The following is a 144,179-nucleotide window of genomic DNA, read 5'->3' on the forward strand; positions in this document are numbered from 1 at the left end:
TAGGCCGGCGCGGCCCAAGGCCTGGCCGCGCCGCCCTGTGAGGAGGGGGCCCACAGCCCCCTCTCGCCTCCTTTTCTTCGCGTACGCCTTCGTCCCGAAAACCTAAGCTCCAGAGGATAGTCGCGAAGAGTCACAGCCGCCTCTGCGGGGCGGAGAACACCAGAGAGAAAAGAGCTCTTCGGCGGGCAGGAATCCGCCGGGGAAATTCCCTCCCGGAGGGGGAAATCGACGCCATCGTCACCGTCATCGAGCTGGACATCATCACCATCACCATCATCATCATCTTCATCATCATCACCGCCGTCTCCACCGCTGCACGCCGTCACCGCTGTAACAATTTGGGTTTGATCTTGATTGTTTGATAGGGGAAACTCTCCCGGTGTTGATTTCTACTTGTTATTGATGCTATTGAGTGAAACCATTGAACCAAGGTTTATGTTCAGATTGTTATTCATCATCATATCACCTCTGATCATGTTCCATATGATGTCTCGTGAGTAGTTCGTTTAGTTCTTGAGGACATGGGTGAAGTCTAAATGTTAGTAGTGAAGTATGGTTGAGTAATATTCAATGTTATGATATTTAAGTTGTGGTGTTATTCTTCTAGTGGTGTCATGTGAACGTCGGCTACACGACACTTCACCTTTATGGGCCTAGGAGAATGCATCTTGTACTCGTTTGCCAATTGCGGGGTTGCCGGAGTGACAAAAACCTGAGCCCCCGTTGGTATATCGATGCAGGAGGGATAGCAGGATCTCAGAGTTTAAGGCTGTGGTTATATTTATCTTAATTACTTTCTTGTAGTTGCGGATGCTTGCAAGGGGTATAATCACAAGTATGTATTAGTCCTAGGAAGGGCGGTACATTAGCATAGGTTCACCCACACAACACTTATCAAAACAATGAAGATTAATTAACCGTATGTAGCGAAAGCACTAGACTAAAATCCCGTGTGTCCTCGAGAACGTTTGGTTATTATAAGTAAACAAACCGGCTTATCCTTTGTGCTAAAAAGGATTGGGCCACTCGCTGCAATTATTACTCTCGCACTTTACTTACTCGTACTTTATTCATCTGTTACATCCAAACCCCCTGAATACTTGTCTGTGAGCATTTACAGTGAATCCTTCATCGAAACTGCTTGTCAACACCTTCTGCTCTTCGTTGGGATCGACATTCTTACTTATCGAAGATACTACGATACACCCCCTATACTTGTGGGTCATCAAGACTATTTTCTGGCGCCGTTGCCGGGGAGTGAAGCGCTATTGGTAAGTGGAATTGGTAAGGGAAATTTCTACTGTTTGTGCTGATTTTATTTCTGCCTGCTGCTATAATTCATTACGGAGATATCTTCTCTTGAGTGTTTATTTGGGAAATCTACTACTACTGCAAAGGTAGTGGATGAGGCGCCAGGTAAGGAAGAAATACCATACAAAATACCTATGAAAATTATTGAACGTGTAGTGGATAACCGTTATACAGGGGATGGAACTGTCCACCCTGGAGATCATTTACTGTTCTTACATGAATTATGCGGTTTATTCAAGTGTGCAGGTATTGCTATGGATGAAGTGAGGAAGAAACTATTCTCTATATCGCTGTCTGGTAAAGCGGCGCATTGGTATAAATTACTGGATAATGGGGATTCTCTTGAATGGAATGATATTGTACCCCGGTTTTATTCTAAGTTCAATCCTCCTAGTGAGATTCACAAAGATCGGAATCGCATATATAATTTTTGGCCTCATGAAGGAGAGAGTATTGCCCAAGCGTGGGGGAGATTGAAGTCTTTAATGCTCAAATGCCCCATTCATGAGCTTCCTGGTAATATTATTATTGATAATTTCTATGCAAGACTTTCTTTTCAAGACAAGACCTTGCTGGATACTTCTTGTTCTGGATCATTTACACGCAACAAGGAAGAGTTTAAAAGGGACCTTCTTGATCGGATCCAAGAAAATACTGAAGGATGGGAGAACGACAAGGATAGAGAATCAGGTATAAATTATGATTATAAATGCATTGAAGCTTTTATGGAAACTGATAAATTTCGTAATATGAGTGCTACTTATGGTCTTGATTCTCAAGTTGTTGCAAATCTTTATAAAGCTTTTGCTTCTCATTATGAATTGCCTAAGAAGAACTTTGATAAGTATCATGAACCGTATAAAGATAAAATTGATTCATCTATAAATAAATGTGTTGTAGTGGAAACTGTTGATCATGTTATTCCTGAAGCTTATATTGAAAAAACTCCTTTCCCTGCTAAAATGAAGGAGTACTCTATTATAAATAGTGCGATTCATAAAAGTGAGAAGAAACCTATAGAACCTGAAGAACAAATAAAAGTTGAACCTGCTGTTGCAATTATTAAAGATCTTGTGACTGAAAATGTGGAGGATGGTCATATTATTTTTTGTGAAGATGCCTCTAATATTGTTTCACATCCTAATAAGTCCAAGCAAGCTAGTGTCCCTATGCTATCTGTTAGAATTGGTGATCATTGTTATTATGGTTTATGTGATATTGGTGCAAGTATTAGTGCTATTCCTTATGAGCTTTACACGGAGATTATGCACGAAATTGGTTCTTGTGAACTTGAAGATATTGATGTGGTTATTCGGCTGGCTAATAGAGAAACTATCTCTCCAATTGGTATTGTTCGAGATGTGGAAGTTCTATGTGGTAAGATTAAATATCCTGCTGACTTTTTGGTACTTGGTTCTGCTGCTAGTAAATATTGTCCTATCATTTTTGGTAGACCTTTTCTAAATACTTGTGGAGCTATTATAGATTGCAAGAAAGAGAAAATTTTGACTAAATTTGCTGGTGAATCTTATGAGTTTAATTTCTCTAAATTTGCCAAAACTCCTTATAAAGCTGATTTGCCTAATAATGATTTTAAAGTTGAACAATGTGCGTCTATTGCTCTTGCTCCTAATAATCCTTTGCAGCAACATTTGGAGAATAGTGAGAGCGAAGTCTTTAGGGAAGAAAGAAATGAGCTTGATGAAATTTTTCTTCGCCAACCTATTCTTAAGCATGATTTACCGGTGGAAGATCTGGGTAGAACACCACCACCAAAGGAAGATCCTGTCTTTGATTTAAAACCATTGCCTGATAATCTTAAATATGCTCATATTGATGATAAGAAAATATATCCTGTTATTATTAGTTCTAAGCTTTTAGATATTGAGGAAGAAAGGTTATTGGAAATATTGAAGAAACACCGAGGAGCTATTGGCTATACTCTTGATGATTTGAAGGGGATTTCTCCCTCTATTTGCCAACATGCTATCAATATGGAAGATGATGCAAAGCCTGTTGTTGAACCTCAGCGTCGTCTAATTCCTAAGATGAAGGATGTGGTAAGAAATGAGGTATTAAGACTCCTTGAAGCTGGTATTATATATCCTATTGCTGATAGTAGATGGGTTAGTCCTGTGCATTGTTGATGCGCGTGGTTGACGTATTGTCTTTTCGTTCGACACGCGTCCGTTGGGAACCCCAAGAGGGAGGTGTGATGCGCACAGCGGCAAGTTTCCCTCAGTAAGAAACCAAGGTTTAATCGGACCAGTAGGAGTCAAGAAGCACGTTGAAGGTTGATGGCGGCGAGATGTAGTGCGGCGCAACACCAGGGATTCCGGCGCCAACGTGGAACCTGCACAACACAACCAAAGTACTTTGCCCCAACGAAACAGTGAGGTTGTCAATCTCACCGGCTTGCTGTAACAAAGGATTAACCGTATTGTGTGGAAGATGATTGTTTGCAGAAAACAGTAGAACAAGTATTGCAGTAGATTGTATTTCAGTAAAGAGAATTGGACCGGGGTCCACAGTTCACTAGAGGTGTCTCTCCCATAAGACGAACAGCATGTTGGGTGAACAAATTACAGTTGGGCAATTGACAAATAAAGAGAGCATGACCATGCACATACATATCATGATGAGTATAGTGAGATTTAATTGGGCATTACGACAAAGTACATAGACCGCCATCCAACTGCATCTATGCCTAAAAAGTCCACCTTCAGGTTATCATCCGAACCCCTCCGATATTAAGTTGCTAACAACAGACAATTGCATTAAGTATTGCGCGTAATGTAACTAGTGACTACATCCTTGAACATAGCACTAATGTTTTATCCCTAGTGGCAACAGCACATCCATAACCTTAGAGGTTCTTGTCACCCCTCCAGATTCACGGAGACATGAACCCACTATCGAGCATAAATACTCCCTCTTGGAGTTACTAGCATCAACTTGGCCAGAGCATCTACTAATAACGGAGAGCATGCAAGATCATAAACAACACATAGATATAACTTTGATAATCAACATAACAAGTATTCTCTATTCATCGGATCCCAACAAACGCAACATATAGAATTACAGATAGATGATCTTGATCATGTTAGGCAGCTCACAAGATCCGACAATGATAGCACAATGGGGAGAAGACAACCATCTAGCTACTGCTATGGACCCATAGTCCAGGGGTAGACTACTCACACATCACTCCGGAGGCGACCATGGCGGCGTAGAGTCCTCCGGGAGATGATTCCCCTCTCCGGCAGGGTGCCGGAGGCGATCTCCTGGATCCCCCGAGATGGGATCGGCGGCGGCGGCGTCTCTGGAAGGTTTTCCGTATCGTGGCTCTCGGTACTGGGGGTTTCGTCACGGAGACTTTTTATAGGCGGAAGGGCAGGTCAAGAGGCGGCACGGGGGCCCCACACTACAGGCCGGCGCGGCCAAGGGGGGGGCCGCGCCGCCCTATAGTGTGGCCCCTCCGTGGCCCCTCTTCGTCTCTCCTTCGGACTTCTGGAAGCTTCGTGAGAAAATAGGCCCCTGGGCTTTGATTTCATCCAATTCCGAGAATATTTCCTTACTAGGATTTCTGAAACCAAAAACAGCAGAAAACAGCAACTGGCACTTCGGCATCTTGTTAATAGGTTAGTTCCAGAAAATGCACGAATATGACATAAAGTGTGCATAAAACATGTAGATAACATCAATAATGTGGCATGGAACATAAGAAATTATCGATACGTCGGAGACGTATCAGCATCCCCAAGCTTAGTTCTGCTCGTCCCGAGCAGGTAAAACGATAACACAGATAATTTCTGGAGTGACATGCCATCATAATCTTGATCATACTATTTGTAAAGCATATGTAGTGAATGCAGCGATCAAAACAATGTATATGACATGAGTAAACAAGTGAATCATATAGCAAAGACTTTTCATGAATAGCACTTCAAGACAAGCATCAATAAGTCTTGCATAAGAGTTAACTCATAAAGCAATAATTCAAAGTAAAGGCATTGAAGCAACACAAAAGAAGATTAAGTTTCAGCGGTTGCTTTCAACTTGTAACATGTATATCTCATGGATATTGTCAACATAGAGTAATATAATAAGTGCAATAAGCAAATATGTAGGAATCAATGCACAGTTCACACAAGTGTTTGCTTCTTGAGGTGGAGAGAAATAGGTGAACTGACTCAACATTGAAAGTAAAAGAATGGTCCTCCATAGAGGAAAAGCATCGATTGCTATATTTGTGCTAGAGCTTTGATTTTGAAAACATGAAACAATTTTGTCAACAGTAGTAATAAAGCATATGCATCATGTAAATTATATCTTATAAGTTGCAAGCCTCATGCATAGTGTACTAATAGTGCCCGCACCTTGTCCTAATTAGCTTGGACTACCGGATCATCACAATGCATTGTTTTTACCAAGTGTCACAAAGGGGTACCTCTATGCCGCCTGTACAAAGGTCTAAGGAGAAAGCTCGCATTGGATTTCTCGCTATTGATTATTCTTCAACTTAGACATCCATACCGGGACAACATAGACAACAGATAATGGACTCCTCTTTTATGCATAAGCATATAACAACAATTAATAATTTTCTCATTTGAGATTTGAGGATTGTTGTCCAAAACTGAAACTTCCACCATGGAACATGGCTTTAGTTAGCGGCCCAATGTTCTTCTCTAACATATGCATGCTTAACCCTATGGTGGTAGATCTCTCTTACTTCAGACAAGACGGACATGCATAGCAACTCACATGAAATTCAACAATGAAAAGTTGATGGCGTCCCCAGTAAACATGGTTATCGCACAACAAGCAACTTAATAAGAGATAAAGTGCATAATTACATATTCAATACCACAATAGTTTTTAAGCTATTTGTCCCATGAGCTATATATTGCAAAGGTGAATGATGGAATTTTAAAGGTAGCACTCAAGCAATTTACTTTGGAATGGCGGAAAATACCATGTAGTATAGGTAGGTATGGTGGACACAAATGGCATAGTGGTTGGCTCAAGTATTTTGGATGCATGAGAAGTATTCCCTCTCGATACAAGGTTTAGGCTAGCAAGGCTTATTTGAAACAAACACAAGGATGAACCGGTGCAGCAAAACTCACATAAAAGACATATTGAAAACATTATAAGACTCTACACCGTCTTCCTTGTTGTTCAAACTCAATACTAGAAATTATCTAGACCTTAGAGAAACCAAATATGCAAACCAAATTTTAGCATGCTCTATGTATTTCTTCATTAATGGGTGCAAAGCATATGATGCAAGAGCTTAAACATGAGCACAACAATTGCCAAGTATCACATTACCCAAGACATTTATAGCAGTTACTACATGTATCATTTTCCAATTCCAACCATATAACAATTTAACGAAGGAGAAACTTCGCCATGAATACTATGAGTAGAAACCAAGGACATACTTGTCCATATGCTACAGCGGAGCGTGTCTCTCTCCCATAAAGTGAATGCTAGGATCCATTTTATTCAAACAAAACAAAAACAAAAACAAACCGACGCTCCAAGAAAAAGCACATAAGATGTGATGGAATAAAAATATAGTTTCAGGGGAGGAACCTGATAATGTTGTCGATGAAGAAGGGGATGCCTTGGGCATCCCCAAGCTTAGACGCTTGAGTCTTCTTGATATATGCAGGGGTGAACCACCGGGGCATCCCCAAGCTTAGAGCTTTCACTCTCCTTGATCATGTTGCATCATACTCCTCTCTTGATCCTTGAAAACTTCCTCCACACCAAACTCGAAACAACTCATTAGAGGGTTAGTGCACAATATAAATTGACATATTCAGAGGTGACACAATCATTCTTAACACTTCTGGACATTGCATAATGCTACTGGACATTAGTGGATCAAAGAAATTCATCCAACATAGCAAAAGAGGCAATGCGAAATAAAAGGCAGAATCTGTCAAAACAGAACAGTTCGTATTGACGAATTTTAAAATGGCACCAGACTTGCTCAAATGAAAATGCTCAAATTGAATGAAAGTTGCGTACATATCTGAGGATCATGCACGTAAATTGGCTTAATTTTCTGAGCTACCTACAGGGAGGTGGACCCAGATTCGTGACAGCAAAGAAATCTGGAACTGTGCAGTAATCCAAATCTAGTACTTACTTTTCTATCAACGGCTTAACTTGGCACAACAAAACACAAAACTAAGATAAGGAGAGGTTGCTACAGTAGTAAACAACTTCCAAGACACAAAATAAAAACAAAGTACTGTAGGTAAAAACATGGGTTGTCTCCCATAAGCGCTTTTCTTTAACGCCTTTCAGCTAGGCGCAGAAAGTGTGTATCAAGTATTATCGAAGGGTGGTACTTCTACAGCGGGGTGTGGGCTTTTCTCAACCAGGCATAGTATATTAGATACATAAGTTTTAGCATCTCCCTTTTCATTAGTCTTAGGCGTGCTATTCTCATCAAACAAATTTTCAGGAACAAGCCAAGCATAGTTATTTTCTAGTGCATCGTTCATAGCTAGGAGCTTACATGGTATTGGTGCTTTGATCTCCCCTCCATCATCAATATTATTAGTGTATATTATTCTATCCATATCCATCTTTTCAAGGAGACTAACAAAATTAGTAGGAGAACCAAGCATATTAAATTTAGCAAACACCTTTCTAGCTTCTCTTGCTAGACCACCAAATTCTCTAAGAAGGGTTTCTAATACAAAATCTTTCTTTTCCCCTTCTTCCATATCGCCTAGCGTGAGAAACATGTGTTGGATTATAGGATTGAGATTAACAAATTTAGTTTCCAACATGCGAACTAAAGCAGCAGCAGCAATTTCATAAGTAGGCGCAAGGTCTACCAAGTGTCTATCCTCAAAATCGTCAATGGTACTAACATGGTTGAAGAATTCTTCTATATTGTTTCTCCCAACTATAGACCCACGTCCTACCGGTATGTCTTTTGTGGTAAAATTAAAAGGAAACATGATGAAATAAGTAAAGTAAATGCAAGTAACTAATTTTTTTGTGTTTTTGATATAGCAAACAAGATAGCAAATAAAGTAAAACTAGCAACTAATTTTTTTGTATTTTGATTTAGTGCAGCAAACAAAGTAGTAAATAAAACTAAGCAAGACAAAAACAAAGTAAAGAGATTGAGAAGTGGAGACTCCCCTTGCAGCGTGTCTTGATCTCCCCGGCAACGGCGCCAGAAATTTGCTTGATGCGCGTGGTTGACGTATTGTCTTTTCGTTCGACACGCGTCCGTTGGGAACCCCAAGAGGAAGGTGTGATGCGCACAGCGGCAAGTTTCCCTCAGTAAGAAACCAAGGTTTAATCGGACCAGTAGGAGTCAAGAAGCACGTTGAAGGTTGATGGCGGCGAGATGTAGTGCGGCGCAACACTAGGGATTCCGGCGCCAACGTGGAACCTGCACAACACAACCAAAGTACTTTGCCCCAACGAAACAGTGAGGTTGTCAATCTCACCGGCTTGCTGTAACAAAGGATTAACCGTATTGTGTGGAAGATGATTGTTTGCAGAAAACAGTAGAACAAGTATTGCAGTAGATTGTATTTCAGTAAAGAGAATTGGACCGGGGTCCACAGTTCACTAGAGGTGTCTCTCCCATAAGACGAACAGCATGTTGGGTGAACAAATTACAGTTGGGCAATTGACAAATAAAGAGAGCATGACCATGCACATACATATCATGATGAGTATAGTGAGATTTAATTGGGCATTACGACAAAGTACATAGACCGCCATCCAACTGCATCTATGCCTAAAAAGTCCACCTTCAGGTTATCATCCGAACCCCCTCCAGTATTAAGTTGCTAACAACAGACAATTGCATTAAGTATTGCGCGTAATGTAACTAGTGACTACATCCTTGAACATAGCACTAATGTTTTATCCCTAGTGGCAACAGCACATCCATAACCTTAGAGGTTCTTGTCACCCCTCCAGATTCACGGAGACATGAACCCACTATCGAGCATAAATACTCCCTCTTGGAGTTACTAGCATCAACTTGGCCAGAGCATCTACTAATAACGGAGAGCATGCAAGATCATAAACAACACATAGATATAACTTTGATAATCAACATAACAAGTATTCTCTATTCATCGGATCCCAACAAACGCAACATATAGAATTACAGATAGATGATCTTGATCATGTTAGGCAGCTCACAAGATCCGACAATGATAGCACAATGGGGAGAAGACAACCATCTAGCTACTGCTATGGACCCATAGTCCAGGGGTAGACTACTCACACATCACTCCGGAGGCGACCATGGCGGCGTAGAGTCCTCCGGGAGATGATTCCCCTCTCCGGCAGGGTGCCGGAGGCGATCTCCGGATCCCGAGATGGGATCGGCGGCGGCGGCGTCTCTGGAAGGTTTTCCGTATCGTGGCTCTCGGTACTGGGGGTTTCGTCACGGAGACTTTTTATAGGCGGAAGGGCAGGTCAAGAGGCGGCACGGGGGCCCCACACTACAGGCCGGCGCGGCCAAGGGGGGGGGCCGCGCCACCCTATAGTGTGGCCCCTCCGTGGCCCCTCTTCGTCTCTCCTTCGGACTTCTGGAAGCTTCGTGATAAAATAGGCCCCTGGGCTTTGATTTCGTCCAATTCCGAGAATATTTCCTTACTAGGATTTCTGAAACCAAAAACAGCAGAAAACAGCAACTGGCACTTCGGCATCTTGTTAATAGGTTAGTTCCAGAAAATGCACGAATATGACATAAAGTGTGCATAAAACATGTAGATAACATCAATAATGTGGCATGGAACATAAGAAATTATCGATACGTCGGAGACGTATCAATTGTGTTCCTAAGAAAGGAGGAATGACTGTTGTGCCTAATGATAATGATGAGCTCATCCCTCAAAGAGTAGTTGTAGGGTATAGAATGTGCATTGATTATCGAAAAGTTAATAAGTATCTAAGAAAGATCATTACCCTTTGCCTTTTATTGATCAAATGTTAGAAAGGTTATCTAAAAATACTCATTTTTGCTTTCTTGATGGATATTCTGGGTTTTCACAAATTGCTGTTAAAACTAAAGATCAAGAGAAAACCACTTTCACTTGTCCCTATGGAACTTATGCTTATTGGCGTATGCCTTTTGGTTTATGTAATGCTCCTGCTACTTTTCAAAGATGCATGTCTGCTATTTTTCATGGCTTTTGCGAGAGTATTGTAGAGGTATTCATGGATGATTTTCTGTCTATAGAAATTCTTTTGATAATTGCTTGCGGAACCTTGATAAAGTTTTGCAGAGATGTGAAGAAACTAACCTTGTTCTTAATTGGGAGAAATGCCACTTTATGGTTAATGAAGGAATTGTATTGGGACATAAAATTTCCGAGAGAGGTATTGAAGTTGATAGAGCTAAAGTTGAAGCCATTGAGAAGATGCCCTATCCTAGGGATGTTAAAGGTATTCGTAGTGTTCTTGGTCATGCTGGGTTTTATAGGAGGTTTATTAAAGACTTCTCCAAGATTTCAAAGCCTCTTACTAATCTTCTTCAAAAAGACGTACCTTTTGTTTTTGATGATGATTGTAAGGAAGCTTTTGATACTCTAAAGAAAGCCTTAACAACTGCTCCTATAGTTGAACCTCCTGATTGGAACTTACCATTTGAAATTATGTGTGATGCTAGTGATTTTGCTGTAGGCGCTGTCCTTGGACAGCGAGTAGATAAAAAACTGAATGTTATTCATTATGCTATTAAAACTCTTGATGCTGCTCAAAGAAATTATGCTACAACTGAAAAAGAATTATTAGCTGTAGTCTTTGCTTGTGATAAGTTTAGATCCTATATTTTTGATTCAAAAGTTATAATTCATACTGATCATGCTGCAATTAGATACCTTATGACAAATAAAGATGCTAAGCCAAGGCTTATTAGATGGGTACTTCTTTTGCAAGAATTTGATCTGCATATTGTAGATAGGAAAGGTGCTGATAATCCTGTTGCTGATAATTTGTCTAGATTGGAAAATATTGCTTATGATCCTGTTCCTGTTAATGATAGTTTTCCAAATGAACAATTGGCTGTAATAAAGGTGAGCTCGCGAGACAGTCCTTGGTATGCTGATTATGCTAACTTTATTGTTTCCAAGTACTTGCCTCCAACCTTTTCAGCTCAGCAAAGGAGGAAATTCTTTTATGACTTGAGGCATTATTTTTGGGATGACCCACACTTATATAAAGAAGGAGTGGATGGTATTCTGCGAAGATGTGTTCCGAATATGAGCAACAATAGATATTGAGTAAATGTCATGGTAGTGCTTATGGAGGACATCACGCCGGAGATAGAACCGCGCAAAAGGTTCTACAATCAGGTTTTTATTGGCCAACTCTCTTCAAAGATGCAAGGAAGTTTATTTTATCTTGTGATGAATGTCAAAGGGTTGGTAATATCTCCAGACGCAATGAAATGCCTATGAATTATACTCTTGTTATTGAACCATTTGATTGTTGGGGATTTGACTTCATGGGACCTTTTCCCTCTTCAGAAGGTAACACTCATATACTTGTTGTTGTTGATTATGTTACTAAATGGGTGGAAGCCATACCTACAAAAAGTGCTGATGGTGAGACCTCTTTAAGAATGCTTTTAGACATTATTTTTCCTAGATTTGGAGTTCCTAGATATATTATGACAGATGGAGGTTCTCATTTTATTCATGGTGGTTTTAGAAAGACTCTTGCTAAATATGGTATTAATCATAGAATTGCTTCCGCTTATCATCCTCAAACTAGTGGGCAAGTAGAACTATCAAATAGAGAAATTAAATCTATCTTGCAAAAGACTGTTAATAAAACTAGAAAGAATTGGGCTAGAAAATTGAAGGAAGCACTATGGGCTTATAGAACTGCTTATAAAAACCCCATGGGAATGTCACCTTATAAAATGGTTTATGGAAAAGCTTGTCATTTACCTTTAGAACTAGAGCACAAAGCTTATTGGGCTGTTAGAGAACTGAACAAAGATCCTAAACTAGCCGGTAATAAGAGGTTGCTGCAATTAAGTTCTCTAGATGAATGGAGAAGTGAAGCTTATGAAAATGCTAAACTCTTTAAAGAGAAAGTTAAGAAATGGCATGATAGAAGGATTATCAAAAGAGAGTTTAATATTGGGGATAAAGTCCTCTTGTATCGGTCTCGTCTTAGATTCTTTGCAGGGAAATTACTCTCGAAATGGGAAGGACCATATGTTGTTGAGGAGGTGTATCGTTCAGGAGCAATTAAAATTAGTTCTCTCCAAGGCAGTGCCACACAAGTGGTGAATGGACAAAGACTCAAGCATTATATCTCAGGTGATTCTTATAATGTAGATGTTGATGTTATTCAAGTGGAAACACCAGAAGCTTTCATCAAAGTCAAATTGACAGTCCGCCAGAACTCGACTTTGAATAGGTAACAGTACTGGTAAGAAAAAGTCCGCTATTTACTTTCCGAACAATGTTTTTGCTGTTTTTGGAAAATATGAAAAATTACGAGATCGAAACGGAGTGGAGGAGACGCACAAGGGCGTGCCCCCATAGGCCGGCGCGGGCCCCAGCCTGGCCGCGCCGCCCTATGAGGACACTGCCTCGTTGTTCCTCTCCGACTCTTGTTCGACCTGGTACTTTCCTTCTGTCGTAAAAATTACTGCTATATAATCCCCCGGACCCCTGGAGGTCCGTATATCGTTTTCTCGTCGCGTTTTGTTTCTAGCTGTTTTCTGCCAGGATTTGTTCTTGATCTAGAAGCATCATGGTCTCCAACAACAAAGACAAGGAGCCTATGGAGGAAAATACTCAAGATCCCGAGTGGAAAGAGGTGGACAAGAGCGTCAAGGAAGAAGATGAAGAAGAAGTGGAGGAAGACTCGCGATCATACCCGCGTGCTACCATTGCAAGCATCGAGGTGGTGGAGAACCCTTTTAATGCAAAGAAGAGCGCAAGAATTCGCACCGGAGGAAGATTTCCACGTCACTACCTAGCTCCAAAGACATCTTCTCCAGCCACTTATCACCCCTTCCGCAATCTAATTTACAATAATCAAATTGAAAGGACTCCCAAGGCAGCTTTGCCTAGCAATTGGGATATAGATCGTTCTAACACTGCAGGAAGGATGAAGCCTGAAACTGAAGAGTGGGGAAATAACTCCAAGAGTTGGGACTCGCCGTCGGACATACTTCTTAACCGCGTCGAGCATAACTCGGAGATGATCCGCAACCTCATGTACAAGATTGATGAGCTTCAGGAGCTTGTTGAGAAGCTTGTCAAGAATTCACCATCACCACCGAAGGAGTAATTCATCATCGGTATTGGCATCCCCTTGGTTTGTTCCAAGCTTGGGGGAGTGCCGCGGTATCACATCATCACTATCTTTTACTTTTTACTATCAAGTAGTGTCATATCATGAGTAGGGAAGTTATCATATAAGATGGGTTGTAGTGTGGAAGTATCTCTCCTTTAGTCGGTTGTCTATGTATCCCTTGGTGTGAGTTATCGTTATGAAATATTAATGAGAAGTCTTATCATTTACATATTGCACACCTTATTTTAGTTTGCAATTTCTATTATATGATTGATCTTGATTTTAGTATTGGTACCACTTTGGGAGCATTGAGTAAATCTATTTGGTTTTGGCAAACTTAGCATTGGTCCATAGCAACAACACCTTGAGGTTTAAGTAGAAAAGAGAAATATATATAGTTGTTTCATTGTCTTTCTTTCTTGTTAGCTCATAGCTTATTATTCTGAAGTTAAAATTGTTTGTGCTTACAAGAAAGATGCATGATTGTTTCTATCACATGTATATTCGTTTGTTTCCCTCAACTTTTATGCTTGCTAATTAACCTTGCTAGCCAAAGACCTGTACTGAGAGGGAATGCTTCTCGTGCATCCAAACCTCAACCCAAACCTATGCCATTTGTGTCCACCATATCTACCTACTACATGGTATTTCCTGCCATTCCAAGTAAATACTTCGTGTGCTACCTTTAAACAATTCAAAATTTATCATCTCTTTATTTGTGTCAATGTTTTATAGCTCATGAGGAAGTATGTGGTGTTTATCTTTCAATCTTGTTGGGCGACTTTCACCAATGGACTAGTGGCTGCATCCACTTATCCAATAATTTTGCAAAAGAGCTGGCAATGGGGTTCCCAGCCCCGATTAATTAACTTTCATGATACTACAAAAAGGCACTCCTCCATGGTATGTGATTGTTGGATGACACCCGAGGATTCGGTTAGCCATGGCTTGAGAAAGCAAAGGTTGGGAGGAGTGTCATCTAAATAAAACTAAAATAAAAAGGCACTCCTTCATGGTATGAGATTGTTGGACGGCACCCGAGGATTCGGTTAGCCATGGTTTGTGAAAGTAAGGTTGGAAGGGGTGCCACCAAAAATGAAAATGTCTTAATGGGAGCCGCTCTTTGAGAGTTTGTCTGGCAAGGGGGTTAGAGTACCAGCTACCAGTCGTTGACAACAACAAACACCTCTCAAAGTATTACTTTTATTCTCTTTATATGATTTCAAAACTGAAAAAGCTCTAGCTCATGATTTAATCCCTGCTTCCCTCTGCGAAGGGCCTGTCTTTTACTTTATGTTGAGTCAGTAAACCTATTTCCCTCCATCTCAAGCAAGCATTTGAGTTGTTGTGATCAAACCATTATATTGTGATTTGCTTCATCATGTCTTTTATTCTTCCTTGTTTAGTACAAGTTTTATCTGAATGAATATAGCTTTGAAAGTTATCAATGATCATTATGATTGAGTATGCAAGATGAGCTATATAAACTTTAACATGAGAGCACTGCTCGATTGATAAGAATAACCTGTTAATTGTTCTCTGACCAAGAACGAAGTTTGCCATCACCAACTATGATTTCTTATGCACCTTTATTTGTGATTACCTTATACTTGTTTCAAGTTGAGTTATATGAGGAAGTTGTTCACTAGAATGTCTTGTGTGAATGAATATGATGCTTCTTGTCCGTATTTGATTTATCGACTCTTCACTCCATAAACATGTGGTCCTGTTTACCGAGTTCAGTTTCGCTTGGGGACAAGCGAAGTCTAAGCTTGGGGGGAGTTGATACGTCCAATTTGCATCACTATTTTATATCATAATTTGCTGTTATTCATTGATATATTTCATATTTGGAGATAATACTTATGTTATTTCATCTATTTTGCATGTTTCATGATTATTGGAGGATCGCGCACCGGAGTCAGGATTCTGCTGGAAAAAGCGCCGTCAGAATGCAATATTTCGGAAGATCAACAGTTGACGGAAATTATATGAAAAATCCTATTTTTCCAGAAGACGAAGGGAGCCAGAAGGGGGAGCCGAGGGGACCCGAGGTGGGCCCACCCCATAGGCCGGCGTGGCCCAAGGCCTGGCCGCGCCGCCCTGTGAGGAGGGGGCCCACAGCCCCCTCTCGCCTCCTTTTCTTCGCGTACGCCTTCATCCCGAAAACCTAAGCTCCAGAGGATAGTCGCGAAGAGTCACAGCCGCCTCTGCGGGGCGGAGAACACCAGAGAGAAAAGAGCTCTCCGGCGGGCAGGAATCCGCCGGGGAAATTCCCTCCCGGAGGAGGAAATCGACGCCATTGTCACCGTCATCGAGCTGGACATCATCACCATCACCATCATCATCATCTTCATCATCATCACCGCCGTCTCCACCTCTGCACGCCGTCACCGCTGTAACAATTTGGGTTTGATCTTGATTGTTTGATAGGGGAAACTCTCCCGGTGTTGATTTCTACTTGTTATTGATGCTATTGAGTGAAACCATTGAACCAAGGTTTATGTTCGGATTGTTATTCATCATCATATCACCTCTGATCATGTTCCATATGATGTCTCGTGAGTAGTTCGTTTAGTTCTTGAGGACATGGGTGAAGTCTAAATGTTAGTAGTGAAGTATGGTTGAGTAATATTCAATGTTATGATATTTAAGTTGTGGTGTTATTCTTCTAGTGGTGTCGTGTGAACGTCGACTACACGACACTTCACCTTTATGGGCCTAGGGGAATGCATCTTGTACTCGTTTGCCAATTGCGGGGTTGCCGGAGTGATAGAAACCTGAGCCCCCGTTGGTATATCGATGCAGGAGGGATAGCAGGATCTCAGAGTTTAAGGCTGTGGTTAGATTTATCTTAATTACTTTCTTGTAGTTGCGGATGCTTGCAAGGGGTATAATCACAAGTATGTATTAGTCCTAGGAAGGGCGGTACATTAGCATAGGTTCACCCACACAACACTTATCAAAACAATGAAGATTAATTAACCGTATGTAGCGAAAGCACTAGACTAAAATCCCATGTGTCCTCGAGAACGTTTGGTTATTATAAGTAAACAAACCGGCTTGTCCTTTGTGCTAAAAAGGATTGGGCCACTCGCTGCAATTATTACTCTCGCACTTTACTTACTCGTACTTTATTCATCTGTTACATCAAAAACCCCTGAATACTTGTCTGTGAGCATTTACAGTGAATCCTTCATCAAAACTGCTTGTCAACACCTTCTTCTCTTCGTTGGGATCGACATTCTTACTTATCGAAGATACTACGATACACCCCCTATACTTGTGGGTCATCATCATGATAGGCAGCTCACAAGATCTAACATGATAGCACAATGAGGAGAATACGACCATCTAGCTACTGCTATGGACCCATAGTCCAGGGGTGAACTACTCACACATCGATCCGGAGGCGATCATGGCGATGAAGAGCCCTCCGGGAGATGATTCCCCTCTCCGGCAGGGTGCCGGCGGCGATCTCCTGAATCCCCCGAGATGGGATTGGCGGCGGCGGCGTCTTTGGAAGGTTTTCCGTATCGTGGCTCTCGGTACAGAGGGTTTCGCGACGAAGGCTTTAAGTAGGCGGAAGGGCGGAGTCGGAGGAGTCACGGGGGCCCCACACGCTAGGGCCGCGCGGGCCCCCCTTAGGACGTGCCGCCCTAGTGTGGCGGCGCCCCGTGGCCCCACTTCGTTTCTCCCTCGGTCTTCTGGAAGCTTCGTGGAAAAATAAGCCCCTGGGCGTTGATTTCGTCCAATTCCGAGAATATTTCCTTTGTAGGATTTCTGAAACCAAAAACAGCAGAAAAAACAGAATCGGCTCTTCGGCATCTCGTCAATAGGTTAGTGCCGGAAAATGCATAATAATGACATATAATGTGTATAAAACATGTGAGTATCATCATAAAAGTAGCATGGAACATAAGAAATTATGGATACGTTTGAGACGTATCAGCGGTTCCGGTCTTTGTGAATTTCACTTGGAGGATAGAATTTAGAGTAAAATAGAGGCACAATATCCTTCCAATCAAGAGAATTCCCATTCTTCAGCAATTTATACCAATGCGCCGCTTTACCAGACAGCGATATAGAGAATAGTTTCTTCCTAACTTCATCCATAGAGATACCTGCACACTTGAATAACCCGCATAATTCATGCAAAAACAGTAAATGATCTCCAGGATGGACAGTTCCATCCCCTTCATAGCGCTTATCCATAACACATTCAATAATTTTCATAGGTATTTTATATGGAATACTTTCAGTAGGTGGATTTAAAATATCACAAGCATCATTAGAGTTATCGCATATGGGAGATAAAGTATTATCAGAGCAAATTTTCTCCCCTAAAGATGGGAAGCTAAAAAGATCACAAAAACTAGCTTCCCCAAGCTTAGACTTCTCCATAGCATTAGCAGTAATTGCATTCATACTAATAACATTGCTACTATCATGCAAATAAGGTTCCATAGGTTTTTTAATTTTCGCATCACACAATTCACATCTTAACTTAGGAAATAAATTAAAAAGCTCACAGTTGTTTTCCATTATGCCTTACTAGTGTAAAACAAGAAACAAAAAGATGCAATTGCAGGATCTAAAGGAAATAGCTTCGAGCACTCACACACCGGCAACAATGCTAGGAAATAGCTTAGTAGTCGGAGGATGTGAATACCTTTTACCTTACCTCCCCGGCAACGGCGCCAGAAAATAGCTTGATGTCTACGCACGCTTCTATTCCAGTAGACAGTGTTGGGCCTCCAAGAGCAGAGGTTTGTAGAACAGCAGCAAGTTTCCCTTAAGTGAATCACCCAAGGTTTATCGAACTCAGGGAGGAAGAGGTCTGTGGGGCCCCGGACTAGCTGTCTGAAACACCTGTTATGCATACACAGTCACGATCCCATGATCAGTGTGTCGTGAAAGCATAACCGAACTGGTATCAAATACATCATCCATTACATTATCCAATAAAAAGATTACAACAGGTCACATGACCAATACTTACATAAGAGCCGCAGTGGCAGGAGATCAACAATCACACAGCGGAAATACTTCAGATGAAAGCGTTCGCATGGCCCAAGTCATGCCATAACCCTACAGGCAACTGACTGGGAAGACGTTCCTAGCTCGCATAGACATCGTCAACTTCTTCTTCATCTGTCGAACTCCACCAAGTCTGGCCAAGTAAATAGCCAGGGACAAAGCCATGAGTACATTATGAATTGTACTCGCAAACCACCTTAGAGAGAAGTAAAGGATATGCAATTTGGCAGTAGCAAGGAATAGGCACTATACTAGGGCGACAAGGAGCGAGAGGTTGTTACTCTCGAGAGTATGACATCTCTATATTCTTGTTGAAAACCTTTGTGAAAACAAGTTTCTTTTGAAGACTAATAGGTAAGGGTGACCCATTTTCCTTTCCGGCCATCTCATATGGCCAAAACAATTTTTCCAACTTTCCACCGTACCTCCCAGGTACATCTCCACCAGTCCCACTGGTACCATTTCCCAAACTCATTTTGGAAAACTCTTTTTATAAACCAAAACTTTCTTTAATGCCAAGCAGCTTCCATTCCCACGTCCATAACCGCGGACACGGCTATTCGAATAGATTTACACTCTGCAGAGGTTGTACACTTTCCCCACAAGATCCGAATACTCATCGTGTGGGCATCATCCCTGCATAATAACATATGCCACGACCAGTATTCGATCATAGTTTTTCGCCTGCTCGCCTTAGCCTAAGACATGCCGAATGAGTTGTACCTCCCAACACCAGAGTCCGGGATGCCGTTTACCCAGGAGTTGCAAAGTCCCCGACACCCGACCCTCCGGAATGCCACTCAACCAGGTAGGCATCTTTCAATGGGAGCTCATAAGTTGTACCCCGTGTACCTGAAAAGGCAAATGGGTTGCGTCCCTTCTCAAGGGAAGAACCCCGGTCGAAGCGTCCATGGTCGGACTACCACTACCCTTGCAAGACCCAAACTAAGGCGAGACAAACTACTACGCTACGCCCCGTCCCACTAAAGGGTAATGTGGTTGTACTGGCTAGGTCCGGTTCAGGTACTTAGTCACCAAAGTTTTTCGAAAACAAATTTTCTTCACTTGCCTCCAGCAAATCCTCATTCCATAAACCCTTTTTCCTTTTCATAACCTCACACTTGGGAAGGGCTACCCCATTCCAAGGTTTTTGAAAACTTCTTTTCAGGAAAACATTTTCATAAACATTTTTCCAGGGCTCCCAACCTATAGTCCAATTCCTCTTAAAAAAATGGCGACAAGGATGACAAGGTGATAAGCACCATATCACTAATAGAGATGTGTTCAGTAGGTACCAACGAGGGCTGCACCCTAAGGGTGGATAAAAAAAACTCTGGGTGGCACTAACCACCGACAAAATAAAATAAAGGACATGCACTTTTATAAAACCTGTAATAATGCATGAATAAGATATATATAGGATCAGAGATGCATCAAGAGGTGGCTTTCCTTTGTTGGCTAAATGTCCCTGGACTTCATCTTCATGAGTCATCAGCTCTTTCTTCTTCTTCGAAATCCTCACCAAGATCCTCTCCTTCTCCGATAGCGTTCGCATTCTAACGTCGCAAAAGAAAAGGGAGAACAATCAACACATAGCCATAGCATCAAACCACACAATCAACACACAACAGCAAACCACTAAATCAGAGACACTGAACATATCGATAATTAGCACCTAGGGACAATTGGTTATTTTGCTAAAAATGCTCTACCTCACACAAATCATAATCTACACAAGCAAGGGGGGGCTAATGACTTTCGAAAACCACTAGTAGGGTCTAGTGCCAAAGTTTATCACAAATCATTTTAAACAAAAAGAACCCAAATTTTCCTATGGGTAAAATAAGCACTAGCATCGATTTAATAAGCCACTCCAGAATAATGCACACAAAATGTTGATAAAATCACAGTATGTAGAGGTTCACAAATGCAAACTACTGAAAGTGGTTTCACCCATTTATGATTTTTGAAACAAAAGATATGATTTTTGCAATTTCAGAATTTGTAAAAGAATTTACAAAAATGAAATACTGATAAGGTGCCTTGTTTCAGATATAAATTCACCAGGCCTTATATATAACTCTAAAAATTATGTCCTTTGGTACAGAAATACCCTATCATTATATCTACTGGTAGCCTTTGGATTTTCTTCAACAGCATGTATAGTTTTTGAATTAAAAAACATAGCAGAGCTCTCTGGACAGTTTTAAATTTATTTATCAATCAATATCTAGGAGGCTTTTGCATGTGGGACCAGTGCCAAATGAAAGGTAATTACATGTGTATCACTACAGAATTAACCTCACTCAAAAAGAGCTAGTACAACACTCATGCTAATTAAAATACACAAACTGCAACTATCTAACACCAGATTTATATACACAAATACAGCATCAATCAGCACATGAAAACAATTATTCATGGTAGGTAAAACATCTGTGAGCATCTAGAACTTTGAATCAACCCATTTGGTTACTGGAAGAATTTATGGTATTTCAAATACTGGACAGAGATTTACTGGCAGGTTTATAGAGAGAAAAATGGAAAAGGAAATCGGGCCGAAACTACCGGGTCTGGCAAGATCCCACCAGATCTGGCCCGACATCGGCCGCGGGAGCGCGGGAGGGCGCAGATTCGAACGGCCCATGGCGGGGCCCGCCGGCCTGCTGGCCATGCATGCGCGCAGGCCGCATGCAACCACCGGATGGGTATCGGACGGCCCTCGCCGTGCGCATCCGCAACGAGCGCGGCGTGGCGGTGACAAAACGGCAGCGCCGCCGTGTTTTTCTGCGACAGCTCAAAAGAGGGCTCACCGTGGGGCTCGGGCTTGGCGGTGGAGTGGCGTGCGAGGCGGCGTGGACGCGGCGTTGCAGCAGCTCGGCGACGTCCACTCTCGGGCGGGGAAGCGGACAAGCTCCAGGTCGTCGGGTTCGTCGGAGATGGGTGATACGTCCCAAACGTATCTATAATTTCTTATGTTCCATGCCACATTATTGATGATATCTACATGTTTTATACACATTATATGTCATATTTATGCGTTTTCCAGAACTAACCTATTGACGAGATGCCGAAGTGCCAGTTCCTGTTTTCTGCTGTTTTTGGTTTCAGAAATCCTAGTAAGGAAACATTCTCGGAATTGGACGAAATCAACGCCTAGGGTCCTATTTTCACACGAAGCTTCCAGAAGACCGGAGGACTTACGAAGTGGGGCCACGAGGTGGCCAGACACCAGGGCGGCGTGGCCTGGGCCTTGGCCGCGCCGGCCTGTCGTGTGGGGCCCTCGTGTGGCCCCCTGACCTGCCCTTCCGCCTACTTAAGGTCTCCGTCGCGAAAACCCTATCACATTCGACGAAACCAGAGAAAACCTTCCAGAGCCGCCGCCATCGCAAAGCCAAGATCTGGGGGACAGGAGTCTCTGTTCCGGCACGCCGCCGGGACGGGGAAGTGCCCCCGGAAGGCTTCTCCATCAACACCACTGCCATCTTCATCAACGCTGCTGTCTCCCATGAGGAGGGAGTAGTTCTCCATCGAGGCTCGGGGCTGTACCGGTAGCTATGTGGTTAATCTCTCTCCTATGTGCTTCAATACAATAATCTCATGAGCTGCCTTACATGATTGAGATTCATATGATGATGCTTGTAATCTAGATGTCATTATGCTAGTCAAGTGGATTTTACTTATGTGATCTCCGGAGACTCCTTGTCCCACGTGTGTAAAGGTGACAGTGTGTGCACCGTGTGGGTCTCTTAGACTATATTTCACAGAATACTTATTCACTGTTATGAATGGCATAGTGAAGTGCTTATTTATATCCCTTTATGATTGCAATGTGTTTTGTATCACAATTTATCTATGTGCTACTCTAGTGATTTTATTAAAGTAGTTTATTCCTCCTGCACGGTGTAATGGTGACAGTGTGTGCATCGTGTAGTACTTGGCGTAGGCTATGATTGTGATCTCTTGTAGATTATGAAGTTAACTATTGCTATGATAGTATTGATGTGATCTATTCCTCCTTTCGTAGTGTGAAGGTGACAGTGTGCATGCTATGTTAGTACTTGGTTTGGTTATGTTGATCTGTTATGCACTCTAAGGTTATTTAAATATGAACATTGAATATTGTGGAGCTTGTTAACTCTGGCATTGAGGGTTCGTGTAATCCTACACAGTTAGTGGTGTGCATCATCCAACAAGAGGGTGTAGAGTCTAGCATCTATCTATTTATTCTGTTATGTGATCAATGTTGAGAGTGTCCACTAGTGAAAGTATGATCCCTAGGCCTTGTTCCTAAATACTGCTATCACTCCTTGTTTACTGTTTTACTGCATCTTTACTTCCTGCAACATTACTACCATCAACTGCACGCCAGCAAGCACTTTTCTGGCGCCGTTACTACTGCTCATATTCATTCATACCACTTGTATTTCACTATCTCTTCGCTGAACTAGTGCACCTATTAGGTGTGTTGGGGACACAAGAGACTTCTTGCTTTGTGGTTGCAGGGTTGCATGAGAGGGATATCTTTGACCTCTTCCTCCCTGAGTTCGATAAACCTTGGGTGATCCACTTAAGGGAAACTTGCTGCTGTTCTACAAACCTCTGCTCTTGGAGGCCCAACACTGTCTACAAGAATAGAAGCACCCGTAGACATCAAGCTATTTTCTGGCGCTTTGCCGGGGAGGAAAGGTAAAAGGCTCTCATACTTCGGTCCCAGGTAAAGTACTCTTCTGGCGCCGTTGTGTGTGTGCTCGAAGCTATTTCCTTTAGATCCTGCAATTGCATCTTTTTGTTTCTTGTTTACACTAGTTTGGCATAATGGACAACAATGAGCTTCTTATTCTATTTCCTGATTTAAGACATGGATGGTTTGATGCGAAAATTAAAAAACCCATGGAACATATTAGTATGAACGCTTTGAACACCATTGTTGCTAATGATATGGAAAATTCTAAGCTTGGGGAAGCTGGCTTTGATGAGCATGATATTTTTAGTCCCCCAAGCATTGAGGAGAAAATTTACTTTGATGATACTTTGCCTCCTATTTATGATGATTATAATGATATTGGTCTTTTAGTACCGCCTGTTATGGAGGATAAATTTGATTATGATTACAATATGCCTCCTATATTTGATGATGAGAATAATAATGATAGCTACTTTGTTGAATTTGCTCCCACTATTACCAATAAAATTGACTATGCTTATGTGGAGAGTAATAATTTTATGCATGAGACTCATGATAAGAATGCTTTATGTGATAGTTATATTGTTAAGTTTGCTCATGATGCCACTGGATATTATTATGAGAGAGGAAAATATGGTTGTAGAAATTTTCATGTTACTAAAACACCTCTCTATGTGCTGAATTTTTTGAAGCTACACTTGTTCTATCTTCCTATGCTTGTTACTTTGCTCTTCATGAACTTGTTTATTTACAAGATTCCTTTTCATAGGAAGCATGTTAGACTTAAATTAGTTTTGAATTTGCCTCTTGATGCTCTCTTTTGCTTCAACTACTATTTCTTGCGAGTGCATCATTAAAATTGCTGAGCCTATCTTAATGGCTATAAAGAAAGAACTTCTTGGGAGATAACCCATGTGTTTATTTTACTACAGTACTTTTTTTTATATTTGTGTCTTGGAAGTTGTTACTACTGTAGCAACCTCTCCTTATCTTATTTTATTGCATTGTTGTGCCAAGTAAAGTCTTTGATAGTAGAGTTCATACTAGATTTGGATTACTGCACAGAAACAGATTTCTGTCTGTCACGAATCTGGGCAGAATTCTCTGTAGGTAACTCAAAAAAATCTTCCAATTTACGTGCGTGATCCTCAGATATGTACGCAACTTTCATTCAATTTGAGAATTTTCATCTGAGCAAGTCTGGTGCCATTTTAAAATTCGTCTTTACGGACTATTCTGTTTTGACAGATTCTGTCTTTTATTTCGCATTGCTTCTTTCGCTGTGTTGGGTGGATTTCTTTGTTCCATTACCTTCCAGTAGCTTTGTGCAATGTCCAGAAGTGTTAAGAATGATTGTGTCACCTCTGAACATGTGAATTTTTGATTATGCACTAACCCTCTAATGAGTTTGTTTTAAGTTTGGTGTGGAGGAAGTTTTCAAGGGTCAAGAGAGGAGGATGATATACTATGATCAAGAAGAGTGAAGAGTCTAAGCTTGGGGATGCCCCGGTGGTTCATCCCTGCATATTTCAAGAAGACTCAAGCATCTAAGCTTTGGGATGCCCAAGGCATCCCCTTCTTCATCGACAACTTATCAGGTTTCTTCTCTTGAAACTATATTTTTATTCGGTCACATCTTATGTACTTTACTTGGAGCGTCTGTTTGCTTTTGTTTGTGTTTTTGTTTGAATAAATGCTTGTGTGGGAGAGAGACACGCTCCGCTGGTTCGTATGAACACATGTGTTCTTAGCTTTTAATGTTCATGGCGAAGGTTGAAACTGCTTCGTTCATTGTTATATGGTTGGAAACGGGAAATGCTACATGTAGTAATTGATAAAATGTCTTGAATAATTTTATACTTGGCAATTGTTGTGCTCATGTTTAAGATCTTGCATCATATACTTTGCACCTATTAATGAAGAAATACATAGAGCTTGCTAAAATTTGGTTTGCATATTTGGTCTCTCTAAAGTCTAGATAATTTCTAGTATTGAGTTTTGAACAACAAGGAAGACGGTGTAGAGTCTTATAATGTTTACAATATGTCTTTTATGTAAGTTTTGTTGCACCGGTTCATCCTTGTGTTTGTTTCAAATAACCTTGCTAGCCTAAATCTTATATCGAGAGGGAATACTTCTCATGCATCCAAAATCCTTGAGCCAACCACTATGCCATTTGTGTCCACCATACCTACCTACTACATGGTATTTCTCCGCCATTCCAAAGTAAATTGCTTGAGTGCTACCTTTAAATTTCCATCATTCGCCTTTGCAATATATAGCTCATGGGACAAAATAGCCTTAAAAACTATTGTGGTATTGAATATGTACTTATGCACTTTATCTCTTATTAAGTTGTTTGTTGTGCGATAACCATGTTCCTAGGGACGCCATCAACTCTTTGTTGAATATCATGTGAGTTGCTATGCATGTTCGTCTTGTCTGAAGTAAGGGCGGTTTTCACAATCAAATGGTTTGAGTATGCATACTGTTAGAGAAGAACATTGGGCCGCTAACTAAAGCCATGAATCATGGTGGAAGTTTCAGTTTGGACATAAAACCTCAATCTCTTATGAGAATATTAACTGTTGTTGAATGCTTAAGCATTAAAAGAGGAGTCCATTATCTGTTGTCTATGTTGTCCCGGTATGGGTGTCTAAGTTGAAGAATGATCAAAAGCGAGAAATCCAATGCGAACTTTCTCCTTAGACCCTTGTACAGGCGGCATAGAGGTACCCCTTTGTGACACTTGGTTGAAACATATGTTATGCAATGATGATCAGTGTTAACCCAAGCTAATTAGGACAAGGTGCGAACACTATTAGTACACTATGCATGAGGCTTGCAACTTGTAAGATATAATTTACATGATACATATGCTTTATTACTACCGTTGACAAAATTGTTTCATGTTTTCAAAACCAAAGCTCTAGCACAAATATAGCAATCGATGCTTTCCTCTTTGAAGGAGCTTTCTTTTACTTTTATGTTGAGTCAGTTCACCTATCCTCTCTCCACCTCAAGAAGCAAACACTTCTGTGAACTGTGCATTGATTCCTACATACTTGCATATTGCATTTGTTATATTACTCTATGTTGACAATTATCCATGAGATATACATGTTATAAGTTGAAAGCAACCGCTGAAACTTAATCTTCCTTTATGTTGCTTCAATACCTTTTACTTTGAATTATTGCTTTATGAGTTAACTCCTATGCAAGACTTATTGATGCTTGTCTTGAAGTACTATTCATGAAAAGTCTTTGCTTTATGATTCATTTGTTTACTCATGTCATTACCATTGTTTTGATCGCTGCATTCATTACATATGCTTACAATAGTATGATCAAGGTTATGATGGCATGTCACTCCAGAAATTATCTTTGTTATCGTTTACCTACTCGAGGGCGAGTAGGAACTAAGCTTGGGGATGCTTGATACGTCCCAAACGTATCTATAATTTCTTATGTTCCATGCCACATTATTGATGATATCTACATGTTTTATACACATTATATGTCATATTTATGCGTTTTCCGGAACTAACCTATTGATGAGATGCCGAAGTGCCAGTTCCTGTTTTCTGCTGTTTTTGGTTTCAGAAATCCTAGTAAGGAAATATTCTCGGAATTGGACGAAATCAACGCCCAGGGTCCTATTTTCACACGAAGCTTCCAGAAGACCGGAGGACTTACGAAGTGGGGCCACGAGGTGGCCAAACACCAGGGCGGCGCGGCCTGGGCCTTGGCCGCGCCGGCCTGTCGTGTGGGGCCCTCGTGTGGCCCCCTGACCTGCCCTTCCGCCTACTTAAGGTCTCCGTCGCGAAAACCCTATCACGTTCGACGAAACCAGAGAAAACCTTCCAGAGCCGCCGCCATCGCGAAGCCAAGATCTGGGGGATAGGAGTCTCTGTTCCGGCACGCCGCCGGGACGGGGAAGTGCCCCCGGAAGGCTTCTCCATCAACACCACCGCCATCTTCATCAACGCTGCTGTCTCCCATGAGGAGGGAGTAGTTCTCCATCGAGGCTCGGGGCTGTACCGGTAGCTATGTGGTTAATCTCTCTCCTATGTGCTTCAATACAATAATCTCATGAGCTGCCTTACATGATTGAGATTCATATGATGATGCTTGTAATCTAGATGTCATTATGCTTGCCAAGTGGATTTTACTTATGTGATCTCCGGAGACTCCTTGTCCCACGTGTGTAAAGGTGACAGTGTGTGCACCGTGTGGGTCTCTTAGGCTATATTTCACAGAATACTTATTCACTGTTATGAATGGCATAGTGAAGTGCTTATTTATATCCCTTTATGATTGCAATGTGTTTTGTATCACAATTTATCTATGTGCTACTCTAGTGATGTTATTAAAGTAGTTTATTCCTCCTGCACGGTGTAATGGTGACAGTGTGTGCATCGTGTAGTACTTGGCGTAGGCTATGATTGTGATCTCTTGTAGATTATGAAGTTAACTATTGCTATGATAGTATTGATGTGATCTATTCCTCCTTTCGTATTGTGAAGGTGACAGTGTGCATGCTATGTTAGTACTTGGTTTGGTTATGTTGATCTGTTATGCACTCTAAGGTTATTGAAATATGAACATTGAATATTGTGGAGCTTTGTCGTCGTGGCGAACAGACAGATGCCATAGGATGGCTTAAGTTGGGGCCGAATGGACGCTAGAGGATTCGGGGGAGGGTTTGTGATTAGATGGGATGAACTTCCGGATGGTTTCCTCAAGAACTTAGCCAAGGCTAGAGGTTGAAGAAGAAAGACACAAGGAAGAACTCGCTCTAAATCACTTTCTTTATTAATTTCCACAGGTTACAGGTTTTTGTTTACAGAATCTCTCTTTCTATGTTCCGCGCCCGTGAAGGAGGCTGCCCCCTCTCCTTATATAGGGGAGAGGGTGGCTTACAGGGGAAGAAACCCTAATAGCATCTTTGACTAGACAAACTACTTTACAAAGATACTTTATAAAGCTACTTTAATCATAGATGATGCCGGGGTCCTCTTTAAACTTGGAGGCTGACGTCTTCCGGCTTCTTCATCGTCATCCTCTTCTTTATCATCACGCCTCTGTGTAAAGCTTCTTTGCTTAGCTCATCCTTGTCCTCTAGCTCTGGAGAGAATCTTTGACCAGACTGCCGACATGCTTTTCTTTCCGGCATCCCGGTGTCTTCTTTACCCGGTTCCGGTATACCCCTCTTGGGGATTCCGGCATAGTTTACTTAGCCAAACTCTTATCTTACGCTCCGGTATGAACATTAAACCGGTATCCTGATGGCCTAAACCATCCGGCTTGGCATGCCTTTGGCATACCGGGGGTCATCCCCCCCAACATTAGTCCCCGAAGCTGGTATAGTCTGGCGGATTCTATCCAACAGACCATGCCAGGTTCCTACATTTTGGATACCGGTTTAAATCTATCCGGCGCTTAGCTTAGATCCGGCCTCTTTGCCCGGACTCACGTTCTCTCTTGCAAGGCATGCTCCGGTATCTTATCCTCCGGCATCTTAGTCATTAAATACCTCCTCGGCGAAGTCGAGAATATTTCGGGCCCCGCGCCTGTCAGGGACATGCGCACTGTGACTAACTCTTTCTTTCTCTTTTGTTTTTTAGGCCAAGGACCGCTTCCTCGGAATCGAATCTGAGCGGCGAGGCCCTTGCCGGAAGCGTGGTCTCGACAAATTCGACCCAGACCCCGTCATCCGTTGGCAGGACCTGAAGATGGGCCGGACCGCAGCTTCGCGCCTCGGCAAGTCTCCGCCGGAACCAGCCGGTTCGTCCGACGACCTGACCTTGCTTGAGGTAGTTCTTCTGTTTGATCCCTCATATTCTTTTGTTATTATTCTTCTGTAGATGTTCCTTCAGCCAACATCAACCCACAGGTCCATGAGCACGCCACCCCGCTGCAGGCCGAGGTTGGCCAGGAGTTCCTGGACAAACTCACCGCTGGGGGCAAGAAGAACAAGGTTCCGGCAACAGATGCCGGTTCGAGCCAAGCCCCTCCTGCCAAACGCTTCCGGACTGAACCCTTTGCTGGGAAACAAGTAGGCACGAGGCGCTACAAGAGCAAGCAGATGCCAACCTCTTCTGCGTAAAGCTCAGTTCTTTTGCTTGTCTCGTTTTTCGCCAAGTTCTTTTCCGGTTGCCTTTTTCCAACTCTTTCTTTTTCTTTCTTTCAGCCCCGCGCTCAAGCTTGGCCCCAGGCCTGAGGGCTCTGCCGGATCCGCAAGGACCTCAACTCCTCCTCCTCATTCAAGCCCGGCACCATCTTGTGCTGGCAACACCTCTGCCTCCCCTCTGGGAGGCACTACAAGTTCGGGGCGCGCGGCCCCTACACCGCCAGATCCCCGCGCGGAGGAGGACCTTGTCTCCCCTCCCGAGAACCAAGATACCGGCGCCAGCAACATCGGTGCCGGAGAAGAACCTGCCGGGCGGGCGGAACCTCTGGTTCCTCCCGTCTCAGAAAAGAAGAAAAAGAAGAAGACCAAGACGTCTTCCCCCTCCAAGGCCGCGCCGGAAACTTCCGCGCCGGCGAGCTCCAACCCGGGTGACGCGCCTGACGCTCCCCCTTCTCCCGAGGCCACGCCAACGCCACCACCGGAAGCTCCTCATGTCAAGCCAGCCGGTGCCACTCCCCCGGCATCGCCGCCCAAGACCTTGACGCTCGTCAAGGGGAAGGAAATGGCCCCGGGCACCTCTTCCGGCGGCCAGCGGCCCCTGGTGTTGCACGTCTCCCGCGCCGCTAACGCTGCCGGCGACAAGGCCACCGGCCTGCTTGGCCGGATCACCGCGTTCCAGCGCGAAGGCCGGGAGCTAGGGCACCTGTTGCCCTATGCAGAGAAGTGGAACGCCGCGGACGTGTCCAAGGCGACCCGCGGCATGGACAAGGACCGGCTACCGGCGCCTGATCCTGTTGGCGCGTGGTGCTCCGAAGAGCATTTCATGCGGCTGCGTCGAGCCGTCAAGGAGCTGGACAGTGCGTGGTTCGATGCCACGAACAACATGATGGTAAGTAACACAAGAGCTGTTCTATTTTTTGATCTATTTTGGTTCCTCTTTTTTGGCTCTTTTCTATCTGTCCTTGAACCTTCAACGTTATGCCGGTTTCTCTTTTTTGCTGAATCTTGTCTACTATCCCAGTCCCTGAGTTTCGTGTTGAGAGCGCAGCTCTTAGCGCGAAACTTAACTAGAAAAGCGTAAGATTTTACTAGAAACGCGTGAAATCGGCATAGCCAGTCCCCGAGTTTCGGGTTAAGATCTTGCTCTTTGCTAACACCATCTCTTTGAACAGAGCACGGCTGACGCCCGGAAGGTTCTCTTCGAGGAGCTTCTTTGGGAGCACTGAGACCTCGCTGAGGCACACAGCAAGTGCCAAGGTAACTTTCTGCGCCTCCGGCATCTTTATACCGGAAACCTTTCTTTCTCTCAATTCTCAACACTTACGATTTTCTGTTTCAATAGTCATCCAGGAAGCTTCTATCGAGGCCCTGAAGACGCAGCTTGCTACCGCCCAAGGTACAGCTTCCTGTTTTCCGGTGAACTTGCTTCTTCTGCCCTGTGTCAGTACAACTTGGCTAACACTTTCTTTCCGGGTTTCAGAGGAGAAGGACAAACTTAGCCGGAAGCACCAGGAGGAGCTGAGCGCCCAGAAGGCCAGTTACAAGGAGCTCAAGGACCAGCTTATCCAACTTGGCCTTGATCACGACAAGGCGCTAAAGGCTGCTGAGTCCGCTGCGGAGGCCAAGCTGAATGAGGCGCTGGAGGATGCCGGCAATGCCAACGTGGTGTTGCAGGCTGAGCTGGAAGAGGCCACCAAGGCGCGGAAGGCAGCTGAGGACAAGGCCGCGCGGCTGGATGCGGAACAGCAGGAGTATGACCTTCTGGTTAAGCAGACTGACGCGCTTGCCCTTCGTAAGTTTCTGTTTTTTCTTTCTGGTTCCTGCTTATAAGCTTATCTGTTCCGATAGCATGTACTTAGCTTCTTTTCTTTGTCTCGCAGGGCTCTTCCCGGACTCCCAGGCGCATGCTGCCAAGAAGGTTGGCGAGCGCCGGGTTGCCCAGGCATACAAGAATCTGGGTGCGCCATGGGACCCCTATGACCACCTGGTTGCGCTGAACGCGCGGGTCTCTCACATGCGCTGCATAGACCGGAACGTCTCCGACATTCCGGATGTGGCTGCCCAGCTCTACAGGACTCTCTGGCCTGGAGAAGTGGTGCCAGACAGCTTCTCCCTTATCAGCGACCGCCTGAAAAGTGCCGGCCGAAGGATCCGGGAGTGGCAGTGCTCTGCTGCCCGTGCCGGAGCAGACTCAGCGCTTCGCGTTGCCTGCTCCTGGTATCCGGAGCTGGACCTGGACGCCCTCATCGGCGTGCGCGAAGGAGCTCCCACCGACTTGGACCCGGTCCTCACCGCTAAGCGGCAGGATCGCGCGTACCACATCGCGGAGTACGCTGAAATGCGCACCTTCATCCCTCCTCCTGAAGACGTCAAAGATTATCTGAGCGACGAGGTGGAAGGCGATGAAGATGAAGGTGCCGAGGATGTGCCACCGGAAGCTCCTGAGGCCAGCGCTGCTCCCCCTGAAGCCCCTGCTTCTTGAATGCTTGTTGTGATAAGAGGTTTACCTGCTCCTGCTTGCTTCATAACAGAACTTCGTTAAATTCTACCCTGGTATGCCGGGGTTTATGATGTATGCTAAAACTCATCCTTTTGGTTTGTTGGTACAACAATCTATGCCGGTGTTTTGCACACCGGTAACCTATTAAGTTATGTTGGTTTGCTACTTAGCACTTTGCTTATTGTTTCAACTTTTGTCTTGCACTGCAATTATTCCGAAACTGTTTCCGCATCCAATTCGATGCACACTTGGCTCTTTTGCTTTGGCTCTGCCTACCTTCTCTGGGCGTTTTTGGCGTATGAGCACAAAGTTCTTTTACCAAGCAAGCATTTTCTTGAACTTAGAAATAACTCGAAATTTTTGCAAAAAACCGGTATAACCGGGGTTAGTTAAATTTTTCCGGATTGTTCTTTCCCGCTCTCCCTCTTCGCAGTTCATGTGCTCATCCCCTACCGGTTTATCTTGCTTGCCATGAAGCCAAGTTGTGGACAACAGCAGAGTCGAAGACTCCGGTAGGGTTTAGCACATTACTAAACCGGAAAGAAAAAACGTTCAATAAGCAACCGGTAAACTGAAAAAATAAACACGTTCCATGCAACTTAGGAAGGATAGTCCCCGAGATTCATTCGAGGTTCCGACATCTTTTATTTATAGCAATTAAGGTACAAAAAGGAACTTCTTACACCACAACTTCAAGAGTAGAAAGGACGCAACAGAGCTACATTCCACGGGCGTTTGGTTTCTTCTCCGGACTTGTCCGCCTTTCCTTTCTTCCATTCTTGCGCATCAATTAGGTAATATGCATCATTGTGGAGAGCCTTGCTCACAATGAAAGGTCCTTCCCATGGGGGGGACAGCTTGTGCCGGCCTTCAGTGCGCTGCACTAGGCGTAGCACTAGGTCTCCTTCCCGGAATACTCTCGGGTTAACCTTCGGGCTGTGATAGCGTCTGAGGTTTTGCTGGTAAATGGCTATTCTTGCCAATGCTAATTCTCTTGCTTGTTCTAGCAAGTCCACATCATTTTCTCGGGCCTCTTTTACCTCTTCTTCGGTATAGAGTTGCACCCTTGGTGAATCATGTAGAATGTCGGTTGGTATGACCGCTTCTGCTCCATAAACCATGAAGAATGGAGTGTATCCGGTAGACCGGTTTGGAGTTGTTCTTATGCTCCACAGCACTGACGGTAGCTCATCGAGCCAACATCCCGGCTATTTTTCCACCGCATCGATGAGTCTTGGTTTGATACCGGAAAGTACCAAAGCATTTGTTCTTTCAACTTGGCCATTGCCTTGTGGGTGTGCGACTGAGCACAAATCCAACCGGATGTTGTTGTCTTCACAAAATCTTTTGAACTCACCTTGAGCAAAATTTGTGCCGTTGTCAGTGATAATGCTATGCGGGTAGCCATACCGCAAGATAACATCTTTTAAGAACTTCACCGCTGTGCGCCCGTCACACTTTGCAATGGGTTTCACCTCTAGCCACTTGGTGAATTTGTCCACCATAACCAAGATGTGGGTCATGTTTCCCCTTGCGGTTTTGAATGGGCCAACCATGTCTAGGCACCAAACAGCAAATGGCCATGTTAACAGTATGGTTTTCAAGCCGGAAGCTGGGGTATGATTCTGCTTGGCGTACCTCTGGCACCCATTGCATTTTCTTACCATACCCTCCGCATTTTGCAAAGCCATTGGCCAATAAAACCCATGCCGGAGTACTTTTGCCACCAGCGCCCTTGACGACGCGTGATGCCCACATTCTCCTCGGTGAATTTCCTCGAGCATTTCTTTTCCCTCTTCCGGTTCCACACACCTTTGGAGGACACCGGTCACACTTCTCTTGTACACCTCGCCATTGATGATGGTGTAAGCTTTGGACCTCCTCTGGATCCTTCTAGACTCATTTTCGTCAACCGGCAAGGTGCCGTTGATCAGGAATTCCTTAATAGGTTTAACCCATAATGGTGCCTCCCGGACTAGGAACACCAGTACGTCTATGTCCATGCTATCCACCAGCATTGCTTCTTCCGGTATGGGCACAGCAGTCCCCGAGCTTACCGGAGTAGTCCCCGGGTTTCCTTCGTCGATATCCATTGGTACGACATGTGATTCCGGTACAAAAATTGATTCCGATTCCGGACTCGGTCTGATCGATGGTACTCTTAAGTGAGCCAAGGCTATTCCGGGAGGAATTTCTTGCCTAGATGAGCCCAGCTTGGACAAAGCGTCCGCGGCTTCATTTTCCGCGCGCGGCACATGGTGAAACTCACACCCTTCGAAGAATCCGGCAATCTTTTGCACGTGAAACCAGTACGAGGCCATGTTGGCATCTTTTGCATCCCAATCTCCGGAACACTGCTGCACTACAAGATCTGAATCACCATAGCAAATGATCCGGAGCACACCGATTTCTTTCGCGACCTTAAGCCCATGTATCAGAGCTTCGTACTCAGCAACATTGTTTGATGCCCTGAAATGCACTTGCAAAACATACCGGAGATGATCTCCCTTTGGTGAGGTGAGCACCACGCCGGCACCTAGACCCTCTTTGAGTTTGGATCCGTCAAAGTGCATCTTCCAGTACTCTACCCTCTGGTCTGGGGGCTTGTATTGCATTTCCGCCCAATCAACCAAGAAATCAGCTAAAGCTTGTGATTTTATGGCATCCCTTCTTTCATATACCGGCACATACGGTGATAACTGAATTGCCCATTTTGCAATCCGGCCGCTGGCGTCCTTATTGCACATGATATCGGAGATGGGTGCCTCACTCACCACCTTCATGGGGTGCTCTTCAAAGTAGTGCTTGAGCTTCGTGGCGGCCATGAACACACCATAAGTCATCTTTTGGAAGTGCGGGTAGTTTTGCTTCGAGGAGGAGAGCACTTCGCTCAGGTAGTATACCGGCCTCTGCACGGTTTTTCCTTCCTCTTCTCGTTCTACCACAACCACAACACTAACCACCCGGTTCATTGCCGCTATGTAAAGCAACATGGGTTCTCTTTCTAAAGGTGAGGCCAAGATTGGGGCTGTTGCGAGCATGGTTTTTAGCTCTTTAAATGCCGCGTCTGCCTGAGGGGTCCAGACGAACGTATCGGATTTTTTCATCAGAGCATATAGTGGCAAAGCTTTTTCTCCTAGCCTGCTTATGAACCGGCTTAGCGATGCCAAGCTTCCGGTAAATTTTTGCACATCTTTTAGTTCTCGTGGAACAGTCATTCTTTCTATTGCCCGGATTTTTACCGGATTGACTTCAATGCCGCGGCTTGACACAAGAAAACCAAGCAGCTTGCCGGCGGGGACACCGAAAGTGCATTTTGCCGGATTAAGTTTCATCCGGAACCGTCTTAGGTTATCGAATGTTTGCCGGATGTCATCGATTAAGGTGTTTTTTACCTTGGTTTTTATCACAATATCGTCCACATAGACTTGCACATTCTTTTCGATTTGATCAAACAAGCATTTTTGCATACAGCGCTGGTACGTTGCTCCAGCGTTGCGCAAACCAAAAGGCATAGTGACATAGCAATAAGCCCCATGTGGGGTAATGAACGCAGTTTTTATTTGATATTCCTTTTTCAAGGGAATTTGGTGGAAACCGGAATACGCATCCAGAAAGGACAACAACTCACACCCAGAAGTTGAATCAATCACTTGATCGATCCGTGGCAAAGGGAAAGGATCTCTTGGGCAAGCCTTGTTGAGGTTGGTGTAGTCGATGCACATGCGCCATACCTTTGGAGCTTTTGCCTCCAGGTTCTCATCTTTCTTCTTTTCGACCACTACCGGATTAGCCAGCCACTCTGTGTGCGTGACCTCCACAATGAAACCGGCAACCAACAGTTTTGTCACCTCCTCTCCTATGATTTTCCTTCTATCTTCAGCGAACCGGCGCAAGGGTTGTCGCACCGGCTTGGCATCCTTCCGGACGTTTAGAGAGTGCTCAGCCAGCTCCCTCGGAACACCCACCAAGTCATCAGTTGACCAGGCGAAGATATTCCGATTCTCACGGAGGAAGCTGGCGAGCGCGCTTTCCTATGCTTGATCGAGTCCGGCACCGATACAAACGGTGCGCTCTGGGTAAGCCGGATCCAGCACAATGTCCTTTGTTTCATTTGTCGGCTTGAATGCCGGTGAGCCCAAGCTTCCACTCATTGCCGCTAAGCTCAACTGCGAGGACTGAGCCAGCGCAACCGCAGTTTGCATCCTTCTTTTTTCCTCTGCGATCACCAGCGATTCTGCTAGGTTCGATCCGGCAGATGCTGTTTCCAGTGAGACCTTATAGTTCCCCACCACGGTTAAGGGTCCACGAGGTGCCGGTATCTTCATCTTGAGATAAGCCGTATGAGTCGTAGCCATGAAAGTTGCCAATGCTGGTCTTCCCAGCAACGCATGGTAAGGACTGTCTAGGTCCACCACCTCAAACTCAACATTTTCAACCCGGCAATTGTCACGTCCCCCAAACGATACGTCCACCCGAACTTTTCCTACCGGGGCGCAAGACAAGCCCGGAACGATTCCGTGGAACGTTGTACGCGTTGGCTGAAGCATGTTTTCTGTTATGCCTAGCGTATGCATGGTATGCTTGTACATGATGTTTATGCTGCTGCCGTTGTCTATCAGCACCTTGCTGAATTTTACTCGAGTTTGCGGCCCTTTCATGATTGGGTCCACGACAAGAGCATACCCACCCGGATTCGGCATGATTTTGGGGTGATCCTTGAATGACCAGGTAATTTCCTGATCTGACCACAGCATGTATCTGGGAACTGCCGGCATCACGGCGTTTACTTCCATGGAGCGGCGATGCACACTTTGCCTGTCTGTTGGCTCAGTGACAAAGACAACACAGCACAGATGCGGGTCCTCGTAAACATTCCGGCCTAAAGGTGCCGGTGGAGGTGGTTGATCATTGTTTTGCTCCACCCGGTTAACTTGCTGGTATTGTTGCCTGTTTGGCTGATGCTGTACCGGTAAAGCATTTGCCCCGGTAAGTGGCGGTGGTGGTGGTAGTTGTTGCTGACGCAGCATATCTTGCGATGGTGGCAATACTGTTGAGCACCCTTGTGCCTGCGCGTCCTTTACTGCTCCCTTTTGCATCAAGTACTTGGTCCAAGAACAATCCTTCGTCAGGTGGTTTGACGGGTGATCCGGGTTCGGCGTGTGCCACCGGCAAGGTTGATCCATGGCGGCTTCCATGGTGTATTTTACGGGTTCCTGCCAACTCTTTTTCTGGCCCCAGGGCTTCTTTTCGACCCACTGCTTCTTAGGACCCGCCCATGGCTGCGATCCGGTTTTTTGCCTTTGGCTGCCGCTGGCATCATAATTTTCTTGTACAGCAGCAACGTGCTGCGGAGCGTACCTTCGATCCGGGAAATCTTCCCTTCTCTTGTTGTTTCGGTTGTCCTGGTATTGCTCCTGTCGCTGCTGAGGCGGGTTTGACTGCTCCGGCTCAGCTTGTACTGTCGGTTGCAATGGGTCTCCCAATGCATAGCTATCCGCCACACATATCATCTCCGCCAAGATTGCTGGCATGCTTCTTTGCAGCTTTTGCCACAGCGGTGATCCTCTCCGGCATCCTTGACTGAACCAAGCAATTGCTTGTGCTTCAATCACTCCTTCACACGTGTTTCTTGTTGAGTTCCATCGGGTAAGAAAATCCCTGTCTGTTTCACCGGCACGTTGCTGGCATAAAGCGAGCTGTTGGGGCCGATTTGGCCTTTTGTAAGTGCTACTGAAGTTGTTCACGAAGGCTTCCTCAAAGTCTAGCCATCCGTTAATGCTTCCTGCCGGCAAGTTGTTAAGCCAAATCCGTGCAGGGCCTACCAGGTAGGACGGTATGATTCTCACCGCCCAACGCCGGTTTACTCCACCACCAGCTACATAAACAGCTGTGACATAGTCCGCCAGCCAATCTTCCGGCTTGGTCGTGCCATCATACGTTTTTGTGTCCCGGGGCAGCTGGAAATTGCGTACCGGTGGCTCTTCTCCCATGATCCGTGGGCCATAGCACTTCGGGCCAGGAGGACCCTCAGACTCGATCATTTCGGAAAGATGTACCCTGTCCAACCTGTGCCTCGCATCTTGGTCTGGCAAACATCTTTCCCCCAGGCGTTCCCCCAAAGGGTTCCGGTCGACTCTTGTTCGTTCTACTTCGGAATCTCCCTCTCCGTATCTTTCCGGTTCCGCGGCTCTTGCCTGCCGGTACCTTGGTGGTGGCATTTCCTCATACGCTGCCCTTGCAGCTCGATAATTTTGCCCGGTTTCATATCTACCGGCATGATTGTTTCCGGCATAGCCTCCTCTGGCATAGCCTCGACCTGCCCCTTGGCTTTTTCTACCGGCATCGTGTTGCCCGGCTTGTCGTTTTCCGGCAAGAACCGGATCGTACACAGTCATCTGCTGTGCGTTCATCTCTTTTTCTCTTCTTCTGTCCGGATGGGGGGACGATGCCTGCCCATGGGACTCGCTTCCGGCATTCTTTGTTGAACGCGCGGATTTTGAGGCCGCGGCCTTGTTCAGCTTAGCCAGTTGCTCAGCATTCTGCTGCTCAATAGTTTCCAGCAGCTCTCTAACACGCTCTTGCTGTTTTGCCAAAGCATCTCCGGAAAGCGATTCACATAGCTCTACTGCAGCTTTAGCAGCTTTTATAGTTTTATCCGGGCTACTGTACATAGGTTTTTCCACGATGCTAACAGATGCAGAGGTACTTTTGCCGGCAAGAACTTCCTTGCGCAGATCCTGATCTAGATTGCGAGCTTTAAGCCGGTTTTCCGGCATCCTAGCAGCCTGAGCGCTAACTGAAGCAAAGCCATGGGCAGCGTTGTACTCACGTAGGGTCAGGTTCAGCTCGCGCTGCGCCCGGACGATGTCGGCGCCGTTCGCGAGCAGCTTCTGGCGCTGTGCCTCCAGCTCCGCCTGAGCCGCTGCCAGGTCGATGTTCTGCGTGATGGGCATTGCCAGCATGTTCATCGTCGCTTGGAGTGGTGTTGCTGGTGGTGCTGATGACGTTCCCGCAGCGCCAGCATCACGCTCCAGCGGTGGCTTGGCCGCGCGGGTCGAAGCCGCCCGACCAGCACCTTCATCCACAGCTTCTTTTCCTGCACCAACCACGCCAGTCATCATTACCTCGACGCTGCCGGCGGCGTGGCCAGCACAGAGCCACCTTGGCGGGTCCGGTGCCACCAGCACCGGCGAGAGGCGCTGGCGCACAGGGACGGTGCCGAAGTAGACGCGGTGGCTGCCGAACTCGATGGTGTGGCCGTTCTTGGGGAAGATGCCGCCGTTGGCGAAGCAGCCCGCGTTGTCGTTGATGAAGTCCATGTCGTAGATGCGTTGCACGAGCGCGGACACCGTACGCTCGCCGGCGACCTCGAGGATGCCCGCCCGAATATGAACTCCTGCAAGCGCCACTTCATGCCCCACGGTGGGCGCCAACTGTCGTCGTGGCGAACAGACAGATGCCATAGGATGGCTTAAGTTGGGGCCGAATGGACGCTAGAGGATTCGGGGGAGGGTTTTTGATTAGATGGGATGAACTTCCGGATGGTTTCCTCAAGAACTTAGCCAAGGCTAGAGGTTGAAGAAGAAAGACACAAGGAAGAACTCGCTCTAAATCACTTTCTTTATTGATTTCCACAGGTTACAGGTTTTTGTTTACAGAATCTCTCTTTCTATGTTCCGCGCCCATGAAGGAGGCTGCCCCCTCTCCTTATATAGGGGAGAGGGTGGCTTACAGGGGAAGAAACCCTAATAGCATCTTTGACTAGACAAACTACTTTACAAAGATATTTATAAAGCTACTTTAATCATAGATGATGCCGGGGTCCTCTTTAAACATGGAGGCTGACGTCTTCCGGCTTCTTCATCGTCATCCTCTTCTTTATCGTCACGCCTCTGTGTAAAGCTTCTTTTCTTAGCTCATCCTTGTCCTCTAGCTCTGGAGAGAATCTTTGACCAGACTGCCGACATGCTTTTCTTTCCGGCATCCCGGTGTCTTCTTTACCCGGTTCCGGTATACCCCTCTTGGGGATACCGGCATAGTTTACTTAGCCAAACTCTTATCTTACGCTCCGGTATGAACATTAAACCGGTATCCTGATGGCCTAAACCATCCGGCTTGGCATGCCTTTGGCATACCGGGGGTCATCCCCCCAACAAGCTTGTTAACTCCGGCATTGAGGGTTCGTGTAATCCTACACAGTTAGTGGTGTTCATCATCCAACAAGAGGGTGTAGAGTCTAGCATCTATCTATTTATTCTGTTATGTGATCAATGTTGAGAGTGTCCACTAGTGAAAGTATGATCCCTAGGCCTTGTTCCTAAATACTGCTATCGTTGCTTGTTTACTGTTTTACTACATCTTTACTTCCTGCAACATTACTACCATCAACTGCACGCCAGCAAGCACTTTTCTGGCGCCGTTACTACTGCTCATATTCATTCATACCACTTGTATTTCACTATCTCTTCGCCGAACTAGTGCACCTATTAGGTGTGTTGGGGACACAAGAGACTTCTTGCTTTGTGGTTGCAGGGTTGCATGAGAGGGATATCTTTGACCTCTTCCTCCCTGAGTTCGATAAACCTTGGGTGATCCACTTAAGGGAAACTTGCTGCTGTTCTACAAACCTCTGCTCTTGGAGGCCCAACACTGTCTACAAGAATAGAAGCACCCGTAGACATCAACGGGGGCAGCTTCTCGAGCGACAGTGACAGAGAGAGGAGGATGAGCTCACCGAGGTTGTCGAGGACGAAAACGAGGTGACGCAAGGACGGTGTGGGCGAGACGCGATTTCCTGAGCGCCTGGGTAGGGGTCTCGAGTCCCGGCCGTTGGCGCGGACGGAGACGGGCTCATGCGCGGCGGTGACGGAGAAGGTGCGGGGTTCACCGGGGTTGGCTGGGAGGAAACAGCGACGGCGCGGAGCGGAAGAGGAGGCCAGGGAGATGCAACAGCTCGTCGGGGAAGGCCCGGGCGGCTCCCAGAAGGTGTTGCGGACGGAGGCCGTGCCCTGTGTTCGGGGCAGAACACCGTCGACGGCGACGGTTTTCACGGAAACTTGGCCAAGAATAAAGGGGGCGTGGTCAGATACGCACGCAGAAGAGGAAGGCATGGATACTGAGAGAGAGGAGGCGAAAAACGGAGGAAGAGAACAGAGAGGAAGGGACAGAGGATGCCAGCGCCATGTCGTGCGCGGAGACATGCTCGACGGCGAGCAGGGGCTCGGTCTGCACCTGCAGCCGAGGAGAGGAAGAGCAGCAGGGCCTCTCCCCTGGGTAGCAGCAGTGAGAGAGGAAGGAAATGAGGCGATCTAGAGGGGAAGAGGTTCGGGGTTGAGTTAAATAGGCGGAGGCTGGGGTGCACCGCGACGGGGCGTGCACCGCGTCCACCACGACGGCTCGAGCGCTGATTGGGAGAACTGGGTGGTGGACTGGACAGAAAAGAGGTGCCAAGACACGGTGGCGTGCCAGGAGGGGCAGGGCAGGGGTCTTGGTCGTCCCCTTGCTCGGGAAGGGACAGCCTAGTGCGTGCACACCAGGTGTTCGACGCACGTCGGCGTCCCAGAGCGGCTCGATAGCGGCCAGGAGAGAGAGGACAAGGGAGATAGTTTGCGCTGGTTCGGTCAAGGAGAGGCCCGTGGCGAGGTGGCCTTGTCGGTGGTGGTGGTTTTGAAAACCCACCACGTTGTCGGTGCTCAACGGCACGAGAGGGGAGAGAGGAGGGTTAGGGCTAGCTGGGCGGTTCCTAGGCGTGATGATTGTGCAGGAGGGACAGAGTACACCGCAGTTGTTGGCCTAGCAAGTCAAGAGAGAGAGAGAGATGGGTGGAGAGAGATGCCCACTCGCCAAGGTTGGCATGGCCGGCCTTCTCTTTATCCAAGCACAAGAGGACAAAGGTGTACAGTGGGCTACAGTGGTGGGGTGTCGATCAGAGAGGGAGAGAGGTGCATGTGATGGAGGTCATGTGATGGAGTAGGGGAATTAAAATAAGAGGAGAGGGAGATGGCCGGGTCTTGTGTTGAGCATGCATGGCATGGCCGGCACCACAAGTGCCATGTGAAGATGCAACACATTCCCTCCCTATGGTCCAAACAAACTAGATACATGGTGAGTTTAATGGTGCTTAGGGTAGGTAATCAAATAGAATAGAAAGAGGGATGGAGTTTGGGTGCATGGTTTTTAACATCAAGAGGATTTGTCAAAATTGAGAGAAATTCAATTGGAAGAGAGGAAAGAGACTTTGAAATCCTTAAGAGAGGCAAGATGGTATTTTGAAATAGAATAGGTCTACATGCATAATAACGACTAGTAAAATTTTCTCAAAACTATTTGGTAATGAAAAGGTGCAAGAAATGGTGTATGCACCAATAACATGCATTTTGGTAAATATATAGGAAATAAGATAAAGAAAATAATCTTCTAGAAATTACTTTTGAATGGAAAAGATGTGATACAATATATCAACAACTTTTCCTAGTTTTAGTAAAAGAAGGGTTTTGAAAATAGTAAGGCAAAGACTAGAAATATAATAGTAGTCAAAATAGAGGAGGAGTAAATTAGGGTCTAAGGGAGTTTTGGAAAGGTAGTAGCAATAACTTTATTTGAGGAATAAAATTTTGGGAAAGTATTTTCTCAAGGGTGGATGATTCTAGATAATGTAGCATCATTCCCACTCTTGGTTTTGTGAAGATTAAACTTGGATTAAAGACAAACAAGAGGTAAAAGTGGACTAAGTGATCTTAAGTTTAAATATTGGATAGTGTACAAGATCAAGTTGAATAAAGAGGTTGCAAAGATAGCATGCAACATGCAAGACGTGGAAGTTGTAGAGGAGGTTGCAAGTGATCTTAAGTTTAAATATTGGATAGTGTACAAGATCAAGTTGAATAAAGAGGTTGCAAAGATAGCATGCAACATGCAAGACGTGGAAGTTGTAGAGGAGGTTGCATAGATGAGATCCATACCTTGAGTTCACCTATAACAGTTGTGGATGCCTAAGAAACAACTGCCAAAGTTTGAATATTTTAAGCCTGCCAAAACATCTTATTGGCTTGACTTCAAAACCAACAAGGATAAGTGGGTAGATGATCGATCTGGTCAAGGGAATTGGTAGGGTTAGGAAGTGAACATGACAGGGTAGGACCAGGGCTAGGTGCATTGTCTCAGATTGCAAAGGATAGGTATAGATAGAGTCTCCAAAATTGAATGTGATAACAATTTTAGGACTTAATTAGCCAAATTTGGAGCTATGCCAAAGTTGAAGTCAAGGGTGCAAGAGAAGGATATAATAAGGAGTAGATGAGTCTCAAGACTTGAGTAAAGGATGGGGTGAGATGGAGCACATCACAGAGATGATCTCAGGATAGGTGCATTCCTCGTTCCAAAATGGAATAGTTTTATTTGGTGAGTTGCTAGTTGGCTTTACCCCTAGAAGGGTTATGCTGAGGTAACTCAAGACAAATTCATCTGAACAGACATATCAAGGCAATTCACCTCCAAGCAGACCAAAGCAATTCATATTAACAAGCACATCAAGACAATTCATCTACAAGCAGATCAAGGCAATTCATCTTACTAAACCATTTAGAAAAAGTTTTTGTTCCCCCTGATTTTTGCACTCTGAACAACTAACAAGGTTGCAAAAGTTGGGGTGTTACAGATCCTTCCCCCCTTAAAATAATCTCGTCCCGAGATTACTAAGTGTAGTACTAGAGAAGTTGTTAGAAGTTAAATTAAGTTAGACTCCATCCTCTGGTAGACGTGTCGTTGCCGGAAGGTCACAACTTCAGCTTCTGAGAGACCCGGTAGATGTATGCCGAGGACAAGCTTCGTGAAGAGGTTGACTTCTCTATGCCGGTGTTAGATCAGTAGCTTCCTAACCATACTAGAGGGGTCCTCGATCCTTTCAAAATTAGAGCATCCCAAAGGTGCTTCAGAAAGATCGAAAACTTTAAGGTTAGCTTAAATTTTAGTGGAAGACGAAGTCTTCCACCCTTAAAATGGTTCCACGGGGGTTTAGAAAAAGTCAAAGCTTCTGCCATAGGGTCATGTCGGGCGCTTTTGAAGAAGTCATCGATATCCCGTCTTGCGTTGAAGAATCTTCAGGGGCGACATGAAGTCCGGAGCTTCAAGAGGCACACATGGTGTTTACCACTTTGTAAGGCGCTTGTTAAGTTAGTAATTCAGCGGAAATCCTGGTCAGTCTCCACATAAAGCAGCAACTTTTCGGAAACAGTCTTCAACCTTTGGTGTGGTGCTGACTCCTATCAGTTAAGGAATGAGCGGGTAAGGTAGACCTAATCTTGAGTCTTGAATTGTCTTCAAGGGCTTCTCTTCATGAGGACGAGATGCAGCATGAAGGATAACTTGGCTTCGATGCGACTTCTCGATTGGCTGCTGCGCTGGGCAGATGGTATCCTAAGGTTGGGTTTTCAAAAGGTTTCTTGATGGTTAGCAGGGTTCTATCCACGGTTAGACCCTATTGGTAGGCTTCATATTCTTGCAAGGTTGTAGTCAATCTTGAAGTAATGACTTCTGCTTCATTGGCGTCGCAGGGTGTCTTGGGTTGAATGGCGTACTGAGTTGGGGACTGCAGGAAAACAGGGTTCGATATAGTTGTTATCTAAGTTAGAGTTAGGGTTTCCCGTTAGCTTTTCAAACTAACAGTTAGAATTTCTACCCGACAATTGCCCGAATGCGAGGAAAACATCTTAGGGAGGGTTTACTAGATAGGGTTACCACACAAAGAGGGTTTTGCAGGCCGAAAGGCTAAAACAATCATACACACAACAAGCAATAACAAGCACTCAAGCAGCAAATTCAGAACACCACAAGCAATCATGAAAACCACACGAGGTATTTCAAGTACCCAAGGATATCTAGTACGCAGGGGTAGCTCAATCGGAGCAATTGAGTTTGTCCTATTCATCCTATAGGTTTGGGTTTGTCAGAGATGCAAACGTCTTCATTTTGCTGATATTGACTTCAACAGTGATTCTTGTAGTAGTTGGTGGTGAAGTAGACCTGATGTTGAGTTGTCGATGTTGAGGTGGAGGCGAAGGTTGCGTAGAACTTCTGGTCTTAACATCCCATGGACGTGAGGTCCTTAGAAGGTTAATTGCTGAAGAGATCCATAGACGGCAACTTCTCGTGACGAACCTAAAAATTACTGGTCAAGAAATTGAGGACTTGATCCTCGATGACTACAAAAGTGCAAGTCCAAACAGAAACAAGGTCAACTCCTTGACAGAATTTGGTGACAACCAAAGACATGCTCTTATTATCCCTATACGCGTACTGCTAAGTTGATATCCAATCTTCAGTAGCTGCAGTTGGAGATGCTTGAGACTTCCTGAAGGATTGATCCATCTTCGACTTTGAATCTCCGAGTCTGAGTGGGGGCATCGTCCAATATGTTGATTTGGAAGAGGATGAGGTAGTAGAATCAGAAATTTTTGAAATCTTTCGAAATCAGAGAGCAAGGTAAGAATGAGAAGTTTTTTTTAAAAGGATAAGAAGATAGAAGCTAAGCTTCTAGTTACTTAGGAAAATAAGCTTCGTAAATAGTTTCACCAAAGTAGTATTATCCTATCTAACGTCCATGCTAACTAGGGTCTCCTACAGTCAGGATGGCTCTGATACCAGCTCTGTGGGGCCCCGGACTAGCTGTCCGAAACACCCGTAATGCATACACATTCACGATCCCATGATCAGTGTGTCATGAAAGCATAACCGAACTGGTATCAAATACATCATCCATTACATTACCGAATAAAAAGATTACAATAGGTCACATGACTAATACTTACATAAGAGCCGCAGTGGCAGGAGATCAACAATCACACAGCGGAAATACTTCAGATGAAAGCGTTCGCATGGCCCAAGTCATGCCATAACCCTACAGGCAACTGACTGGGAAGACGTTCCTAGCTCGCATAGACATCGTCAACTTCTTCTTCATCTGTCGAACTCCACCAAGTCTGGCCAAGTAAATAGCCAGGGACAAAGCCATGAGTACATTATGAATTGTACTCGCAAACCACCTTAGAGAGAAGTAAAGGATATGCAATTTGGCAGTAGCAAGGAATAGGCACTATACTAGGGCGACAAGGAGCGAGAGGTTGTTACTCTCGAGAGTATGACATCTCTATATTCTTGTTGAAAACCTTTTTGAAAACAAGTTTCTTTTGAAGACTAATAGGTAAGGGTGACCCATTTTCGTTTCCGGCCATCTCATATGGCCAAAACAATTTTTCCAACTTTCCACCGTACCTCCCAGGTACATCTCCACCAGTCCCACTGGTACCATTTCCCAAACTCATTTTGGAAAACTCTTTTTATAAACCAAAACTTTCTTTAATGCCAAGCAGCTTCCATTCCCACGTCCATAACCGAGGACACGGCTATTCGAATAGATTTACACTCTGCAGAGGTTGTACACTTTCCCCACAAGATCCGAATACTCATCGTGTGGGCATCATCCCTGCATAATAACATATGCCACGACCAGTATTCGATCGTAGTTTTTCGCCTGCTCGCCTTAGCCTAAGACATGCCGAATGAGTTGTACCTCCCAACACCAGAGTCCAGGATGCCGTTTACCCAGGAGTTGCAAAGTCCCCGACACCCGACCCTCCGGAATGCCACTCAACCAGTTAGGCATCTTTCAATGGGAGCTCATAAGTTGTACCCCGCGTACCTGAAAAGGCAAATGGGTTGCGTCCCTTCTCAAGGGAAGAACCCCGGTCGAAGCGTCCATGGTCGGACTGCCACTACCCTTGCAGGACCCAAACTAAGGCGAGACAAATTACTATGCTACGCCCCGTCCCACTAAAGGGTAATGTGGTTGTACTGGCTAGGTCCGGTTCAGGTACTTAGTAAGCAAAGTTTTTCGAAACCAAATTTTCTTCACTTGCCTCCAGCAAATCCTCGTTCCATAAACCCTTTTTCCTTTTCATAACCTCACACTTGGGCAGGGCTACCCCATTCCAAGGTTTTCGAAAACTTCTTTTCAGGAAAACATTTTCATAAATTTTTTTCCAGGGCTCCCTTATGGCGACAAGGATGACAAGGTGATAAGCACCATATCACTAATAGAGATGTGTTCAGTATGTACCAACGAGGGCTGCACCCTAAGGGTGGATAAAAAAAACTCCGGGTGGCACTAACCACCAACAAAATAAAATAAAGGACATGCACTTTTATAAAACCTGTAATAATGCATGAATAAGATATATATAGGATCAGAGATGCATCAAGAGGTGCCTTGCCTTTGTTGGCTAAATGTCCCTGGACTTCATCTTCATGAGTAATCAGCTCTTTCTTCTTCTTCGAAATCCTCACCAAGATCCTCTCCTTCTCCGATAGCGTTCCCATTCTAACGTCGCAAAAGAAAAGGGAGAACAATCAACACATAGCCATAGCATCAAACCACACAATCAACACACAATAGCAAACCACTAAATCAGAGACACTGAACATATCGATAATTAGCACCTAGGGACAATTGGTTATTTTGCTAAAAATGCTCTACCTCACACAAATCATAATCTACACAAGCAAGGGGGGGCTAATGACTTTTGAAAACCACCAGTAGGGTCTAGTGCCAAAGTTTATCACAAATCATTTTAAACAAAAAGAACCCAAATTTTCCTATGGGTAAAATAAGCACTAGCATCGATTTCATAAGCCACTCCAGAATAATGCACACAAAATGTTGATAAAATCACAGTATGTAGAGGTTCACAAATGCAAACTACTGAAAGTGGTTTCACCCATTTATGATTTTTGAAACAAAAGATATGATTTTTGCAATTTCAGAATTGACTTATGAACCATTTAAATATCCTAAATCTTTCTGGAAGTCACAAAAATGCATGCAGCATACCTACTGAAAGCTAATGACATGTATAACACACATGCACAAGAATCACATGCAAATTAAATCTTAAATGGCTTAGACAAATTAATTAAGACATAGACCAGAGCACTCAAATAGCTTTTCACACCAGTATCAGAGCATCACTAACAAAATCCAAGCATACCTATGGATAGCTAATGTCATATGTGAACTAACCCCACTGGATTTGTATTTTTCTGATTTGTAAAAGAATTTACAAAAATGAAATACTGATAAGGTGCCCTGTTTCAGATATAAATTCACCAGGCCTTATATATAACTCTAAAAATTATGTCCTTTAGTACAGAAATACCCTATCATTATATCTACTGGTAGCCTTTGGATTTTCTTTAAGAGCATGTATAGTTTTTGAATTAAAAAAGATAGCAGAGCTCTCTGGATAGTTTTAAATTTATTTATCAATCAAAATCTTGGAGGCTTTTGCATGTGGGACCAGTGCAAAATGAAAGGTAATTACATGTGTATCACTACAGAATTAACCTCACTCAAAAAGAGCTAGTACAACACTCATGCTAATTAAAATACACAAACTGCAACTATCTAACACCAGATTTATATACACAAATACAGCATCAATCAGCACATGAAAACAATTATTCATGGTAGGTAAAACATCTGTGAGCATCTAGAACTTTGAATCAACCCATTTGGTTACTGGAAGAATTTATGGTATTTCAAATACTGGACAGAGATTTACTGGCAGGTTTATAGAGAGAAAAATGGAAAAGGAAATCGGGCCGAAACTACCGGGTCTGGCAAGATCCCACCAGATCCGGCCCGACATCGGCCGCGGGAGCGCGGGAGGGCGCAGATTCGAACGGCCCATGGCGGGGCCCACCGGCCTGCTGGCCATGCATGCGCGCAGGCCGCATGCAGCCACCGGATGGGTATCGGACGGCCCTCGCCGTGCGCATCCGCGACGAGCGCGGCGTGGCGGTGACAAAACGGCAGCGCCGCCGTGTTTTTCTGCGACAGCTAAAAAGAGGGCTCACCGTGGGGCTCGGGCTTGGCGGTGGAGTGGCGTGCGAGGTGGCGTGGACCCGGCGCTGCACCAGCTCGGCGACGTCCACTCTCGGGCGGGGACGCGGACAAGCTCCAGGTCGTCGGGTTCGTCGGAGACGGGGGCAGCTTCTCGAGCGACGGCGACGGAGAGAGGAGGATGAGCTCACCGAGGTTGTCGAGGACGAAAACGAGGTGACGCAAGGACGGTGTGGGCGAGACGCGATTTCCTGAGCGCCTGGGTAGGGGTCTCGAGTCCCGGCCGTTGGCGCGGACGGAGACGGGCTCATGCGCGGCGGTGACGGAGAAGGTGTGGGGTTCACCGGGGTTGGCTGGGAGGAAACAGCGACGGCGCGGAGCGGAAGAGGAGGCCAGGGAGATGCAGCAGCTCGTCGGGGAAGGCCCGGGCGGCTCCCAGAAGGTGTTGCGGACGGAGGCCGTGCCCTGCGTTCGGGGCAGAACACCGTCGACGGCGACGGTTTTCACGGAAACTTGGCCAAGAATAAAGGGGGCGGGGTTAGACACGCACGCAGAAGAGGAAGCCATGGATACTGAGAGAGAGGAGGCGAAAAACAGAGGAAGAGAACGGAGAGGAAGGGACAGAGGACGCCAGCGCCATGTCGTGCGCGGAGACATGCTCGACGGCGAGCAGGGGCTCGGTCTGCACCTGCAGCCGAGGAGAGGAAGAGCAGCAGGGCCTCTCCCCTAGGTAGCAGCAGTGAGAGAGGAAGGAAATGAGGCGATCTAGAGGGGAAGAGGTTCGGGGTTGAATTAAATAGGCGGAGGCCGGGGTGCACCGCGACGGGGCGTGCACCGCGTCCACCACGACGGCTCGAGCGCTGATTGGGAGAACTGGGCGGTGGACTGGACAGAAAAGAGGTGCCAAGACACGGTGGCGTACCAGGAGGGGCAGGGCAGGGGTCTTGGTCGTCCCCTTGCTCGGGAAGGGACAGCCTAGTGCGTGCACGCCAGGTGTTCGACGCACGTCGGCGTCCCAGAGCGGCTCGATAGCGGCCAGGAGAAAGAGGACAAGGGAGAGAGTTTGCGCTGGTTCGGTCAGAGACACTAAGGAGAGGCCCTTGGTGAGGTGGCCTTGTCGGTGGTGGTGGTTTTGAAAACCCACCACGTCGTCGGTGCTCAACGGCACGAGAGGGGAGAGAGGAGGGTTAGGGCTAGCTGGGCGGTTCCTAGGCGTGATGATTGTGCAGGAGGGATAGAGTACAGCGCAGTTGTTGGCCTAGCAAGTCAAGAGAGAGAGAGATGGGTGGAGATAGATGCCCACTCGCCAAGGTTGGCATGGCCGGCCTTCTCTTTCTCCAAGCACAAGAGGACAAAGGTGTACAGTGGGCTACAGTGGTGGGGTGTCGATCAGAGAGGGAGAGAGGTGCAGGTGATGGAGGTCATGTGATGGAGTAGGGAAATTAAAATAAGAGGAGAGGGAGATGGCCGGGTCTTGTGTTGAGCATGCATGGCATGGCCGGCACCACAAGTGTCATGTGAAGATGCAACACATTCCCTCCCTATGGTCCAAACAAACTAGATACATGGTGGGTTTAATGGTGCTTAGGGTAGGTAATCAAATAGAATAGAAAGAGGGATGGAGTTTGGGTGCATGGTTTTTAACATCAAGAGGATTTGTCAAAATTGAGAGAAATTCAATTGGAAGAGAGGAAAGAGACTTTGAAATCTTTAAGAGAGGCAAGATGGTATTTTGAAATAGAATAGGTCTACATGCATAATAACGACTAGTAAAATTTTCTCAAAACTATTTGGTAATGAAAAGGTGCAAGAAATGGTGTATGCACCAATAACATGCATTTTGGTAAATATGAAATAAGATAAAGAAAATAATCTTCTAGAAATTACTTTTGAATGGAAAAGATGTGATACAACATATCAACAACTTTTCCTAGTTTTAGTAAAAGAAGGGTTTTGAAAATAGTAAGGCAAAGACTAGAAATATAATAGTAGTCAAAATAGAGGAGGAGTAAATTAGGGTCTAAGGGAGTTTTGGAAAGGTAGTAGCAATAAGTTTATTTGAGGAATAAAATTTTGGGAAAGTATTTTCTCAAGGGTGGATGATTTCTACATAATGTAGCATCATTCCCACTCTTGGTTTCGTGAAGATTAAACTTGGATTAAAGACAAACAAGAGGTAAAAGTGGACTAAGTGATCTTAAGTTTAAATATTGGATAGTGTACAAGATCAAGTTGAATAAAGAGGTTGCAAAGATAGCATGCAACATGCAAGACGTGGAAGTTGTAGAGGAGGTTGCATAGATGAGATCCATACCTTGAGTTCACCTATAACAGTTGTGGATGCCTAAGAAACAACTGCCAAAGTTTGAATATTTTAAGGCTGCCAAAACATCTTATTGGCTTGACTTCAAAACCAACAAGGATAAGTGGGTAGATGATCAATCTGGTCAAGGGCATTGGTAGGGTTAGGAAGTGAACATGACAGGGTAGGACCAGGGCTAGGTGCATTGTCTCAGATTGCAAAGGATAGGTATAGATAGAGTCTCCAAAATTGAATGTGATGACAATTTTAGGACTTAATTAGCCAAATTTGGAGCTATGCCAAAGTTGAAGTCAAGGGTGCAAGAGAAGGATATAATAAGGAGTAGATGAGTCTCAAGACTTGAGTAAAGGATGGGGTGAGATGGAGCACATCACAGAGATGATCTCAGGATAGGTGCATTCCTCGTTCCACAAATGGAATAGTTTTATTTGGTGAGTTGCTAGTTGGTTTTACCCCTAGAAGGGTTATGCTGAGGTAACTCAAGACAAATTCATCTGAACAGACATATCAAGGCAATTCACCTCCAAGCAGACCAAAGCAATTCATATTAACAAGCACATCAAGACAATTCATCTGCAAGCAGATCAAGGCAATTCATCTTACTAAACCATTTATAAAAAGTTTGTGTTCCCCCTGATTTTTGCACTCTGAACAACTAACAAGGTTGCAAAAGTTGGGGTGTTACAAGGTCAAAGATATCCCTCTCAAGCAACCCTGCAATCACGATACAAGAAGTCTCTTGTGTCCCCAACACACCTAATACAATTGTCAGATGTATAGGTGCACTAGTTCGGCGAAGAGATATTAAAACGCAGGTGGTATAAATGAATATGAGTGGTAATAACAATCTGAAATAAATATGGCAGCAAGTAAATATGCAGTAGAACAGTAAGTAAGCGGTGTTTGCAGTATTGGAAACAAGGCCTAGGGATCCTACTTTCACTAGTGGACACTCTCAACATTGATCACATAATAAATAACTTCTCCTCACTTGTGCTACATATACTCTTGTTTGATAACAAACACCATTCATTGTGTAGGGCTACAAGAGCTCCCTCAAGCCGGAGTTAACAAGCGCCACAACAATCGGTGTTCATATTTAAGTAACCTTTAGAGCATAGTAATAGTTAACTTCACAATCTACAAGAGATCACGATCATAACCTATGCCAAGTACTACATGATGCACACACTGTCCACATTACATCATGAAGGAGGAATAGACTACTTTAATAACATCACTAGAGTAGCACATAGATTAATAGTGATACAAAGCTCATCATATGGATCTCAATTATGAAAGGCAATTCATGAGATCATTGTATTGGGGTACATGAGAGAGAGATTAACCACATAGCTACCGGTAGAGCCCTCAGCCCCGGGGGAGAACTACTCCCTCCTCATCATGGGAGACAGCGATGGCGAGGGAGATGGCGGTGGTGTCGATGGAGATGACTCCGGGGGCAATTCCCCGTCCCGGCAGGGTGCCGGAACAGAGACTTCTGTCCCCCGAATTGGAGTTTCGCGATGGCGGCGGCTCTGGAAGGTTTTCTGGTGTTTCGTCAATCCGTGTCGAAGATTTAGGTCAGGACGGCTTAAATAGGCGAAGAGGCGGATTCGGAGGGGCCACGGGGGTCCCACACACTAGGGGGCGCCCCCCATGGGCCGCGCCGCCACCACGTGTGGGGCCCCCAGGGCTCCCCTCTGGTCCCTCTCTGGCTCTCTGGAAGCTTCCGGGAAAAATAAGGTTCTGGGCGTTGATTTCGTCCGATTCCGAGAATATTTCCTTTGTAGGATTTCTGAAACCAAAAACAGCAGAAAACAGCAACTGGCCCTTCGGCATCTCGTCAATAGGTTAGTTCCATAAAACGCATCAAAACGATATAAAGTGTGAACAAAACATGTAGGTATTGTCATGAAACAAGCATGGAACATCATAAATTATAGATACGTTGGAGACGTATCAAGGGGCAACTTGAACTATTTCATATCAATTTTGGTGAAATCATTATCTTACCAAAAGTGTTCGATGCGAAACGAATTCAATCAACAATACAGACCTATTTGTCTCCTTAATGTCTGATTTAAGATATTTACAAAAGTGGCGACTATTAGACTTAATTTGGTGGCTGATCATGTGGTGCTTCCATCCCTGGCTGCTTTTATGCAAGGTAGATACATCCTAGATGGTGTTGTCACTTTGCATGAAACGATTCATGAGATGCAGCGCAAAAAGTTGAATGGGGTAATACTCAAAATCGACTTTGAAAAATCCTACGATAAGGTTAAGTGGTCTTTTCTTCAGCAGACACTCGGGATGAAAGGTTTTTCCGAAGAGTGGCGCACTCTAATTAATAAATTTGTTTTTGGAGGAAGTGTTGCCATCAAGGTCAATGATGATGTTGGTAGATATTTTCAGACAAAAAAAGGTTTGAGGCAAGGCGATCCCCTATCCCCAATGTTGTTTAACATTGTGGCGGATATGCTTGCTATTATAATTGAGCGGGCTGAAGTTGATGGCCAGATTGGAGGGGTAGTTCTTCATTTGGTTGATGGGGGCTTATCTATCCTTAAATATGCCGATGACACAATTTTATTTATGGATCATGACTTGGACAAAGCAAGAAATCTGAAGTTAATTCTTTCAGCTTTTGAGCAGTTGTCAGGACTCAAGATAAATTTTCATAAAAGTGAATTGTTATATTTCGGTGAAGCCAAAGACGATGCCAACCTATATGCCAAGTTATTCGGATGTGGGTTTGGGTGTTTTCCAATTAGCTATCTGGGAATTCTGATCCATTATCGGAGGCTGACGTTGGCCGAATGGAAAATTGTTGAGCAAAGACTTCAGAAACGCCCGAGTAGTTGGAAAGGAAAATTATTATCCCCCAGGGGAAGATTATTTCTCAATAATTCGGTACTTACAAATATGGTATTGTATATGATTTCTTTCTTCCAGTTTTCCCAAAGGAGTCTTCTGGGAAGGGTAATGAGAAGAAACAATATCGGTTGACCAAATGCAGTGTTGTTTGCCGTCCAAAAGATCAAGGTGGACTAGGAGTTCATGATCTTGAAGTTAAAAACGGGGCCTTGCTAGGAAAATGACTGGCCAGGTTGTTAACTGGGGATGGCCGATGTCAGCAACTATTATGGAAAAAGTTTGTGGGCTCAAAATTAATATCTCAGTTTATATGGAAACCAGGAGATTCCCACTTTTGGGCTGGCATTATGACAACTAAGAAGTAATTTTTCCAATTTGGAACTTTCTCCATTAGGAATGGGTCTGAGATAAGGTTCTGGGAGGATAGGTGGTTGGGTACAACCACTCTTCGAGGACAATATCCGGATTTGTACAATATTTTTCGCCATAAGAGTGATACCTTACAGAAGGTGATGGAAACTTCTCCACCCTCTATATATGTCATTCAGGCGTGATCCAAAACTAGCTACATGGAATGACCTTCTACAGAGGTTAGCTTCAGTCCAGTTGGTTCAGGGGGTCGATGAATTTCGTTGGAATCTCACCAGTCCATGTACAAAGCTTTAATTATACCAATTAACCGATTGTTAATAATAAATCCATCTGGAAGATGAAGATACCGTTGAAAACAAAGGTCTTTGCATGGTATCTTCGTCTGGGTGATTCTAACTAAAGATAACCTTGCCAAATGTAACTGGCATGGCTGTACAAAATGTGTTTTCTGTCATGAACAAGAGACAATAAAACACCTTTTCCTCAGTTGTCGAGTTGCTAGGTCTATGTGGTTAATCATTCAGATAGGGTCTACCTTATATTCACCCTGCAACATTGCAAATATTTTTGGCAATTGGCTAAACGGGGTTGATGCTAGGTGTAAAACACTTATCAGGGTGGGCGCTTATATGTTGCAAACGTATCTATAATTTTTGATGCTCCATGCATATTTTACACTAATTTCTATATGTTTTATTTACACTTCGTGGCATATTTATGCATTTTTTGGAACTAACCTATTAACAAGATGCCACAGTGCCAGTTCTTGTTTTCTGTTTTTTTTCAGAAAATTTGTACAGGAAATATTCTAGAAATTGGATGAAACAAAAGCCAAACCTCCTATTTTCCCGACACGAAGACGGGGTCCAAAGTAGATACGGAGGAGGGCACCGAGGTGGCCACACCATGCCATGGCGCGTGCCCACCTCTGGCCGCGCCTGGCTTTGGTGTGGGCCCCTCGGGCGCCCACCGACCTCGCCCTTTCTCCTATATATTGTTCCCGACGTGAAAACCCTAAAGAAATCAGCCTCCATCCACGAAAAGTTCTGTAGCTGCGACGCCATCGAAGACAAGTTTCGGGGGACGGAAATCTCTGTTCCGGCATCCTGCCGGGACGGGGAATTTCCCTCGGAGCCATCTTCATCGACTCCACCGCTATCTTCATCGTTGTTTCTGACTCCCATGATGAGGATGGAGTAGTTCTCCTTGAGGCTGAGGGCTTTACTGGTAGCTATGTGGTTTATCTCTTTCTCCCATGATGTGATCTTTATGTGATCATGAGCTTTGTAATCTGGTTGAATAAGTAGATGTTACTCTTCATCTATTATGCTACTCAAGTGGTTTTATTATTGTGATCTCCGGAGACACCTTGTCCCACGGTGTGAAGGTGACAGTGTGCGCACCGTGTGTGGCTCTTAGGCTAAAGATTACACAAATACTTATCATGAGTTATAATTTGTGTTGGATGTCTCTATGAAATTGTGGCATTTGTTAGTACTATCTTTGGATGCTCAAAGTGACAGAGTGGGGTGTCCCTAGGTTTGGAACGTGAACTTTAAGGTGTGCTTTTGCAGCCCTACGCGGTGAATTGGTGTTCGCTATCCAACCGGAGAGTGGTTCAGAGTAGCATAGTGAAGAGATGATATTTACGTATTAAATTATGATATCATTGTTGAGAGTGCCCACTAGTGAAAGTAAGATCCATAGGCCTTGTTTCTAAGAATTGAAACACCCTTTATAACTAGTTCTGCTACATGTTTGCTTGTTGCCATTTTCTTTCAGATTGCAATTACCACTTATAATCATCCATATTACTTGTATTTCACTATATCTTCGCCGACACCTATACCACCTGACAAGTGTATTGGGTGTGTTGGGGACACAAGAGACTTCTTGTATCTTAATTGCAGGGTTGCTTGAGAGGGATATCTTTGACCTCTACCTCCCTAAGTTCGATAAACCTTGGGTGATTCACTTAAGGAAAACTTGCTTCTGTTCTACAAACCTCTGTACTTGGAGGCCCAACACTTTCTACAAGAATAGAAGCGTGAGTAGACATCAAGCTCTTTTCTGGCACCGTTGCCGGGGAGGTAAGGTAAAAGGTACTCACATCCTCTAGCTACTAAGCTATCTTCTAGTACTATTGCTGGTGTGTGAGTGCTAGAAGTTATTTCCTTTAGATTATGCAATTATATCTTTTTGTTTCTTGTTTTTATTTTCACTAGCTAGTTAGGCTTAATGGAAAACAACAAAAAATTGAGAGCTTTATAGTATTTATCTCGAGTTAGGACATGAGGTGTTTGAAGAGAAAATTTAAAAACCTATGGAACTTTATTTGCATGCTAGTAGCAATGTTATTAGTATGAATTCTTTGAACACCATTATTGCTAACGCTATGGAAAAGTCTAAGCTTGGGGAAGCTAGCTTTTATGAAAATGATGTTTTTAGTTCCCTAGCTTTAGAGGAGAAAATTTGCTATGATGATACTATACCTCCAATATATGATGATTACAATGATGAATATGATATTTTCAGTCCACCTACTATTGAGGAGAAAATTAATTATGATTACAATATGCCTCCTATATTTGATGATTATGGTGATGAGAATAATAATGATAGCTATTTTGTTGAATTTTCTCCCACTACAATTAATAAGAATGACTATGCTTATGTGGGGAGTAATAATTATTTGATGCATATGGCTCATGATAAGAATGTTTTATGTGATAGTTATATTGTTAATTTTATTCATGATTCTACTGAAAGTTATTATGAGAGAGGGAAACATGGTTTTATGTATCTCAACAATAATAAGTTTTACCTGTTTGTGTTGAAAATTTTGAAGTTGCACTTGTTTTATTATGCTTGTTGCTTTGTGCTTCCATGACTTGTTTCTTTACAAGATTATTTTCATAGAAAGTGGGTTAGACTTAAATTTGTTTTATATTTGCTTCTTGATGCTCTTTTTTTACTTCAATTCATATTTCTTATGTGAGCATCTTCTTAAACTATTGTGCCTATATGAAAGGAGTTAAGAAAAGCACTCTTGGGAGATTACCCATATTTTATTTCTGTAATTTTTCTTTTGTTGAGTCTTGGAAGTTGTTAATTCTGTAACAACCTCTTCTTATCCTTTTTATTTCGTTTTTGTGCCAAGAATAGCTTCTAATAGGAAGAAGGTAAGATTTGGGGAAGTTGTTGTCCCGAAACAGATTATATGCTGCCACCAAAGAAATTATTAATCTCAGCAAGAATATCGGATTGATCTCAATTGTTTTGAGAATATGCCCCGGATTATGATCTAACTTTCATTAGTTATGCACTTTTCGATTTGAGCAACATAAGAGTTTCAAAAAAATCAATCTTTACCTGTTGTTCTGTTTTGACAGATTTCTGCCACTGTTTGACTTGTGTTGAAACTGAAGCAAAGTGGATTTGTTATTTTGATTGCACTAATGTTGCTAATGAAAGTTGTGTGAAGTTTTGTATGAAGCAAGTTTTCAAGTGTAGGGAGAGAAGCATGATGTGATGAGATGAAGGATAGACAAAAGCTTGGGGATGCCCATGTCACCCCAAGAAATATCCAAGAGGTGTACAAGCGTCAAAGCTTGGGGATGCCTTGGGCATCCCCTTCTTCATCAACAAAAATATCAAGTCATCTTTCAAGACACTATATTTTTATTGCTTCATATACTATGTGTTGTTCTTGTAGCGTCTTTATTTTTGTTTTTAGTTTTGTTTGCTGTAATCAACTTGGTTGGACCCTAGAATTCTTGTGAGAGAGAGAGAGAGAGACACGTTCCGCTTTTCACGTGAATACTCGTATTCTTCACTTATATTTGTTGAGTATTCTTGTCTAGCTACTTCAATGCTTTTAGCTCCTATTTTTCATGCATCTCTTGTTTAGAGCTTGTTAGTTTTCTTTAGTTAGGTATGATTAGCTCTTTGGTGTTCATTAATAAATTATTATGAGAGTTATTTCAAAAAAAAGGGTTGATTGGTGTTGGAAAAGAGTAAAATATTTCATCCTTATAGTGGTGCAAAAGGAAGCTTGTTTAGACCGTGACTTAGACTTTAACATGTCATGATAGATATTATTTTAATTATATGCTTAGTAGTTATTGTTGTAGCATGAATTGTCTCTAATAGCTGAGAGTGCTTAATGTGCCATTGAAAGAATCATGTGTTGTTTTAATGATACAAAATCATAATATTGTGGTATTCTCCTTATTTGGGTTGACTTGGCGCATGCTTACACCATGTTATGACTGCAAACCAGTCACCTCAAGCCTCTATGGTCATTTAGTTTTTGACTTGTAATATTACTTTATGCTTTGATTAATAATGTTTTGTCGCGCGCTATGCATGATTATGACCATTATTGCTCTCTTAGTTGGTCGCTCCCAGTCTCTTGCTAGCCTTCACCTGTACTGAGTATGAGCTCTACTCATGCATCCAACTCCGAAAAACCCAAAGTTTGACGAATGTGTCCACCATACCTACCTATATACGGTATTTCACCGCCACTCCAAAGTAAATTACTTGTGTGCTACTTTTAAAACCTTCAAACGCTATTACCTGTTTTGTGTTCCTGTTTTAGCTCATGAGAAAGTGTTGGATGCTTTATTGTCTCTTTCATGTTTATTTGGCTTCACACCTTGACTAACATGCATAATGTGCTAGTCCCTAATATTGCAAAAAGAGCTGGCAAACGGATGCCAAATCCACTAAATATAAAAGAAACAAATAATCAAATAAATCTCGTAACACTATGGGCTTGAGAAATCATGAACTTAGCTTGTTCAAGCAAAGGAGAAGATGAACTTTATTGTTCTCGCTATGGGAGCTGCTCTTGAAGCCATTAAACATGAAAGGGTGATAAATCATTTGATGCCATTCGTTGACATGGACATACATACCTCTCAAAATTATATGTGCAATACCTCTGTTTTATTCAAATAAAAAGCTCTAGCACATGAGTAATCCCTACTTCCCTCTGCGAAGGGCTTTTCTTTTACTTTTATGCTGAGTCTTTATCTTCTAACTTTATGCACCAATTGAGAATGCATAGTTGTCATTCTGAGTACAATGTGCATAGTCCCAAAATTTGTTATTGATTGATTCATGATTATGTTACTGCTTATTCTCAAACTATTTGTATCTAGTCACCCTTTGAACTTTAAAGGTGTCCTAGCATTTATGTTTTGTTATTCCATGAAGGACAAGCTGAATACCACTTTGCTATGTTTTCTCTATGGCCGAAACAAACAAATAGCTTTCAATGCATTATTATTCATGATGTTTTGTTTGTGTTACTTTTTATGTTGTAACATAGTTGCTAAGTTACATTATTAGAATTATATCTATCATGTCTATGATTAGAGTACTTTGATCTCAGCTTACAATACATTTATAATAACTTTATCAAGATTGTGTTGGCTCCATGTCACCTTAAAAATTATTTTGTTATCACTTACCTACTCGGGACGAGCATGAGTTAAGCTTGGGGATGCTGATACGTTGCAAACGTCTCTATAATATTTTATGCTCCATGCTTATTTTACACCAATTGCTATATGTTTTGTTTACACTTCGTGACAATTTTATGCATTTTTTGGAACTAACCTATTAACAAGATGCCACGGTGCCTGTTCCTGTTTTCTGCTGTTTTTTGTATTTCAGAAAACTTGTACAGGAATTATTCTCGGAATTGGACGAAACAAAAGCCAAACCTCCTATTTTTCCCGACACGAAGACGGAGGCCAAAGCAGAGACGGAGGAGGGCACCGAGGTGGCCACACCATGCAATGGCATGGGCCCACCTTTGGCCGCGCCGTGGCTATGGTGTGGGCCCCTCGTGCACCCACCGACCTCGCCCTTTCGCCAATATATTGCTCCCGACGCGAAAACCCTAAAGAAATCAGCCTCCATCCACGAAAAGTTTCGTAGCTCCGCCGTCATCGAAGACAAGTTTCGGGGGACAGAAATCTCTGTTCCGACACCCTTCCGGGAGGGGGGAATTGCCCCCGGAGCCATATTCATCGACTCCACCGCCATCTTCATCGTTGTTGCTGACTCCCATGATGAGGACAGATTAGTTGTCCCCCGAGGCCGAGGGCTTTACCGGTAGCTATGTGGTTTATCTCTCTCTTCCATGCTGTGATCTTTATGTGATCATGAGCTTTGTAATCTAGTGGAATAAGTAGATGTTACTTTTCATCTATTATGCTACTCAAGTGGTTTTATTATTGTGATTTTCGGAGAAACCTTGTCCCACGGTGTGAATGTGACAGTGTGCGCACCGTGTGTGTCGTCGTGGTGGAACAACAGATGCCATGTGATGGCTTAAGTTGGGGCCGGATGTGCGCTAGAGGATTCGGGGGAGGGTTTTGTTAACAGGGAAAGTGGGAAAAGAAACGAGTATGTATTGATGAACTTGGCCGATGGCCAGAGGTTGAAGAACGTATAGAACAAGACCCGCTCTACTCGCTCCTCAATTGATCTCCCCGTAGGGGTGTGCCACCTCTCCTTATATAGGGGGAGGGGTGGCTTACAATGGAAGAAACCCTAATGGAATCTTTGATGAGCTAAGCTACTTTATAAAGCTTCTTTGGCCTTGCTGACACCGGTTCTATCTTTAATCAGGGACTAATGACCTCCTACGGTATCTTTTACGTCACCTTCTGCTTTGGCGCCAGGGCTTCAATTAAAGCTGAAGTGCTTCGCTCATCTTTGTCTTTTTGTCCTTGGTGGAATCTTTGACCAGAATGCCGACATGCTACAGTTCAACCTATGCCGGTTCTCCGGTATCTTTTCCTTGGAGCTCCGGCATCTCTTATGTTTACCGTATTCCGGCATACCCCTCCTGGGATACCGGTTCGTACTAACTTAGCTCAATTCTCTTAACTTTGAGCACCCGGATTAATCTTTAATCCGGTACACAAATGCTTAATCTTGGCATGTTTGCCAGGATTGGCCTACCGGGGGCCATCCCCCCGACATTAGTCCCCGAAGCTTGTGCGGTCCGGCCGATCTTTCCGACGGACCACACCAGGTTCCCATCTCGCATGTACCGGATTAATCCTTCCGGTTTCACTTTAGACCTATCCAGCGTTCTGCCGAACCCACTTTGGCCAACCGATCTCAACAGAGCTTTCCGGCATCTTTTGCCGGTTGCTTTGCCATTAAACCTTCCTCGACGAAGTCGAGAATAACTCGAAAACTGCGCCTGTCAGGGGTCAAATCCCTCATCTCCGGCGCGCAGTTAATGTACCGTACCGGATCCGTGTGGCCCTTCGTGTGGCAACCTCCAGCGGCGCGTGTATCTTGGTGACACATGGCAGCCCACGAGGCGAAGCAGTGCGGGCTGAGCGGTTTTCGGCCCACTTACTCCCTCTTTATATAAGGAGGGCGACGGTTCCTCATCTTCTTCTCTGCATCCCTGTCCTTCGTCATTCGCTAACCTCATGCGCCCTTGCCTCTCAAGCTCTTCACGCTGCCACTCGTCGCCAAGCCCAAGTTCTCTGGCGAGGTTCCGTGGAGACTCACTGCGACGCGCGGGCCCTCTTCCTCGCCAAGCTCTTGCTATGTTCTCTTCTTGCTCAAGGACGCAACTTCTCTGTTGATCTGCGCCTCCGTTCACCGCCGTCGCCCACCTTCCCTACGAACTCTTGGCTGTGACGGTCCGAGGGACTTCCGCCGCCGTTCCCAGGTTGGTTTTGCTAGATCCAGATATCTTCTCATCTCATTGAGTCTTTTGTGTTCTTCACTGGCGCGGTAGGGGTATTTACTCCCTTTTTCTTTTCTTTTTCTCTTATACGTAGGTCTTCGTGGGTAGGTAGATCCGGGGAAAACTGTTCATAGGTAGTTTCAACACTTAGGAAAAATGTCATCTGAAGAATCCCTCCCAGAGCTTTACGGTAGCACCCGGCATAGCGAAAGCCTCGAGATCTCTCTGGGTGAGGAGCATCTTGTAGACCAAGGAGATGATGGGCTTGAGGAGGACCTCGCCCAAATGGAGGAAGAATCCGGCAGCTCAGATGAAGCTGCCGGCAACCATAGAGAAGAAACTGGTACTTCGAATCAAGGTGCCGGCACTAATCCTGCCGGCGTAAACCTCGCCGCGTATGCTCGAGGAGCCTGGAAGGGCTCATCCGTGAACCAGGCTGAAATCGACTGGCTGGGTCCCACAGGATACTGGAACAGGTATTCTGCCGGATCCCCAGCAAGGAGCGGGAGCCTGCGCCCCGGCCATGAGAAATTGTTGTCTTTGCCGCCCATTTTGAGCGCGACCTAGGCCTTCTGGCGTCAGACTTTTTCCGGTGCTTTCTTGATTTCTACAAACTCCAGCCCCACCATCTCCCGGGCAACGCCATCTTCTACCTCTCTTCTTTTGTGTCTTTCATGGAGGGGTTTGTCGGTATCTCCGCTACCGTTGAGACCTTCGCCTACTTCTACAACCTCCGGATCAACTCGATCCAGGATCGCAGTCTTCCCCCAAACCAATCGTGCAGTGCGGGGCGTGCATAGTTACGCCCCGCCAGGGGAGCACTTTTTACAAGTTCATCGGCATGGAATCCTACCGAGCCTGGCAAGCAACCTTTTTCTATGTTCGGAACTCCGGTTCCACCGATTTTATCAACTTGCCGGCGTATGTTTCCGGTCCTCCCTCCAGAACCAACTGGCAATACCACCCCAAGGACCACGAGGAAACCAACCGTATAGTCCGGTACATCAAGAGGCTTAATGCTAAAACCGAGATCTGCTCCGATGATATCGTGCGGGCATTCATCTCGCGTCGGGTTTTGCCCCTACAGCGCCGCGTGCACAAGATAAGCCAGATGAGCGGCCAGAGGGATCCCACGAGGATCACCACACACAGCTTGAGTAAATCTGATGTGGTCCTTAAGGCCAAACAGATTTGCAAAACCCAGATGCCGGTTGACTGGACTTGGGGCCTACGACCCTTCAGCCGTTCCAACCCACCGGCGACTCGAGTAAGATCTTGGGGCTTCCAGATTGTTTGTTCCGGTATGTTTGTGAACCATTGTTTTAACTTGCTTCTTTCTTGTGCTGCAGAACTTCTCTCGCATACTCTTCGAGGAGCCGGAATCCTATACTCGCAAGCGCATCTTTCACGACGACATGGATCCGGATCCGTACGTAAAGGGGAATAAATATAAGATGGGCCCGATGCACTCCCGCCGCCCCGGTAACATTCCTGCCCAGAATCCAGCAAATGCTTCCGACAGTGACGACGATGTCGTTGTGCTTGAGGTATTTTATCCGCTTTCCTCATCTGATGCTTTTTCTTTGTGATGCTAGTTTCAGCTGACCGGAACCCCCAGGTTCTAGAGCATGTGACCCCGCTTGCCGCCGAGGTTGGGGATCCGCCGGTTCGTCGAACCCGAAAAACCCCAGCCTCTGATGCCAGCCCAAGCACGGAGCCAGCTCCCAAGCGCCAGAAGACCCCTAGCTCCGGGCCTCCGAGACCCAAGAGGAAGAAGGAGATCCCGATCGGCTCCGAGTAACTTTACCATCTGAATTTTCCGGTATGAACCTCATTCTTAAATGTTTACTGCTGCTAACTTTTTCCTATCTTCCAGGCCTGCTCTCGAATTGACCAGGAGCGCGCTTGGAATGAGTCCGGAGGCCCCCCAGGATGCCAGCACACACCAGCACCCTCCTCAGCAAAGTCCGGCACACTTTGGTGCCGACAAATCTCAGTCCTCCCCTCGGGGAGGTAAAACAAGTTCGGGGAGCGCGGCCCCAAAACGAAGACATCACCGCACGAAGGAGTACCTCACTTCCCCTCCAGAGACCGAAGATACCGGCGCCGGTAACATGGGCGCCGGTTCTGAATCAAGCGAGCGGCCGGAACCTCTGGTTCCGTCCGTTCCCGAGAAAACTAAACCATCTACTGCTTCACGCTCCAAGACTCCACCAACTGCACCACCAGCCACTTCCTCGCCGGCCAAGGGCGCAGCTGCGCCGCCGCCGGCTTCTACCAGTAAACCTCCTCCTGCTCCTCGCTAGAGCTCCCAGAAGGGCGCTGTGGTAACCACCGAGCAGCTCACTGTTGCGGTTACGGCTGCGGCGACTCCCGCTTCCGGCTCACAGGCCCAATCCATCATTCTTCATGCCGGGTGTGCTTCCGTAGCCGCCAGCGAGGAGGTCTCAACGCAGCTGGGCCGGGTGGTTGAGCTGAACCGCGGCAACGCCAATCTGGGCGCCCTGCAGCATCTTGTGGACAAGTGGAATCTTGCTGATCTTATCGATGCCACTCTCGGTGTTGGCAAGGACGACAAGGTGAGAAACGACCCCCGCGGCCGCTGCAGCATCGTGCAGCACCTTGGCCGGCTCAAGTAGGCCATGAAGGATTTTGACAACTGACAAGGTATCGACTTGTCAATGCCTACAGATAGTAGACTAGGGTTTTCTGGGAAGTAAAGGGCAAGTAGATCTCGAAGGTTCAGCCGGAAAAGTACTCGACTGCTGAGAAACTAGGGTTGTGTTGACAATGAAACCGATCCTCTCTTTGTCCCTCGACTCCCCCTTATATAGGAGGCAGAGCCAAGGGTTTCGTGGTGTACAAGTTACAAAGTCCGGGAGACTCTTTGAGTTCGTCACGTAATAGTTACAAGTCAATATTCCTAATACAACTCTATCTTTCCCTAATTATCTCATAACTGGGCTTCCGGGCTTTATAAACTTCGGGTCGTGGGCCTTCAGTAAACCCCGGGTACTATCTTCGGCAGGCCCATTGGGGATGCCTATGTTAGTAGCCCCCGAGATTTTGCTTGAATCGAAGAATCAGGGAAAATCTCCATCTTTACAATTATCATATGATTTCTTCGAATCAATAAATAACTTTCGTAAAACAGTCGTATATTGTACAGGGATAACAGCAATTGGGGCTGGTTCATATGACGGATCAGGTACCAGTTAACTGCTCTTGTGGCAATCCGCAAAAACCTACTTCAAGATCACGTCCGTGGACATGATCTCGGGATACTGGCGTGATTCGACATGTGCCGCTTAAGGTCTTACCAGATGCCGAATTCCAGTCATGTTTTATCGGGTACCTAACGTGTCCGTTAGGATTTTTCTTCGTATCTGTTGATACGGAAAAAAGTAGCAGAGCGCATTCAGAGGCGATGCCACGCCACGCAGGACGGATCCTGGGGACTTACCTTCGCAAAGTACTGCGGCATTCAGAGATTAATTCGCGACTGAGGCGCTCTGAGAATATATTGTCGAGTGCCTTTTTTGGCTGTTGGAATAACACATTTATTCGAGTCAACGATGACTTGTATATTTTTATCTTGTCCTCCCGATGGGAGTATATGAAGAGTTATTTGTATAACTTGAAATATGCTCACCATGCCTTTTTTAATTTCATCGGGTATGCGAACAGCGTTCCCGATGGGAGTAGCCCCCGAGGCTACTGCCAAGTGCTTGTACTTGGTTGTAGGCTCACCTTTTTAGCACTGTTGTCGCTATGTTGTCACCTCTTCTAATTCTCCCATCTTTATCGGGTGCGCGACCAACGCTCCCGATGGGAGTAGCCCCCGAGGCTACAGTCGAGTATTTATACTTGGCTGTAGGCTCAACTTGCTTTATTGTGGAACAACTCTATATTTTATCATCCGTGTTACCCTCTTATCAGAAGTATAAACAATACTTCTGATAAGAGTAGCCCCCGAGCATAGGAACAAATGCTTATATTTGATCATAGGCTCTCACCTTTTCCTTGTTGAAATACTCAAAATTTCCCTGTCGATATCCTTGATGAAAACTACTCGAAGTTCTCTTTCGATGACGTTGTTGATGATGATGGATGTAGACTAATGTTTGTCCTTCTGAATCAACTCCTTCATCAAACCCCTTTAAAAAGTAGCCCCCGAGCATTTGAACAAAAACTTGTATTTGATCAAAGGCTCCCGAAATTTATCACTAAAACTCCTCTGTCGCCAATCCTCAAAGCACCGCATTCGAAGTATTTCCTTAAAGTGACATCAACGCTGACGATGGCCACGACCACTGTATCGGGAAGATGCGAGTTCTGTCCTGTCACTGACTTGTAGGCCCGAAACTCTGCGGTATTTGACACGTTACGCAAGTGGAGGACACACATCCTCCGCTTTTTCTGGCACACGCACTGTGGCGCCTGTTTAGTTACCTCCAAGTAAAAAATACTATTTTACCCCTGGAGACACGTGTAAGGTCCCAGATCCATTTCTTCTGCATCCAACGGCGCGGCGATTTGTTAGCTTGCTATAAATTACCATCGTCTTCCTCAGAAATCCCCTTCGTTGCGCCACGCTCCTATCCTCTCTCTGTCCAAAAGCTTCCATTGCAACCAAACAAGCTCATGCGCTCGTCTTCATCCTCAATCTTTCCAGCGCCAACGTTGATGCCACCGCGGGCGAGGCTCACAAGGCACACCACCCCAGAAGCAAGCATAGCGACACAAGATCTGGAGGTTTCTGAGTGGGAGAGATCTAAGATCTCAAACCAAGACACGAACCTGATGAAGAAGCTTGGCTTGATGAAGAAGGAGGAGGCGTTGATCTTCCCCAGTGAAGAAAGCTTTCCGACGCCCCCATCCAATATCGGGTAACCTTCGTTGACCACCTCATCCACGGTCTCTCCGCTCCTATCCATGAATTTCTTCGTGGATTACTCTTTGTGTATGGGCTGCAGCTGCTCCAGCTGACTCCCAATTCTATCCTCCATATTTCTATCTTTATCACCCTCTGCGAGTGCTTTCTCGGGACCCAACCGAATTGGGCCCTGTGGAAGCGCATTTTCTGCATTCGCCGCCACGGCTCCCACAACATTGCCTACAACATAGGTGGTGTTGTTATCTGTGTCCGCCCTGACGTCGAGTATTTCGACGTCAAATTCCCCGACTCCGTCCAAGGGTGGCGCACAAGATGGCTATACGTCCGCGAGGAATACTCTGACTCGCAGGAATACAACATCGCACCCTTTGATGGTAGCGCAAAAATCCTTTGGCGCCGATCCTGGGATGCAAAAGCCACCTAAGAAGAGAAAACGGCGACAGATGCACTGATGAAGCGCATCCACGAGCTGCAGAATACCCGAGGCAAAGAATTGTCGGGTATTCAAATTACCGCCTATTTCCTTAGGATTAGGGTGCAGCCTCTACAGGCTCACAAAAACCCTATGTGGCTGTATGCTGGCAAGAAAGATGTCGACCACATATCCAAAGATCTCTCTGTGAAGGATTTGGAGAAGCTTGTTCGACGTGTTTCGTCGTTAAGCAAAAAAGATTCATTTCCAACCTCCTGCCGCGTGGAACCATACAGCGGTGCCCACGCTCTCCCCAAAGTAAGCAACCTGTCTCTCGAGTTTTTTTTTTGATTCCTATCTCGATTAACCTGCTTTCTCGACTTTGATTCAAATTTCGACTGCTATCTTGTTATCGTGATGTTGACTTCCGTCCTCAAATGTTCCTTGTTATTGTTTTTTCTTTTGTAGAACCACCAAGTCACCCCTTCTTTGCCTCCCTTACCTGAAGGTGGGGAGGTCGATGAACAAGCCATCGTTGCCGACGATGCACAGGGTACTTCTCGCCCTGAGAGTGAAATCGCGGGATCTCGCAAATCTGCGGGTTCCTCTGAAAGAGAGACTGAATCTGAAGCTTCCGAGTTAGCGCATTCTCTCCCTTCCGCTGTTTCCCCAAGGAACAAGAGGAAAAGGGGTGATGTCGAGGACTCCGGCACCTCCAAAGCCGGCGGATCACCTTCCGAGAAAACTTCTCCCGAAGAAGAGGGTGCCTTCAATCCTTACGATGATGCCCTCGTTAGCTCGTAGGTTACCCTGCCATCTTTTTCTCTTTATATATTGTTTTTTTTAATATTCTCATACTATCTTTTGTGCACAGTGGCGACGAAGAAGAAGAACCCGCTGCTAATGTGACTGCTCCCACGAGCACGTCACAAACTTTAATTCTTTCAGAAAGTCGTCTTGCAACGGAGGAAACCTCGCCTCCTCAGCAGGACTCAGAAAAGTTGACTCATGTCGCCAGCCCCTGTACCCCTCGCCGAAGAGAGCGAGGATTGAGCTTGGCGAGGGACAAAGCCTCTTGGCCAGGAGTTCGACGAGTCCTTCTCTGGATGATGTAAGAACTCTTACCACTATTTTGTCTTTTATCGGGTTTTCTCCCTTTTTAACCTTCCTAGCAACTCTCTTTTCAGCCTATGATGAAAGAATTCACCCATCTTGGTACTCAATTTATTGGGTACCGTGACACTGTTGATAGTTTGAAAGGTACACCTTTCTATCGTCCCTTTTGTATCGAGTAAACTATATTTGCTATTTTTATCTTGACATTGCCGTCCTTCCTTCTCCCAGAGGCTCTCGCCAAAGCTAACAAACGTGCCGATGATCTCGCCCTCAAGCTGGAGCGAAGTGAAGAAGCTCGCGAAAAGGCCGAGCAGGATGCTGCCTCTGTTGGAGGTCTTCGAGAGGGACTCCATCAAGCTGAAACTGCTTTGAGTGACAAAATAACTCAGCAGATCGCTCGTGAGGAGGATGTCATCGCCCGCATGGAGTCGCAGAATCGGCGTTTTGTCAGTAAGTTCATAGATCACTTTGATGAAGTTTCTTCCAAAATTATCTTCTTCTTGTAATTGTTGATAACCTGAAATTTGTTTTAGCAGGGAAGATGGGTCATGATTTCGAACTTCAGAAGCCTGAAGATGACCATCTTCTCGACGCTCTTTCCCTCCACGAAATTCATGGGGATTTGGCGCGCCGTAGTATCGCTGATGCTCGGGCCACATTTTCGCGCCTTTTCCCCTACTTCTTCCCGAAGAAAAGCCAGCCAGACACCTTCGCTGACCTTACCAAGCGCTTCATTCCCGAAGAAGATCTTGGGCTGGCTTTCCGGAAGGAAAGCTTGAAGATTGGCGTTGAAGGCACCATAGCTTTGGTTGCCGAAAGCCAGCAGAACGTCGACTGGGCGAAAGTTGGTGAGACGAAGAGGATGAAGAAGGAGAAGTGGCAATCCTTGATTAAGGCTGCCAAACCGCACTCGAAGAAGATCCTCTCCTTCCTCGGATACAAGCCAGCTGCTTCCCCCAGTTCTGCCAAGCCGGAGGTCAAGTAGACCATCATGTCTCTGTTTTTTTTTTCTTTTTCTTCTTCTTTTGATGTTGTCACCTTAGTAGTGGCTTGCGGCAGCCTGCCATTGGTTCACTAGGAGCCAATTATTGTAATGAACGTGTAAATATCCAAATGATTTAATGGAAAGCTATTTTGCAAAATGATTGATGTCGGGATTTTCTTTCCAGTTGGTTTTTGACAACTATACTGTGACCCCTCGTTCTTCGGATGCTTTGCTCGCTTCCTCCTACTCGAGGAAAACTTCCACTGATGATTTCGTTGAAGATTCTTCGAATGCTGATCCTTTAAGGGACTTGGATGAACTTCGACAACAACTTCAATCGATGAAGAAGCAAATACTTGTGGTGATGGAACAATCTCGAAAATCATCCGAGAGGGAGAAAATTGCTCTTCAACGGGCTCAGGAATCCTTAACTTTGAAAGAGGATGCGGTCGCTGAAGCTACGCATGCTACTTCTCGAGAGGATTATATGCTTGACTTGATGACCGACGCTAGTCTGGATATGGCGGGTATGTTTCGCAACCTTGATGTTCTTCCCCTTTATTTGCTTGTTTTCGTCTTACTATGATACTTCTGTCAAATAGGCTCCTTTGTGTATGCTGCTGCCAAGGATCAGCGAGTTGACGCGAGATCAAACTTGCTTGTCAAATTTTCTTTCGACCATGGCTCCAACTTCTGGGCTACACCGGATCGTACCCGCCGGATTGTCCGCTTTAAAGACTGCGCAGGCCAAGTTCGTGAATATCGTGATTTCTACACAAGGACGCTGGCCCTGGTTTATAACACCATGTTTCCTCGAAACTCCCAGCTGAAGACCCTTCCTGATTTGATGGATAAATTCAAGGATGCTCCTCGAATCCATGATTTTGTAAAGGCCCAATTGACGGCTGGAGCTAGATTTGCTATGATCATGCTGCAGATCTGCTATCCGAAGTTGGATATGACCAACATCGTTGAAATTTTCCATGACAAACTGAGGAGGCGGAGGAGGAATGTAGACAAAATCAATGATGTTGTGACACCCGTGGCCGAGGAAATAATGGATGATTTACTTCGGATGGATGCTGAATTCTTCGTGAAAGGTAATTATGCTAACTTCATGGGTGCCACCGCTGACGATGAAAGAGTGAACATAGATGACCTGATAGGTCATGACTGAAAGTCTGCTTCTTCTGTCGCGGTTTTTCTTGACAAAGGAACCCTGTATATTGTAAGCACTATGTATATTGTGAAACAACTTGTATGTTTTTTCTTTCTTCTAGCCCCCGAGCGTTTCGGTGGCTAGTGTATTTGTATTTATTGGTTTGCGAGGTGTTTTAGACCAAGGCAAATAACTTGTAGATTGTATATTGTAAAGATTTGTGTATATATATATATATGGAATTTGCGGGTTTGGAAGCCCCCGAGCCTGTCGAAGAAAAAGATGTATATCACCAATATCTTTACTATATTGCAGCACCGCGAGACCGCCTCATTAAAAACCATCCAGCACCACTCGGTGCCCTGAAAGGAAAAGAGTGCGTCTGAAAACTCGCGGGCTTTTCAGTACATTGTATGTTTACATATAGGACTATATTTCGACTTAAGCGTAAAAACGCCTAAGCTGCGCCACGTTCCAGGGATTTGCCTCGGCAATCCCTGTCTTCTTGTCCTTTATTCTGTATGCTCCTCCTTCAATTACTTCGGTGACGATGTACGGGCCTATCCATGGCGACTCGAATTTTTCATGGCCATCTTGCGTAAGCCGAAGGATTAAGTCGCCTACTTGGAAGGACCTTGGTCGCAAACGTCGACTGTGGTAGTTTTTCATATCTTTCTGGTACTTGGTAACCCTTGACAACACCTCATCCGCGCTTCGTCGAGTGCGTCGACATCATCTTCCAGTGCCTTTCTCGAGGTTTCTTCATAAAATTCCGCCACTCTCGGGGAATTGTGTTCTATTTCTATCGGGAGTACTGCCTCAGCTCCATGAAATAGAAAAAAACGGAGTTTCTTGTGTCGATGTATTGGGTGTTGTCCGTATACTCCATAGCACGCTAGGCAATTCTTCTGGCCAGGTATGTTGAGCTTTTTCTAACGGTGTTAGCAGACGTTTCTTGATGCCATTGCAGATGATGCCGTTCGCTTTCTCGACTTGACCATTGGTCTGCGGGTGCGCAGCTGAGGCGAAGTGTAGTTTGATGCCTTCTTCTGCGCAGTATGCCTTGAATTCCTTGGAGGTGAAGTTGCTGCCATTGTCTGTGACGATGCTATGAGGAACTCCAAATCGAAAAACGATACTTTTGATGAAACTGACTGCCGATGCTGCATCTGGCGAGTTTATTGGCTTTGCCTCAATCCACTTAGTAAATTTGTCAACAGCTACGAGCATATACTCGTATCCTCCTAGCCATGCCTTATGCAATTTTCCCACCATATCGAGACCCCATTGAGCGAAAGGCCATGACAATGGTATTGGCATCAACTCTGCTGCCGGAGAATGAGGTTTTACCGCAAACCTTTGGCACGCATCACAGGTACGCACTATGTCCTTTGCATCTTCGATTGCTGTTAGCCAGTAGAATCCTGCTCTGAAAACCTTGGCTGCTATAGCTCGACTGCTTGCGTGGCGTCCACACACTCCCTCGTGCACATCTTTTAGGAGTACTTGTCCTTCTTCGGGTGTAACGCATCGCTGCAATACTCCCGATATACTCCATTTATACAGCTCTCCCTTCACCACAGTAAACGCCTTGGATCGTCGAATAACTCATCTTGCTTCTACTAGATCTTCGGGTACTTCTTTCCTTAGGATATATGCGATGTAAACCTGCATCCAAGGAACTTGCACCACCATCACCTCATGTGATTCCTCTTCATCTCCCGATACGCTTGCTTCTGATGCTGCTGAAGCCCCTGAGCCTTTCTCGACCTTCTCCTTTTTCTTTGACTGTTTTGTTGCTTTAGTCGACCTTTCACTTATTTCCTCCCAAAATACGCCGGGTGGTATTGCTAAACACTACGACCCGATGTTTGCCAAAACATCGGCTTCATCATTGCTGAGTCTACTGATATGATTCACTTTGCATCCATCAAAGAGCTTCTCGAGTTCATTGTATACCTCCTTGTATGCTATCATACTGTCGTTGACTGCGTCGCATTGGTTCATCACCTGTTGAGCCACCAATTGGGAGTCGCCGAATATCTTTAGTCGGGTTGCACCACAGGCTTTTGTCATCTTCATCCCATGTATCAGTGCTTCATACGCTGCCTCGTTGTTGGATGCGTTAGGGAACGTCATCCGCAGTACATATTTCATCTTATCTCCTTGAGGTGATACTAATATCACGCCGGCTCCAACTCCTTCTAACCTTTTGGACCCGTCAAAGTTCATAGTCCAGGTTCTCGACAAATCTGGGGGTCCTATATTTTGTAGCTCCATCCACTCTGCGACAAAATCTGGTAAGATCTGCGACTTTATTGCTTTTCTTTTTTCATACGTGATGTCCCGAGGGGAAAGCTCTATTCCCCAAAGGGAGACACGACCCGTAGCCTCCGGGTTGTTTAATATATTGGACAAAGGTGCCTCGTTGACCACTATTATCGGGTGTGCCGATAAATAGTGTCGCAGTTTTCTTGCGGTTGTAAACACTCCATATGCTAACTTTTGGTACTATGGGTACCGCTGTTTTGAAGGCGATAAAACTTCACTGATGAAGTATACCGGCCGCTGAACTCCATGGAGTTTTCCTTCTTCTTCTCTTTCAACAACAAGTACTGTGCTAACCACCTGAGGTGTGGCTGCGATATATGACAGGAGAGGTTCCTTTTCTTTGGGCGCCACCAGTATTGGTGGTGTCGAGATTGTGCGCTCGAGATCCTCAAAGGCTCGGTCTGCTTCCTCGTTCCACTCGAACTTTACTCCCTGCTTGATCAAGGCGTAGAACGGCAATGCCTTTTCTCCCAGTATGGCGACGAATCTGCTTAAAGCTGCGACTCGCCCAGTTAGCAGTTGTATTTCTTTGAGCTTTGTTGGCTTCCGCATCTTTACGATGGCTTGAATTTTCTCCGGATTAGCCTCGATCCCTCTTGCTGACACCAAGAACCCGAGAAGTTCTCCCGCAGGGACACCAAAGGAACATTTCGTCGGGTTCAGCTTGAGGCAGAATTTATCGAGATTGTCGAAAGTTTCCTTGAGATCTTCGATCAAAGTTGACCCCTTCTTTGTTGTTATGACAACATCATCAATGTATACTTGAACGTTCTTGCCAATCTGTGTGACCAGGTACTTCTGCATCATCCGTTGATATGTTGCTCCCGCGTTTTTTAACCTGAAAGGCATTGTTCTGTAGCAGAACACGCCCTAGGGTGTTATGAAAGCTGTTTTGACCTCATCTTCCTCTTTTAATCGGATCTGGTTGTAACCAGAATATGCGTCCAGGAAGGAAAGACGTTCACAGCCTGCCGTGGAGTCGATAATTTGATCGATCCTTGGGAGGGGGAAGTGATCCTTTGGACAATGTTTATTGAGACACGTGAAGTCGACGCACAAGCGAAGGACCTCTGTGTTTTTCTTCGGAACCAGCATTGGGTTAGCTACCCACGTGGCCTCTGTGTGTAACTCCTTTATAAATCCAGCTTCTGTGATTCGATTAATCTCTGACAGCATAGCTTTGCGGTTTAGTTCCGAAAAACGCCGCAAAGGTTGTTTGATTGGTCTAGCCATTGGATCCAAATTAAGAGGATGCTCGGCAAGTTCCATGGGTACTCCTGGCATGTCTGCTGGACACCATGCGAAGATTTACCAGCGCTCACGGAGGAACTTGACAAGTGTGCTTTCGTATGCGAGATCCATATTTGTGGCAATAGCTGTCGTCTTCTTGGGATCTGTCGGGTGAATCTGCACTTCCTTTGAGTTTTTGGTGGTGTCAAAGGTTGTCTCCTTTAGCGGCCTCCCTCCATCAGGCAACACGTCATAATCAGTTGTTAACCTTGACGCCATATACTCTGCTTGCATCCCGAAAGTTTCTGACAGCCGATGAAAATCCTTGTCGCACTTATCCGCTAGCGCGAAACTGCCTTTTACTGTGATTGGCCCTTGGGTCCAGGGAGTCTCCACAACAAGTATGTGTAATGTGGTACCGCCATAAACCTGGCATACGCGGGTCATCCCAGTAGAGCATCGTACTGTGATGGAAAATCCACGACTTCAAACTCCAACCTTTCTATCATGTAATTCTCTCGGGTTCCAAACTGAACGTCGAGATTGATCTTTCCCAGCGGATAACTTGGCTTGTCTGGTGTGATACCATGGAAACGCGTGTCAGTTGGTTTTAAGTTTGCCAAGGATATATTCATCTTCCTCAATGTATCCGCATACATGAGGTTTAAACTGCTGCCTCCATCTATGAATACTCGTGAAACGTCGAATCCTGCGATCACTGCTGGTAAGATCAAAGCTGATTGCCCTGGTCGAGGGACTTGCTGCGGGTGGTCCGCTATGGTGAAGCCAATGTTCTGTCCCGACCAATTTAGGTACTCGATTGTTGGTGGAGGCATCTTTTCTGCCATGAAGACGTGTCGCGAAATTACTTTTTGAGCTCTGTTGGATGGCCTGGCCTTCTGAATCATCGAGACTGCACAATTGGTGTCGATGTAAGGAGGCGGGTGTGGAGCTGCCGCCAATCGCAACTGGTGTCGATTTGCTTCCGTGATTGTGGGAGGAGGTGGATCTCACTCCTTGGCCCTAGGGGGTTCCTATTTGCTGCCTGTGCGTTGGCATGCCCCGCATACCTATTCAGCGCCTGGAAAGTTCGGCAATCCTTCTGCAAGTGGCCCGACTGCCTCTTCCCGTTGCTGTCGAGAAAGAAGTGCATCTGGCATGGTCCGTTCATCATATCTTCGGGAGATATGTACGGCCTTTGGAACCTTGGTCCATTATTTTGCCTGCTGGGACGTGGACTATCTCTGTAATCGTTACGCTGTTCACCACTCTTTTGATAATCATCTCGATTATTATTTCTGCTATTTCCTCGGAAGCCAGTCGATATTTGGCCGGGACCGTCATAGTCGGAGAATTGGCGAGAAAATCGTCGTCTATTTTGATTATTTCGATTACGATCGTCCTCAGGTGACCTATGCCGCTTGTTGTGAACATCATCTTCTCCATCTGCCCAGCGATTCGCTATTTCCATCAGTGCCGCGATTGTTTTTGGATTAGTCCTTCCCAAATCCTCCACTACATCCTTCCTTCGAATCCCAGCGACAAACACATCTATCGCTCTTTCATCAGATATGTTCTCTGCCAAATTTTTGATAATGTTCCACCTCTGGATGTAGGTCCTCATCGACTCATCGTACTTCTGTCTACAAGCCCGTAGCTGCTCTATGGACGCAGGTTTCTTGCATGTAGATAAGAAAATTTTCACGAACATGTCCTCAAAAGTTTCCCAACTGTCGATAGATCTAGGTGGTAACTTCTTTATCCATGATCTCCACTCAAGTGCATCTGGATACTTTGCATGGCTGTTGCCCTGGTTCCACCCATCAGTTTTACTGTCTCCAGATAGTCAACTAACCAATCCTCGGGATCTTGCAAGCCATCGAACTTTTTATAGTTGTCAGGTAATTTGAAACCAGATGGAACCCGCGTTTTGCGGACTCTTCGAGTGAAACAAGGGAGCCCGCACATCTCCTCCTCGTCGACTTCTGGTGACTGCCGACGTTCTCTCCTTTCTTGCCGCGCCCTATCAACTCGCGCCTGTTTCGATGTATCTCTTGCCGCGCTTGTTCTTGGCGGGTCCTGTACTACCACTGTGGGTCGTGGACTATTTTGCCTTGGAGCACCTTCGGGAGGTGTACCTGTGTTCGCGAATGCTGTTCCCATGACTCCAACTTCTGCTATAGCCATGTTGTACAATGCTTCCCTCGGATCTCCGGGAGGTGGTCTATTTGCCAGTATGAAGGCCTGAGTTGCCATATATCCAGCTTCTGGTGTTTTGGGAATAATGTTTCCCCTTGTATCTATTGACATAAAGGACATATCGAAATTTTGGATTAGATTGTCCCTCTCGCCTTCGGGCACGTTCTGCAGCCTAGACCTTGCTCTATTACGGGCTGCTCTGTGATTAGATTCTGAAGTTCCTGAATGTCGGCTAAGCTCTGCCCTTCTTCGGCTTGATGCAGAAGCTACGGCTCTCCTCCTATCAAGCTCAGCTGTTTGCTTTTCAAGTTCTCGTCCAGCACGGGCGAGTTTATATTGGTATGCTTGCAATTCTTCGGCCATGGCAGTCGTAGTCATCGGCTATGTTCCGTCAATTGCTTTTGCAGCTCTGTCCCAAGCCGCTTGCGGAAGTTGCACCATCTGTCACGTCGCAGGCCTGCCATACTTGGTGCCTAGACCTTGCGTAAGATCAGCGGGATCGACGTATGGATTTCCCACATCATCGAAAGCCTCTGATGTCTCCTCCTGTGGGCGACTTGGTTCTCCAATTGCATAGACTTGATGATATTTTGAAGCTTGACTTTCGTCGGGGCTGGTGACACCGTCGTATAGATAGGTGAAGACCTCCCGAAAAGAAGTAGATTTGTCGATGAAGTCGAAGCTGTCGACGTTGTCTGAGTCGCTGCTTATATTGGAGTCCGCAGACGACCCGACAAACATGCTGCCGAAGATCTTGACGAGCGTTCCGCTTGTCGCAGACTTGGCGAAGCGTGGCGGCGAGACTTCCTCGGCGCCAGTCTCGAACGATGACGATGATTCCGAAATATCAGAGTCGGCCACCGACAAACCCAACAAAATCGGAATTTCGAGATGATGCGACCCCTCTTTTCCGACGCGGAAGTGGAACCTCCCAAACATCATCCCAATAGGCTCCTCCAGATACGCATATGCATCCACACGGGAGGGCGGGTGAGGAACAAAATCGACTAGATCAGTTTTGATTTGTTTACCTCTGTCCATCGCGTTGCTTGCTACCGAAGATGTCGATGATGTTGAGCGTGCCATCGAGATTAGCTCCTTGTCGCCTCTAATTCCCACAGACGGCGCCAATTGACAAGGTATCGACTTGTCAATGCCTACAGATAGTAGACTAGGGTTTTCTGGGAAGTAAAGGGCAAGTAGATCTCGAAGGTTCAGCCGGAAAAGTACTCGACTGCTGAGAAACTAGGGTTATATTGACAATGAAATCGATCCTCTCTTTGTCCCTCAACTCCCCCTTATATAGGAGGCGGAGCCGAGGGTTTCGTGATGTACAAGTTACAAAGTCCGGGAGACTCTTTGAGTTCGTCCCGTAATAGTTACAAGTCAATATTCCTAATACAACTCTATCTTTCCCTAATTATCTCATAACTGGGCTTTCGGGCTTTATAAACTTCGGGTCGTGGGCCTTCAGTAAACCCCGGGTACTATCTTCGGCAGGCCCATTGGGGATGCCTATGTCAACAACGCCTGGCATGATGTTATCAACAACGTGCTGGTAAGCTTCATACCAGAACTTGAATTTTCTCTTTATTCTGAAACCTTTTTAAATTTCCGAACTTGTGGATATATCCTCACAGTCCTTGAGTTTCGGGTTAAGCACACGGTACTTAGTGTGAAACTTTCCTCAAAAAACCGGCATAGCTAGTCCCCGAGTTTCGGGTTAAGCACGTAGTACTTAGCGCGAAACTGCAAAAAACCCGACATAGCTAGTCCCCGAGTTTTGGGTTAAGCACGCAGTACTTAGCGCAAAACTTGCCTCAAAAAACCGGCATAGCTAGTCCCCGAGTTTCGGGTTAAGCACGCAGTACTTAGCGCGAAACTGCAAAAAACCGGCATAGCTAGTCCCCGAGTTTTGGGTTAAGCACGCAGTACTTAGTGCGAAACTTTCCTCGAAAAACCGGCATAGCTAGTCCCCGAGTTTCGGGTTAAGCACGCAGTACTTAGGGCGAAACTGCAAAAAACCGGCATAGCTAGTCCCCGAGTTTCGGGTTAAGCACGCAGTACTTAGCCAGCAAAACTGCAAAAAACCGGCATAGCTAGTCCTCGAGTTTTGGGTTAAGCACGCAGTACTTAGCGAGAAACTGCAAAAAACCGGCATAGCTAGTCCCCGAGTTTTGGATTAAGCACGCAGTACTTAGCGCGAAACTTGCCTCGAAACAACGGCATAGCTTATGGCTCCTTTTTAGCTTATGCAGGGCATGCTGGACTCCCGGAAACAAGTGTTCGAGGAGCTGCTATGGGAGCACCAGAGTCTAACCGAGGCCTTTGCCGCCCTCCAGCTCAGCCACAGCAACTGCCAAGGTTTGCTTGAGCCTACCGGCTTCTTTTGTACCGGTGTCTACCTCTGACAAATTCTTATAACCAGTTTCTTTTGTGCAGCTGCCCTGCCGGAAGCTTCCGTGGACGGCCTCACCGCCCAGTTCACTGCACTCAAGGGTTAGCCACATCTGACGGTTTGTTTTTTCTCTTGTTATCTTTTGTACGTACTAAACCCATTCATTCCGGATTTCAGCTGCCAAGGAGGAGCTTGCCGCCAAGCACCAACGCGAGCTCAAGGCCCAGTGGGATGAAACCGCCAAACTGAAGGATCAGCTGATCCAGGCTGGGTTGGAGCATGCCAAGGTGCTTAATGAGGCCATCAGTGCCGGCAACGCCCAGGTGGAGGAGGCCAAGAAGCAGTTTACTGAGGTTGAATAGCAGTTGCGCCGGGAGTTGGAGGATGAGCGGAAGCAGCAGGAGGAGCAGAAGGAGCAGAGTGAGGCGGTCGAGGCGTACTCGGCCGGTATTGAGGCCATGGTCAAAGATATCAATGACAAGGCGCTGAGTAAGTTTTCCCTCCCTTTGCTTATAAGCTTTTCTGTTTTCACATGCTTATTCTCATACCGGCTTGTTCTTATACCGGCTTCTTTCAATCTTTGTACAGAGCTCTTCCTGGATTCCCAGATCCGCGCCGAGGCTGCTGTTGCCAACAGCCGGGTCGAGGAAGTGGTTGACGCCAACCTCCCCTGGACCACCAAGGATCGCCTCGTTGCGTTGTTCTCCCGGATCTCCCACATGCGCGTTGTTGACCGGACTGTCGCTCAGCTGCCGGAAGCTGCCATCGCGGCTTTCAAGAGCCTATGGCCCGACGAGCCCATTCCGGATAACACCAACCTTGTTGCTAAGCGACTCCAGGGAACCGATTGGCGGCTGAGCGAGTGGCATCACTCTGCTGCTCGTGCCGGAGCTGATATTGCACTACGCTTCGCTTGCTCATGGTACGAGGGCCTGGATCTGGACGCGCTGCACAGCATGCGTGATGATGCTCCCACCAACAAGGATCCGGAGAAAGCTGCCGCGCGCCGTGCCCGGGCCTATCAGCTTGCCAGCTACGCCTCCACCAACACCTTCATCCCTCCTCCAGTTGGACTCGAAGAGGCATTCACTGATGATGACGAGGAGGAAGAAGAAGAAGCCGGAGAGGGCGAAGCTGAAGCCGAGGTGGAAGCCCGTGAGGAACCAGCTGCCGGTATCCTGGAACCAGCTCTAGAAGTACCAGCTGTCTCTGAGCAAGCCCCAGAAGCGCCTGTCCAAGCTGAACAAGCCCCTCAAGCACCTGTCAATGCTGAACAAGCCCCGGAGAGCTCATCTCCGCTTTACCTGTGAACTCTTGTCCTGCCTTACCAAAAACAATGTTGTTAAATTTCCCCCGGTATGCCCGGGTGGGAGTGTAATATACAGTTTAAGTCCTTCCGGTTGTGGTGAACTGAAGTAGTTATCTAGGTTTGCATGCTTGACACTTTAAGCTTATTACGCTAAACCGGTAACTTTATGTGATTGAAACCTTTTGGTTCGTTTTGCTTTTGTCTTGCACGGTGAAGATTCCGGATTCATTCCCGAATTCAATCCGATGCATGCTTGGTTCTTTTGCTTTGGCTCTGTACGTCTACCTCTTTTGGGTGTTTGACGTATGAGGCCCAAAGTTCTTTTGCCAAGCAAGCACTTTCTCGAACTTAGAGAAAAAATCGAAAATTTTCACAAAAAATCGGTATAACCGGGGTTAGTTGAACATTTCTCGGATTGTTTGTTTTCGGTTTCTTTCCTGTCTTTCATGTGCTCAAATCCTTCCGGTTTTTCTTGCTTGCCATGAAGCCGGGTTGCGGACAGCAGCAAAGTCGAAGATTTACCTTTAGGTTAAACACATTACTAAACCAGAAAGGAAAGCTTCCAACCAACAAACCGGTATACAGAAAAAACAAACACATTGCATATGATTCCGGTAGAGGCAGTCCCCGAGATACATTCGAGGTGCTGGCATGTTTATTGATAGCAAATAAGGTACAAAAAAGAACTTCTTACATTACATCCTTAGGAATAGAAAGGTCGAAGTAGAGCTACGTTCCATGGGCGTTTGGTTTCCTCTCCTGACCTATCCTTTTTTCCGTCCTTGGGTTCCTGTGCATCGATTAGGTAGTAGGCATCATTGTGTAGAGCCTTGCTCACAATGAAAGATCCTTGCCATGGATATGAGAGTTTGTGCCGTCCCTCAGTGCGCTGCACTAGACGTAGCACCAGGTCTCCTTCCCGGAATACCCTCGGGTTTACCTTCCGGCTATGATAGCGTCTGAGGTTCTGTTGGTATATGGCTGATCGTGCCAGGGCCAACTCTCTTTGCTCCTCGAGCAAATCAACATCATTTTCTTGGGACTCTTTTACCTCTTCTTCGGTATAGAGTTGAACTCGTGGTGAGTCATGGATGATGTCGGTTGGTATGACCGCTTCTGCTCCATATACCATGAAAAATTGTGTGTATCCGGTTGACCGGTTTGGTGTGGTTCTTATGCTCCACAGTATTGATGGTAGTTCATCAAGCCAACATCCTGGCATCTTTTTGAGTGGCTCGATAAGCCACGGTTTTATACCGGACAACACGAGCGCGTTCATTCTTTCCACTTGGCCATTCGCCTGTGGGTGTGCCACTGAGGCTAGATCCAACCGGATTCTGTTATCCTCACAAAACCACTTGAATTCTCCTTCGACAAAGTTTGAGCCGTTATCAGTGATAATACTGTGTGGGTAACCATACCGCAAAATGATGTCTTTCAGAAATTTGACGGCTGTGTGCCCATCACATTTCCAGATCGGTTTAACCTCAACCCACTTGGTAAATTTATCGACCATCACCAAGATGCGAGTCATGTTTCCTCTTGCAGTTTTGAATGGTCCAACCATGTCCAGGCACCAAACCGCGAAGGGCCAAGTTATCGGTATTGTTTTTAAACTAGAACCTGGGGTATGATTTTGCTTGGCGTACCTCTGGCACCCATTGCACTTTCGAACTAAGTCCTCAGCGTCTTCCAAAGCCATCGGCCAGTAAAACCCATGTCGGAACACTTTTGCCACCAGCGCTCTGGATGAGGCATGATGCCCACATTCTCCTTGGTGGATTTCTCGCAGCATCTCCTTTCCTTCTTCCTGTTCCACACAGCGTTGCAGGACTCCGGTAACACTTCTTTTGTACATCTCACCGTTGATGATGGTGTAGGCTTTGGACCTCCTTTGGATTCTTCGTGATTCGGCTTCATCGGCAGGTAAACCGCCGTTGACCAGGAACTCCTTAATAGGTTTTACCCAGTTTGGTGCTTCACGTACCAGAAATAACGGGACATCAACTTCCATGCAATCCACCGGCATAGTTTCCTCCGGTTTCATTCTTGAAGTCCCCGGGTTCGACGACGTAGTCCCCGGGATTGGATTGTCAATGTCTATTGGTACGATATGCGATTCCGGTACAAAAATCGACTCGGATTCTGGACTTGGTTTGATCGATGGCTTCCGGAGGTGAGCCAAGGCTATTTCAGAAGGAATTTCTTGCCTGGATGAGCCCAATTTGGATAGTGTGTCCGCGGCTTCATTTTCCGCCCGTGGCACATGGTGAAACTCGCATCCTTCAAAGAATCCGGCAATCTGCTGCACATAAAACCGGTATGCGGCCATGTTCGCGTCTTTTGCGTCCCAATCTCCGGAACACTGCTGCACCACAAGATCTGAATCGTCGTAACAAACGATCTGGTGCACTCCGACTTCTTTTGCAACCTTGAGCCCATGGACTAGAGCCTCATATTCAGCAACATTGTTTGATGCTCTAAAGTGTATCTGCAACATGTATCTCAGGTGATCTCCCTTTGGTGAGGTGAGAACTACTCCAGCACCGAGACCTTATTTGAGTTATGATCTATCAAAGTGCATCCTCCAAAAGTCAACCTCGGGTTTGGGTGGCGTGTACTGCATCTCAGCCCAATCGACCAGGAAATCAGCCAAACCTTGTGATTTTATGGCATCTCTTCTCTCGTACACCGGTACGTATGGTGACAGCTGAATTGCCCATTTGGCGATCCGGCCGCTGGCATCTTTGTTGGCGATAATTTCCGAGATAGGTTCCTCAGATACCACCTTCATCGGATGCTCTTCAAAGTAGTGCTTGAGCTTAGTGGCGGCCATGTACACGCCGTAGTTCATGTTTTGGCAGTGCGGATAGTTTTGCTTTGAGAGGGAGAGCACCTCGCTCAGGTAGTATACCGGTCTCTGCACGGTTTTTCCTTCCTCTTCTCTTTCTACCACAACCACAACATTGACGACCCGGTTTGTTACTGCTATGTAAAGCAACATGGGTTCCCTTTCCAAAGGCTAAGCCAATACCGAGGTTGTGGCTAACATTTTCTTCAGCTCTTTGAATGTTGCGTCTGCCTGTGCGGTCCAGACGAAAGTATCCGATTTTTTCATCAGAGCATATAACGGCAAAGCCTTTTCTCCCAACCGGCTTATGAACCGGCTTAAGGATGCCAAGCACCCGGTAAACTTTTGCACATCTTTGAGGCATTGGGGTGGCACCATTCTTTCATTGGCTGAAATCTTTACCGGATTCACTTCTATACCGCTGCTTGAGACTAGGAAGCCCAGCAACTTTCCGGCAGGTACGCCGAAGGTGCATTTTGCCGGATTAAGTTTCATCCAGAACCTTCGCAAGTTATCGAATGTTTTCCTCAGATCATCGATCAAGGTATCTTTTACTTTAGTTTTTATCAAGACATCATCGACATAGACTTGCACATTTTTACCGATTTGATCGTGAAGGCATTTTTTGCATACAGCGCTGGTATGTTGCGCCGGCATTGCTCAAACCAAAAGGCATAGTGACATAGCAATAAGCCCAGTGAGGGGTAATGAAAGCAGTCTTTATTTGATCTTCCTTTTTCAGGGGAATTTGATGGAAACCGGAATAAGCATCCATAAAAGACAACAGTTCACATCCAGCGGTGGAATCGATCACTTGATCAATTCGGGGTAGCAGGAACGGATCTTTGGGACATGCCTTGTTCAAGTGGGTGTAGTCAATGCACATGCGCCACACCTTGGGTGCCTTCGGATCCTCTTCCTTCTTCTTCTCGACCAACACCGGGTTTGCCAGCCATTCAGTATGCAGCACTTCCATGATGAAACCGGAAAACAGTAGCTTTGTCACCTCCTCTCCAATGATCTTCCTCCTGTCTTCAGCAAACCGGCGCAAAGGTTGCTTTACCGGCTTCGCGTCCTTCCGGACATTCAGAGAGTGCTCAGCCAACTCCCTCGGTACACCCACCAAGTCATCAATAGACCAGGCAAAGATGTTCTAATTCTCACGGAGGAAGTTGATGAGCGCGCTTTCCTATGCCTCACTCAGGACGGCACCGATACTAACGGTGCGCTCTGGGTGAGCCGGATCCAGCACGATGTCCTTCGTCTCCTTTGGCGGCTTGAAAGCCGGTGTGCTAAGGTTGTCGCTCATTGCCGCTAAGTTTAGCTGGGAGGATTGAGCCAGCGCCACTACGGTTTGAATTCTCCTTTTTTTCTTCCGCTATGACCAGCGATTCGGCTAGATTTGATCCGGTGGAAGCGGTTTCCAGCGAGACCTTGTAATTTCCCACCACGGTTAAGGGACCGTTTGGTGCTGGCATCTTCATTTTGAGGTAAGCCGTATGAGTTGAGGCCATGAACTTAGCCAATGCTGGTCTCCCCAGCAAAGCATGGTAAGGGCTGTCGAGATCAACCACCTCAAACAGAACATTTTCAACACGGCAATTGTCTCTGCCGCCAAACAACACATCTACCTGGCACTTGCCCATGGGGGAGCAGGACAATCCTGGAACTATGCCATGGAAAGTCGTGTGAGTTGGCTCCAGTATGTTCGGAGTTATGCCAAGGGTATGCATGGTGTGCCGGTACATGATGTTAATGCTGCTACCATTGTCCACCAGCACCTTGCTGAACCGGACTCTCGAGGATGGTTCGTGCATGATCGGATCCACCACCAGGGCATATCCTCTCGGATTAGGCATCACCTTCAGATGATCTTTAAACGACCAAGTGATTTCTTGTTCTAACCACAACATGTACTTTGGTACTGCCGGTATCAGCGCATTCACTTCCATGGAACATCGATGCATACTTTGCCGGTCTCTTGGTTCGGTCACAAAGACAACCCAATATACGTCGGGATCTTGGTAAACATTCCGGCCAAGCGGCGTGGGGAGTGGGGGACTATTGTTATCCTGCATCACCTGGTTAACCCCTTGCTTCTGCGGCTTGTTTTGCTACACGTAAATTGGTTGCGTGTTTGCCCCGGTTAATGGTGGCGGTGGCGGCAATGCATCGAAACCTTGGTCTCTAGCATCTTTTGCCGCGGCCCTTGCCATCAAGTGCTTGGTCCAAGAGCAATCTTTCGCGGATGGTTTGCCGGTTTCGCCGGATTAGGAGTGTGCCACCGGCATGGTTGCTCCATTGCGGATTCCATGGTATACTTTGGCTGATCATGCCAGGGTTTTTTCTCCACCCATTGTTTTTTCGGGCCAGCCACGGCTGATTTCCGATTTTCTGCCTCTGGCTTCCAATGGCTCCGGAATTATCTTGTACCACGACCACATGTTGTACCCCGTACCTTCTATCCGGGAAATCTTCCCTTCTCTTGTTATGGTGATTGTTCCGGTACTGATCTTGGCGCGGTTGGATTCTTGGCGTAGGGTCACCCGCGATTGCCGGTTGCATTGGATCTCCCAACACGTAGCTATCAGCCACCCGGATCATTTCTACCAACGTGGTTGGCATGTTTCTTTGTAACTTTTGCCACAGCGGTGAGCCTCTCCGACATCCATTGCAGAACCAAGCAATCACTTGTGCTTCTATCACACCCTCACAGGAGTTTCTTGTGGAGTTCCACCAGGTCAGATAATCCCGGTCTGTTTCATTCTCGCGCTGCTGGCACATGGCGAGCTGATGCGGTCTGTTTGGCCTCCGGTATGTGCTACTGAAGTTTCTCACAAATGCTTCTTCAAAATCAAACTAGCCATTTATGCTTCCTTTTGGCAAGTTGTTTAGCCAGATTTGTACCGGTCCGACCAGCACTTACGGTATATATCTTACCGCCCAGCGCCGGTTTCCTCCGCCAGCAGTGGTTCCTCCACCTCCAGCGACATATACCGCTGTAACATAATCCGCAAGCCAATCTTCTGGCTTCGTGGTGCCATCGTATGTTCTTGTATCTCGGGGCAACTGAAAGTTACGCACCGGTGGCTCCTCCCTCATGATTCGGGGGCCAAAACATTTCGGACCCGGCGGGCGTTCAGCTTCGATCATTTCGGATAGATACACTCTGTCCAGCCTGTGCCTCGCATCCTGGTCTGGCAGGAATCTTTCTCCAACACGTTCTCCCAACGGGTTCCGGTAAGCTCCGACCCTTTCCATTCCGGAATCGGCTTCATCATATTGTTCCGGTATCGCAGCTTTTCCTCCCTGGTATCTTGGTGGCATTTCTTCCTCAGCATAAGCTGCTCTAGCTGCTCGATAATTTTGCCCGGTTTCACCTTTACCGGCATAAGCGTTTCCGGTGTAGCCATTCCCGGCATAGCCACGGCCTGCCCCTTGTCTATTTCTCTCGGCATCATTTTGCTCGGCTTGTTGCTTTCCGGCCAGAACCGGATTATACACAGTCATTTGCATCTTTTTCTCTTCTTCTGTCGGGATGGGGGGACGATGCCTGCCCATGCGACTTGCTTCCGGCATTCTTTACCGAGCGAACCGATTTAGACGCTGCAGCTGCTTTGTTGATTCGAGCTAGCTCAGCATTTTGTGCCTCGATCATATTAAGCAACTCTCTTACTCGATCTTGTTGTTTCGCTAAGGCCTCGCTCGAGATTGACTGACATGCTTGTACTGCAGCCCTAGCAGCTTTTATTGTTTTATCCGGACTGCTGTAGTTACGTTTCTCTACCGGTCCCAAAGATACCGACACTGTCTTACCGGAAAGAACTTCCCTGCGCAGATCCTGGTCTAAGTTACGCGCCTTAAGCCGGTTGCCTGCTACCCTAGCGTGGTTTGCGCTAACAGAAGCAAAGCCATGTGCAGCGTTATACTCACGGAGGGTTAGGTTGAGCTCTTGCTGGGCTCGGATGATGTCTGCTCCGCCGGTAAGCAGCGTCTGCCGATGCGCCTCCAGCTCGACGCGCGCGGCCGCGGCATCGGCGTTCTGCGCGATGGGCGTGGACAACACGCTCATAGCAGCTTGAAGCGGTGTTGCTGCCGGTGGCGCGTTGGAGCTGCCGGTGATCATCTCGTCGCGCTCGGTCAGTGGCTCACTACTAGGAAAAAGCCTATAGGTGGAGGCAAGTAGTGCCGGCGCACCACCTTGGACGTGCGCCGGTGGAAACAGTTGCCGGCGCACCACCCTGCAGCAGCGCCGGCGATGCAGGACTACTGCCGGCGCACCTCCGGAAAAGACGCGCCGGGGAAAAATCCTGGCATGGCCGCGGCCGATTCGGGCTAGGCCCAAGAGTCATTGCCGGCGCACCAGCCCAGGGGTGCGCCGGCGTAAAATGCGCTATTGCCGGCGCACCCCTGGGCTGGTGCGCCGGCAATGATTCTTGGGCCTGGCCCGGGGTGATATAGCCGAAAGGGCTATGTGCTGCCGGCGCACCCATGCCCTGGTGCGCCGGCAGTAACCTGGGCAGTTATTTCTGCTCAACAACCACTCCCCCCACTACTACCACTCCACTCCTCCACACAAACCCGAGCCTTCTCCCAACCCAGCTCATTTTTGCCCATTTCTATCCCCAATTTCACCAATTTGACCAAACAAAATCATATTTTTTGAGCAAATCTTCCCTTCCTACATGCATCTCCCACATCCCCCTATGTAGATCTAGATCTACTATCCCGCATTGACCGCTCAATCTAGATCTAGATCTAGAAAGTCGGCTTCCATACGCCGTGGTAGCGGCGCGACGTCTCGATCTCGTTGACGAATATATCAAACAAATAGGTGATTAATGAACAAATTGAGGAATGAAATCGACGTATGTTGGACATTTGAAGCAAAGCTCTCGTGTGTGGCATATATATATGTTGTGCTTGTGCTTGTGTGTGTTGGCGTTGAAAATGAGTTGCCAACGTTGCGCTGAAATGTTGATTCTTTAAGTTTCCGTTTCGGCACATTTCTGGCGCTCCTATGTCCTACCGTGTAGGAAGGTCATGCCAAAATTTTCCGTGAAAACTACCGACGGATGCATGGTTCTAATCAATTATGTAATCTTACCATGCAGGCGATAATGGTTATCGAGATGAGTGAAAGCATCGTGATGAGATATCTGAAACACGCGATCATCGACATGTATGAAAATAACCGCACGGAGGTATTGTGTCCGTGCCGGAGATGCAAACGAGGGAAATGGTTTGACCCGTATTCAGGCAAATTGCAGGGGCACCTGCTCACTAATGGTTTCATGCATGGACACACTCAATGGATGAGTGATGATGGCGCGGAGGTCAATGGGGCGACGGCGGTGATACGTCTCCGACGTATCGATAATTTCTTATGTTCCATGCCACATTATTGATGATATCTACATGTTTTATGCATACTTTATGTCATATTTATGCATTTTCTGGCACTAACCTATTAACGAGATGCCGAAGAGCCAGTTGCTGTTTTCTGCTGTTTTTGGTTTCAGAAATCCTACAAAGGAAATATTCTCGGAATTGGACGAAATCAACGCCCAGGGTCCTATTTTGCCACGAAGCTTCCAGAAGACCGAAGAGAAGACGAAGTGGGGCCACGGGGCGACGACACGCCAGGGCGGCGCGGCCTGGGCCCTGGCCGCGCGGCCCTGCTGTGTGGGTCCCCCGTGACGCCCTTTGACCTGCCCTTCCGCCTACTTAAAGCCTCCGTCGCGAAACCCCCAGTACCGAGAGCCACGATACGGAAAACCTTACTGAGGCGCCGCCGCCGCCAATCCCATCTCGGGGTATTCAGGAGATCGCCTCCGGCACCCTGCCGGAGAGGGGAATCATCTCCCGGAGGACTCTTCACCGCCATGGTCGCCTCCGGAGTGATGAGTGAGTAGTTCACCCCTGGACTATGGGTCCATAGCAGTAGCTAGATGGTTGTCTTCTCCTCATGTGCTTCATTGTCGGATCTTGTGAGCTGCCTAACATGATCAAGATCATCTATCTGTAATACTATATGTTGTGTTTGTCGGGATCCGATGGATAGAGAATACTATGTTATGTTGATTATCAATCTATTACCTATGTGTTGTTTATGATCTTGCATGCTCTCCTTTATTAGTAGAGGCTCTGGCCAAGTTTTTGCTCTTAACTCCAAGAGGGAGTATTTATGCTCGATAGTGGGTTCATGCCTCCATTAAATCTGGGACAGTGACAGAAAGTTCTAAGGTTGTGGATGTGCTGTTGCCACTAGGGATAAAACATTGATGCTATGTCCGAGGATGTAGTTATTGATTACATTACTCACCATAATTAATGCAATTGTCTGTTGTTTGCAACTTAATACTGGAAGGGGTTCGGATGATAACTTGAAGGTGGACTTTTTAGGCATAGATGCATGCTGGATAGCGGTCTATGTACTTTGTCGTAATGCCCAATTAAATCTCACAATACTCATCGTATCATGTATGTGCATTGTCATGCCTTCTCTATTTGTCAATTGCCCGACTGTAATTTGTTCACCCAACATGCTATTTATCTTATGGGAGAGACACCTCTAGTGAACTGTGGACCCCGGTCTATTCTTTTACATCAAATACAATCAACTGCAATACTTGCTTTACTGTTTTCTGCAAACAATCATCATCCACACTATACATCTAATCCTTTGTTACAGCAAGCCGGTGAGATTGACAACCTCACTGTTTCGTTGGGGCAAAGTACTTTGGTTGTGTTGTGCAGGTTCCACATTGGCGCCGGAATCCCTGGTGTTGCGCCGCACTACATCCCGCCGCCATCAACCTTCAACGTGCTTCTTGGCTCCTCCTGGTTTGATAAACCTTGGTTTCTTTCTGAGAGAAAACTTGCTACTGTGCGCATCATACCTTGCTCTTGGGGTTCCCAACGGACGTGTGATGTACACGCCATCAAGCATTTTTTATGGCGCCGTTGCCGGGGAGATCAAGACACGCTGCAAGGGGAGTCTCCACAATCCAATCTCTTTACTTTGTTTTTGTCTTGCTTTACTTTATTTACTATTTTGTTTGTTGCACTTAAACAAAACACAAAAAAATTAGTTACTTCCATTTACTTTATTTACTTTTTGTTTATTTCATCATGTTTCCTCCTAAGTACACTCTAAAAGACATACCGGTAGGACGTGGGTCTATCATTGGAAGAGATAATATAGAAGCATTTTTCACTCATGTTAGTAAAGTTGAAGATTTTGAAGATAGACACTTGGTAGAACTTGCTCCTACTTATGAAATTGATGCCGCTTCTTTAGTTCGCATGTTGGAAACTAAATTTGTTAATCTCAATCCTATAATCCAACACATGTTTCTCACACTTGGTGATATGGTAGAAGGGGAAAAGAAAGATTTTGTTTTAGAAACCCTTCTTAAAGAATTTGGTGGTGTAGCAAGAGAGGCTAGAAAGGTCTTTATTAAATACAATATGCTTGGCTCTTATACCAATTTTGTTAGTATCCTTGAAAAGATGGACATGGAGAGAGTAAGGTACACTAATAATGTTAATGATGGTGGGGAGATTAAGACAACAATACCTTGTAAGCTCCTAGGAATGAGTGATGCTCTAGAAACTAATTATGGTTGGCTTGTCCCTGAAAATTTGTTTGACGAGGATAGCAAACCTAAGAATAATGAAAAGGGAGCCTCTGAAACTCACATAGATAAGATAAAATGCATAGTTGAGGCAACTCCCAACACCCAAGGTAATGTTGATGCTTCATCTCTTGATAACACTTGATATACACTTTCTACGCCTAGCTGAAAGGCGTTAAAAAAAAGCGCTTATGGGAGACAACCCAAGTTTTTACTACAGTACTTTGTTTTATATTTGAGTCTTGGAAGTTGTTTACTACTGTAGCAACCTCTCCTTATCATATTTTTGTGCCAAGTAAAGTCTCTATGGTAAAGTTGATGCTAGATTTGGATTGCTACACAGAAACAGCATTGCTGTCTGTCACGAATTCGCGCAGAAGTCTCTGTAAAAAAATCAAAAAAATCTGCAAATTTACGTGCGTGATCCTCAGATATGTACGTAACTTTCATTAGTTTTGAGTTTTTCCGTTTGAGCAAGTTAAGTGCCCCTTCCAGGTTCGTCTTTACGGACTGTTCTGTTTTTGACAGATTCTGCCTTTTATTTCGCATTGCCTCTTTTGCTATGTTGGATGAATTTCTTTGATCCATTAATGTCCAGTAGCTTTGTGCAATGTCCAGAAGTGTTAAGAATGATTGTGTCACCTCTGAAACATGTGAATTTTTGATTGTGCACTAACCCTCTAATGAGTTTGCTTGAAGTTTGGTGTGAAGGAAGTTTTCAAGGGTCAAGAGAGGAGTACGATATACTATGATCAAGAGGAGTGAAAGCTCTAAGCTTGGGGATGCCCCGGTGGTTCACCCCTGCATATTTTAAGAAGACTCAAGCGTCTAAGCTTGGGGATGCCCAAGGCATCTCCTTCTTCATCGACAACATTATCAGGCTCCTCCCCTGAAACTATATTTTTATTCAGTCACATCTTATGTGCTTTGCTTGGAGCGTCGGGTTTTTTTTTTTGTTTGAATAAAATGGATCCTAGCATTCATTGTGTGGGAGAGAGACACGCTCCGCTGTTGCATATGGACAAATATGTCCTTAGGCTTTACTCATAGTATTCATGGCGAAGGTTGAATCTTCTTCGTTAAATTATTATATGGTTGGAATCGGGAAATGCTACATGTAGTAATTCTAAAATGTCTTGAATAATTTGATACTTGGCAATTGTTGTGCTCATGTTTAAGCTCTTGCATCATATACTTTGCACCCATTAATGAAGAAACACCTAGAGCTTGCTAAATTTGGTTTGCATATTTGGTCTCTCTAAAGTCTAGATAATTTCTAGTATCGAGTTTTGAACAACAAGGAAGACGGTGTAGAGTCTTATAATGTTTACAATATGTATTTTATGTGAGTTTTGCTTCACCGGTTCATTCTTGTGTTTGTTTCAAATAAACCTTGCTAGCCTAAACCTTGTATCGAGAGGGAATACTTCTCATGCATCCAAAATCCTTGAGCCAACCACTATGCCATTTGTGTCCACCATACCTACCTACTACATGGTATTTCTCCGTCATTCCAAAGTAAATTGCTTGAGTGCTACCTTTAAATTTCCATCATTCGCCTTTGCAAAATATAGCTCATGCGACAAAATAGCCTTAAAAACTATTGTGGTATTGAATATGTACTTATGCACTTTATCTCTTATTAAGTTGCTTGTTGTGCGATAACCATGTTCCTGGGGACGCCATCAACTCTTTGTTGAATATCATGTGAGTTGCTATGCATGTTCGTCTTGTCTGAAGTAAGGACGGTTTTCACAATCAAATGGTTTGAGTATGCATACTGTTAGAGAAGATCATTGGGCCGCTAACTAAAGCCATGAATCATGGTGGAAGTTTCAGTTTGGACATAAAACCTCAATCTCTTACGAGAAAATTAATCACCACTACTATTAAAAGAGAGAGAGAGGCAGATCCAAATCATCTGGACCATCTAACCATCTCATTTCACGGTTCAGATTAGCGCTAAAACATGTGTTAGACGCTCCCATCCCACGACTAATAAAAAAACTGGTGTTATCGCAAATGCAAGACACCGCCCTGCACGACCTGCACAGCACCGAACCGACGCGATTTCGGCGCCGCTGCGCTGCAGGCGTCGGACCGCATCCCACATAACTAACCTTCGGGCCGCACGCGGCCGGTGCACTTCCCTTGACGGCATCCCTCTACCCGACGGGATTTGGGCTGCACGCGGGGCGACCAGTCAATGCCGCCGCCGGTCGACCACGCCTACCACGGCTTGCCCGATGGGATTTGGGCAGGGTTCGACGCTGTAGCATCCGCTGCACCTGCAGTCGGCCGCACTGCAGTTCATCTGCACCGAGCTCAACCGCGCCCAGCTCCTCCAAAACCAGCTCGTCCGTGCCCTCCTTCTCCAATCCTTGAAGGTGTTTGTTTATTTCCTTGTTTCTACTATTCATCCCAGTTGATAATGAAGCCAATGCATCTGGATCTCCATCGGGGAAGCATACCTCTGACTTAGCCAACAACACTGGAGATATAACTCGGGAAGATAAACTGCAGAGTGGTACGAATGATTCCAAATCAAATATTACGATTGTGGAGGAACCTCAACCACCTGCATATTCCTCTCTTTTTTGAACTCTGCATCTTCTTTGATGGCTATACGTCACTCCTCTGAGCCACATTACCAACGCACGGGAAATGATAATTTCATTTAGACGAATCCTGTTATATTGAATAACCTCTTGGCTCTTGCTAATGATAACTATGATACATCTTGTGTGCTAGGTGCAGCATTTGGGGCCGCAAATCTTCTGAGTAATGATGCTCAGATGCCACCAAATGAGCTAGCCTATCAGGGATCTTTTCTTTTCATTTTTAATTTGAACAGGAACATGAGAAACATATCAATACATTGATATGCTCCTAGATTTATTATACAGAATTCTAAGTTGCAATGAGCAAGTTCTATTCAAATTTACTTAAATGTTATTTTTGTAGTATTTATTCAGCTGTTGTACCATTCATTTTTTTTCCTCATTGTGTTCTTAATTTTCAGGAGAAGGAGTTAACACTTTTTACCACTCAGGTTGTATGTGCACAAGCCATTTTACGTGCCACATTGCTTGCAAGACAGAGCACGAGCAATTTTTTAGTCATTCCATGGGAATTTTGTATCAAGATGTCTTATGCACCTACAAGAGCTTTGTTATTTATACAGATAATACTTTCAGAATTTTTTTAATAGACCAAACTTCATATTTTGTTTGGCGTTGCATCCATTTTTCGAGTGGCTGGCTGTGTGATGTCCAACAGAATTTGTTCCCCTGAGTGATAAACAATGTCTTGTCATGATTTCAACTAACGAGGGTGAAATTCTATTGAATTCATGGTGATGTCCTGATCCTTTTTACGTGTTCTAATAACTTACAATTGTTTGTAACATAATGAAACTTAAATATGAAAATATTCAATTGAGTTATGTGTATTAGTCGACACGTGCATTGCACGTGCTCCATTACTAGTTGTTGTTAAATGCTTATGCATTAAAGAGGAGTCCATTATCTGTTGTCTATGTTGTCCCGGTATGGGTGTCTAAGTTGAAGAATGATCAAAAGCGAGAAATCCAATGCGAACTTTCTCCTTAGACCCTTGTACAGGCGGCATAGAGGTACCCCTTTGTGACACTTGGTTGAAACATATGTTATGCAATGATGATCAGTGTTAACTCAAGCTAATTAGGACAAGGTGCGGGCACTACTAGTACACTATGCATGAGGCTTGCAACTTGTAAGATATAATTTACATAATACATATGCTTTATTACTACCGTTGACAAAATTGCTTCATGTTTTCAAAATAAAAGCTCTAGCACAAATATAGCAATCAATGCTTCCCTCTGCGAAGGGCCTTTCTTTTACTTTTATGTCGAGTCAGTTCACCTATTTCTCTCCACCTCAAGAAGCAAACACTTGTGTGAACTGTTCATTGATTCCTACATACTTGCATATTGCACTTGTTATATTACGCTATGTTGACAATTATCCATGAGATATACATGTTACAAGTTGAAAGCAACCGCTGAAACTTAATCTTCCTTTGTGTTGCTTCAATACCTTTACTTTGATTTATTGCTTAATGAGTTAACTCTTATGCAAGACTTATTGATGCTTGTCTTGAAGTAATATTCATGAAAAGTCTTTGCTTTATGATTTATTTGTTTACTCATGTCATTACCATTGTTTTGATCGCTGCATTCATTACATATGCTTACAATAGTATGATCAAGGTTATGATGGCATGTCACTCCACAAATTATCTTTGTTATCGTTTACCTGCTCGGGACGAGCAGGAACTAAGCTTGGGGATGCTGATACGTCTCCGACGTATCGATAATTTCTTATGTTCCATGCCACATTATTGATGATATCTACATGTTTTATGCATACTTTATATCATATTTATGCATTTTCCGGCACTAACCTATTAACGAGATGCCGAAGAGCCAGTTGCTGTTTTCTGCTGTTTTTGGTTTCAGAAATCCTACAAAGGAAATATTCTCGGAATTGGACGAAATCAACGCCCAGGGTCCTATTTTGCCACGAAGCTTCCAGAAGACCGAAGAGAAGACGAAGTGGGGCCACGGGGCGACGACACGCCAGGGCGGCGCGGCCTGGGCCCTGGCCGCGCGGCCCTGCTGTGTGGGTCCCCCGTGACGCCCTTTGACCTGCCCTTCCGCCTACTTAAAGCCTCCGTCGCGAAACCCCCAGTACCGAGAGCCACGATACGGAAAACCTTACTGAGACGCCGCCGCCGCCAATCCCATCTCGGGGGATTCAGGAGATCGCCTCCGGCACCCTGCCGGAGAGGGGAATCATCTCCCGGAGGACTCTTCACCGCCATGGTCGCCTCCGGAGTGATGAGTGAGTAGTTCACCCCTGGACTATGGGTCCATAGCAGTAGCTAGATGGTTGTCTTCTCCTCATGTGCTTCATTGTCGGATCTTGTGAGCTGCCTAACATGATCAAGATCATCTATCTGTAATACTATATGTTGTGTTTGTCGGGATCCGATGGATAGAGAATACTATGTTATGTTGATTATCAATCTATTACCTATGTGTTGTTTATGATCTTGCATGCTCTCCGTTATTAGTAGAGGCTCTGGCCAAGTTTTTGCTCTTAACTCCAAGAGGGAGTATTTATGCTCGATAGTGGGTTCATGCCTCCATTAAATCTGGGACAGTGACAGAAAGTTCTAAGGTTGTGGATGTGCTGTTGCCACTAGGGATAAAACATTAATGCTATGTCCGAGGATGTAGTTATTGATTACATTACGCACCATACTTAATGCAATTGTCTGTTGTTTGCAACTTAATACTGGAAGGGGTTCGGATGATAACCTGAAGGTGGACTTTTTAGGCATAGATGCATGCTGGATAGCGGTCTATGTACTTTGTCGTAATGCCCAATTAAATCTCACAATACTCATCGTATCATGTATGTGCATTGTCATGCCCTCTCTATTTGTCAATTGCCCGACTGTAATTTGTTCACCCAACATGCTATTTATCTTATGGGAGAGACACCTCTAGTGAACTGTGGACCCCGGTCTATTCTTTTACATCAAATACAATCTACTGCAATACTTGCTTTACTGTTTTCTGCAAACAATCATCATCCACACTATACATCTAATCCTTTGTTACAGCAAGCCGGTGAGATTGACAACCTCACTGTTTCGTTGGGGCAAAGTACTTTGGTTGTGTTGTGCAGGTTCCACGTTGGCGCCGGAATCCCTGGTGTTGCGCCGCACTACATCCCGCCGCCATCAACCTTCAACGTGCTTCTTGGCTCCTCCTGGTTCGATAAACCTTGGTTTCTTTCTGAGGGAAAACTTGCTACTGTGCGCATCATACCTTCCTCTTGGGGTTCCCAACGGACGTGTGCTGTACACGCCATCAGGCGGCAGGTGGTAATAATGGCCGGCAAGAAGGAGGGCATCATGATATTGATGACAATGAAGAGTTTGTCGCACAGGACGATAACCTTGACGACGACAATAACCTTGACGACGACGAAGAGGTGCCGCTAGCTTCAGTCGTGCGGGACCCTCATCTTCAAGATCTGCTTCTCGAAAAGACGAAAGGCGCCAAGCGGAAATCAAAGCTTGAGCAACTCGAGATAGACTCGAATACTCCGTTGTACGACTCAGGTCGCGGGTTGGGGGAGTCTTGCTTGAGAGTAGCTCTCGATGTGCTGCAGATGAAGGCGAAACACGGATGGACGGACACAAGCGTCGACGATATCCTGGAATACGTGAAAGATCTCCTTCCTGCCGAACACGTGTCCTGGTAGTCTAGCCGAGGCCAAGAGAATCACGTGCCCTCTCGACTTACCCCACGAAAAGTATCACGCCTGCATCAATGACTGTATCATGTATCACAAGGAGCACATGGACAAGACCAAATGTCCTGTTTGTGAAGCTAAACGGTACAAGAAAGGGAAGAAGAAAGCTCCTCGGAAAGTTGTGTGGTACTTCCCGCTCGCCCCCCGGCTTCAACGGTTCAATGCGTCCTTGTCCCAGGCGTCGACGGGCAGGGTAGCCTGGGACAAGCCTCTCGTACGGGCGCTAAACATCGTTAATGAGCATTCACCGACGAGAAGGCCGCATAGAGGCCGTGTGGCTGGCGCCGGTACAGGCTACAAGCATGGTCACTACGGCTTGTCGTCTGCGGCCGATAAAAATGCGCGCAATGAGAGGAAGCAGCGGGAGGCGGAGGAAATGAGGGAGTCAATCCTAGCCCCAGTCCAAGCTGGTTTGGTACCGCAACTGGTACCGCAACTCAAAGCTACACTCGTACCTGAAGTCAAAGCTGAAGTCGCCGCTTCAGTCCAAGCAGATTTCAACGCTCTACACGCGTGGTATGAGGGTGGCAAACACGCCCCCCCCCCCCCCGAAAATGCAAGTGGTTAGCTTCGACGGCAGCAACTCGATGGTGCCGCCGTCCGCCGGCAATGACAATGTTATAATGGAGACTCCACCGGCCGCCGGCAATGTTGCTGGTGCTAGGGATTCACCGTCCATGCCGGGTAGCAGCCCCTCCGTCACTTGCACGCCCGCCGCCGCATGTGCCGGCCCGTCGACATTAGCCGAGCTCAACGCCCTCACGGTAATTAACTAATGTGTACATCAAGTTAATATATTAGTTTCATCATCCTTGCCCTCTCTCTAACGCCATAGACATGTTCTCGCAGGCGCTCTCAACGCCATGCACCTTCCTGATGAGAGTAAACGGCGAACTCAAAGACGTCGCGAGGGGGTCCATCCTTCGGCCCCTGGATAAGAAGTGGCACACACGAGATATGGAGGATGACGTTTACCGGGTTGAAGTGGATCGGGCGTTACCGGGCTATGAGGATTTGTTTCCTCCTAATCAACCGCATGGTGCCGATGACGATAGCCCGTTCAATCTGGCCTCACTGAAGGGTTGGGTACTGCTATGGCCGAAGACCCTAATTAGGATCAACACCTACTCGGGGTCGACGACAAGCAAAGACAAGCACCTTGCGGCGCCACAGGTCAGCGTCCTTCCACGATAGCCATCGGCGCCGGTGGTCATCGCCCCACCACAACGGCCAGCTGCGCCAGAGGTCAGCGCCCCACCACAACGGCCAGCTGCGCCGGTGGTCAGCGCCCCACCACAACAGCCAGCGGCGCCAGAGGCCGAGGAATACGAACGTGACGACTTCCAATGGGATATTCCTACGTCTTCACAAGTTGTCCATGAGGATGCGCCGGCCTCGAAATATGTGTGCTCCAAGAAGCTGTTCGATTCTCAAGAAACGGCTGAGGAGGAAAATCCTGAGGAGGTCGCCGCCGCCGCCGTCAAAAAGATGCTGAGCCCAAACACACTCCGTGCTATGGTTACGGCGATGGAAGATGGTCCAGTACAACCCAAGAAGAGGAAGAGGCCAAATAAGAAGGACGCCAAAGACAAGGCGGCGGCCAAAGACAAGGACAAGGTGGCACTCCTTGACAAGTTGCCAAACAATTGGCGACCTCTGCATCACTTGGGTGAACTGATGCTGCCGGAGCATGTCCTCAAGTTACTCACCGGGGATATGGCGAGCTTGCATAACCAAGTCCAGTATTTGGAGAAGCAGCTTCTCAAATCAAAAGATCCTAGTTACCCTCTCTTCGTGGCGAAGGTGCCAACTGGCATGAACTTCGTCGAGAAGTACCCCGCGGACTTGTGCTTCATCCGGTTCAATGACATCTTCAGCATCTTTCGCATGCAAATGCTCCACTTTAGTGTGGTTCGCCTAGTTGCTCTTAGCTTGTCTTCCCAGATCGTTAAGTAGGGGATGCCGACCATCGCGATAATGGACCCCTTCTATATGCGGGAGAGCATCATCTGCAACCCTGGGGATCGGGCGATTGCCACCCAGCAGGTCGAGGATTTCATGCTGGCGAACATTAAGAAGGGCGCCATTCTCATCCCTTACTTCCCCGAGTAAGTAATCACTCGCTAGTCCCCATCACCATTCTATCCTATATCTCCATTTGCATTTCCAAAGGTTAATCCGTGTGTTTTCCGCAGAGACAAGTTCTGCACCCTCATCGTCGTGCACCCGCAACACTCGCATGCAGTCTATCTCGACTCGGGTAGGGACAAGAAGAAAGACTACTCCCACATCAGGGCCCTTCTCAATGATGCTCTCACCGGCTTCGCCAACAAGGCAGGCCCCCTCAAAGTAGAGAGGAAATCCCGAGGAGGCTTGGTCTTAACCCACACAACCAACTTCCCCTGCCTCAGGCAGTCGAAGGAAGACAATGGGATGGACGCGTGGTACGCCATCCTTCAGATGCAGGAGTACATAAAGTACGCAGATGACATGTTGCTGCCAGAGAATCTCAGAAAGAGGTTTGGAAACATGGCAGATGCCCATGATAGAGAGATTAGGAAGAACTGGGGTCGCATCCAGCAGTTCATTTGCACGATACTCGTGCAGGATGTCAACAATAGGTCTGGCGAGTTCTTCTACGGCTACGGTCTACCACCTAATGACGAGATAGAACTCCGCTTGGAGATGTCGCGTGATGAGAGGCCGTTCAACACGCTTGAGGGCTGCCGTCCATTCCCCCCTAGGCGTACAACCTGATCCTATACGACGGGAACACTATTGCTAAAGCTTGAACGATATGTCTTTGAACTTCCGTATTGTAATACTTGCTACATATTCCCATAGAATCGACTTGTTGCTTTTATTTAGTTGTATGGATGTGCATGTGAACATGTGTCTATAGTTTCATTTACTTTGCTATATATTTCAAGATTATGGCGTAGATACCTTAATAATTATTTGCATTTACTCGACCCCTACTTGCCTCGTATTTGGAGTTCGCCGATGATTAGAATGTTCGGTCACTCGTACACTCGGGGGTGGAGCCAGTGAGCCTTGGTGCGATGGCCACAAGTATCAATCTATTGTGCATCCTACCTAGCCTCACTGACTCCATCCCTGGATGTTAATATGTGTTTCGACCAACAAAGTATGAGGCACGCTATTTAATTCGTACTACTTGTCTTTTATTTGAGTTCGCACTTCTTAATTGCATTGGCCGATGATTAAAATGTTTGGTCACTTGTACACTCCGGGGTGGGGCCAGTGAGGCTTGGTGTGATGGCCACAAATATCAATCTATTGTGCATCCTACCTAGCCTCGCTGACCCCATCCTTGTATGTTATTATTTATTTCGACCAACAAAGTATGAGGCACATGCTATTTAGTTCATACTACTTGTCTCTTATTTGAGTTGGCACTTGTTCATTGCATTGGTACTAACGTTTTACTTGTCTTGTGCATGGAGATGCCGACAACATATGTCGTGTACAAGGGGAGGGTTCCTGGAGTCTACGACGACTGGGAGGACTGTCGGAGACAGGTGCACCGTTTCAGCGGCAACAGCTACAAGGGATACCCTACTAGGGTGGAGGCGGAAGGAAGATACGCCCGTTATCTAGCGGGAGAGATGAGGGACATGAGGAGGAACCGGATGAAGACCATGGCCTTCGTGATGATGGTCATCGTGACCATGTTGGTCATGTTCTATGTGATTGTAGTTTAGGTTATGTGAGGTGTATAACGACACTTGCGACGACTATGTACCGAGACTTCTAACTTTGTGAAACTTCGTCCTTCGGTGTTGCATATGCACATGTGTTGTATGAATCAACATTCCGGAACGAGACTTGTGTATTTGTGTATTGATACCGAAATGAGACTTGGCTCTCTATGTGCTTCTCATATTGCATGTTCTGCTGTATAAATATGAACTGTGTTGTAAATATATACTGTTGTCAAATATGTATTCTAATATGCTGGAAAAAAGCTGGAAAAAGAATTTTCGAATTTATTGCCGGCGCACCTAAATGACCTACTGCCGGCGCACGTGGCATGCGCCAGTGCTGGAAGCACTACTGCCGGCGCAGCTGCTGGTGCGCCGGTGGAACTTGTCCTTTGCCGGCGAAGCGTCGTTGGCGCGCCGGTAGTATCCGTCCTATCGCCGGCGCACTGCCTGGTGCGCCGGCAGTGGCCAGTTATCACCGGCCCGTTCGCACCGGCGGGCTCGTGGTGCACCGGCAATGGGCCTTTTAGGTTCGCCGGCGGTAGGCCTTTTCCTTGTAGTGGCTTCGCCGTGCGCCTGGACTTGGTTTGCGCCGCGCCCTCTTCTGCGGCTTCTTTGCCAGCGCCACCTGCGCTAGCCATCATCACCTCGACGTTGTTGGCGGTGCAATCGGTGCGCGACCCGCGAGCAGCTGCAGGCCTTGGCGGATCCGGCGCCACCAGCACCAGCGATGGGTACTGGCGCTCCGGCACGGTGCCGAAGTAGATGTGGTGCGAGCCGAACTTGAAGATGCGGCCGTTCTTGGGGAAGCGTCCGCTGTTGGCGAAGCACCCCGCGTTGTCGTTGACGAAATCCAGCGAGCCGAGGCGCTGGACGAGGCCAGAAACCACACGCTCGCCAGAAACGGTGAGGAGGCCCGCCCAAATATGAACTCCAGCAAGCGCAGCTGCTGGCCCCACTGTGGGCGCCAACTGCTGTCGTGGTGGAACAATAGATGCCATGGGATGGCTTAAGTTGGTGCCGGATGTGCGCTGGAGGATTCAGGGGAGGGTTTTGTTAACAGGAAAAGTGAAAAAAGAAACCGGTATGTATTGATGAACTTGGCCGATGGCCAGAGGTTGAAGAACGTACGAAACAAGACCCGCTCTACTCGCTCCTCAATTGATCTCCCCGCAGGGGTGTGCCACCTCTCCTTATATAGGGGGAGGGGTGGCTTACAAGGGAAGAAACCCTAATGGAATCTTTGATTAGCTAAGCTACTTTATAAAGCTTCTTTGGCCTTGCTGACACCGATTCTGTCTTTAATCAGGGACTGATGACCTCCACCGGTATCTTTTACGTCACCTTCTGCTTTAGCGCCAGGGCTTCGATTAAAGCTGAAGTGCTTCACTCATCTTTGTCTTTTGTCCTTGGTGGAATCTTTGACCAGAATGTCGACATGCTACAGTTGAGCCTATGACGGTTCTCCGGTATCTTTTCCTTGGAGCTCCGGCATCTCTTATGTTTACCGTATTCCGGCATACCCCTCCTGGGATACCGGTTCGTACTAACTTAGCTCAATTCTCTTAACTTTGAGCACCCAGATTAATCTTTAATCCGGTACACAAATGCTTAATATTGGCATGTTTGCCAGGCTCTTGGCCTACCGGGGGCCATCCCCCCGACAGTGTGTGGCTCTTAGGCTAAAGATTAAAGAAATACTTATCATGAGTTATAATTTGTGTTGGATGTCTCTATGAATGTGGTGTTTGTTAGTACTATCTTTGGATGCTCAAAGTGATAGAATGGGGTGTCCCTAGGTTTGGAATGTGAACTTTAAGGTGTGCTTTTGCAGCCCTACGCAGTGAATTGGTGTTCGTTATCCAACCGGAGAGTGGTTCAGAGTAGCATAGTGAAGAGATGATATTTATGTATTCAATTATGATATCATTGTTGAGAGTGCCCACTAGTGTAAGTAAGATCCCTAGGCCTTGTTTCTAAGCATTGAAACACCGTTTAGAACCAGTTCTGCTACATGTTTGCTTGCTGCCATTTTTATTTCAGATTGCAATTACCACTTATAATCATCCATATTACTTGTATTTCACTATCTCTTCACCGAACTAGTGCACATATACACCTGCCAAGTGTATTGGGTGTGTTGGGGACACAAGAGACTTCTTGTATCTTAATTGTAGGGTTGCTTGAGAGGGATATCTTTGACCTCTACCTCCCTGAGTTCGATAAACCTTGGGCGATTCACTTAACGGAAACTTGTTGATGTTCTACAAACCTCTGCACTTGGAGGTCCAACAATATCGACAAGAATAGAAGTGTGCGTAGACATCAGGTGCGATTGTTGTTGTATGGTCGCTTTGGCTATGTAGAAATGACAAGGTTTTTAATGATAAAAATTCCTCTCTCTTGCAGGTTGTTTACGATGCTACGCCTTTGCTCCGTTCATGATCGCCACTCCAATGTTTGGAGGATCGCGACTTCTTTACAGAGGTATCTACACGATTGGAGAACACGACGAAGGAGTTTATTTCCCAACATGGGCTGCATAATAGGCGTATTGAGGCCAATGAAGCTTAGCCGGGATCGTCGCCTGTTTTTTTATCTTTTAAATAGGAGTACTCTCTTGAACACTTTGGATATTTGAACAGCTGTGTGCATATTAGTTATGCAGAGGCTGAGTGTAATGCTTAAGTTTTTTTAGTAATAAAGCACCCTTTATCAAAAAATTACAATGTACACGTACAAGGCCTTGTACAATACATTAACAACCTCCCTCAATCTAAACTATTGGAGCAGCGCTGAGATTGCTCTTGGAAGAATCAAAGAGTTGAACTGCAAGAGGCTTTGTAAATATGTCAGTGTTCTAATCTTTAGAAGATAAGATGTGAACCTTATTTGTAGTGCTACTCATTCACGAATAAAATAAAAACTCACTTCGATATGCTTCGTGCGAGTATGAAAGACCAGATTAGTTGATAAATATGTTGCACCCGAGTTATTACAACAAAGTACACGTGAACAACAAGCAAAGCATCAAGCTCATGGAGGAGTGACTGAATCCAAATCAGCTCAGAATAGCATTTTCAACAAAATTATATTTATATTCAATGCTGGAGAGAGAAACAGTTGATCGCTTCCTAGATGACCATGCGATGATGTTGCCACCATGAAATATGACATAGCCCCCGGTGGATCGACGGTCATCAATACTTCTAGCTTATTCCGCGTCAGAAAACACATAAATTTTGGAAGACAAAGAGGCTCGAAGCTGAAGACCAAAGGTAACAATTAAACTGACATAACGAAGAATTCGTTTAACAACAACACAATGAGATTGAGATGTGGTAGGTGCATCAAGGAACTGGCAAGCTCTATTAACCGAGAAAGAAATATCCGGTCGAGTAATAGTAAGATACTGTAAAACACCCACAAGAATAATACTGAGAACCATCCTCAGCAAGACGAAGATCACCATCAAACGAGAAGAGCTTGTCAGCAGTTTTCATAGGAGTGGAGGAAAATTTGCACTTAGCCATCCCAACATGAGCTAACAACTCAGCAACATAGTTCTGCTCAGTAAGCATAGAAGAGTCAAAACCTCAATACCAAGGAAGGAGTATTGCTTGAGTCAGCGCATGCTTAGGTACATCTCTATCCTGGCATTTTTGTTTGAGAGATGTGCCTAGGATTATTATATATTGGCCATGATTCATATGTGTTGGCCATTGGCTCATATAAAGTTTCTAGTGGGAGCGTGGGGCCCACCAAGATTTCTCCCCATTCCTACATGTACGCTGACCAAATCCTCTCTCACCAATGAAGGAATGTAGGTCACCAAGATCCTTATTAACAGTAAAATCTGAGCGTGGAGTAGTAATAAGATCATTCGCACCCTGACTCATGATAAGTTCTTATTGCTATTAATAACCATGACAAGACCTCACACGAATAACAAGGAGAATGATGTCACTTCTAACTAATGGATATTCAAGAGCATTTCCAAAGTGTGGTGTCAACTCATCCTCGGACGTCAATGCCAAGATCGTCCATGACATTGACTGGAAAATTGCAATACTCCCTTCGCTAAAAAAAACTTCTCAATTTTGTCTAGATTTAGATATATATAGACATATTTTAGTTATACATACATCCATATCTACAAAAAGTTGAGAAACTTTTTTTTTGAAACGGATGAAGTACTAATTATTTGGATACAACACATGAAACCTAGGAAAATTACCTCGATCCTACACAATTAAGCAGAAAAAGAGGTTGAAATGCATGTTCAAATTTATATGGAACTGAGGCATAGAAATCCAATACACAGGAATTTATATAAAGGCCATGAAAAATTACACTAAAATTCAATAAAATTTCTACAATCCAAAGAGAGTCTTAGATAGATGGGCCAAACTGGGGCATTTTATTACTCTGCCCGGTACAAATGGCCCAGCAGCAAAGTCAAAGCCCACTCAAATGCCGGCAGAATCTCCACCAAAACCCACCAGGCCATGGTATCAATTAACAAACTTTTTTTGAGGAATATATCATTTAACAAACTCTGTGATTGTCAAATAGAAGAAGAAAAATAAAAATAAAAAACCTTTCAAAGAAACCAATCGAATCATCAACATAGACTCCCAGAGGGCAGGGACCAGGGAGCGAAGAGAACTGCACAACAAAACCACGCCCTGGAGGCCTCCTGCTGTTCCTCAGACTGCTCATAGTGGGAGTAACATAGCTAGTAACATCACACATCTCAAGGCATTTTGATGATATGGCATGCCAATAAATGAAGAAAGAGAGTGAGGTGGTAACTAGCTATGTTACCATAACATCACACACCCCAAGGCAAGATGAGTCTATAACATAATAAATGACACAATGCATGACACCACATATAAGTTATTACCCACTATAAAGGTAGTAACCTAGACTAGTAACATATGCCATGTTATTAGTCTAAGTTACTCCCCACTATGACCTGCCTCAATAGCCAATGCACCTTGTGCACCTTCTGCTGCCTCCTCGCTCAGGGCATCATTGCTTGTTTTCCATTGACTTGAGGCTTTAGCGGGGAGTTCTTTGAGATGTTTGCCCTTCTCGGGAGCACCAATAGTCAAGTGCTGTACCCTGTACCCGAAACACGTACCCATGAGAATCGGATAGGTAAGCATTACACAAATATTCGAGTGATAATCTGATAATGAAATTATAGACTGAATTTGTCATGAGACCACCTAAGAGGGCTAGTGAAGTTGCCTGTGAGAGAATTCAAACAATTTGAAATCAGTTGACAATCTGATTATGGAACTGCAATAGTGTGGACTGACTTGAACTGACAATTACCTCTTTCACACCACCCAATAAACCATGGTTTCCAATTCCATTGGATTCGTTAGTCTTGATGTTTCTGTTAACAATATTAGAGGTTTTACGTTTTATACTACACCTTGTACTTCGTTTGGTATTGTTCAGATATGGATTAGTACTCCACCCTGACTCTACCCCTCTCCCTGTACACACGATATCTCTCCCTGTACGTTCAATATCGATGGGGGTTTTCCCTCGACCATATTAACGTGAAACCGCTACCGAGGCAAAGGTATCGTTCCAGCCTAGACTTCAACAGTTTCGTCTGCATGTCATAAGAGTTGCTTTCTCTTTCTTGCACAACTTAACTATATTATCCGATCATTTTCAATGTTCATGCTGACCATCATTACTTACAGAACTTCATTATTTTCTGCAGGCGAAATGGATGCGCTGCACTTTGCAATGGCACATACTGGTAACAGTTATTAGATCAAACCATTGGACCATCTGTAACTGACAATAATAACTTCATGTTTGTGCATACTTGTAACATCTACCATGTCCAACTTGCAGAAGCAGCAATGCCTAAAACTCAACGGAACAGCAACACTGATACTTATCTTGCTGGTGCGTGCAACTTTGCACTTGCTATATATTCAACAATGTTTTTGTAGGCGTCTATATTCCACTCTGATCATTTTAGACAGCATGCAGTTGTTTCTTGTAGTTTGCGTTAACAACATTCAGAAGGATTGCCGCTTGGATTTAATTTCTTTTGATAATGCTCAGAGTTCTCCCAGATTGTCTTCAAACCTCGAATGTGGCAATGTCCAGCTTAAGTTTCCAAAAAGAAGTAAAAGAAAGAAAACTGAATGTTAACTTGGACTATTTATTTTTAAGGTTGGCCAATAACACTTGTGCTGCCTCTGGTCCTGTCTTCTAAGCAATATTGTCAGGAACTCTTTCTGGAACAATGTAATCAAAGTGTACCAGAGAATGAGACCAAAGTAAGCTATCGGATTCATGTTGTAGGGTATGTTGTAGTGTTTAACTAACTGACAGACGCATCTTTAATTCTTCCTGCTATGCAATTTCTCAACAGAAGTTCTCATCCATGGCACTTGTACACCTTATCAATATTTAGGTATGTCTCACTGGGATGACCAGACACAGTTGACAAGAGATCGTGATAATACGCATATTGGATGTTGCCTTCAAGATGTCAATCAGGCAGGTAAAGGCTTCAATCTCGCCTTTTTTAGGCTCGATGTTGTGATTTGTTAATGCATTTTTGCAAGTCCTAACTCTACAAGTCATCGTTGGGATCAAATCTGATATATCATCCATGCACTCCATGATAAGGACACTCAGGTAGGGGATAACAAAACATAATGGGCTAGCTAGTGGGTCCATCTCTACTGTCAACGTCATTCTTATAACGCAACAAAATTCTACGCCAGGAATGTCAAAAAATGAGAAGACTGCACAAAGATACAAGCGGAAGAGAAAGATTTGACAGCTTGAGCTGAGTCTGTGGTTTATTAAGTGGTTTTGGCACATCTGATAAGGTCCACCTTAGATTGTGTTCGGGCCAAGTTAAGAGAATGCACTCGATCTAGTAGCTTTATCTAATTATATTGTAAATTCTTTTTAGCACTGCAGTTTCTTGAGACGATCCTGTAGTCGAAGTATAAAAATGAGTTTAACTGCCACGGAACAAACCAGCAACGGCTTATGTGAATTGACATGTTCATTGTGAAAAGGATTGTACTTCCGTAACCAATTTTGCGTTTCTGACCACCTTGCCTAGGCTAACCTGTTCAGGTCTTTTTTTCTCCATGATGCTGCACTCAATTTGCTCATATGAGGTGTTGATACTTAATACGGTCGATAATGGTTATTTTCCTATAATTTGCATCGAATTAACACTGACGCTTTTCTTGATTTTTTTTTGCCATGTTGTATTGGTGTAGGTTAACGGCCTACACAAAAGCAATAGAAAACACTACCTCCATTTGCAAATATTGTTTACCTATGCCACCAAAGTTCGATAACTTTGACTCGAATTACCTCAGTAGGGCGAACGTCCATGCATGCGTATATAAGCGTTTGTGTTTCTCCAAAAAAATAAATATTGTTGGGTCCATCGTCAAATATATTTCCATAATATTATAAATTAACGAAAATATGTGTATCATAATCCAAATTTCTTGTTGGGGAACACACATACCAATCTAAAGTAATAATAACTTGTGAACAGATGGAGTGTTACATAGTGAAATGAAGACCTATCTTAAAAGCTTAGACTACAGTTACTCCCTCCGGTCCGGTATTCTGGGCTCCTAATGAAAATGAGTTAATAACACTGTGCATACATAAACTTGTCTATTATGTGCAAATTCATACATAAACTTGTAAGCGGTGATAAACTGGTCCATTAACTTGTGATGGATGTGCAAAACTGGTCTAAATTGACGTAGTGCATATACACGTGGCGTTATTTATCTTCAGAAAACTACTCCATATTTTTTCGTTTGCACCGGTGACCTTCCGATGTTGGTTTGTTAATATCGCCGGCCAGGATTCCGCCGCCGCGTCCTTGGCGACGGGGCCGGCGAGGAGCACGACGTAGAAGTCCTGGCGCCGATGACCTTGTACCTGATCCCCAGGTGCAGCGCCCTATACCCCGCACGGCGAAGGCCTTGCCGGGCGACGACGACGGCCGCGTGAGCTGCAGTCTGCAGGTGGAGCAACGACCCGCGCGGCTCACACTGATCCGTGACTTCGGCGTGGACGCGGTGGACATACGGAGCAGTAGGTAATAGCCGTGGTGGTGAACTAATGCTAGCTCGACGTCAGATGTCACTCCGAGCGCGCGAGCAAAGAGTTCATGCCATATGGTTGACGATGACGCACTGTTCGAGGTGGCACCAGCCGCGGGGATCGACCCGGTTCCCGTCCGACTAGTGGTCCGAGAGCCGCGTTACGCCGGTGGCCGCCATCCAGCTTTACGACCTTTCTCGGCGGCAGAGTGCAGGCAAGGTTCTCGTCTGGTCTCACTGTCTCAGAGGGCCTCCACCGCTATTTCCTGGACCACATGGAGCGGCGTGACCTACAAATGTGGTGCCGGTAGGAGGCGGATAGGTTTTCGCCAGCTGAAACACTCTAACGCCGCCCCCCGGGAGGACGCCATCATCGCCTACCTCGAGAAGCTCTCTGGCCACGACGCGCAGGATCTTGTATATGTGGTAACTTTCCTGTCGGCACTGCAGTTCATGCAGCTATTGGCGGTCATGGAGCAGGCATGCACCGAGTGAGCGGCGATGCTCGCTTGCGCGAGGGAGGCCAAGGGGAGAATGACCACAACTAAGCCGGCTGCTCCACGAGTCCGAGCTTGCTGCTAGCGGCCGTGCTGGTGGCGGCCAACGCCACTACGGAGAAGGCCATCTTCCAGCCCGAGTTCTCCCTCGCCAAGGAATCCCACACGATGCCGAGCCCATGACAGGTTACGAGGCCTGGATGCGCAGCGCACCGGGATACTCAGACTCATCGAGACCGGCAGCGGAACCCAGAGGCCAGAGCAAGCTGAAATCAATTGGGGAACGAAGGAGAAGGACACCGGTGCAAAGGAAAAAAGGTACAAGGTCTTTCTATAAAATGCCACAACAACACGTGTCAGGCTCGGAACAAATCTGGATGAATTTGCACCTGCCATACAAGTATTTGTACCAATTCACCACGAATTGCAAGTTTGTGTACTACTTTGCTCCCGCGAGACAAGTTCGTGTACCTCCAGTGTTATTAGCTCAATGAAAATCTATTTGTTCCAAAACACCTAAAGAATAAGGCCCATTTTTATTTAATTACCTAATTAATGGCCTCCTATAATTACTCCTAGCCATACCGCATGGCGCTCTCTCTCCTTTTCTTTAGGCTGTGTGAAACCGTCTCATGCATGTGAAAAGGAAACCGGGCTTTTTTTCTCTGTTTCCTGCGCATGCAAACCAACCGGAGATGACTGTTCGTTGCCCATCTTAATACCCAGCCTTAACTAAATAATCTAAACAACCAGCTGATTGGTGGATAGGTACAAGATGAGGGGCCAGTAGTTTCGTACCTTGGTCGCGTTGCAATTTCTAGTAAGCCCAGAATACCGGACCGGAGGGAGTACTACGCTAAACTACATAGGATTAGGTGCCCTAGAGAGGTTAGGAAAAGCAAAATAGTCTATCATTTTCAGCGTCCGGGAAAGGGAAGAGTAGTCATAGTGGGGAGTAACTTAGACTAGTAACATGACATATGTTACTAGTCTAAGTTACTACCTCCATAGTGGGTAGTAACTTATATGTGGTGTCATGCATTGTGTCATTTACTATGGTATAGACTCAACTTATCTTGGGGTGTGTGATGTTAAGGTAACATAGCTAGTTACCACCTCACTCTATTTCTTCATTTATTGTCATGTCATGTCACCAAAATACCTTGGGTTGTGTGATGTTACTAGCTAAGTTACTCTCACTATGAGCAGTCTAAAGCACAACACATTCTATTAAGCATACCGTATTTTGGGCTGTTATTGGTGATTGGTGGGGTTTTACTTTGTGAAAAAACACGACTCGTCAATATGAGAGCAGAGAAATACTACAGTGGACCCTTCCTAACTTAATCAAATCAGGAACTTCATTCTGAAAATATAGCTAGGTACAAACTAATTATTAGTAAGTTTACGCAGAAAAGCTTATGTTTAAACGAATGCAAAAACATTGTCTTATCCAATAATCGAGAAGAAGATGTCAAATTAATTACAAAAAACGAACTAAACCCATAAAACAACACCAATATCATAGGGCCACACCTACTCTTGTTATAGGGCCAAGCCCACTCCAGACATGAGAACAACCAGGAGTAAGCTCAAAACACCGCTCTCCAAAAACCATATGGCATCCCACCATTGGCAGAGAGAAGAAGCCGAGACTGTTGTGGGTGAAGTAGACACTATATGCTCGAAGGAAGATGAAGAAACCAAATCCCCAAAGAGCCATTCTAATATGACGCCGCGACCAGCATTGACGGCAACCTCAACGTCCAGGTGAGATGAGATGGACACCCTCCACACTGTCAAACTTTTGAGGCCATCACCCCGACATCTAGTTGCTCCACCACGCTCAACAGACCACGAACACACCCTTCTCGGACAACCGTCTCAACACACCAGTGCTCGCGCTCGAGCTACGATGTCATACGACCTAGACGCCCACAGCCCAAGCTCAAAGGGTAAAACACACATCCATCTGAAGTTGCCATTCGGGATGAACAACGACATCCTGGTAAGAAGTAGGCTCAAGAACAACAGGTAGACCATAGAGGTCAGGGGAATTGCGATCAGGTGGGGGCGAGGACGAGCACGGTGATCATAAGTAGGTTGAGAAGAGGTATACATCACCAGAAGGAGATGACACGTTAGTGAATCATCCACAACACATGGACAAGTTCAAATGAAAGGAAAATAGAAAGAGGAATCACCAGATGTAAGGGAGAAGGTGGATATATCGGGGATGGAGGTGAAAAGTTATACAATAAGGAAGGCGATGGAAGAGTAGGAAAAGACCATGTATGATCAGTAACAATGGTAGGATGAGGAGGTGTACAAGGTAGATGGGAAGGAATGTCGAGAAACGACATATCCTCAAGTGATAGGTATGAGGAGGATGAAGCTGGGTAGAATGGACGAGATTCATCAAATGTTACATTCCTGGGAAATACGCATCCTACGACCTATAGGGTCCTATCACCTATAGCCCTTAGGCTCGTCATTGTATCCAAGAAAAAATAGGACTAAATCGTGAGTCTAGTGAGTTCACTTAGCGGAAGGAGAACATAAGTATAGAATAAGTAGGACAATGATCAGAAACATGCTCAAGAGGAATTACCCTACGGTGCAACAAAGGGCTGAATGTTTATGAAATAGGTGGAAGTGGAAACATACGTAGCTCAAAATTGAGGTAGAAGAGAGGCGGAAATCACCATCGCACAAGTCATATCACAGTAATGATGCTTGCGCTCAAACACGCCATTTTAGCATGAGGATGTAGACAAGAGAACCGAGCAAGAGTACCCTGCTCATCATCAAAATCATGCATCTTCTAGGAGATATACTTGCTAGCAGAGTCAACACGGAGCACATGAATAGGCTTAGAAAAATGGATGTGAATCATGGCAGTGAAACACTTATATATAGAGAGAACCTCCCTGCGAGAACACAAAAATAAATTTAAGCGTAGCAAGAGAAATCATCGATAAAAATAACAAAGTAGCAATGGCCCCCTTTCTAAGCGAAGGGAGTCGTACCCCATACATTAGAATAAACTAAATCAAAAAGGAAGTTGAGACAACGAATCACTAGTCGAATATGGTAATTGAATTTGTTTGCCAAGTCTACAACCCTGAAACTACAAAAAATACATCTCCTGAGATAGGCCCTAGAAGACCTCGACGGACTAAAGATGACAAGACAGAACCACAAAGATGATAGTTCAATGATACTATGGCTAGAAAGAGGCGAAAGCAGTGAGAGAATGTGATCTGGCAAGAGTGGTGGCAGTGGAAGGAACATGGAGCCAGTCTAACTCCCAAAGGCCATAAGAATCACAACGACGAGTGTTGCAGATATACTGCATAGCCATGACATGGCCTTATACTTGCAGACCAGGGTGGCCCAAAGCGGTATGGCTAATAGGCCTACCGGGCAGCCTATTTGCCAAAGGCCAAAACGAGGTCCACCCAAATAGGTAGTACCCAAGACGACATTTCCCAAGACAAAACTTGGAGCGAACAACATGTCAGTCTTGCCGCCTTCGGTAGGACTATGAACCTTAGTCAGTTAGGACACTACGAGTAACCCTAGGTTCTACCACCTTTATAAGCCGTCCTACGGAAGACCTTAGGGGAGATACTTCATACTCATTGTAACCTACTATGTACTTGTTTCTCTTATAGTGATTTATAGAAAGAGTAGAGATCTGTCATCGTCATGGATCTTGGACCTGGATAGCCAGTGTGTATCATCTTCATAGAAATCCACCCACCTTGCTTCATACTTCTCCCATAACCTCGAAGACTCCTCTCATGGATACTATGTCAACAATACCACGACAACGAGTTCCATACCCAAGCAGAGCCTTCAGGTGACAATCATGGATAGAGCAAGAATCTACATCAAGAATGACACGACAACTGGAATCAGTAATTTGACCAGGGTAAAACGGGTTCACGGTAAGAAGAGGAACATGAGAAACATCAAGAACATAAAAGATAAGAAGTAGAAAGAATTTCGCAAATAGCAACCAAAAGGGGAGGACCATTAGCAGTGAGAACATTAACATGAAAATCAAGGGAACGGAGAGAGGACAAAGTAAAAGAATCGGAAGGCATATGAAAAGAATATCCTAAATTCAAAACCCACGCGGATGTAGAAGGTGGTCATGCACTGCTAGAAGTATCGGTCACAGAGTTTGTAGTACCTATTGAAGAATAACTGGAAGCAATAAGCTACCAATTAAGCTTCACAATATCCTAATCATTCAAGGAGACACTAGAGGGCGTCGGTGGAGAAACATGTGTCCCGGGAGAACATGTGTGGTCCCTATTGTTCATGTTGTGTTTTCTTCTTGAAGCAATTAGACACAAGGTGACCATCCTTGTTGCAGTAGCCGTAGTGAGTATGAGCACGACTAAGAAAAATTCAGTCCTGCATAAAAGGTTTGGATGATCATCCAAGTAGTTAGTCCATGGGTAGGGCAATTCTTTACCAAAGATTTCATTCTTTCCCATGCTTGAGCAACATGTTCATTATCCAATTGCTTAAAATTCATAATGCTACTTCTCAAAGATATAATTTTAGCAGGAGGATAATATCTACCAATGAAAGCATCTTTACATTTAGGCCATGAATCAATACTATTCTTAGGCAAAGATAGCAACCAATCTTTAGCTCTTCCTCTTAATGAGAAAGGAAACAATTTCAATTTTATAATGTCACCATCTATATCCTTATACTTTTGCATTTCACAAAGTTCAACAAAATTATTAAGATGGGCAGCAGCATCATCAGAACTAACACCAGAAAATTGCTCTCTCATAACAAGATTTAGTAAAGCAGGTTTAATTTCATAGAATTCTGCCGTAGTAGTAGGTGGAGCAATAGGTGTGCATATAAAATCATTATTATTAGTGCTAGTGAAATCACACAACTTAGTGTATTCAGGAGTATTCATTTTAACAGTAATAAATAAAGCAAACTAAATAAAGTAAATGCAAGTAACTATTTTTTTGTATTTTTGATATAGAAAGCAAACAAAGCAGAAAATAAAATAAAGTAAAGCAAGACAATAACAAAGAAAAGAGATTGGATGTGAGAGACTCCCCTTGCAGCGTGTCTTGATCTCCCCGGCAACGGCGCCAGAAATTTAGGTTGATACGCGTGAAGCACACGTCCGTTGGGAACCCCAAGTGGAAGGTGTGATGCGTATAGCAGCAAGTTTCCCTCAGTATGAAACCAAGGTTGTCGAACCAGTAGGAGATGAAGGCCACGTGAAGGTTGTTGGTGAAGGAGTGTAGTGCGGCGCAACACCAGGGATTCCGGCGCCAACGTGGAACCTGCACAACACAATCACAGTACTTTGCCCCAACTTAACAGTGAGGTTGTCAATCTCACCGGCTTGCTGTAAACAAAGGATTAAACGTATGGTGTGGAAAATGATGTTTGCTTGTAGAAAACAACAGAGAACAGAGATTGCAGTAGATTGTATTCAGATGTAAAAGAATGGACCGGGGTCCACAGTTCACTAGTGGTGTCTCTCCCATAAGATAAATAGCATGTTGGGTGAACAAATTACAGTTTGGCAATTGACAAATAGAGATGCATACATATCATGATAATTACTATGAGATTTAATCAGGGTATTACGACAAAGTACATAGACCGCTATCCAACATGCATCTATGCCTAAAAAGTCCACCTTCGGGTTAGCATCCGCACCCCTTCCAATATTAAGTTGCAAACAACAGACAATTGCATTAAGTATGGTGCATAATGTAATCAACACAAATATCCTTAGACAAAGCATTGATGTTTTATCCCTAGTGGCAACAGCACATCCACAACCTTAGAACTTTCTGTCACTGTCCCAGATTCAATGGAGGCATGAACCCACTATCGAGCATAAATACTCCCTCTTGGAGTCACAAGTATCAACTTGGACAGAGCCTCTACTAGCAACGGAGAGCATGCAAGAACATAAACAACATATATATGATAGATTGATAATCAACTTGACATAGTATTCAATATTCATCGGATCCCAACAAACACAACATGTAGCATTACAAATAGATGATCTTGATCATGATAGGCAGCTCACAAGATCTAACATGATAGCACAATGAGGAGAAGACAACCATCTAGCTACTGCTATGGACCCATAGTCCAAGGATGAACTACTCACGCATCAATCCGGAGGCGGGCATGATGATGTAGAGCCCTCCGGTGATGATTCCCCTCTCCGGCAGGGTGCCGGAGGCGATCTCCTGAATCCCCCGAGATGGGATTGGCGGCGGCGGTATCTCTGGAAGTATTTCCGTATCGTGGCTCTCGGTAATAGGGTTTTCGCGACGGAGGGATTTTATAGGCGGAAGGGCAGAGTTGGAGGCTGCGCAGGGGCCCCACACCATAGGCCAGCGCGGGCCCCATGCTGGCCGCGCCGCCCTATGGTTACGGCCCCTCGTGGCCCCACTTCGTATGCTCTTCGGTCTTCTGGAAGCTCCGTGGAAAAATAAGACCCTGGGTGTTGATTTCGTCCAATTCCGAGAATATTTCCTTTGTAGGATTTCTGAAACCAAAAACAGCAGAAAACAGCAACTGGCTCTTCGGCATCTCGTTAATAGGTTAGTGCCGGAAAATGCATATAAATGATGTAAAGTATGTATAAAACATGTGAGTATTGTCATAAAAGTAGCATGGAACATAAGAAATTATGGATACGTTTGAGACGTATCAAGCATCCCCAAGCTTAGTTCCTACTCACCCTCGAGTAGGTAAACGATAACAAGGATAATTTCTGAAGTGACATGCTATCATAATCTTGATCAATACTATTGTAAAGCATATGAAGTGAATGAAGTGATTCGAAGCAATGGTAAAGACAATGACTAAACAACTGATCATATAGCAAAGACTTTTCATGAATGGCACTTTCAAGACAAGCATCAATAAGACTTGCATAGGAGTTAACTCGTAAAGCAATAAATTTTTAGTAGAAAGTTTTGAAGCAACACAAAGGAAGATATAAGTTTCAGCGGTTGCTTTCAACTTCAACATGTATATCTCATGGATAATTGTCAACACAAAGTAATATGATGAATGCAAATAAGCAAGTATGTAGGAATCAATGCACACAGTTGACACAAGTGTTTGCTTCTAAGATAGAAAGAAGTAGGTAAACTGACTCAACATAAAGTAAAAGAATGGGCCCTTCGCAGAGGGAAGCATGGATTACTATTTTGTGCTAGATATTTTATTTTGAAAACATAGAAACAATTTTGTCAACGGTAGTAATAATTCATATGTGTTATGTATAAGACATCCTATAAGTTGCAAGCCTCATGCATAGAATACCAATAGTGCTCGCACCTTGTCCTAATTAGCTTGGATTAACATGGATTATCATTGCATAACATATGTTTCAACCAAGTGTCACAAAGGGGTACCTCTATGCCGCCTGTACAAAGGTCCAAGGAGATAAATCGCATTTGATTTCTCGTTTTTAATAAATCTCAACCATGGACATCCATACCGGGACAACATAGAAAACAGATAATGGACTCCTCTTTAATGCATAGGCATTCAACAACAGATAATATTCTCATAAGAGATTGAGGATTAGTGTCCAAACTGAAACTTCCACCATGATTCATGGCTTTAGTTAGCGGCCCAATGTTCTTCTCTAACAATATGCATACTCAAACCATTTGATCATGAAAATCGCCCTTACTTCAGACAAGACGAACATGCATAGAAACTCACATGATATCCAACAAAGGTGTAATAGTTGATGGCGTCCCCAGAAACATGGTTACCGCTCAACAAGCAACTTATAAGAAATAAGATACATAGCAACATATTCAATACCACAATAGTTTTTAAGGCTATTTTCCCATGAGCTATGTATTGCGAAGACAAGGAATGAAATTTTAAAGGTAGCACTCAAGTAATTTACTTTGGAATGGCAGGGAAATACCACATAGTAGGTAGGTTTGGTGGACACAAATGGCATGGGTTTTGGCTCAAGGTTTTGGATGCACGAGAAGTATTCCCTCTCAGTACAAGGCTTTGGCTAGCAAGGTTGTTTGAAGCAAACACAAGTATGAACCGGTACAGCAAAACTTACATAAGAACATATTGCAAGCATTATAAGACTCTACACTGTCTTCCTTGTTGTTCAAACACTTCACCAGAAAATATCTAGACTTTAGAGAGACCAATCATGCAAACCAAATTTCAACAAGCTCTATGGTAGTTCTTCATTAATAGGTGCAAAGTACATGATGCAAGAGCTTAAACATGATCTATTTGAGCACCACAATTGCCAAGTATCAAATTATTTAAGACAATATACCAATTACCACATGAAGCATTTTCTGTTTCCAACCATATAACAATGAACGAAGCAGTTTCAACCTTCGCCATGAACATTAAAAGTAACGCTAAGAACACCAGTGTTCATATGAAACAGCGGAGCGTGTCTTTCTCCAATACAAGGAATGCTAGGATCTGATTTTATTCAAACAAAAACAAAAACAAAAACAAACAGACGCTCCAAGTAAAGCACATAAGATGTGACTGAATAAAAATATAGTTTCACTAGAGGTGACCTGATAAGTTGTCGATGAAGAAGGGGATGCCTTGGGCATCCCCAAGCTTAGATGCTTGAGTCTTCTTGAAATATGCAGGGATGAACCACGGGGGCATCCCCAAGCTTAGAATTTTCACTCTTCTTGATCATATTGTATCATCCTCCTCTCTTAATCCTTGAAAACTTCCTCCACACCAAACTCGAAACAAACTCATTAGAGGGTTAGTGCATAATCAAAAATTCACATATTCAGAGGTGACATAATCATTCTTAACACTTCTGGACATTGCCCAAAGCTACTGAAAGTTAATGGAACAAAAAATCCATTCAACATAACAAAAGAGGCAATGCGAAATAAAAAGGCAGAATCTGTCAAAATAGAACAGTCCGTAAAGACGAATTTTTTAGAGGCACTTAACAGGCTCATATGAAAAAGCTCAAAACTAATTAAAGTTGCGTACATATCTAAGGATCACGCATGTAAACTGGAAGATTTTCTTGATTTTTCTACAGAGAGATCTACTCAAATTCGGACAGGTAGAAATCTGTTTCTGCGCAGCAATCCAAATCTAGTACCAACTTTACTATTAAAGACTTTACTTGGCACAACAATGCAATAAAGTAAAGATAAGGAGAGGTTGCTACAGTAGTAACAACTTCCAAGACTCAACAAAACAGTAATCAAAACATACATGGGTTATCTCCCAAGAAGTGCTTTTCTTTAACGCCTTTCAGCTAGGCGCAGAAAGTGTGAATCAAGTATTATCGAGAGATGAAGCATCAACATCATAATTTGTTCTAATAATAGAATCAAAAGGTAACTTCATTCTCTTTCTAGGGAAGTGTTCCATACCTTTCTTGAGAGGAAATTGATACTTAATATTCCCTTCCTTCATACCAATAATAGCACCAACAGTTCGAAGAAAAGGTCTTCCCAAAATAATGGGACAAGATGCATTGCATTCAATATTCAAGACAACAAAATCAACGGGACAAGGTTATTGTTAACCGTAATGCAAACATTATCAATCCTCCCCAAAGGTTTCTTTGTAGAATTATCAGCAAGATTAACATCCAAATAACAATTTTTCAATGGTGGCAAGTCAAGCATACTATAGAGTTTCTTAGGCATAACAGAAATACTTGCACCAAGATCACATAAAGCATTACAATCAAAATCATTGACCTTCATCTTAATGATGGGCTCCCAACCATCTTCCAACTTCCTAGGAATAGAAGTTTCAAGTTTTAATTTCTCTTCTCTAGCTTTAACGAGAGCATTTGTAATATGTTTTGTAAAGGCCAAATTTATAGCACTAGCATTAGGACTTCTAGCAAGTTTTTGTAAGAACTTAATAACTTCAGAGATATGACAATCATCAAAATCTAAACCATTATGATCTACAGCAATGGGATCATTGTCCCCAATATTTTGAAAAATTTCAGCAGTTTTATCACAAACAGTTTCAGCAGTTTTAGCAGTTTCAGGCAGTTTTGCACGCTTTGCATTAGGAGTAGAAACATTACCAACACCAATTATTTTACCATTCATAGTAGGAGGTTTAGCAACATGTGAAGCATCAACATTACTAGTGGTGGTAATAGTCCAAACTTTAGCTACATTATTCTCTTTAGTAAATTTTTCTTCTCTTTCCCACCTAGCATGCAATTCAGCCATCAATCTAATATTTTCATTAATTCAAACTTGGATAGCGTTTGCTGTAGCAAATGACTTAATATCTTTATCTTCATTAGGCATAACTTTCAATTTTAAAAGATCAACATCAGCAGCAAGACTATCAACCTTAGAAGCAAGAATATCAATTTTACCAAGCTTTTCTTCAACAGATTTATTAAAAGCAGTTTGTGTACTAATGAATTCTTTAAGCATGACTTCAAGACCAGAGGGTGTACTCCTATTATTGTTGTAAGAATTACCATAAGAATTACCATAACCATTACCATTATTAGAAGGATATGGCCTATAGTTGTTACCAGAATTATTCCTAGAAGCATTGTTGTTGAAATTATTACTTTTAGTGAAGTTCACATCAACATTCTCTTCTTGAGCAACCAATGAAGCTAAAGGAACATTATTAAGATCAACATTAGATCTACCATTCACAAGCATATACATAATAGCATCAATCTTATCACTCAAGGAGAGGACGTTTCTTCAACAGAATTTACCTTCTTACCTTGTGGAGTCCTTTCCGTGTGCCATTCAGAGTAATTTATCATCATATCATCAAGAAGCTTTGTTGCGGCGCCTAAGGTGATGGACATAAAAGTACCTCCAGCAGCTGAATCCAATAGGTTCCGCGAAGAAAAATTCAGTCCTGCATAAAAGGTTTGGATGATCATCCAAGTAGTTAGTCCATGGGTAGGGCAATTCTTTACAAAAGATTTCATTCTTTCCCATGCTTGAGCAACATGTTCATTATCCAATTGCTTAAAATTCATAATGCTACTTCTCAAAGATATAATTTTAGCAGGAGGATAATATCTACCAATGAAAGCATCTTTACATTTAGTCCATGAATCAATACTATTCTTAGGCAAAGATAGCAACCAATCTTTAGTTCTTCCTCTTAATGAGAAAGGAAACAATTTCAATTTTATAATGTCACCATCTATATCCTTATACTTTTGCATTTCACAAAGTTCAACAAAATTATTAAGATGGGCAGCAGCATCATCAGAACTAACACCAGAAAATTGCTCTCTCATAACAAGATTTAGTAAAGCAGGTTTAATTTCATAGAATTCTGCTGTAGTAGCAGGTGGAGCAATAGGTGTGCATATAAAATCATTATTATTAGTGCTAGTGAAATCACACAACTTAGTGTTTTCAGGAGTATTCATTTTAACAGTAATAAATAAAGCAAAGTAAATAAAGTAAATGCAAGTAACTAATTTTTTTGTATTTTTGATATAGAAAGCAAACAAAGCAAAAAATAAAATAAAGTAAAGCAAGACAATAACAAAGTAAAGAGATTGGATGTGAGAGACTCCCCTTGCAGCGTGTCTTGATCTCCCCGGCAACGGTGCCAGAAATTTAGCTTGATACGCGTGAAGCACACGTCCGTTGGGAACCCCAAGTGGAAGGTGTGATGCGTATAGCAGCAAGTTTCCCTCAGTATGAAACCAAGGTTGTCGAACCAATAGGAGATGAAGGCCACGTGAAGATTGTTGGTGAAGGAGTGTAGTGCGGGGCAACACCACGGATTCCGGCGCCAACGTGGAACCTGCACAACACAATCACAGTACTTTGCCCCAACTTAACAGTGAGGTTGTCAATCTCACCGGCTTGCTGTAAACAAAGGATTAAACGTATGGTGTGGAAAATGATGTTTGCTTGTAGAAAACAACAGAGAACAGAGATTGCAGTAGATTGTATTCAGATGTAAAAGAATGGACCGGGGTCCACAGTTCACTAGTGGTGTCTCTCCCATAAGATAAATAGCATGTTGGGTGAACAAATTACAGTTGGGCAATTGACAAATAGAGATGCATACATATCATGATAATTACTATGAGATTTAATCAGGGCATTACGAAAAAGTACATAGACCGCTATCCAGCATGCATCTATGCCTAAAAAGTCCACCTTCGGGTTAGCATCCGCACCCCTTCCAGTATTAAGTTGCAAACAATAGACAATTGCATTAAGTATGGTGCGTAATGTAATCAACACAAATATCCTTAGACAAAGCATTGATGTTTTATCCCTAGTGGCAACAGCACATCCACAACCTTAGAACTTTCTGTCACTGACCCATCATACCACTACATTTTGTAGTATACAAGTCGTTGATATGATACTCATGAAGGGGCTTCTTCACAAATATCACATCCCTCGGAGTGGTACAACAGAAATATTTCAGATCATAAGCACTTCACATTATTATTACAAATCATAAGTTCTTAACAACTCGGTATTCTCACAGGTCCGATGAGAACACCATAAGGATTTAACTTGTTCAAGGTACTATTAAAACATCATAAGGAGTAGACCTTATGCGAGCTCAGCAACTTATTTAGGTTAGCCACTACGCTGCTCGGCTCTACTATGCCTACGGCATAACTCTACTACTCCGCTTCCACTTCTTCGGTTCCGTAGACTATCCCATATTCCACGCCTTCGACACCTCCGGACAAATCTGGCTCCTCGTAGACCACCTCGTATTCGCCTTCAGGGGCTCTGGTGTAGGTCTCCTCTTCAGTCTCACAGTCTAGTGATGTCTACGCACGCTTCTATTTTTGTAGACAGTGTTGGGCCTTCAAGTGCAGAGGTTTGTAGAACAGCACCAAATTTCCCTTAAGTGAATCACCCAAGGTTTATCGAACTCAGTGAGGTAGAGGTCAAAGATATCCCTCTCAAGCAACCCTGCAATTAAGATACAAGAAGTCTCTAGTTTCCCCAACACACCCAATACACTTGTCAGGTGTATAGGTGCATTAGTTCGGTGAAAAGATAGTGAAATACAAGTAATATGGATGATTATAAGTGGTAATTGCAATCTGAAATAAAAATGGAAGCAAGCAAACATGTAGCAGAATTGGTTTTAAACGGTGTTTCAATGCTTAGAAACAAGGCCTAGGGATCTTACTTTCACTAGTGGATACTCTCAACAATGATATCATAATTGAATACATAAATATAATCTATTCACTATGCTACTCTGAACCACTCTCATGTTGGATAACGAACACCAATTCACCGCGTAGGGCTGCAAAAGCACTCATTAAAGTTCGCGTTCCAAACCTAGGGACACCCCACTCTGTCACTTTGAGCATCCAAAGATAGTACTAACAAACACCACAATTTCATAGAGACATCCAACTCAAATTATAACTCATGATAAGTATTTCGGTAATCTTTAGCCTAAGATACACACACGGTGCGCACAATGTTACATTGACAACGTGGGACAAGGTGTCTCCGAAGATCACAATAATAAAACCCCTTGAGTAGCATAATAGATGAAGAATAACATCTACTTATTCAACTAGATTACAAAGCTCGTGATCACATAAAGATCACACCATTGGAGAGAGAGAGAGAGATAAACCACATAGCTACTGGTAAAGCCCTCAGCCTCAGGGGAGAACTACTCCCTCCTCATCATGGAAGTCAGCAACGGCGATGAAGATGGCGGTGGAGTCGATGGAGATGGCTCCGGGGGCAATTCCCCATCCCGACAGCGTGCCGGAACAGAGATTTCTGTCCCCCGAAACTTTTCTTCGATGGCGGCGGAGATATGGAACTTTTCATGGATGGAGGCTGATTGATTTAGGGTTTTCACGTCGGGAGCAATATATAGGCAAAATGGCAGTGTCGGTGGGCGCCCGAGGGGCCCATACCATGCCTAGGCGCGGCCAGGGGGCCTGCGCCTAGGGGTGGTGTGGCCGCCTCCCGGCTCTTCTCCGTCTCCCCTTTGGACTCCGTCTTCGTGACACAAAATAGGAACTTTGGCTTTTGTTTTTGTCCAATTTCGAGAATATTTCTAGAACAATTTTATGAAATACAAAAAGAGCAGAAAAAAGGAACTGACACTGTGGCATCTTGTTAATAGGGTAGTTGCAAAAAAATGCATAAAAATGACACGAAGTGTAAAAAAACATGTAGCAATCGGTGTAAAACAAGAATGGAGCATCAAAAATTATAGATACGTTTGCAACGTATCAGCATCCCCAAGCTTAACTCCTGCTCGTCCTCGAGGAGATAAGTGATAACAAAATAATTTTTGAGGCGACATGCAGTCAACACAATCTTGATCGTTATTGTAAAAGCATTGTAAGATGAGATAAAATTACTCTAAACATAGGCATGATAGATATAATTCTAACAATGTAACTTAGCAACTATGTTACAACATGAAAATTAACACAAACAAAAGATCATGAATAATAATGCATTGAAAGCAATTTATTTGTTTCGAGCATAGAGAAAATATAGCAAAGTGGTATTCAGCTTGTCCTTCATGGAATAGCAAGACATAAATGCTAGGACACCTTTAAAGTTAAAAGGGTGACTAGATACAAATAGTTTGAGAACAAGCAATAACATAATCATGAATCAATCAATAATAAATTTTGGGACTATGCACATTATACTCAGAATGACAACTATGATCTCTTAATTGGTTCATAATGTTAGAAGATGAAGACTCAACATAAAAGCAAAAGAAAAGCCCTTCGCAGAGGGAATCAGAGATTACTCATGTGCTAGAGCTTTTTATTTGAATAAAACCGAGGTATTGAACATATAATATTGAGAGGTATGTATGTCTATGTCAACAAATGGCATCAAATGATTTATCATCCTTTCATGTTTAATGGTTTCAAGAGAGACTCCCATAGAGAGAGCAATAAAGTTCCTCTTCTCCTTTGTTTGAACAAGCTAAGTTCATGATTTCTCAAGCCCATAGTGTTAGGATATTTATTTGATTATTTATTTATTTTATATTTAGTGGGTTGGGCACCCGTTTGCCTACACTTTTTGCAATATTAGGGACTAGCACATTATGCATGCTAGTCAAGGTGTGAAACAAAATAAACATGAAAGAGACAATAAAGCATCCAACACTTCCTCATGAGCTAAAACAGGAACACAAAACAGGTAATAGCTTTAGAAGGTTTTAAAGGTAGGACACAAGCAATTTACTTTGGAGTGGCGGTGAAATACCACATATAGGTAGGTATGGTGGACATATTTGTCAAACTTTGGGTTTTTGGAAGTTGGGTGCACAAGTAGAGCTCATACTCAGTACAGGTGAAGGCTAGCAAGAGACTGGGACCGACCAACTAAAACAACAATAATGGCCATAATCATGCATAGCGACAATACATTGTTAATCAAAGCATAAAGTGATATTACAAGTCAAAAGCTAAATGATCATAGAGGCTTGAGGTGAATGGTTTGTAGTCATAACATGGTGTAAGCATGCGCCAAGTCAATCCAAATAAAACATTTAAAGGAAAATACCACAATATTATACTTTTGTATGATTAAAACAACACATAATTCTTTCAATGGCACATTAAGCACTCTCAGCTATTTGAGACAAGTCATGCTATAATAATAATTACTAAGCATATAATTAAAATAATATCTAACATGACATGTTAAAGTCTAAGCCACAGTCTAAACAAGCTTCCTTTTGCACAAGTATAAGCATGCAATATTTTACCCTTCTCCAACGCAAACCAACCTTTTTTTGAAAGAACTCTCATAATAATTATCAATGAAGACCAAATAGCTAATCATACCTGACTAAAGAAAAATAACAAGCTCTGAACAAGAGATGCATGAAAAACAGGAGCTAAAAGCATTGCGGTAGCTAGACAAGAATACTTAACAAATATAAGTGAAGAATACGAGTATTCACATGAAAAAGCAGAGTGTGTCTCTCTCTCACACAAGAATGCTAGGATCCAACCAAGTTTATTACAGAAAAAAACAAAATAAAAAACAAAAATAAAGACGCTCCAAGAAAAACACATAGTATATAAATATAGTGTCTTGAATGATTACCTGATATTTTTGTTGATGAACAAGGGGATGCCTTGGGCATCCCAAGCTTTGACACTTGTAACTCTTGGATATTTCTTGGGGTGACATGGGTATCCCCAAGCTTGAGCTTTTTTCCATCCTTCATCTCATCACATCGTTCTTCTCTTCCTACACTTGAAAACTTCCTTCATACAAAACTTCACACAGTTTTCATTAGCAGCATTAGTGTATTCAAGATAATAAATCCACTTTGGTTCAGTTTCAACACAAATCAAACATCCATTAGTACATTATCTACTGTAGAAACTTCTTTTAAAATCTATTTCTCTCAAAAGAACTCAAAAAAGAAAATATTAAGAGGCAAATGCAAATAGTGGTAGAAATCTGTCAAAATAGAACATCCGGTAAAGATGAATTTTTTCGAAATACTCTATTGCTCAAATCTAGAAGTGCAAAACTAATGAAAGTTAGAAAATAACCTGGGTCATATGCTCAAAAAATTTCAGATCAATCCGACGTTCTAGCTGAGAGTAATATTTTTTTTTGGTGGCAGCACGGAATCTATTTCAGGACAACAACTTCCCCAAATCTTACCTTTTTCCTATTAGAGTCTATCCTTGGCACAAAAACTAAATAAAAAAGATAAGAAGAGGTTGTTACAGAATTAACAACTTCCAAGACTCAACAAAATAAAAATTACAGAAATAAAACATGGGTTATCTCCCAAGAGTGCTTTTCTTTAACGCCTTTCAGCCAGGCACAGGAGTTTGAGAAGATGCTCACATAAGAAATATGAATTGAAGTAAAAGAGAGCATCAAGAAGCAAATATATAAAAAATTAAGTCTAACCCACTTCCTATGAAAAATAATCTTGTAACGAAACAAGTCATGGAAGCACAAAGCAACAAGCATAGGAAAGCAAAACAAGTGCAACTTCAAAATTTTCAACATAAAGATGTGAAACTTAATATTGTTAAGATACATAAAACCATGTTTCCATCTCTCATAATAACTTTCAGTAGCATCATGTATAAAATTAACAATATAACTATCACATAAAAACATTCTTATCATGAGCCACATGCATAAAATAATTATTACTCCCCACATAAGCATAGTCATTCTTATTAATTGTAGTGGGAGAAAATTCAACAAAATAGCTATCATTATTATTCTCATCACCATAATCATCAAATATAGGAGGCATATTGTAATCATAATTAATTTTATCCTCAATAGTAGGTTGACTGAAAATATCATATTCATCATTGCAATTATCATATATTGGAGGTATAGTATCATCATAGAAAATTTTCTCCTCTAAAGCTGTGGAACTAAAAATATCATTTTCATAAAAACTAGCTTCCTCAAGCTTAGATTTTTCCATAGCATTAGCAATAATGGTGTTCAAAAAATTCATACTAATAACATTTCTATCAGCACGCAAATAAAGTTCCATAGGTTTTTTATTTTTCTCTTCAAACACCTCATGTCCTAACTCAAGTTAAATACCATAAAGCTCTCTAATTTTTTGTTGTTTTCCATTAAGCCTAACTAAAGGAAAAAAAAAATAACTGCAGAATCTAAAGGAAATAACTTCGAGCACTCACACACCAGCAACAATACTGGAAGATAGCTTAGTAGCCAGATGACGAGGAATCACCTCGCCAATGCCTACGTATTGTAGACTTGGGTTTCGGGAGAGAGCGACGATGGAGATTCCGGTAGCGAGATTAGGCACACGATGTACCCAGCTTCGGGTCCCCTCGGTGGAGGATCCCTACGTGCTGCTAGCAATCTACTTTATGATCATAAGTATCTTTACAGGGTGCCACCGTAGGCGGAGCTATGTTGTCTATCTGTTGGCCTCTCTCTCGGGTGTCCTGGCTGGCTTTATATATACAACTAGCCTAGGGTTTTTTCAAGAGTCCTAGTCGACTACTTCTTCGGGTTGCCTTGTTTGGCCTTCTCCATATTATGCCGAGCCAAGCTAGGTATACTAATAATGGGTACCCGAAAGGTATACCCATGTCAGTAGCCCCCGAGTGTCTAGGGAAGTCGAAGACTTGCGTAGAGACTCCAATCATAATCATCTCCGAAGTCGAAGAAATACAAGGCGAGGTCCATGTCGTAGATCATGTGTTGCGTAGATGATGTCTCAAAATTATTTTTCTATCGGGTGCGGGCCAGCGCTCCCGATGGGAGTAGCCCCCGAGTCTATGGGCAAGTGCTTGCACTTGGGCATAGACTCAAGTTGTACTACTCAATAAAGAACTTGACTATATTTCTGGGCGCAACCCCTCTTTTTATCAACTCCTGTTGGAGGACTTAATGAAATGCATGTGCTCCCGATGGGAGTAGGCTCTACTCGAGTCGCAGAATCGAGTTGAGTCTACAAACATTTATATATTTATAGAATCAAATGAAATTTCCATGTTTTTTCTCTTTTTCAAATTCTTCGAGACCAAAGAGACACTATATTTTCTTCGTCAAATATATTGTACAGGGATATTGGTAAATGCGGCTGGTTCATCTGACGGATTAGGTACCAGTTAACTGCTCTTGTGGCAATCCGTAAAAACCTACTTCAAGATCACGTCCCTGGACATGATCTTGGGATACTGGCGTAATTCGACATGTGCCGCTTAAGGTCTTACCAGATGCCGAATTCCAGTCATGTTTTATCGGGTACCTAACGCGTCCGTTAGGATTTTTCTTCGTATCTGTTGATACGGAAAAAAGTAGCAGAGCGCAGTCAGAGGCGGTGCCACGCCACACAGGACGGATCCTGGGGTTTTACCTTCGTGACCTTTTTACGAGTCATAGCATTCGGAGTTTTTACCGCGGCGGACGCGTTTCGAGAATATGTTGTCTAGCGCATTGCTCGGCTGATGTAATGATCCATTATTCAGGCTCTTCTATATTTTTCGCGGCGTGATGGGATAGCCGAATATATTGGATTCTTCTATATTGTCGTCAGGTACATCGCCGATGCTCTTGATCGGAACAAATGACGAGTCAATGGACCCGAATATTTGTCCACCTTTTTTTTTTAGCTTCCTCCTTGATGAAAATTTCGTCGAGTTCCTCCTTGAAGAAAATTTCTTCGGGTCCTCCTTGAGAAAAATTCTTTGGGTCCTCCTTTTCTTCGGGTCCTCCCTGAGGACAATTCTTCGGGTCCTCCTTGAGGACAATTCTTCGGGTTCCTCCTTCAGGAAAAATTTCGTTGGGTTCTCTTTTGAAGACAATTTCGTCGGGTTCTCTCAAGATTTCGTCGGGTTCCTCCCTGAAGAAGATTTCGTCGGGTTCTCTCATGAAGACAATTTCTTCGGGTTCCTCCTTGAGGAAAAATTCGTCGGGTGCGCGGCCAGGGCTCCCGATGGGAGTAGTTGATACGTCTCCAACGTATCTATAATTTCTTATGTTCCATGCTAGTTTTATGACAATACCTACATGTTTTATTCAAACTTTATAATGTTTTTATGCATTTTCCGGGACTAACCTATTAACAAGATGCCACAGTGCCAGTTCCTGTTTTCTGCTGTTTTTGATTTCAGAAAAGTTGTTTTACAAATATTCTCGGAATTGGACGAAGCAAAAGCCCACGGCCCTATTTTCCATGGAGTGTTCCAGAAGACCGAAGAGGAGTCGAGGAAGGCCAGCAGGGGGCCCTCCCCATATGGCGGCGCGGGGGGGGGGGGGCACTGCCGCGCCGTGACGTGGGGAGGGAGCCCCCTGGCTCCCCCGACGCTGCCCCTTCGCCTATTTATTCCTTCGTCCCCGAAAACCCTAGGACCGAGAGCCAAAATACCAGAACAGTTCCAGAGACGCCGCCGCCGTCAACCCTAACTCGGGGGGTTCAGAAGATCTCCTCCGGCACCCTGCCAAAGAGGGGAATCATCACCGGAGGGCTCTACATCACCATGCCCGCCTCCGGACTGATGCGTTAGTAGTTCATCCTTGGACTACGGGTCCATAGCAGTAGCTAGATGGTTGTCTTCTCCTATTGTGCCATCATGTTTAGATCTTGTGAGCTGCCTATCATGATCAAGATCATCTATTTGTAATGCTACATGTTGTGTTTGTTGGGATCCGATGAATATGGAATACTATGTCAAGTTGATTATTGATCTATCATATATGTGTTGTTTATGATCTTGCATGCTCTCCGTTGCTAGTAGAGGCTCTGGCCAAGTTGATACTTGTGACTCCAAGAGGGAGTATTTATGCTAGATAGTGGGTTCATGTCTCCATTGAATCTGGGGGAGTGACAGCAACCCCTAAGGTTGTGGATGTGCTGTTGCCACTAGGGATAAAACATCAATGCTTTGTCTAAGGATATTTGTATTGTTTACATTACGCACAGTACTTAATGCAATTGTCTGTTGCTTGCAACTTAATACTAGAAGGGGTGCGGATGCTAACCCGAAGGTGGACTTTTTAGGCATAGATGCATGCTGGATGGCGGTCTATGTTCTTTGTCGTAATGCCCTAAGTAAATCTCATAGTAGTCATCATGATATGTATGTGCATTGTTATGCCCTCTCTATTTGTCAATTGCCCAACTGTAATTTGTTTACCCAACATGTTATTTATCTTATTGGAGAGACACCACTAGTGAACTGTGGACCCGGTCCATTCTTTTACATCTGAAATACAACCTACTACAATCATTGTTCTCTTTTGTTTTCTGCAAGCAAACATCATTTTCCACACCATACGTTTAATCCTTTGTTTTCAGCAAGCCGGTGAGATTGACAACCTCACTGTTAAGTTGGGGCAAAGTAGTTTGATTGTGTTGTGCAGGTTCCACGTTGGCACCGGAATCCCTGGTGTTGCGCCGCACTACACTCCTTCACCAACAACCTTCACGTGATCTTCATCTCCTACTGGTTCGATAACCTTGGTTTCTTACTGAGGGAAAACTCGCTGCTGTACTCATCATACCTTCCTCTTGGGGTTCCCAACGGACGTGTGCTTTACCGTCACAAGCAGCTACTTTTCTGGCGTCGTTGCCGGGGAGATCAAGACACGCTGCAAGGGGAGTCTCTCACACCCAATCTCTTTATTTTGTTTATTGTCTTGCTTTATTTTATTTTCTGTCTTGTTTTCTTTCTTTATATCAAAAACACACAAAAAAATAGTTACTTGTTTTACTTTATTTAATTTGGTTTTGCTTTATTTATTTTTATTATTGCTAAAATGAGTACTCCTAAGAACACTAAGTTGTGTGACTTCACTAGCACAAATAATAATGATTTCATATGCACTCCTATTGCTCCACCTGCTTCTACAACAGAATTTTATGAAATTAAACCTGCTTTACTAAATCTTGTTATGAGAGAGCAATTTTCTGGTGTTAGTACTGATGATGCTACTGCCCATCTTAATAATTTTGTTGAACTTTGTGAAATGCAAAAGTATAAGGATATAGATGGGGATATTATAAAACTGAAATTGTTTCCTTTCTCCTTGAGAGGAAGAGCTAAAGATTGGTTGCTATCTTTGCCTAAAAATAGAATGAGTTCATGGACTAAATGTAAAGATGCTTTCATTGGAAAATATTATCCTCCTGCTAAAATTATATCTTTGAGAAGTAGCATTATGAACTTTAAGCAATTGGATAATGAACATGTTGCCCAAGTATGGGAGAGAATGAAATCTTTGGTAAAGAATTGCCCTACCCATGGACTAACTATTTGGATGATCATCCAAACCTTTTATGCAGGATTGAATTTTTTTTCAAGGAACCTATTAGATTCAGCTGCTGGAGATACTTTTATGTCCATCACTTTGGGTGCTGCAACAAAGCTTCTTGATGATATGATGATCAACTACTCTGAATGGCACACTGAAAGGACTCCTCAAGGTAAGAAGGTAAATTCTGTTGAAGAAACCTCTTCCTTGAGTGATAAGATTGATGTTATTATGTCTATGCTTGTTAATGGTAAATCTCATGTTGATCCTAATAATGTTCCTTTAGCTTCATTGGTTGCTCTTGAAGAGCATGTTGATGTGGACTTCATTAAAAATAATAATTTCAACAACAATGCTTATAGGAAATTTTTTGGTAACAACAACTATAGGCCATATCCTCCTAATAGTGGTAGTGGTTATGGTAATTCTTATGGTAGATCTGTTTTGCCTAGTGAGGAAAAGATGTTGGAAACTGAAAGAGCTACTAAGAGCTATATGAAATCACAATATGAGCAAAATCAATTGTTTACTAAAACTATGAATAAACAATCTGCCTTGTTGAAAAATATAGGGAATCAACTTGAGAATTTGAATATGGAAATTTCTGGTTTGCAAACTAAGCTTTCAAATGCTGAAAACCGAATTTCATACATGTCTGAGTCACAAGCTTATTTAATTAATAAAATGGCTGCTAAACCTGAGGATAATGATAACAAAATTCTTGCTACAGCAAATGCTATCCAAGTTCGAATTAATGACAATATTAGAATGATGGCTGAATTGCATGCTAGGTGGGAAAGAGAAGAAAAACTTGCTAAAGAGAATAATATAGCTAGAGTTTGGACTATTACCACCACTAGTAATGTTGATGCTTCACATGTTGCTAAACCTCCTACTATCAATGGTAAAATAATTGGTGTTGGCAATGTTTCTACTTCTACTACAAAGCGTGCAAAATTGCCTGAAACTGCTGAAACTGTTTGTGATAAAAGTGCTGAATTTTTTTAAAGTGTTGGGGACAATGGTCCCATTGCTTTAGATCATAATGGTTTTGATTTTGATAATTGTCATATTTCTGAAGTTATTAAGTTCTTGCAAAAACTTTCTAGAAGTCCTAATGCTAGTGCTATAAACTTGGCCTTTACAAAACATATTACAAATGCTCTCATTAAAGCTAGGGAAGAGGAATTAAAACTTGAAGATTCTATCCCTAGGAAGTTGGAAGATGGTTGGGAGCCCATCATTAAGATGAAGGTCAATGATTTTGATTGTAATGCTTTATGTGATCTTGGTGCAAGTATTTCTGTTATGCCTGAGAAACTTTATGATATGCTTGACTTGCCACCTTTGGAATGTTGTTATTTGGATGTTAATCTTGCTGATAATTCTATAAAGAAACCTTTGGGGAGAATTGACAATGTTCACATTACGGTTAACAATAACCTTGTCCCCGTTGATTTTGTTGTTTTGGATATTGAATGCAATGCATCTTGTCCTATTATTTTGGGAAGACCCTTTCTTCGAACCGTTGGTGCTATTATTGATATGAAAGAAGGAAATATTAAATATCAATTCCCTCTTAAGAAAGGTATGGAACACTTCCCTAGAAAGAGAATGAAGATGCATTTTGATTCTATTATTAGAACAAATTATGATGTTGATGCTTCTTCTCTTGATGTTACTTGATTTTCACTTTCTGCGCCTAGCTGAAAGGCGTTAAAGAAAAGCGCTTATGGGAGACAACCCATTATTTTATTTCTGCAATTTTTTGTTTTATATTTGAGTCAAGGTGCTTGTTACTACTGTAGCAATACCTTTGTATCTTTATTTTCTTGCATTGTTGTGCCAACTAAAGTCTTTGATAGAAAGTTGATACTAGATTTGGATTTCTGCGCAGAAACAGATTTTTAGCTGTCACGAATTTGAGCTTTTCTCTCTGTAGAAAAATCTAAAAATTCTTAAACAATTCATGAGTGATCCTCAGATATGTACGCAACTTTCATTCAACTGGAGCTTTTCCATCTGAGCATGTTAAGTGCCCCGAAAAAATTCGTCTTTACGGACTGTTCTGTTTTTGACAGATTCTGCCTTTTATTTCGCATTGCCTCTTTTACTGTGTTTGAGTGGATTTCTTTGCTCCATTAAATTTCAGTAGCCTTGGGTAATATCCAAAAGTGTTGGAAATGATTGTGTCCTTTCTGAACATGTGAATTTTTGATTATGCACTAACCCTCTAATGAGATTGCTTTGAGTTTGGTGTGAAGGAAGTTTTCAAGGATCAAGAGAGGAGGAGGATATAATATGATCAAGAAGAGTGAAAAGTCTAAGCTTGGGGATGCCCCCGTGGTCCATCCCTGCATATTTCAAGAAGACTCAAGCGTCTAAGCTTGGGGATGCCCAAGGCATCCCCTTCTTCATCAAACTTATCAGGTCACCTCTAGTGAAACTATATTTTAATTCCGTCACATCTTATGTGCTTTACTTGGAGCGTCCGTGTGCTTTTATTTTCGTTTGTTATTTTAAGTTTTCTGAATAAATCGGATCCTAACATGCTTGTGTGGGAGAGAGACACGCTCCGCTTTTTCATTTGAACACTTGTGTTCTTCGTTTTATTTTTCATGTTTGTGGTGAAAGCTGAAAGCCGCAGCACTTATTGTTATTTGGTTGGAAACAGAAAATGCTTCATGTGGTAATTGGTATATTGTTTTGAATAATTTGATACTTGGCAATTGTTTTGAGGTATCAAGTAGATCATGTTTAAGCTCTTGCATCATGTAGTTTAAACCTATTAGTGGAGAACTACCGTCGAGCTTGTTGAAATTTGGTTTGCATGATTGGTCTCTCTAAGGTCTAGATATTTTTTGGTAAAAGTGTTTGAGCAACAAGGAGGACAGTGTAGAGTCTTATAATGCTTGCAATATGTTCTTATGTAAGTTTTGTTGTACCGGTTTATACTTGTGTTTGCTTCAAACAACCTTGCTAGGCAAAGCCTTGTACTGAGAGGGAATGCTTCTCGTGCATCCAAAACCTTGAGCCAAAACCTATGCCATTTGTGTCCACCATAACTACCTACTATGTGGTATTTTTCTGCCATTCCAAGTAAATACTTCATGTGCTACCTTTAAACAATTCAAACCTTTATTACTCCTTATTTGTGTCAATATTTTATAGCTCATGAGGAAGTATGTGGTGTTTTATCTTTCAATCTTGTTGGGAAGACTTTCACCAATGGACTAGTGGCATATACATCCGCTTATCCAATAATTTTGCAAAAAGAGCTGGCAACGGGGTGCCCAGCCCCAATTAATTAACTTTCATTAATAATTCTCTTCACATGTTTTGCCCTGATTTATCAGTAAGCAACTTAATTTTGCAATAGACACTCCTCCATGGTATGTGAAATGTTGGAAGGCACCCGAGGATTCGGTTAGCCATGGCTTGTGAAAGAAAAAGGTTGGGAGGAGTGTCATCTATAAATAAAACTAAAATACATGTGTAAACAAAAGAGAAGAGGGATGATCTACCTTGCTGGTAGAGATAACGTCCTTCATGGGAGCCGCTCTTTGAAAGTCTGCTTGACAGGGGGGTTAGAGTGCCCACTACCATTCGTTGACAACAACAAACACCTCTCAAAACTTTATTTTTATGCTCTCTATATGATTTCAAAACTTGAAAAGCTCTAGCACATGATTTAATCCCTGCTTCCCTCTGCGAAGGGCCTTTCTTTTACTTTATGTTGAGTCAGTTTACCTACTTCTTTCTATCTTAGAAGCAAACACTTGTGTCAACTGTGTGCATTGATTCTTACGTGCTTGCTTATTGCACTTATTATATTACTTTGTGTTGACAATTATCCATGAGATATGCTTGTTGAAGTTGAAAGCAATTGCTGAAACTTAAATCTTCCTTTGTGTTGCTTCAAAACCATGTATTAAGAATCTATTGCTTTATGAGTTAACTCTTATGCAAGACTTTTTGATACTTGTCTTGAAAGTACTATTCATGAAATGTTTTTGCTATATGATTCAGTTGTTTAGTCATTATCTTTTTGTTAGCAAACTATAGATCATTGCTTTGAGTCACTTCATTCATCTCATATGCTTTACAATAGTATTGATCAAGATTATGTTGGTAGCATGTCACTTCAGAAATTATTCTTTTTATCGTTTACCTACTCGAGGGCGAGTAGGAACTAAGCTTGGGGATGCTTGATACGTCTCCAACGTATCTATAATTTCTTATGTTCCATGCTAGTTTTATGACAATACCTACATGTTTTATTCACACTTTATAATGTTTTTATGCATTTTCTGGGACTAACCTATTAACAAGATACCACAGTGCCAGTTCCTGTTTTCTGCTGTTTTTTATTTCAGAAAAGTTGTTTTACAAATATTCTCGGAATTGGACGAAACAAAAGCCCACGGCCCTATTTTCCACGGAGTGTTCCAGAAGACCGAAAAGGAGTCAAGGAAGGCCAGCAAGGGGCCCTCCCCATATGGCGGTGCGGGGGGCCCCACTGCCGCGCCGTGACGTGGGGAGGAGCCCCCTGGCTCCCCCGACGCTGCCCCTTCGCCTATTTATTCCTTCGTCCCCGAAAACCCTAGGACCGAGAGCCAAAATACCAGAACAGTTCCAGAGACGCCGCCGCCGTCAACCCTAACTCGGGGGGTTCAGAAGATCTCCTCCGGCACCCTGTCGGAGAGGGGAATCATCACCGGAGGGCTCTACATCACCATTCTCGCCTCCGGACTGATGTGTGAGTAGTTCATCCTTGGACTACGGGTCCATAGCAGTAGCTAGATGGTTGTCTTCTCCTATTGTGCCATCATGTTTAGATCTTGTGAGCTGCCTATAATGATCAAGATCATCTATTTGTAATGCAACATGTTGTGTTTGTTGGGATCCGATGAATATGGAATACTATGTCAAGTTGATTATTGATCTATCATATATGTGTTGTTTATGATCTTGCATGCTCTCCGTTGCTAGTAGAGGCTCTGGCCAAGTTGATACTTGTGACTCCAAGAGGGAGTATTTATGCTAGATAGTGGGTTCATGTCTCCATTGAACTGGGAGTGACAGCAACCCCTAAGGTTGTGGATGTGCTGTTGCCACTAGGGATAAAACATCAATGCTTTGTCTAAGGATATTTGTATTGTTTACATTACGCACAATACTTAATGCAATTGTCTGTTGCTTGCAACTTAATACTGGAAGGGGTGCGGATGCTAACCCGAAGGTGGACTTTTTAGGCATAGATGCATGCTGGATGGCGGTCTATGTTCTTTGTCGTAATGCCCTAAGTAAATCTCATAGTAGTCATCATGATATGTATGTGCATTGTCATGCCCTCTCTATTTGTCAATTGTCTAACTGTAATTTGTTTACCCAACATGTTATTTGTCTTATTGGAGAGACACCACTAGTGAACTGTGGACCCCGGTCCATTCTTTTACATCTGAAATACAACCTACTACAATCATTGTTCTCTTTTGCTTTTTGCAAGCAAACATCATTTTCCAGACCATACGTTTAATCCTTTGTTTTCAGCAAGCCGGTGAGATTGACAACCTCACTGTTAAGTTGGGGCAAAGTAGTTTGATTGTGTTGTACAGGTTCCACGTTGGCACCGGAATCCCTGGTGTTGCGTCGCACTACACTCCTTCACCAACAACCTTCACGTGATCTTCATCTCCTACTGGTTCGATAACCTTGGTTTCTTACTAAGGGAAAACTCGCTGCTGTACTCATCATACCTTCCTCTTGGGGTTCCCAACGGACGTGTGCTTTACCGTCACAAGCAGTAGCCCCCGAGGCTATGGTCGGGTGCGCGCATCCGGACATAGGCTCAAGAACTTGAATACTTTGAAATTTGTTTTCTCCTGCACAAATAAACAAACTTTTTCTATCTTTTCCTTGACTCACTTTTTCGTATGCAGGTGTCAAATGCTCGGATTCGATGATATGTAAAGTGAATTTATGCCGCACAGCCCCCGAGTGTCGTGTGCGGAAAAAGTAAATGATAATCAACTTTATGTAAAATAAAGAAAAACTTAGCTTATTGGGCACGATGGAGTCTAGGCGCGTGAAGTCTTCGAGTGCAGAAAAGAAGTCGAGCCGAAGTAAAAAACCACCAAATAGTGAAAATAGATGCCACCCAATTGTTGATGAAGAAATAGCTGAGCCCCCGAGCGCTGCTGGGGTGATGTGATGATTGTTGCTTAGGCGCCGTTTCGCAGTTGTAACCCATGGCGAAGTCGTTGTCGAGCCCCCCGAGCCCCCGAGTGTTAGCCGTGATGTCGGAAGAAGTTGACGGAGTCGCGGCGTCATATAAGGTGAAGTCATTCAGGATGAAGCCATTGACAATAATATAATATGAATCCACTAGAAATTTACACCATTGGAGATGAAATCATCATTAAAATGAAGCATATATTGAAGATGAATCCGCCGATATCGTAGAGGATGAATCCATTGACCCGAAGAAAATAGTTTCAGCAATAACCATAGAAGATGAATCCGTTGACCCGGAAACGCGTCGGGTAATATTGTATAAGAGTGAACCAATAATAACCCGAAAAAAACCAATCCAGTAAGCCATGGAAATAAATCCACTGAGTCGAGGAAGATAAATCCACTAAGTCGAAGAAAATAATTCCACTGAGCCGGAGAAAATAATTGCACTGAGCTGGAGAAGATATATCCAGAGCCGAAGAAAAGAAATTCACCAAGTAACCAAGTATATTTGTGGTAACGAAGTTATGGCACAACCCCCAATGTTGGGTGAATTTGCTCTAATGATGTAATGGTGCAGCCCCCAAGTATTCGGGTGTGGCGAAAGTAAATAATAATTGACTCTCAGAAAAGGAACACTTAGCTTTTTTTTATCGATTGCGGTGGAGCCGGCGTGGGAGCAGGTCATCCGATGGACGGAATCGCCGAAGAGGACGCAGCTGATGAAGTGGAGCCGTGCTGCGTTTAGCCAAAGTAATCGACATGGAGGAGTGAATCGTCGAGTTCGCGGTGGGAGAGCCCCCGAGCGAGGCGAGTGCACACAGTTGGGTTCACGGCGAGCGAGCCCCCGAGCATGCGATTGCGCGCGGCGAAGGGGGTCGACGCAAGAGAGGAAGCCGAAGCTTTGTTCCAATCTGGTATTTTTTATCGGATGAAGAGTTCACGACGAAGCGTGATGCTGATGAAGTAGCCTGACGCAGATAAAGTGGGGCGGCGTTTGACCGAAAGAAGTTGACGAAGCAGATGAACCTGATGGCTTGATCCATGTAGTAGTCGGTAAGGTGGACGTACGTAGTTGACATGGTGAATATACTGGATCGGCGAGTTCGTGATGGGTGAGCTCCCGGGCGTGGCCGATGTATGATGGCAAATGTGTAACTATGCAACCAGAGGCATCAGTCCAATCTTTGGTGTTCCTGCGTGTGTCCACGAAAAGCAGCCGATCGATTCGGCAAAAAAGAAGTCGCCGAGTCTGCTTAACTTTGGATACGACCGAAGTTGCTCGTGGCAAAAACTGGTCAGATGCCATCTGGCTCCGGCGCTGTCGGCCATGTCCACCTAGGAGATGCTCGAATCTGGCGGATCGAGCCGAGCACCCGAAGGATGGCAGTGAAACTTTTGGACCCGCCACGCCGATGATTAGCCAGATGGATTTGCGTGAAAAAATCTGGCCATCCGGCTGTTGAAGTAGTTGATGACGAACTCGATGATGGTTCCCTCCCGGATAACGAAATCCAGTCGTCGCGATTCCCACAGACGGCGCCAATTGACGAGGAATCACCTCGTCAATGCCTACGTATTGTAGACTTGGGTTTCGGGAGAGAGCGACGATGGAGATTCCGGGAGCGAGATTAGGCACACGATGTACCCAGCTTCGGGTCCCCTCGGTGGAGGATCCCTACGTGCTGCTAGCAATCTACTATATGATCATAAGTATCTTTACAGGGTGCCGCCGTAGGCAGAGCTATGTTGTCTATCTGTTGGCCTCTCTCTCGGGTGTCCTGGCTGGCTTTATATATACAACCAGCCTAGGGTTTTTACAAGAGTCCTAGTCGACTACTTCTTCGGGTTACCTTGTTTGGCCTTCTCCATATTGGGCCGAGCCAAGCTAGGTATACTAATAATGGGTACCCGAAGGGTATACCCATGTCACCAGAGGATGTGAGTATGTCTTACCTTAACTCCCCGACAACGGCGCCATATAAGAGCTTGATGTCTACGCACGCTTCTATTTTTGTAGACAGTGTTGGGCCTCCAAATGCAGAAGTTTGTAGAACAGCACCAAGTTTCCCTTAAGTGAATCACCCAAGGTTTATAGAACTCAGGGAGGTAGAGGTCAAAGATATCCCTCTCAAGCAACCCTGCAATTAAGATACAAGAAGTCTCTTGTGTCCCCAACACACCCAATACACTTGTCAGGTGTATAGGTGCACTAGTTCAGCGAAGAGATAGTGAAATACAAGTAATATGGATGATTATAAGTGGTAATTGCAACCTGGAATAAAAATGGAAGCAAGCAAACATGTAGCAAAATTGGTTGTAAACGGTGTTTCAATGCTTAGAAACAAGGCCTATGGATCTTACTTTCACTAGTGGACACTTTCAACAATGATATCATAATTGAATACATAAATATCATCTATTCACTATGCTACTCTGAACCACTCTCCGGTTGGATAACGAACACCAATTCACCGCATAGGGCTGCAAAAGCATTCCTTAAAGTTCGCGTTCCAAACCTAGGGACACCCCACTCGGTCACTTTGTGCATCCAAAGATAGTACTAACAAACACCACAATTTCATAGAGACATCCAACTCAAATTATAACTCATGATAAGTATTTCTGTAATCTTTAGCCTAAGAGACACACACGGTGCGCACAATGTCACCTTGACAACGTGGGGCAAGGTGTCTCTGGAGAGCACAAAAAACAACTTGAGTAGCATAATAGATGAAGAGTAAAATCTACTTATTCAACTAGATTACAAAGCTCATGATCACATAAAGATCACCCCATGGGAGGGAGAGAGAGATAAACAACATAGCTACCGGTAAAGCCCTCAGCCTCAGTGGATAACTACTCCCTCCTCATCATGGGAGTCAGCAACAACGATGAAGATGGTGGTGGAGTCGACGGAGATGGCTCCGGGGGCATTCCCCGTCCCGACAGGGTGCCAGAACAGAGATTTCGGTCCCTCGAAACTTGTCTTCGATGGCGGTGGAGCTACGAAACTTTTCGTGGATGGAGGCTGATTGATTTAGGGTTTTCACGTCGGGAGCAATATATAGGAAAAGGGGCGATGTCGGTGGGCGCCCGAGGGCCACACACCATGCCTAGGCACGGCCAGGGGGGCCGCGCCTAGGGGTGGTGTGGCCGCCTCCCGGCTCTTCTCCGTCTCCCCTTTGGACTCCGTCTTCGTGACAGAAAACTAGGAACTCCAGCTTTTGTTTCGTCCAATTCCGATAATGTTTTCCAGAACAACTTTTCTTAAATACAAAAACAGCAGAAAATAGGAACTGACACTGTGGCATCTTGTTAATAGGTTAGTTCCAAAAAATGCATAAAAATACCACGAAGTTTAAACAAAAACATATAACAATTTGTGTAAATCAAGCATGGAGCATCAAAAATTATAGATACGTCTGTAACGTATCATTTAGCAAGGGTTTAGAAAGAAAGTGAGTGCATGGCTACTCAGCAAGCTCAAAAGAAAAGGTGTTTGATGCACTATCTATGACCATTGATCAGAAGATCTCAGGTCAATGCATGTTTCGCAAACATTTCTTCAAAAGGTTTATTTTATTCTGAAAACTATGCCTGCCAGTCTTCACAGGTTGACCAGAACTTCACGGAGTTCCTTTCCTATCGCATTCCTAGTTCCCTTCCCGGAACAGGGGGTGACAAGCCACAATTTGATACACTCTGCAGAGGTGCGTTACTTTTCCCATAAGAGAACTTATCCTTGTTGCCAACCGGACATACTTTCCCGTCCAAATTTCTTGGTGTGAGGCCCAGTATAAGAACCAATCCAATCACTGACTTCTCCGCGACCCTGCATACCCACCCTTTTGTATTCAGAGGGCCCTCGATCGCATACTAATCTGGAGTGCTTGATACATGGCCATGATACAATCCTTCATAGACCCTATTGCATAAGACGTCCACCTGGGACCGGAGAGCTTAATGGCCTCTCAAACTTACCGTGGGACCAGTAACACCCACACGGCTACGGCAAATAGGCATCCGTTGATATGCGAAAGGAAGAAGATACAGCTGACTTCCCCAGAGCCATTGATCTTATGGTAAAAGCGATATGCATGGCGCTGGAATCACTAGACGACATTGGTGATTAGTCCTAGATGAGTAGAACCCTTGCAATGGAACCTCCACCATCAACATATACCATGGTTCTATTTCCCACCACATAGTCATATTCATAATTGGAAAAGTAACATTTTATTTTCAATGCAGGAGTGATAAGTATATTTTTTGCGAGTTAATTGATAAAAAGTAATCAACATGGCATGAGCAAGAGTGAACTTGCCTGGAGACTGCGAGATAGTGCAGTTCGAGGGTTTGGATGGAACCTGGACCTCGGGTTCTGAAAAGAAGAATCATTGTCCGGTAAGGACAATGTTATAAGATTCAAATGATGCATGCTTGGTGGATTTCTTTTGGTTGAATCCCTTTCCCCGAAGGGTTAGTTTTAATTCTAAGATATATTAAATATTTAAGGTTTATTTGAAAATTAAATCCTTTACTAATAATTTATGATAATTTAATAATTTATCCAACAAGGAATTTCTTTATAATAAGAAATACTTGAGATAAAAGAATTTATCTTTTTGAAAATATTTGATTTAACAAATATATCAAGAAAGATTTGAAATTTCCTTGATTTTATTTTCAAGAAAATATTTCTATTTAAGATTTAAACTTTGAATTTAAATTTTACTAGAATCTTTTAGCCAAAATTATATTGGTTATTTTATTTTAAATTACATTTTGGTTAAGGAATATTGTTAATGTATTATTCTTATTTTCTTGAATTTTTAGACTTCATTTAGGGTGTATTTGCAATTTTCAAAGTTAAAAGTGTTAAAATTAAATGTGAAAAGACAAAAATGCCCCCTGGTCCCACTGGTCGGGCCAACCAGTGGTTGAACCAAACCGTCCCGGCCCAACCGACCGAGTCGGTCGCCACTTCCTCTCTTTCTCACTCGTTAACCCTAACCCTATCGCTCTCGCGACGCACATGCGACTCGCATCGCCGCTGCAGTCGCCGGCTTGTCCCGACCAGCTCCGGACGTCTCAGACCGTGCTACCGGCCGCAATCAACGCGCCTGACACCTCCGCACACTTCTATGCGCGTCGATATGACGCTCTCTTCCGCCTCCGCTTGGAATCGACCCTGGTGTCGATTAGGGTTACAGTGCCCAGATCGATTGGCGTCGATCCGCTGTTCCTGGACAAGATGGTGAGGATCAACGACATGCTGGTGATGGCGGTGGTGCTCGGCTAGCGCTGGCTTGGATGCGGTTGGCGCCGCCGTGGCTATCCAGTGCCCCCGTGCTGTCGTGTCGCCTCCGATGCTGTTGCTGCTCCAGGTACACCATCATCTCCTCTTGTACTCCCCTCTATACTCCTCCTCCTCTAGCTATAGCTACTGGTCTGGACTGGACATGCTCATGTGCTTGCTTGAGCTACGGCTCGGGTTGAGCTATGCTCTGTGCTGCTATGCCTACTGCTGCTCCTGCTTCCTTGCTATGGATAGTTCTAGGACTTGCAGTTGCTTCTATCTTGAGTACGACCTTGTGGCTTGATCTGGTGTTCATATGAACACCAGCTTCTAGCAGTAGCTTGCAGAATTAGTGATTATGGTTGCTGCTACGCTGTTGTGACTACACCTACTCCATTTTTTTTTCCTGTGAAGCCACTCTTGCTAGTGGTTAACTTACTGGCCTATTGCCAATATACTATTGTTACTTGATTCAATTGTTGCTGCTATACCTGCTTCTCTATTACTGCTACCATGTACTGGTGATGCCATTGATGCTTCTGGAAGCTTTGTATTACTCAGGGAAAGCAATATATGAATTCATGCCAGTTTATGGAATGACTATCCATTTGATTACTATCATATGTTGTTCTGGAGGATTTATTTAGCTTAAGTAAATTGATTTGCTTGATGAATTGCTTAAGAAATTATGATTCACTTTGCTAAAATGAATGAATGATACAAACTACTGTTGGATATCATCCATTACAGTCTGAACCCCTTGTGGGTAAGGATGACTAATCCCTTTTATGTGGTACTGGTGGTTTGATGTGACCTCAATAGCTTAGCTACTGCTACTGGTTGCTCACCTTGATGGATAAAGCTGTTGGTTTTGGTTAAATAAAAACCTTCACAGTAGGGTATCATACATATGAATGCCATTGTGATATGTTTTACGAAGAAAATAGGACTCTCTGATGGTTTAATAGTTAGGTGATGCTAGGTGGTGCATGTGGCTGTCAAGGCTTTGTGTTTATCTGGTTCATACTTGGATATGCTTTTATTTCTTCCTATTTTGCTTATCTGCATCTACTAAATACTCCAAGTCTTGTTTGTCTCATCTATTGCCGGCATAACTTGGTCTATACCAAGTGATGATTAATCCCTTTTGAGCATTTGCTCAGTGTTGTGATTTGAGCATGCATATTTATGGATTGGATCCCCTGGATCCTTTCCAGGTATCAAGTATACCTTGCTCCAGCTTCTAGACAAGGTGTTAAGCTGCTGTGATGGTTTGCTTGATCTTGTGGTTAAAGTTTGTCCTTCTCCTCCTAGCTCCCGATGCTCTTCTTGCTATAGTCCACCATTTTCTGGTTCTATGGTTGGTTTGGTTTG

This window comes from Lolium perenne, chromosome 4 (assembly GCF_019359855.2).
Source record: "Lolium perenne isolate Kyuss_39 chromosome 4, Kyuss_2.0, whole genome shotgun sequence".
Classification (NCBI taxonomy): Eukaryota; Viridiplantae; Streptophyta; class Magnoliopsida; order Poales; family Poaceae; genus Lolium; species Lolium perenne.